At 31.3% G+C, this 121896-nt stretch overlaps 2 protein-coding genes across 10 annotated transcripts; both read right to left on the minus strand.

Annotated features, from left to right (window-relative positions):
- Positions 1-43144: 43144 nt before the first annotated feature.
- LOC113523379 (uncharacterized) lies at positions 43145-60222 on the minus strand. Its single transcript, XM_026909334.3, has 3 exons — positions 59764-60222; positions 56854-57049; positions 43145-53673 (listed from the first exon to the last, which is right to left on the minus strand). Exons 1-3 carry the CDS (start codon positions 60065-60067, stop codon positions 53316-53318), a joined length of 858 nt encoding a protein of 285 aa, XP_026765135.1. The 5' UTR covers positions 60068-60222; the 3' UTR covers positions 43145-53315.
- Positions 60223-61810: 1588 nt separating this feature from the next.
- LOC113523307 (proton channel OtopLc) lies at positions 61811-116945 on the minus strand. 9 transcript variants are annotated; one of them, XM_031907425.2, is made up of 16 exons: positions 116628-116945; positions 83302-83481; positions 81700-81863; positions 70823-71007; positions 70504-70745; positions 70098-70181; positions 69000-69114; positions 68744-68904; positions 68494-68659; positions 67650-67814; positions 67141-67518; positions 66650-66866; positions 66045-66275; positions 65497-65734; positions 64915-65082; positions 61811-64498 (listed from the first exon to the last, which is right to left on the minus strand). In XM_031907425.2, the coding sequence occupies exons 2-16, from the start codon at positions 83452-83454 to the stop codon at positions 64358-64360; spliced, it is 2808 nt and encodes a 935-aa protein (XP_031763285.1). In that variant the 5' UTR covers positions 83455-83481; positions 116628-116945; the 3' UTR covers positions 61811-64357. The 9 variants fall into 9 exon arrangements, with proteins under 9 accessions (XP_031763285.1, XP_031763284.1, XP_031763286.1 ...); XM_031907424.2 differs by having other exon boundaries at positions 66045-66329; positions 83320-83481; positions 116628-116944; XM_031907426.2 differs by having other exon boundaries at positions 65497-65677; positions 66045-66329; positions 116628-116944.
- Positions 116946-121896: the final 4951 nt, after the last annotated feature.

Consider the following 121896-nt stretch of genomic DNA (forward strand, 5'->3'; position numbering starts at 1 on the left):
TATTTAAAAAACGCACATAAAAAAAGAAAACGAAACGAAAAAACTGTGCAAAGTAGGAGTTGGTCGTTAGTTTTTATAATAAGACAAAATTTCTATTGTTTAAACATAAACAAATATTGAACACTTGTTTATCGCAAGTTTAACTTTCTGTGGTAAGATGAATCGAGTCAAATTTAATATCGAATTACAAAAGGCTATTGAAATGTTTGAAAATATATTAATTATTGTGGAATATTTAATTGTGAACAACGTTTAGCGTTGACGAAATTAAACTCATTATGTCGTCGACAGCGCCGCGACACCACGCGCCAGCAGCGGCGGCCGCAAGCTTTTTGTAATTTCAGTGACAAATGAACAGCGGACTGAGAGCGCGCGCCGCCGTGCCCGGATTCCGGAGGGAGTTGATTTTCAAACAAAGATTAAATCATTTGCAGACATACCTATATTTTTGTACACGGCTTTCACAATCTGTCTGACAGAGATAACTACCGCTCATAAATTGTCACTCCAGAGAACTAAGATGTTGCGCCTCTCTCCGGCACATCCCATCTTTTAAATCATAAGACAGCTACGCAAACTTATTTGCTTGACGGGACGAGTATTTTGTTACATATTTATTTTATAAATTCCTTATCACGCATCACAATAAATGTTTGGCACAAAAAGCGGATATATTCGACGGCATAAGTTATAACTCAATGTCTTTTATTCTCAGAACATGAAATTAATAAAAATGTACAAGTACTTAATAGAAAAAAAAGGAAAACAAAATTATTGTTAAAAAAATATTGATTGACTTTTTGAAATACACCGTCGTAATTTAACTTGTCCATATTTATTTATTTAAACTTTAATGCACATTAAAATTCTAGGTACATTTAGCGGACTTAACACTGGACGGTGTTCTCTACCAGTCAACCATTGAGCAAACCTAGAAATACGTAAACTATATCGTTATATTTTTTAATACGAAGGACAAGAATTATTCCAAATATTTAGGCAATTTGGAACTAATATGTCATTTCACCATTTATTTCATAGATGTAAGTAAAATAGATTTTAAGCTAGAAACATATCACGTCTAATCTATCTATCTTAGATTTTATGATAGATATTATCTATGCTTTCTAGAATCTAGTGAAGGTCTAGAAAAATGCACCTATGCAAGACTCAACTTTTTTTTTACATTTTTTAAATATAAATAATCTTTAATGCTCAATTTTATTAATGTAATAAACAATTTGCAGTCACGTGATTATTATTGTTAAAATATGATATTACTTTTAAACATTATTATTATATAGAAACCGTAATATGTTTTCGAAATTAGAAGAAAATATGATAAATTTGCAATGGGAATAACGTTAATAATTAAAAGTGGAGTTGTAATTTTATAAACTATGAAAAAATCATCTGTATCTGTATTGATTTTCTTAAAAAATACGTTACATTACTTAATGCATTTTAATAGATTATGATAACCTGAATGCAATTTGAGACAAACTTAATACTGACGTAAGTACAAAACATATAAGAATAGGTGCTTGCATGCCTATCGACACGTACGTAGCGCTTACTAAGTAGAAACCTCATGCCTCTACGTTAACTGCGTTTTATAATCTTTGATAATAATTGCGAAGCGTCGGAGCGCGTTTCCGTACTTTACGCGGAGTTGAGTTAATGCTCTCTTACAGGGGCCTATTCATTTGGAATTTAACATCGTGTTTCAACTGAAAGTTATAACTCCCTTGCACGTAATAAATAACTGCATGATTTCACGCGTTCACTCTAATTTGATTCGATGAATATGTTCAGTGAATATACGGGAACGATTGTGGGATTAATTCGTGTAACTAAATACAGGCAACAGTAAGACAGTGAAATGTAAACAATAATGTAAATAAAAATATATTTGACAATCATTTTATATATTACTACTAGAGACAGATTTAAAAATAACATAAATAATAGTTTAAAACTACATAAAACGTGATTATACTTTTTTTTTTAAATTTCCCGTTGACTTTTTCTTTTAGTTAAAACCGAATTTAAAAATTTATTTTACTTTTTGTGATCAAAGTGATTTTGTTACAAAGATTAATTATTTTAATATTATTTTATAAAAAATATCAACTTAATTAGAATCAAAAAGAGACCAACGGGAAAAGAAATCCTTTCATTTAAAAACTGTCATCAATATCAGTATTTTTATATACAAAAATATATTTATATTATAGCATTAAATCTGTCTGTTGTAAAATGCGGTCAATAAATAATAAATAAACCTCCTCCATCTACAAAGTTATCTTTGAGTACCTATAAATTACCTGCAAAAGTTGCGAGGGTCTTAAATCTCTAATTGGACTTTCGAACAAAATGTAACAAGCCTCATACCTGCCCGGCCATTAAGCGGGGGTAAACATGGAGTCTACATAAAGCTTACCCTATTCCAACACTAAACCCATATCCTGCTAACACAATGCAAGCGCTTACCATAAAAATGGAATGTAACTACTTCCAAAGTACCTCTGTATTCAGATCACACTTTCACATCTCGACACTTTTCCAAAATCAAAGTACGAGTAAAGCTCAAAGCAAACACTCCTCAAAAATGCGATGTAAATAATAAAAAGGTACACCACCTGAGAGGTTTCCCCGCCTGTCATATTCGCCATTGTAACCAAGAGTTTTCCCCTCCTTGTGGTTTATTTCAGATTCAATATGCACTAGAGACGGGCGGGCAACCTGTGAAATATGGTGGGCTATTGACATTCAACAGCGCGCCTATTCCAAAAATAGATTTGAATAAATTCTATTGTTTTATGATCGACATTACATAATGGTGAGTAATGTTCTTTTCGACTAGTTCGGCAATGATTTCTCTTGTCGATAATAGAAAAGTTTTCACTTTTAACTCGACCCCAACTTTAATAATCCAGACTAAATTAACTCCGATTTGATAAAATTTCATTTAATAAATTTTACCTCAAAGTTTCAACCATGTTTAAACTATAATAGTAATTTTTAATATTGCTTATCTATTCAATACTTTCCATGGTAAAATTTCTCTTTTAAGCTATTTGAAATTGGTTAAAAGCATCTAAAGGAGATTCTCAATTCGCTTCTATTTTTTTTATATATATATAATTACCTGTAACTGTTACAGGTAAAGAAATATATTAAAACAAGCGCATTAGTATGTTTAATCGATTTAATCCACTTAATTGAGGAATTACAAAAATATAAAACGGAACATACGAGTAGGTATTATACAGTAATTGTTTCAAGCATATTTTACCGAAATTAAAACGCAGTCGCCAGCAGTCGTGAATGCTAGAAGTAGGGCAAGACCATTTTAAAATGCAACATCCAGGATTCTTCTCGAGCGTTCGTATTTCAAATATGAAAACACTATTGCTAAAATGCAACATTTTCAAAGTACTCTTGAAATATTGTAGATCCGTTTAATAACAGAGACTTCATTGTTTCTTTGATTCGTAAATAGAAAGTTTAATTTCAAATATTTTCTACAATGAATTCATGTAATTATTTACTTGGACTCTAGGTATTACTGCTTTAGTATACATATAAAGGCTATAATTATAAAATAAATTTCCCATAGTTAATAAAACATCATATTAATTACTACCTGCTGAAAAACTCCATTTGATGATTGTGGTCACTTTTTCAACTACAGTAAAAGATGATACAGGAACCATTAATAAAAATACATCAGTGCACAAGAAAGCAAACTTGAAATCAAACACTATATCGAGCCACCTGACTAGCGAGCCAGTCATGACCAAACTATGATCAGAATTGTGCTCAGTAGTCAGATGTTTTATCAAAATTTACAAATAAGAATATATAATTAATAATAAACTAGACCTATAGAGGTATATATAATAGATACAATCTAATAAACATTTAAAACATATTCATCACTGGGTCATGTTCATCTACGCCATAGAAAAACGGTATAATACTAAATTGGTAACTAACACATTACAATTTTTTTTTTTTGGATCTCATATGGATATATTTGCATTTTTTTGGATCATGGAAATCATAGAATAGCAAATAAGCTATTAGATAAACTTCGTGACATCAGCAACTTAGTGGACGTCATTTTTATTATTAATAATTAAATTATTAAAATGTGTTATGTGTTTCACAAGAAAAAACCGACTTCAATTAAGATAAAACCAAAAATTTTAAGTTAAAAGCTAAACTACTGAAACAACTTTATTAAAAATTCTATGGGACTAATCTGTAAGTATAGTCTTTCAGATAAAAAATGAATTTTCCAAATCAGTTCCTAATTGACGGAGTTATGAGATAATAGACAGAAAAAAAAACAACTGAATTGAGAACCTCCTATTTTATGAAGTCGGTTGACAATTACTTTTTAAATATACGTGTTAGGTACGTACAGGTAGGTACGTAGTAAGGAACGAAAGTATTAAGAAACAATAAGACGAGTTCGATATCTAGAGCTATAATAATCTGGGGAGCAGAGAGCAAGTCGATGTAATCGGCTTTTCTATTCCTACGTACACTATCTAATTGCTACTATTCCCTATAGAAATGGTATAACTCATGTTTTGACTGGAAGCTTATATTTTCAATAGATAGAAAATGATAGGTACTGTCTATAATAAAATTAGATACACTATTCTGGTTGTATATATTTTTGTTAATTTATATCTACTACACTATAATGTTTATGTAAAAATCTAGTACAAGTGATATATAAATTATATACTTATAAACTACTATTACTAACAAACTTATTGGTTTACTGATATTTTTTATGTAATATATTACAAAAAACATATACCTATTTTTAACCTACTATAAGTTTTACTTTTTGAAAAGATAATCATATTTTTTTAATGAAATAATTTGTAATAAATATATAACATTTTCCATTATATATCCACATTTTTTATCTTTTTCATTATCTGAAATATAAAAAGATAACGAGAATAAATAATTATTTATATATTTTATAGTTAAATAATAATTCCGATAACGAAAAAAATAAATATTAACAACCTAAAGAATAAATTTTCTAAATAATGCGTATATCTCTTCTATTCGATGAATAATAGTTCATGTAAATACCTACATATATTATAAATATATGTGTATTACAAGATAAACAATGGTTTAAGCAAGTAAATAAGAAACAAAGCAATTATCCATAAGCAACAAATAAACCGTGCCAAAAACCAAGTAATAAACCGCAGACAAAGCCACAAGGCAGGAAGTTATCTTATAAAAAGTTAACAGTTCTCAGACAGTGTAGACTTGAGTCTAGAGGAAGTGAGCGCCGCAAACATTGTAATGGCGAAGTTGCTTTAATAAATTTGTAATAAACTAAAACGGTTGCCTGTGTTCTAAGAATTTCTTATATTAGATACTTACCTACAACTAGCTACAAAGACATAGATGTAGATGCATGATGTAAGTAGGTACAACAACGTATAAAAAACCCAGTATGTCATATGCCGAGCTATAATGTTGCTATTTCTCAAAGCCTAAATTAAATGAAAACAATTTTTTCAGGTCGAGAAAGACAGAGATATTAGAAATACAGAATAAATGTAATAACTAAAAAAGTAAACAGAAATTATTTTTCTTAACATCGCTGACAAAATAATTTGTTAATGACTGAACATATGATACGCAAATAGAAACCCAACCATTTTGTTTTGATATTTATTATATTTCCATATTATTGTTTCATAACGGAAATAAATAAAAAATAACATTAATGTACTTTTCTATTTTTGTCCTAAAGCCACGTTTACTGGCTGATCTCTCTCAGAACATTAATGTGACTTCTTTCTTGTGCTCTCAATCTTAAAAAGTCGTCTCTTCATATATTTAGACAAAAAATGAAAATAATATCAGAAGAGTCTGTAAATAGAGGATCTTAATCTATGTTTGAAGGAATTGTATTTTTAAGTTACTATAAAAATAAGGTTCTCAATTCTTTTTTTTTTTTTTTTCTTTTATATAGTTTCTTTTAATTAGCGAAGATATCGTATTGCATATACGATATCTTCGCTAATTCGAAATTAGTTTAAAAATTTTTTTTTTGCAGCCGGTAGGATCATTACAAGGTATAACACCAAGATGTGATTACTTATTATGTTACTTTCATGTTAATTTGATCACAATCAAAGTAACAATTCATTGCAAAGCAATATAATTTAACAAAGAAAACCTGTAGTAATAATTGGTGTTATAATCAAATTCTAACAACTACATACTTACCTCCAAAAATGTAAAAATATATTGACACGAGTATGGTATAAGAAATGAGATATAACAAACTGAAATCTGAAAATGGCAAACATGAAATAGAATATCTTTATTCAAGGCATGTGGATTGTATTATATCGATTATATTAGCGCACTATAAAGATTGAATATGAAATATTATTTTATGTAGGTTTTAGATGTGTACTGTGTACTAGTCTACATAATATGAAAGATTCTTTTTAAGTACGTTATACGTATTTTCACTTCTTTAGAGATAATTATTCAGTTTCATAAATTACTATCACTGAAATCTAGATTATCTATTCGATCACTACCGTTAGTTTATGCTCTTATTCCAGTACCAAATATGTCCTTAATTTAAGGAAGAAATTGTTTAGTGCTAAAACAATCTTTTTTATCACTTCACGTTAATCTCCTTACTATATTTCCCATTTTTATAACTAGTATAATTAAATATATTTTTTTTATATATTATTGTAGTATATTTGCGGATTTTTATACTTAAGTATTAATTTCTTTTTATACCACAAAGGTAACAAATAAGCATACAACCCGTTTGATGGAAATGGTCACTGTAGCCTATGGACACCTGCAACACTAGAGGTGTCACGTGTGCGTTGCCGGCTCTATAATTATTATTAAGTTATTAAATAAAAGATAAAGATATATTTATTTAACAAAGTATAAATATTGAAATATAGAAAGAAAACGGATTTAATTTGCATAAAATTTACAAGTACCTAGAGAAAGGCAAACTTTTATATTAACATTTATCTACATATGTGTTATAAACTAGAGCAGTAAGTATATCCCACAATAGCAGAACAATCGTAATTTGCATAGTAATAAGCTAGCGATTATCACCTCCATTGATGTAAACCATAGCAGCTTTAGATATGCACCACATGGGAGCTGTTCCACTGTGGACTCGATAGCGCCCTATAAATTGGGTTACTCTCTTACGGTTTTGCAATTCTAATGAGAATGTCTATAATAATCAAATATAATTTAAATTTTATCGTTATTAATATATTTCTAATATTTTTGTATAAATGTACAACAAAAAAATATCCATCCTACAATTTAAGAGGAAACTTAACCGCTTTAAATGAAATTTGATAGACTAATTATTTGTGTACCTAACTTGATTTAAAGATTTTCTGTAATTTTAATAAATAAATCTATATAGAAAACAGCAGTCGTCTATAGACATGAATATTACCATTTACATCACAAAATATACTGTGATATCCGTGGTTGTTATTTATGAACCATCAAATTCATAGTTACTTACTATTATTGTTACTATACAGTCATCAAAAACTGTTTTGACTCAGCATTTCTATAAATAATATATTTAATGGATGGACGCTGAAATTAACTTATCAAAGTTTCCGTGTTCGATACTTTACGTCAATCATCATTATCGCTACACTTTCAGTAGTATATAATAGTTTATGTAAATATAACCAGCAGTACTATAAAAAATATTTATAGCAGATATGAATTTATTGTAGCACTTGATTTTACTAACAGCTTTATCCACATAACCAGGATATATTTACTGACCGGAATAAAAATTAACCTATATCCTTCTTCATCCCATACAATACGTGTATACCAAATTTCATAGTGAGTGATTATATTAAGATATTAAAGGTAACAAACAAACTAAAAAACATTGTGATCTGTGACTAAATAAGAATGCTACGAGAAAAGTGGTTAAACTTTTTCACACAATTTTGCGTGATAAATTATGAGTGTTTCTTTTATAATTGCTATATTGATTTTGTTTTACAATTTTTGCATCATTTTATTGCGTAAACACTTATTTTATTTATTAAATAATTAAATATATGGTAAATACGTCAAGATACATTATGTGCGTAAGTATATAGAACATTGATAAAAAAACGAGTCAGCTAATTTGACAATGTTTTTGAGACTCGATGCTCTATCTATATAATCTAAGGTGTCTACTTATTAATGAACCAATTTTAATGGTTGTCATCATATCATCCTTTAACTGTACACTGCTGAACATAAGCCCCCATCCCCTGGGGGGGGGGGTTGCCAGTAGTTTCCATGCTTGGCAGACGGATTGGCAGACTTTTGAGATGTTTTAAGGGAGTCGCTGCTGCCCATCCCTCGCCCTCCCATAGTCAGTTCTTACTATACCCACGCACGGGAAAGAAAAGGAGGGACCTACTCTATGCCGGGACCACATATCCATTTAATGGTTATAGTCATTTTTAATATAAGAAGTGTGCAATTATACTAATTAATATATATTTGGATATTCCGTTCTGATTAAAATAAAATTGCTATTTTTCAGAAACACTTTCATTTAAAACTGTGTCGAAAATATCACCAAACCTAATGCCGTTTTCGTCAATTCTCCTTTTTCGTCATAAATTTCAAATGCAAATTTCCATGAAGCTTCAAGTGGAACGCACCAGCAGTAATCACCATAATGACAGCGATGATGAGTTCAATAACCGTTACGAGTTCTGAAGTGTAACGACACCGTACATCTGCGCCCTGCCGTACACTGCCATGTTTGTACCTACACGTACAAACGGCTGCGGAGGTCCTGAACATGTTATACAACAATTGAACTTTATTATAACGCACTAAGACTCATCAGTGGATTACATTCGTTGCTGACTGTACGTACGCGATTCATTACTGCAGTGCACTTAACTTCGTGTCAAGTAGAAATTTCCTTCAAGGATTTCAAGTTAAATTTTAAGAAAAGTGAAAATGTACCAAGTACTAGAATGAAATTCTAACATTATAAAAGTTTTAATAAAAGCAATATAGAATATTGATTTTAAATATATATCTATCAAAAAATATAATATGCAAAAACTACTGTAATGCCTTATCAAATTTTAGTAGTTTAGTTCTGAATATGTTTTTCTTGTACTCATACATTTCAGTATATGTATGTATATGTAACATATAATAAAACTAATACTGCGATAGCATATATCATGTAAAATCTGTCAGACAAATTTTAATAAATTTACCTGTAACAACATAAAGGATACATTTTTGGAATCAAAATTTTTATTCCCATATAAAATTGCAAAAAAAAGCAAACGAAACTGCGAGTACTGCCTATTATTAAAATATACATACCTGCAATTATTCAAATACCAAAAAGTATCTTGTCTGAAATTCAAATAATAATTTAATCATTTGAATCCGCATACATGACATTATTCAAATATATTCAAACGGAATGAATAAAGGAGAATTTATATCGAAATGTTGTCAGTAAACTCGTACGTTATCGAAACAATCTCATTTACAATATTCTACGTCAGATCTTTCACAAATCCTAAATACAATTATTCGATAGATAATTTAATCTTTTAATACTGTCAATGATTTCTAAGATAATTTTTTATAGGAAAATTACCTTGTCAGTTGATGACTAGGCAGGTAATTTTATATATATATAACACAGGGAACAAACAAGCATTTGGCTCACTTAATAGTAAGTAACTACCTCTGTTCATAAATACCCATAACACCGGAAGAATTACAGGTGTACTGCCAGCCTTTTAAAAAGAAATATATTCTTTTCTTGACGGTTACGATGTATCTACACCATAACTACAAAAACTCAGTAATGTTTCATTACTCTTCCGTTAGGCGCCCATATGTAATTGTAAAATCAACTTTTGTTGGAAAAGACAATAGTTGAGTTTCTTACCTGTCCTTCGCAGATGAAATTGCATTCCGGATGGGCGACAGAATTATAAAAAAAGACAATACAAAAATACTTGTAGTTAAGATTATTTGAATATAAAAATGTTCTTATTATTATGATATTGGCTTACTGTTTCCTTCTCTTGCACTAGTGTGTTATATTTTGGTCGCTTAGTTCTTCTCACTTTTATAAGATGTCCTAAGCGTATAACTCCTAAATTTCAAATGTAGCCATCCAACCTTTTCGAAACCTTTTTCGCGACACAATACACAGCACCTTAGCGGTTATTACCTCCGAAGAAACCTTTGTTAGCGCCAACTCGACACAGCCCTCCCCACTGAATTTAAATGGGGAAATTATTTTCAAGTATTTTTCGGAAGAGAAGTTTTATTGTATTGTTTGATTGCGTGTCACTCTGATAGATGAAGGAATGGCTTTCAAATGGCGTCTGCTTTGTCGCTCGAAGCCTGTACGTAATGTCGCTGCTTGGATGGATGAATTTATTAAAAAGTTTACGGTGACGTCCCGCCTCGTAAAGTTTAATAGTCGTCCTCAAGTTTTTGGCTGAGTGCTAAAGTTGCAAAAGTTAGACAGTAGGCTTCATACTGAGTTCCCTCTCGGTTCATTTACTAAACACTTTAATACTTGCTGCGTTATCTAACAGTTTTTATTTGCATGTTGCAATAAAGTGCACTGTAAAAAATAAATATTTATTATACAATTAAATGGTCAAGAGTAAGTTAAAGATATAATAGTCATATTTAGTAACATTTTTCACGTGAATAAAGTTAAAACTAGTTTTTACTTTAATGTAGAGAATGATTTGTCTGTGTAACAAATTTAATTCAGTTCCGTTAAACTGTTAACGCAAAATGGTTTTTATGAACATTCATAATTAATATTAGTAAAATAATATTAAATTTTAAATTTAATAAATTATAATATATACTTTTTATATATATTTAATTATTAAATTAAATTTTAAAATCGTTAAGACTAAACTATTTGCTCATATAATTTTCAGGCCAACAACAAATAACAAGAAACATACATTAAAACTAACTTTAAATAATTAGTAAAATATAGGATTCAATGTTAGTTTATTATTATATTTATTTCAAAATTAAGAAAATATTTACACTGCAAACCCAATTTATTAGTACTATAGGTACTTATGTATTTTAAAACATAGAATTCATTATTTGTGTTCTTAATTTTCTTAATACATATACGTCATATGATATTATTTAAAGTACTTTGTTCCACTGCCTTTACTTCTAAACAATAATCAAATACGTCCTTGCCTGTATAAATGCACCTTCTTAAAAAATATTGTTGAAAGGTGAAATTCACCGAATACAGAGAGAACTTGAACCAAACTGGCGAGCCCCGGAGATGTTCTGAAACGGAGCAAGACAAACACAATTTAGGTAACGAGTATTTACAAACTGCGGCCGGATATAAAAATTACAATTTGCTTTGTAAACGAGTTTGTTTTACTCTTCGCGTTGTTTCAACGCATTTTATTTTTTTAAGGAAGTCCTATTATATTTGCATTTTGTTCGGATACAAAATAGAATATTCATGATACTGTTTATTAATTAACAATAAAAATATAAGTCTGCAGTAACTTATAGTAGAAAACTATTCATTATCATTGTCACACAATTTATTATACAAACAAGCTTATGGCCCGCCTGATGGAAAGTGATAACTTAGTAAATATCGCCTATAGACATGATCACCACCATGAACAACACATAATAGACTGTGACGTCCCTGATACCCTTAACATTTATCAATCCTGAAGACTAATAGTATTTTACTTACGTAATTTAATTTATATAAAAGTGTATATTACGAATAGGTACCTACTAATTCTGTTTTGTAAATTAATCTGCTCGTTTATCTTTTATTATCTTAATTAAGTGTTTAAGTTGAATTTAAATACATTTTGAAATTAGCATTTTAAGTCCCTTCATCGATAGAAAGATAATATCACCCACAGGTGTTCCACTGTTTATAATTCGCATGGTTCCTATGAGTCCGACAGGAAAGGACGAGTATATTCAACTTGTTAGATTGAAACGTCTCTTTGAAAAAGCTCTTATAATGAATTAGCTGGACTTAGCTTCGTTGATGATCAATTTTGTGGATTCTAGGCATCTCTATTGGATAATTGAGATAAATAAACTTAATGAATACATAGTACACTCCCTCAGTTCATTAAATATACTTCTATTGATTTTCCCTGTTAGGTATATTTTCAGTTTTCAAAGTAAAATATCCTAATTAACATAAGAAATGTGGAAGTCAGTATGCTTGTTTGTTTATTTGTTACCTCTTGGCTTCACCAATTGTCATTTTGACATACACGTATAATTTCATTTGGGATGGAAAAGGATATAGACTACTTTTTAATCCAGTCACACGTACAAAATCGCGGGCAAAATCTGAACTATTATACTATGAAAAAAATAACAAAATATAAATACTTAAAAAATAAAATAATAATAAATAAAGAGATGAATTCTAATTAAAATGATGTTGAAATATATATAATAAATAAAAATATAAGTCAAGTTATATTACTGAATATCAACCTGTGTCTGGTTATAAAGGTTAATACTTAATTACTAATTGTTACTAATAAATAATGATTATATAAAACATTTTTTGTCGTAGTGAAGATCTTGTATATTTTTGTGAATGTATTAATTACAATATACTCATTGTTTTATAATTAATATAATATAATAAATAATGTGACAGCACTATATAAATCCAAAAATTTTAAGGACATCACACTTGAGAAACATAATTTTATATATTAATATCACATTCTAAAAGTATGTTCATAAAAATTATTACATAAAATATTACGCTATTAAATTTATGAATTTACTTTGAAGTTAGGTTTAAAGGAAACTATTAAGTTTATGGACTAACCGATGCAGAACGACGAATCACAAATTAGATGTACATACATTGTAAATAAAATTTTGTTAACGTATGACTTATACAGATTTGACAAATGATAAGTGTGTTAGGGTAAAGTTACGTACCTAATTATATATAACACATTTCTAATTCATTAGATACATTACACCCATACTGATAAATATTATAAGCAGTTCAAATGAAATAACATTAATAATAAAACATTTTTAGTAAAAGTTTACCATTCTCCCCTAATTAAAACTGGTATCAAACTAAACCATTTTAATTAGTTTAATACTTATGAAGAGAAAATTATAATTTCCTGTTTTTATGCCTTTTATACTAAATTGGTCACGTGATTAACTAGGTAATGTATAAAGTTCAGAAATTATTTTAAGATTTTGACTTATGTAGTTTCCAATCATCTTTTGTGTTCGCCTTGGTATAACCATTACAATAAAATATATATACTACTCATATTTACCAACCAACAATATTATTTTTAAAGTTATCAAAATGCCAATTGTTACCGACACAACGATATACCAAAGCGTGCATACCTCTGTATGCGTTGGTTGGCCTAATTTCGCCGGCAATTTGTTAGAATACCGAGTTAACCTGAAGCTGCGATCGCCACGGGACCAATTGTAACGTTCGTTACCCTACCCCGGGTCCTATCTGAATGGGGACGAATAAACGAATTTAAGCGAACAATTTTAACCCGTGCTTAACTTTCACGAGTGTATAAGGGAAGGTGAATTCTCGCCTGTCCCGTGAAACTCTAATGCAATATGTGAATTCATTTGTTTCCTTTAACAATATAATGCTATTAATGTACCTATACTAAAAATTATAAGAGTAACCCTTTTTTTAATTAACAGTATCCACATGAATGCATAAAGTAATAGCTAACACAGAATTTAATGCAATTAAATGTTTGTTTAATTAATTTTAGCTTTTTTTTATTAATTATGTCTTATAATAAATTTGTCTTATGAATACTCTTATTGAGTTTAAAACTACTTGGACTACCCCAAAGTTAAAACGCGAGTAAAGGTGACATAAATTATAATGTAGTATGACTCACGATAGTTATTATTTAACATCATCTTTTTATTGTTAAAAATTTCGTAAGTACACATTATATTTTTATATAGTAACTATTGATTTAACTTACATGTATTTTAGTCGAGAAAACTTGACTACTTTCGGGACTGTTTGGGACTCTTAGTCATGTGCAGCTATGTGCTCAAGTAACAAAATTATTACATTAAAATATTATTATTATATAAAACATATTTGTTTATCAAAAAATAAAAATCATATCAAGCAGGTTCGAAATTCTTCACTCAATAATTATTGGAATTATGATTATAATATTTTGATACTGGTAATATTTATTTTAATCATCTTTATTCTTTATATAAGAGAAACTTGTATTCAGCAGTTTTAAAATGATTATGACAGTTATTATTATTAATTATTTAATTTTCAGCCATTCATTAAATACAACTGAACAAAATGCAACAATAATTAATTACAACTTACTTGAAAGTAAGTACAGTTATTTATGTGTAACCTATAAAAAGACCTCAGGTGTACGGAAGGAAGTTTTCAATCAAATCAGCAAGCAAAGTAAGGAGAAAAGCGGAAAAGGAAATGCGTAGACTGGGTGTGACTGATTGACAACATTGTAACACGAAAAATGTGCCTACATTTCCGCTCCAACTTGAAAACTGGCAAACTTGGCTCATTTATTAATATCGTTTTTTTTCTCAAACATCCATTCATTTGCCTAATTTTTTAATTTTTTTTTCTGTATAATAAAGATTTTTATATCAACTTTATATATTTATGTACTTAGTAACAGATAGTTACATCTAGGCTTCTTGTAGGCAAGGAATAGTACTAGGAAGAAAGGATCATTAGCAATGGTGACAATTGGCATAGCTAGCAATATATTGTATCAGGTCGACCTTCACGCGGTCCCACCTGAAAATCATTTTAGTTAATTCTTGAGGAATCCATTACGATTATTTTATACGGTCTCATTAGCGGCCCACCGGCGTATAGCGAAAATATACAATCAATATACTATAGTTAATTAATTTACCAATTAATTTATCAAAAACTGTCACTACATATGCATATATATATATATATATATATATATATATATATATATATATATATATATATATATATATATATATATACATTTTAATTAGACATAGTGTCCTTAAGCACAAGATACATTATGTACGTGCTCCAATACAACCTAGTATCATGAAACTTAAGGGCGCCACTTGTCTCTGGCAAAGTTATCGAGTTTGGACGTGGCGACCGGCAACACCACAAGTTACGTCGCCAAGTTCCACCAAGTTACACCATGAAGTTTTGCCTTATATTACTAAAACTTTAAATTTATTTATTGATTCATATCGCGGATGTAATTTGAAGGTTTATCCTTACTTCTTTACTAATGTTACAAATGCGAATGTGAATTTAATTGTTTATTTGTTACTTCTTGTCGCCTTTATGGCCTAACCGATCACTATGTAAATTCTATATAAATATCAAAGAATATGAAATACCCTATCTTATAAACAAGGTTTGTAGCTGGCAGATATAAAAAAAACTCGGTGTCAGTTAAAATAAATGTTAAGCAAACTTTTTTGTGATGGGAAACAATAGTATCCTAAATTATTCTATTTACTATTACTATTACTATTACATACTATTCTCCGTAACGTTAATAATTGGCAAATGGTATCCTATAAAACATTAGAGATGTTTAAATATTTATTTATTTGTTTATCAATGATAAATTCTATTTTGTTTAACAAGTTCCGTATTATTAACACTAAACCACAGTATCAGAGAACCTTATATTATTTATTTTTTACACAATGGTAACAAACACACTATCTCTGTAAATTAAAATAACCTTACCTTATCTGGAATATATTTTTAATTTAAAGCTATAACTTCATAAGCTTGAATGACAATCACTGAAAGGTCTAAACTTTCTCATTTACTGTAAATATAATAATAAGGTATTAATATTAATCTTTAATCTTTACCGCCCACATTCCTATTGAAACATGTGCGGGCGTATTTGTGAATGTGAATGTGAAAGGGACTCCATTTTCCGCACTTAGCCTCTCATTTGGGCCATTGTGCGTATGAGTCGTGGCTAGTGCAGCCAACCTAGCTCCGTCCAGAAGCGCAGAAGCTTCCTGGGTTCTTCACAGGCCTCACGGAGCGACCTCACCGTTCCGAGGATTTCTAAACGTTGATGGGCCACAGCCTCACATTCCAGGATTACGTGAGCTGCCGTTTCTTCGGCGTTGAAACAGCCTCGACATAGAGGGCTGTCTGTGGCTCCTATTGTGTATAGATGTTTGTTTAATGGACAATGACCCGTTATTGTCCCTATCATTGTTTTGAGGTTTTTTCTGTCTAGATGTAATAAACGTTTTGATAGTCGTTGATTCAACATAGGTACGGCCAATTTTGATTGTCTGCAATCAGTAGCCTGTATCCATCTTTGGTTTTGTATGTCAGAGGATCTTTGACGAATCCACATTCGAAATTGTGAGAATGGAAGAGGAAGGAGTGGATACGGGCCTACCACCCTCGTTCCTGAGCCTTTCCTAGCTAGTTCGTCTGCGGCATCGTTACCATAAGATCCACTGTGCCCTCTTATCCATTGGAGGATAATACGGTTATTGGAAGATATCCTATCCAGTGAATGGTGGCATTCAATTATTAGTTTGTTGTTTGTCTTGTTGTTTCTTAATGTTTTTAGTACTGCTGCGCTGTCGGATAAGAATCTAATACTATAACCATTTATTCCTAGCTTATGTACAACTGCAGCAGCCTCGGTTATTGCAACACATTCGCATTGGAAAATTGAGCTGTGGTCGCCAAGCGGTATGTGCATGTTTATATTAAGGTCTAAGGAAAAGACTCCAGCTCCTGAACCGTTCTCAGTTTTGGAGCCATCGGTGTATATGCGTAATTCATGTACGAGTACACCGGATTGGTCCTTTTCCTCTTCTTTTATTTGTACTTGGTATTTTTTGTTAAATATATAATGATTATGAGTTCTGTCACACGGAGCCGCAATCAAAGGTTGATATTCGATTGCCTGGTTCAGAATAGCAGTGTGGGGACTGTAGTGATTTTTACCCCATAGATCCAGATGCATTAGTCGGATAGCGGCTAAGGCCGCTTCCTGCTGTATGTGCAGGTCTAGGGGTGTTATGTTAAGGGCCAACTCTATTGCTGTTGTAGGAGCTGTTTTCATGCAGCCGCTGACAGAGGAGCAAACCAGTCTCTGAAAGCTTTTTAGTTTGGCGGCAGTGGTCGATAGTTTTGTCCTCGGCCACCAAACTAGTGCACCATAGACCAACATTGGCCTGATTACAGCCCTGTACAGCCATAGAGTTATTTTTGGCGAAAGGCCCCATTTATTTCCTAGCATCTTTTTGCACTGGTAGAATGCAATTGTGCTTTTGTTAAGTTTATAGTCAAGATGTTTATTCCAAAGCAATTTACTGTCTAGTATTATGCCAAGATACTTGACTTCTTCCTTAAGTTTCAGTTCTGTATTGAAGAGTTTTGGTAGCCTGTAAGGACATGTAACTCTTCTATTTGTGAACATGATTAATTCTGTTTTTGTAGGATTAACAGAGAGTTCATGCTGTACGCACCATCTCTCAATTATGTCAAAAGCTACTCTCATGCGATCACACAGAGTACTTTCGAAGCTTCCTGTTAAAAGTACAGCTATGTCATCCGCATAACCCACCGTGTAGAGGCTGTTATCGTTGAGCTCTATTATGAGTTCATTTACGACTATATTCCACAATAGTGGTGACAGTACGCCGCCTTGTGGACAGCCCCTACCGACGATTCCTCGTGTGGTAGTATTTACAGTAAATTGTATAGCTCGTTGTTTAAGCATGTTATGTATCCATTCTCTAAGTGTTATTTCTACTCCATGTGTAGCTAGTGCCCGACTTATACTGGCAAAGTTTGTCTTGTCGAATGCCCCTTCGATGTCTATAAATGCACCTAAGGTTGGCTGCTTCGATTGCAATGCGTTGCCTATTCGAGATACTACGTTATGAAGTGCCGTTTCTGTTGACTTGCCTTCACTGTAAGCATGTTGGTTAGGGTGTAAAGGTTTACACAAGGAGACTTGGCATCTAATCTCTTTGTCACATAGTCTCTCCAAAGTTTTCAAAAAGAACGAGGTGAGACTGATCGGTCGAAAGGATTTGGCCACAGTGTAATCTCCTCTACCTGGTTTAGGAATAAATATAATTTTTACCTCACGCCATTTCAAAGGTATGTAGCGGTGAGCTATACACGCTCGGAACAGCTGTACTAACTGTACTAACTAAGCTGTGCGGGCGTATTTGCTTCTAATAATAAATAATCCTCCCCTTATAATATCAATGTCTAAAAGCCAACTATTTACTTTCATATGGTTCCATAAGTTTTTCCTACAATCCGCAAACTCTATAAATAATTAAAATCGAGCGCAAAGAAGCCTCGCTCAGTCACACTCGACTGTCGTCAGTTCGTGACTACGAATAATTTATTTATAGGGATTCCCTCGTCCATCATACACTTTGACTCGATGATTATGGTCCAACTTGAGGACGAAGCATATGAAAAGTTATAATAATGAGGGGAATGCAAATCTGTTGCGTATTTTCGCAGAGGATTCATTATTCCGTGCGTATTTCTACTAAGCGTGGAATTTATATTTGAGATGAAAAAAATATTAAAGATTCCATTTTTAATTCGTCTCTGTCTCATTTTGTATAAAATAAAAAAGCAAATATTTCTCGTGTAAAACAAATTATAAACTAATAATATTATCTAGAAAATTTAGTACAAGAAAAATTATATGTGTATAGTATCTTCCAGTCATTTTGAGTCAATGTTTTCAAATTATTCTGCTGTTTTAATGACAGTGTATTATTATAATATATTCGATATTTTTATGAATTAAATTTTATTTTGTCAAAAACCATATCAATGGTTAGTTGATTAGAATTATTTTGTGTACTTCTGCTACCATTAGTACATGTGCTACTGCCAATATTTGAGGTTTGACTACCTACTATTATTAGTAGTTCTACGACCTTCCTTATTAGTCATCAATCTCCGACCGTTATTCAGTCTACGCACATATTGCGACACATGTTTCATCTCTAAAGGAGACAATATTGTATTTTAATTTAATAACTACCGGTTTAACTTACGTGTAATATGATCGAAAAGCTCGACTAGTTTCAGAATCAATTCGAGATCCTTAGTCATGAGTGACTGTGACGCGAGCACGAGCATGACTAGACAATATTAGCCTGATTATGCTGAAGATAGCATTGTAACGGTAGCAAAATTAAACAAAATAATTCCAATCACCGAACAATATTTTTAAAATAACACAATTTACATGATAAGGTTTTGCTGGAAGAAATCTCTTATTAGAGATAAGCTCGCCTTTGTACATTATGTTTATAATGAATTATGATCAACATTTTGTTTTGTGTACAATAAAGAATAAAGAATATTAATAAAAAAATACTTACTATAGGTATTATAATTATCTCTTTAATTAAATCAAACGAGTAATCAGATAATTCCATTCAACCGCTTATTGCTTACAATTGCATAATTTGTTACCCAAAGAAAACGGAGAACAATGGTTATATTAAAACGCAAATGATGGAGTAAGTATTTACAAAATAAATTGCTACACCCTATCGCTGTAAGATATGCCCTGTAAGGGGTCTTTGTGTAGACACAATAGACTCTTCGAGAGATTCTGTGGAAGGCTTTACTAGTTAACATTTTCCCAAAATAATATCAGAAGGTATTTCAGTTCGACTATATATTCGTCTATATTGTATCACACTCGTATCTTCCTATTTTAAAATGATTTTTATTTCCCTTTTTTTATCATAGGACTCTACTCTGTTGTATACCCATATAAGGATTGCCTGTAAGAGATCACTCTTAGTGATAAGGCTGTTCATTGTTTTCTCAATGTAATCTTTTCTTGTAATTGTTTGTATTTATAATAACTTTAGAAAGGTAATCTTTTGAAGGATTATAAAGTAATAAATAACTTATTATAAAGTAGGTATATGCCACTGCTTCGCATTGCTTTTTAACAAATGACAAGAAAGACTATAGACTATAAATACTAAAGTCACGGATATAATTTGATTTGAAAACTAAATAATTCAATTTTTCTATAGAAATTACTTTTAAGATAGTTGTGATTCACTAATTTTTTCTTCATTTGTCTATAGTATTTAATTAGTATTAAAATTATATTAAAAACGGATTAAAGTAATTGTAATAAAATTATGCATATTGTATAAATAAATAATATTAATTCTCCACCTACGTCTTTATCGACATCAGCTATTTTAAGTCTCTAGAAACGATATGCACACGTAAGTTATAAAAATGGAAGAAACAGAAATTCTTATTTTTAAAACTTATGTTCATTTTTTAACGATGTCTATATATTTGTATAACGGAAATTTTATGAACTTACTATATTTGTTGTTAATGACAATTTTTTTAACTGCATCCGAACGTCTTCTTTAGAGAGTATGTGGCACTTTGCATCATAGTGCGAGACTCGATACTGTGACGGAAAGCATCGTTTTTGTTTCGTTATCCGGATGGATTCTAAACAATTATCGAAAACAGCAAACGTAGTAAATTCATAAAATTAGCGTTATACATATATAATATACAAACAACAGAAAATCTGTATTGTTATAATAAAATCTTTGGCACCCGATTCTCTTTGCCTCGTATGAAATTTTATGTTAATAGGTTTTATAACAGTAATAACAGCTCAATTCCTAAGAGGTCCGAAATTCGACTCCTAAAGTTCTAGATTTTTCAAATTTTTTTTTTGTTCATTTATTCTTTAATAACCACATTACAAAAAAATGTCTGGTACAAAAGGCGGACTTAATACTATATAGCATTCTCTCCTAGTCAACCTTTGGAAAAACAAATTTTATTATGCGGTAAAAAAAATTTAAAATTGTTTGCAAATAAATATTTACACGTACGTATACTTACTTACAAATTACAACACACACAATAGAGAACTACTTCACATTATGATTATATAAATATACATACATGAATACATTAAACAAATATTACATAAATATACAAATATGTGTTATAAAAATATACATACAAATATAAATATATATACATACTTATAGATTATATACAATAACACAAATAACGATAGAGATCAAAAGTGATGATGATGAAGATAATGAACTGCTTTCATAGCTTTTTCAAAAGATATTCAAATTTAGATCATGTAAAAGTGATTATCCCTTACTTCTAGCATCGGAGGGCACGTAAAAACCGTCATCAACCACGTTTCATCATTCGCGTTTCAAGCTTACGTGTATCACGAAGACAACCTACAACCCTAGACATTAGAAGGTAATAACCTTCACACCTTATATATATATATATATATAAAAGATGATGAAACCGATATGAAAACTGACTGTCAAAACCTTTAGAATCTTCAAATCTTGCAGATAGATTATTTATATCATATAAGCGAAAAATAAGAAAGGAATTTTGAAAATTTAACACTTGAAAGTTTGTATGTAATTTCGTCAGATTATAAGTTAGACATGTAATTTTTTATAGAACAAGAAATCGAATACTATATGCTAAATAAAGCCGCGAGCAAAAGCTAGTCATAATATATTAGTAATAAGGTACCTTAAAAACGAATTGTGAAACCCAACAATGAACTCAGTCATAACATAAAAAAAAGTTGACACGCTAAATTTACGAAAAAATATACGAAATTGCCAGAAAGGGTCCACTAATATGAATGATCATCAGGGTCGAACCCATCCAATACGTCTGACCTAATAATGAAATATGGCGTCCCGAGCTGACGGCTGTCGAACGGACGATCCAGATCCGACCAAATGCTTGAATCACTACATTACGTTGCTGACTGGCTCCTAATCCATTCTAATCAAGAATATGATTTTGAATAGATAGCGCAACTTCATACAATTTTCGTATCAATTTTTGACATAATATAGGTTTGCCCTAAAATAGGTCCTATTTGACTCCATCTGAATATCGATTAGACATCAATTAAAAAATTAACATTTAAATTTGATAAAAAAAAAACTTTAAAGAACAGCGGTATTTTCTAATGTGCAAATTTAATGAGGGATTTACAACCAATATAATAAAATACATATATATACACACATCCCAGCATAGAATGTATCACCCCTTCCTTTCCAGTGAAGCCCGTAAGAGGGGCCTAAGAAACTTAATGGTCGAAGGATGGGTGGCAGCATCTCTCTTAAAACATTATCAAAGCCTAACTGCGGTAGCCAATCCGCCTGCCACTCGTGGCAAAACCCCCCTTATGAGGGAGGCCTATTCAGCAGTGGACAGTTAACGACTGATTTAATAATAATAAATTAATTAATTAAATACAATAGCTTTGTAATATCAGGGTAAATATTAATTTAATTTTAATTAATTTCATATAACGAGGTATGTACATTATTTGTGTGTGCACAACATTTTTTACGATAAATGTTCTAATCGTGTTAAACGACTGAACAAATTTGAAAAAATCGATATTAATATTTGGTAAATGGACCATATCTCAGATTAATACATCGAATACTTCATATTCAAGAAAAGCCATAAGACATAACTAGTAAATACTTATTTGTATAATAAAGAACAAACAGGTTCAACTTTATAACTTTTTAGAACGAATGGACCAATTTGACATTTCTTTAAGTCAAATAAAATTATTAGGAGAGTAAAAACATGATGTTTATTAGGTTAACTACTTTGATATAGCTGAGAATATAGAAATAGATAAAAGCAATAAAGCAAGTAGCAACTGTAAATACAAAATAATAGCAACAAAACGTTAACCGTATACGATTTAGCCGGTAATAAATTTAGAAGGCTTGTTTTATAGACAGATCAAATTACCTCCTTCAGTGTTGGCGTACCCTCATAAACGTCAGACGCGACTGGACATGGGTCCGCATCGGATTTCACACTACCGTCATTCTATATTAGAACTACGTGAACGTGGCTACCTCTTAGGTATTTTAATCCTCTGTGTAAAATTCTAGCAAGTGGATCCGAAGTTATTATATTTCAACACGGGCTACTGAAGATTAACATGAGGTTAAAGTGAACTATAATATATAAAGGAGCAACGATGCGAAAATAACAAATTTGTAAAACTGGTGGACTGATTCAAAAAATTGTTTTACTAATACAAATTACGCAATCTCTAAATAATATACATAAACTTTATATCCAGCGAGACGAAATGACATTCACGCTCTCGCGCAGACGAAGCTATGAGAACAAACTATTATATTTATCTGACGTAATCACATATATTATACAAATAAAATATATGTACTCATTACCTGGTAATTAAAAAGCAACAGCGATGAAAGTAGAGCATACTTAACCAAATTATACCGAAGTGTTTACAACTTCTGAAACTTGTAACGTCCATATGCATCTACTAAATAATAATCTATCATGTGTCTGGGGGAAGTAAATGTGTAACTGTAGTAGAAGTACATAAACGCTAGTCCCCATTACTGGCAATGTGGTGTACATTACCAGTAATGGGAACTAGCGCTCAACCTCTACGCGGTCTCCCTGGAAACTATCGTAGTTAATTCCTAATTCGTCACGATAGACACTGATATGCCCTGCCAGCGTAAACTAATGACGCTAGCGGTTTTATCATTCCATTAATAAAAATAGAATCTATCTCTTCCTCCCCGGGGGATCAATACGAAATCATTATATCCGGTGACAGGTTCCATTCCCCTGTGGGTCCGTCGAATAAAAATGATGATGATGTGGTGTCAGTGCGTACCTGATGCATACGCGACATATATTTAGCAGAAACGCATTGCTTATAACTAAAGCTAGAAGCGTTCCGTATTTACAAACTTTTACATGAAATACCTACACATGCAAGATACAAGCAAATTGTATTTTCCCAAGCATAAAATAAATCTAATGGGAAGGAAACAGTTTTCGCTGAAATGGAACGAGTCGAACTGGCCGCAGAACGTCCATGCAAAACGGTACATATATTCCTCTAGGAAAATTCTCTGCAAGTCTCAGACCTCGCGGGCCTGCTTGATATTTTTAAGGAAACACTCTATTTGTGCGCTTGGCATATGGCTGATGCTCGGCAGCTCACAACATTTGCAATTCCACCTTGTCTAAGCGAAAACGTCGCACCCGCGTTACAACGAAATCAAGTCAACTGACAATGTAACTTGAAATAGGAGTAGACTTTGGATGGATTATAGACCAGCGTAGTTTCAACTTGATTACATTTCGTAGTTACTGGCTATAAAGTTTTATTGAAATATAAAATATTCTGTACAGGTGAGCTTGTTGGTTGTGATCGAGATATGTAACTGGAACGAATATATGTATGTACCACATAAATAACATATATAATTCTGATCCTTTGAATACATCCAAAGTATTAGTATTGAATATAAGTAATTAATTAGATGAGCACAGAATTACCATACCTTAAAGTATCATTTTTTAAAACTACTCGACCTAGAAATATATTCTATGAGTTTATCACCATAAAGATTGTCATAAGATTCTAATTCCCTATTTACTTCATAAAGAATCTAATTTAAAAATATAATGTATTTAATTTAAAATTTTATTCTACGAAGAAGCTTCTTCAATCATGATGAACCCAACTCAATACAAAAAGAATTATCAATAATATCGGTTCAAAATTGACGAAGATACAAAATGAATTCAGTAACTCCCTTTTGAAATTGATTTGAAATGAAAATAATAATATAATTTAATAAAGTTGTATTGTATATGTGTTGTATATGTTCTATAAAACTGTGTAGAACGTGTAAGTACATTTTTCCTTTTTATATAAACCACGAGGCATCGAGCCAAGGAACCTTCCACATTTAATTTGTTTATATTTTCTATGTAGACACAATTTCACGTTATCGTTTCAGATAGGCGGTATGAAAGTAAAAAATATAGTATGATTTATGCGAATCCTATGTTTAACGTCAAATTTATAAGCGGACACTACGAGACCAAATATTAAGGCAACATAATAAATAAAGTAATTACCCGCATTTATCGCTATTTAAATCTATCTAATACGGAGTTAAGTTAGACATTCATTTATTGTGTAAAAATCTGAAAGCACGGCATCTTAAAACTCTACATAGGTACCGAACTTTATTAATTAACGCATAGTTACATCCCAGAAAAATTTCTATAAAAAAAGTTATTTTTTATTAATTATCAATAGCAACAATCTTTAGGTTTTTTAATTACTAATAACAGTAAGAATATAGGAAATGAAAAAAAAGATTGTACAAAAATACTTCAATGTAAGTTTACTTGAATAAAAACAGTTCTTTTTTGTTTCTTTTAATGTTTTTTTTTTTTTATATAAAATATTAAGATTACTGAATAGAAATAATATTTTTGTACGTAATAACTGTGAACGTGTTACTATTAATTTCTCAATTTTAATTATGTATAATATATTTGTTACAACCAGTTATATTCAATTATGTACCAACATCAGTTGTGGCCATACTTGTATATCCATGAACATTCACCTAAATGAAATGTAAATACCTAAGTAGAATGTAGGAAGCAACATTCGACGAGGAGAGTGCCTCGTTGTTTATATTCGTGCCGCCAGAGGGCGTTCCGGTTTAATTATCAAATGCTTTTGTATCATTTACGTTACGTACCTGTGTGTTATATTTTGTCAAAATTAATAAAATTCCTTTTTAACACAATACTTATTTACGTCAACACTCTTTAGAACTTTTAGTCAAAAAAAATTTAACTAACTAAACAAAACGTAAGTAAAACATACTCACATTTTGTTTATTTGTAATTATTTTTGTATTCGTATGAAAACAACAACGATCATATAAGTCATTAAGATTTCTAGTAATATTAAAAAAAAAAATGACAAAATGATACTCTTCTTTTTACAACCAACTACAAAAAGAAGAAGGTTCTTGATTCAGGTGTATTGTTTTATGTTTGTTACCTTATAATTTCGTCAATTATAAACCGATTTGGAAAATTCTTTTATTATCTAAAAGGTTATTCTTACAGATAATAGGAATTTTATCAAAATCTGTTCAGCACTTTAATATTTAATTAAAAAGTAGTCTTGCCACAACTTTATAATTATAAATATCCAATTACAATAATTCTAAAAAATAAAAACGTAAATAAACGTTAATTTATAGATATGTACTATTAAAACTACATATATGCAAATTTATAAAAATATGACAGATATACATACTTTAATACAGTAGACATATAATAATTAACCCTCCGCCAACCGTGTGTTTTTTTTTTGCATACCGTCAACCGTCACGGACTTTATCGTCCCAGACGATAATTTGACTTACTTAAAGATAGGGAAAAATTCCAAAAAAATTCGAGGAATACGTTCTAGATTTGAAGTTTATGTTTCCATAGTTTTTGACTTGAATACTTTACCCCCTGGTGATATAAAATTTTGTAATTAAAATTCTACAAAAACCGTTATTTCTAAGATGTCACTAAAAAATCGATATCTTGGATATAAATTAGTTTTAAGAAGAAATGTTTTGGAGATTTATTCTTCATATAAGCGCCTTTCAAAATCTTGCCTATGAGGTATGCGTGTGTGTAATTTTTTTTAACAGAGGGCTTCGAGACCCTGTCCTTTTTTTCTTACAAAGATATGCATCAGGTCCAAACTTGACGCGGACGATATTGTTCTATACAGTTGGCGGAGGGTTAAAATATATTTCGAATTTATGTTTTGAATTAATATAAATTTTGTATATATATATATAGTGTAGGTAATTGACTTTAACTTATAATTAATTTCTGCCGTATGGTCCCATCATAGAAAAGGCTATCCCTTCCTTTCCTGTGGGTGTTGTAAGAGCCGACTAAGGAAAGTGAGGAATGGGCAACAGCGTCCCTCTTAAAATATCTCTAAAGTCTGACTGCGGTCGCATATCCACCTGGCAAGCGTGGCGACTACTGCACTGCTAACCCCCCCCCCCCCCCAGGAGAGGCTTATGTTCAGCAGTGGATGATTAAAGATTGATATGATGATGATGATGATAACTAATTTCTAAATAAGTATTTGATTTTGAAAATAAACAAAAATATTTGATAACTTGTAAATAATATTTTTAAAATTGTACAAATAATCGTTCCAATAATTAAATAAAAATAAATATATAAATAATCAAATAATTGTATAAAAGGGGTTCGTTTACATTATTTTACGATCCTGACAACGATTATGTCTGCGGATAAAGAGAAAAACAGAGGTTTTACTGGAATAATATTAAAATTCCGTTTGTTTGTTACAAATTGAGGAAACGGGAAGGGCTCCTCTAATGAGATAATAACATTTGCGACACAGGTGGCCTGGGCCTCGGTCGAGAGCGACCCCAAACATAGACCTTGCTATTCTGAAAAACACTATTACATTATATAAAAAATATGAATTTTCTTTTGTATTTCTGCAGATACAATAAAAAGTTTACCGCATTTATTTCGAAATAATCAGTTTATATTATTAGAATATAGTTTAAATTAAGAAAATTTAAACTATTTTGTGCATTTTTATAACATGAATATTTGTGTTCGAAAAAATAAAATTGAAAATATCAAACTTTTTATGTATAGGATATTTACTCCTGTCCTGTGCTTATCCTATATTAATTTCAACCGATTTAAAAACTTTTAGCACTTTTAAAATATTCTCACAGAAATTTTATCAAAATCGGTTCAGCTACTGGTTTTGCTACAATTGAAGTCGTTGCTTTCTATATAGAACAAGATATATTATTATAAAAAATAAATCATTAAAATCGATTTACAACTGGCGAAGTGTAGGCATAATGTAGGAAACCTGTTTCATATCAGAAAAAAAAAACTGTTGTTTACCTACGATTTCAATAAATACAAACGTAATACGTAAATATATTTTAAATATTCCGATCGTTTTGTACATTATGCTTACAAATTGAGGCAATATATTCAGAGGCAGTCTGATTTGTTTTAACATTCATAACACCTGAACGATTCAACGCAGACAACTTTTGGAATATTCCTCTCAACAACAACGTAGCTCCATTCCGCACGAATAATGTCACCTCGAATCGGCAGGTTTAACGGTTGCAAGTGCCCGGCACGTAGACACCGTAATTCAGTCCGCAGGTGCGACGACAATCCGAAGACAAGTCTACACATAGAAATTTAATAAAACTTCCCTTGCAAGGTTTACGGCGGAGCCCGCGCCTCCCGCACCCACGCAATCCGCGATTTGTCAAAGAAACGAACTTATGCAACTGATGTGTCTAACTTATGCGTGTACTACTCGCGTTTTAGAAGGTTAACCAAAATTTAGATAACAAATAAATGCCACAGCGCCATCTACCTAGTCTCGAACTAAGTATAGTTTGTATATATGGCCTATTTGGGTCACTGTGATGCACTTGGTGAAAACATATTTTCATACTTTGTCTTTTGTTTTATATATTTAAAAAAGTGTAAATAATCTGATTGTATAAACTCATTTGTTAATTTACATGTGTCATAAATGCCTCGGATAAAGTGTTTATCTATCTATATAGACAACTGATAAAAATACGTAAATATTTTTTAGTAAAATAAAAATAATGTCTGTCCTACTATTCTTTCATGCAAGTACTACTACTTTTGTGAAGCATTTTCTAATATTAAGAGCTCATCTCAAAGGTCTATTTATAGTTCATATCTAAGGTCTTATTATTAATAATATTATAGTACACATAACTCGCAGTTTATACTCCATATCGCACGACAATCCAGAATATTATTTACCACAGTAATAAATTTCAATTAAATTAATTAATTTAATTAATAGAACCTGGCGACGATTACCACTTTACAAGTAGACTGTCAGCTTATTTATCATTCTAATTTGCATAAAAAAAATTTCAACTTCATACATAAACAAAGATTTTGTATACATAGTTATAAGTATTCATATATCCAAATATCTATACAAATATTTATTTAATATTCTTATATAAATTATATGTATTGTATCAAAAGTGTTAATATATAAACTTATTCTAAAGAGCGCAATGAATACCCTAAAAAACTGAAGTCTGTTCATTGTAAGTTATTTTACGTATCTCTCTTTACAAACTTCAAGTATACGAATAAGAATCAAGTATAAGAATATTCTATACTTCAGGAAGATACTTAATAAGTTCATCACGAGTATTGCTTTACATAATGATCTCAGATGAGATCGGAACGAAATTCATTACCGCGTTGGTGCGTACAATCTTTTTTGTATGAAACCTCAGGGAGCTGGTAATGGGGAAAGTTTCTCCTTCCGTAATTGTGTGGGCCGATGCAAGGTAATAAATAACCACAGGCTGTGGCCCTCTGATTGAACTTGTTAATGAATGAAGGATAAGAAATTCGGAAATCGAAACGTATAGAAGATTATGGAGGGTGAACCTTTTTCGGCTGAAAAATGAGATAACTTTCCTTTTCAACCCGATTTACAGCGATATCGGGATACTAACTTTATCAAGTTTTCCAAGTATAAAATCTAATTTATGCAAAACCGTTTATACCCAGATATGCATATAGATATATGCCGGGACTGCATGTACTTTACTAGTCAATTTTGATCCTAAATTAAGGTCTAGTATGTAGTTTAATCTTTAGCTCAAATTTAATTGATTGAATTTCCTATATCAAAATAAATTTTTATTAGTGAGAAAAATAGTAATACGTACGTATGATATATCCGAAAGGACTCAGTGTAGGACAGGTGTGTTACAAACATTAAGGTGAATAGTTTATTTTGTTTATTTTATTTTATAAACTCTTTTTCTTCTTCTTGTTACACTTAATATATACATATAAATAAGACAAAACTGCAAAGTTTACACAAAAAAATAGAACTTATTTATTGAATAGTCAGAAATAAATTACCTTCTCTTAGTTATCTACCCTTATTAGTAACTTACTTAGTTTTCATATAAATTGAAACTTGTATCGTCTCTATCTATTTTTGTAATATATACATACTTTTACAGCTATATATTTTCCTAGTAGTTTACAATTTTTACTCGACTTTTGCCATTATGTATCGGAGTACTCAACTTGTATTGTACATTTTAATAAATCCAACATGTTTAAAAGCGAACTTCAAACCATCATCACTTAGATTAATTTGATATGTTTACGGTGTTTGCCATATTGTAAAATTAATTAAAAATATATATCAACATAGAGATTATTCTTCTCAGCCACCTTCGAGATCACGGCTATTGGGTCTTCAATATGAATTAGTATTTGTATTAAGTTAACTATTAAACTCTGATACTGTATTGTAATTTCATTGACTCAATGACTTATACAAATTGTTAACATTGTCTTTATTACCGGAATCTAGTCTTACTCACAATATGACCTACTTATTTCACATAAAGTTTTTTGAAACTACAACAATGTAGAAAATACCTTTCCCTCGACGGACGCTTCCATTACTCACGAAATACATTTGTTATACGTAACAAAATTGTTATCATCTCTTTATAGGATAAATAAACCAAGATCTAAAAATACAAGCTTTGTAAGAGAAAAAAGGGTAAATCTATTGCTCAGTCCGGATGTTGCTATCAATAATTCCGTTCAAGATATGCATTAAAAAATGACTTTCCCCATGTCAAAGGGCGGCGGTGTTTTCTTAACAAAGTGAGATCGTGCCCAGGGCTCCAATGAGACGATCTGAACCCTTGTTTTTCTTTGAAACAACTCACTCTCAAAACACTGACCGAACGTCTGAGACATAGGGGAATCTCAACTTTGTGACTTACGTTGCTTTGTGCTCAGACGATCAAGCATATCCACGTCATGAATATTCAATATTCATTGTTTGACTAATTTTAAATTTGATATAACTCCGCTGATGTGTAATGTAAAGATTCAGTTATAATCAATCAGAGAAAAAAACTAAACAGCTAAAGAGATGATGACATAAGGGTTGCTTATTTTCTTTGTTCCAAAATTAATATCCATTTACGTCTTATTGAATATACACATAAAGGACCAAAGGTACACGTTAACATTCATTGTTTCGCAATTTCAATACTGCAACGGTTAAATGTGTGGCTTTGCATACATTAGGTTCCCAGTTCGATCCTTAGTGAAACCAATTTATAAAATAAGCTTCTCTGATTAAATTAAAATCTAGAAGTGTTGCGGGTTTTACTATAAAATTTAAAGGGAATTAGAACAAACTCTATTTTTCAAAACAATTGGTGCAAAGTATATAACCATTTCAGATAAGATAGTTTTCAATTCTAAAAAAACAAGATCAAATTAAAAATGTGTTGATGCTGCTGATCATCGCTGCTCACTTAAGAGTATATGATTAGTATTTAAAATCCGACTCTTTTATAACTGAGAACTTATACTACTTTCTCCAATTTGTAAAAATCTTTCAAATTAATTTACAATTGCCAATACTGCATACGATGAATATTAGTATCTATAGTTTAAAACCATATATTTATAAATACAGTACTTTATATAATTGTGTAACTTAGATAATAATGTAAAAAAATCATACCTCTGTTGGATTTCAATTAGAACGCTATCAAACCCTTTGCGGGGTCACATCATATTACAAAAGGACAACGCGAGTGCCCGTTTATTCCATACCCGGCCAATTAAATATGCCCTGACAACTCCACAATGGTGTCATTTTCCAACATGCATGTAAAAGCAAAAGATTGTATTTATTATTTATAATAAATATAATATATTATGCAGGATAATAGGTTTCTATAGTAATTTAACTACGTAATCCTAACTTTACATGTATATGATATATCCTTTAGCAATACAAAGGTTGTAAGCCTCTTAGTAATAAAGAGAAATGAAGCACAAGTACACCATAGTTACTCCATTGATACTTATTTAACAATAAATGTGATATATTCTATATAATGACCACGTGGTTTACCATATTTGGTCACTCTTGATACGTCAGGAAGCTCCGCTCTGTTCAACGGTTGGACAAGCAAATAGCAATCTTTTTATATCTACACGGCCGAATTCGAGTAAACTAGTCAGCGAACCCATGTGTTTTTTCTTTTACTTTTTATTCAAGTATCATTATAATAAATAATAATAAAAACAATTAAAATATTTATAAATTAATGTTTATATACACTATAAGAATAATTTATTGCAAAATTTGGTATAATAACAATTTTAATATTTTTAAAGTAGCTAATCTGATTTTTATTAATAAATGTAGGTACACATTTTAACACAAGATATTTAAGTATACTAATATAATTTAAAAAAATATCTATCACATGTATTATGTTTTCAATTAGTAGTATAATAATTAGTATTATAATTATTTGTAACTTTTTCTCTGAGAACATTGAATAACAAACAAGCAGTCTGCCTTGTTGAAAAACGACAAATATTGTCTATTGATATGAACAGCATTAGAAACATCACGGAGTACTCTTTGATGTTCATATTTCTCCTTAAGCGCTACTATTCCTGCGAACTATGATAAGCTTATAGATAATAGAATTTATTGTATCTCGTACACACACACTGCTTTATTTAATAGATAATTTAGACTATTTTTATATTCCTTGTTTTGAACCCCTCAAAATCATATTTTTAGGTAATAAAACATCCTGCTAGCCCCATGAATAACTTGGTTTTCCCATTGGACTAGTTTAGAAAACTCAGTTGAAACTTCACCTCCATTCTATCGCAAAGTGTAAACACAAAATATCACATTTATTTACATAATCAATACGTTTATTTGTTATAAACTACGATTGTGTGAAACTTGGAATATTGATAGGACTAGTAAATCAAATGAAACGCGCTCAGTGCGTTTAGAAAACACTCGGCAAAGCTTGACATAGCTTAATTATTATTAATCATAATAATATATATTAAAAACTAATTAGTAAATAATGTTACAGATATATATATATATATATATATATATATATATATATATATATATATATATATATATATATATACGTACGTACTTTAATATTGTAGCCTATGAACACCTGTAATACCAGAGGTATTATGCGTGCGTTGCCGACCCTGAAGAAACCTCTTTACCCCCCTTTTGAAGAACCCCATGTTGTTATATTTATCGAGAGTAGCTCTACAATTATATCCACATATAATTCGGTTACAGTTTCATTTCTTCAGTTATATTACCAGGCCTTTTCCTCACTAGTGACTTATTATTTAAAAAAAGAAAAGCTTCACATCTTTGAATAGTTCTGAATCTATTCATTGAATACTATTATTTACATCAAATTATGACTCCACTGTAGCAGTACCAGAATTCAGCGACTAGATAAAATTGCACCGGATTAATTTACCTGTTCGAGCGATCCGATCCCCTGCTGCTGACAGCCTTTGTACTGGGTTATGCGTGGACTTCATTACTCAATCACATATCTATGACAAAGATTAGGTAAGGAAAGAAATCAGCGAGAATTAATTTAAAATAATTCATTTTTCTTTACAGTTTCAATATAGAATAACATTATAGAGTTTTATATAATGAAATTAATTTTATAAGAAATTTCTTTGGATTGGAATATATATGTATCTATAATATAATGTATACATTTATCGGTATTTATTTGTATAGAAATATAAAAAAAAACAGGGATAGAAAATTATTTGTATTCACAATAAAGCATGTTCATAAAACTAATATCTAAATGTATATCTACTTATTCAGTGTTACTTAGAAATAATACCAAAACATTTATGAATAAACGAAATAGTAACAGGACAAAAGCGTTCTCATAATATAACTAATCTGTCGACAATACAATAGTTTGTTATAACAAGAAACCAGCCATCTTTGTCCACAAGGAAAATATTACCCAACTAAGGCAATAACGAGGGCCGTTAGTTGTGAAGTTTGCTCAACTTTCGTCAACTATTTTTGTTCATCATAATAGCGAAAGTTTACAGAAACGATGTTGGACAATCTGCTTGCTATTTTCTATAGTGGGACTGTCTTTATTCCGTGATTAGTTGATAACTTTATTTTACATATTCGTTACAGTTGTAAATTTTCAAAGTACCACAATCTGCCTCCATACTCAGTGTCATTATTCTATGTGACTACATAAAGTAAACGGGTCAAACTACCTCATTATTAAAATTTCGTACACGCGTATTATTTGGAAAGAAGAAGGATATATACTACTTTATATCATGGACCAAATTGTAAGTATAGACAAGAAACTTGCACAATTTAATAATACTCTTAGATGTTTAGATATTATCAGTATCAAAACAAAATCAATTTCAAGTTATCTAATTCTATTTTATCCGTAAGAACAGAGACTTTCCAATACAATACTCCAACCTCTTCCTTCCACACAATTGAACTGCGAAGCTACACCCACGACTACCACAAAAACTGGACTAGATATCAATATTTTTTGTAACTCCAACGAGATTGTTCCATTACTTGTTATTGTTTGTAACTTTTCTTAATAAAACGTACGTTCAGCTAGAAAAATGTTCGCTATGTAGAGAACTGCTTCATAAAAATAATACCGTATTCTTTATGACATTGCTTTTTGATAGTATTGTTAGGAAAGTTTCAAGACTTATATAAAATACCATAAGAGTAGATAATTCAAAAGAACTATCAAACTTTTATAGATATAATATTATTAAGATAACAAATGAAAAATCTAACTATAAAATAAGTGTCAAGCGGTTTATAACCAGCCGTCTTAACTCAAAACTTTGGTCTAGCTAAGGCCCTGATATAGTCTTATTAATATAATAAAACTGTAATAGACGATATCAGTATATAGAAGGCATTTAAAATAGGAACCAAAATATTTTTTAGTAATATTGTCTGTCTGTCTGTATGTTTGTTCCGGCATCACACAAAAACTATTACACCAAATTAAATGCGATTTTGACTGTTGTATTCCTAAAGGTCTAACTTAAAAACTAGTGTTAGTGTATATTATATTTTGACACGCCATCTAAGTCTATTTCATTAGTTTTCCTACTTCTAAAATCCGCATGTACGAAATAGCTGGCAAAAGTTAGTAAATCATAAAAAATCAACAATCTCTTCCTTTCGCTTGTCCTTCTTTGATTTTCTTTTTTCGTAGTTTAAATATGTAGTTAATATTTTTTTTTAATTTACTCTTTGGTCCGTTTTTTTCTACTGCTTGTAGTGTAACATATGATATAAAAAACTAACGCTTTTACAAGTATATACCTAGATACTGTATATTCTTTGTATCTCTCTCTTCAGTCGTACACTCTTGGCAGAGTGGTCGTGGTTTTCACAATGACGGTGGATCGTCGGTGAGGCTCTCCTTCGCGATTGAGGTCCTCGCAATATGTCTCCATCTACTTCTGTTCGCCGCCGAGCGAGAGCACTCCACAATAGATTTCTGTGTGGCCGTTTTGATGAGGTCAGTCCATCGCGTTGGCGATCTACCCCGAGAACGTTTGCCTTGTACCGCTCCTTGGACAATTAAACGTTCCATACAATCTTCATTCCGGATGATATGGCCGAAGTATTTGAGAATTCGTATACGAACAGTTGACGACAATCTCTCTCTGATTTTCAGTTCGTTCAGAATGGAAACGTTAGTTCGAAAGGCAGTCCAAGGTATTTGCAGCAGTCGTCGCCAGCACCACATCTCTAGAGCATCAATTTTTCGGCGTTCTTGTTGCCTGATCGTCCAAGTTTCTGCACTTCTTTGTATACATGTATTTAATTTGAACACCCAGGCGTCCCATGTGTAGCACTTCATAACCAACGGCGCCAGTAAGCCCAAAAGCCTGATTTATAATCTTGTATCCTTTCGCGACCCACGTCACTCAATTTGTACAATAAATAATCGTTCCTCCGTGACAACTGCCGCGGAACGGATATTTGTTACTGTGCCCTGAATACCGAGTGGTCGGAGACTTATTTTTTGAAATATTTCGCGTCTTCGATAAAAAACCAATCAAATAACTATAAATATTTCTTAATAGAGGAAATTCCAGTGTTTTTTTTTTTGATACAATTTAGAATGGCAAACAAGCTGACTGCCCACCTGATGGAAAGTGGTAACCGTCGCCTATAGACATGAGCAGTACCATGGACATATCAGAGTATACTGTTTCGCCCATGATACCCCCATGAGTTGCCATTCCCGAGGACTCGGGTGTTATTCCTCTGTACCCTGTAAATTCACGCCATATCCTACCCATCAAACCGATACAAATACAACTGTTTTACGGTTGAAACACGAATGAGACAGAGGTACCCAAGCGAACGGCTTTTGTACAAAGTCTCCCTCTGGTGTGGTGATGAAGTGAAAATACAACCATCACAACCAATACACATTATTCACCATGGCTTTTATTTGTTCTTAAACAGAAGAAGCGATTAGTGAATTATAACAGATCTAGCTTTTACCCGCGACTTCGTCCGTCTGACCGGGGTATGGTCACTGACCGGAATAAAAAGTAACCTATATTCTGCTCCATTCTTTATAGTATCTGTATAACAAATTTTATAGTAATTGGTTGATCTATAAAAGATGTAAGAAGAAACAAACTATCTCTTTCACATTTATAATATACTCGTAAGGATATCAGCACAGGTGACTTCAGATCCGGAAATGCCCCCTGAAACACCCATACCCAGCGGTAATCGTTTACCCTAAACATTTACTGCACATCTGGTATATGCTACACCTTACCTTTAAGCCACTTTTTCCTTATTTACCACCTCAGTGATATAAAGAAAACCAACAAAAATACCTGAAACATTGTAGGCTGTAACGAAAAATATATACATCCTTATTTTTGATCCTCGAGATCAAGAAAGAACATAATACATCGTTCTGTAATATAAGATATTAATTAGAAGTTACGCGCGTTAATATATACGAGAATATCTCAGAAGAGAAGGTCTGAGAATATTTTTTTCCATTTATACATACTCGTAAGTCGCGGGGCAGTATAATGAGTAATCATTTCCCCATTCCAGCGACCAGTGGAGATAGTTGTAAATAAATTGCTGTACCTACTGTAAGAACGGGGTCATTATTTTCTTTTTACTGCCTGCTATTGTTAACAATATATATATATAAATATACATTTAAAGTTTGTTCCTGTTGTTACTTTTTCCGTATAGGAATAAATACATTTATAAAGTTCTTCCAATATGTATTTATATTTTTAAATAGCAGGTCTTAAGTAACTAGTTCTGAATATTTTGCACCTACTTACATGTTACAAGTTTTAACTAATTTTAACAAATTTTTTTTTTACTATTATATACAATATTCATCTTCTAATTCTAATGAAGAAATATCCATCATTTCGATCATTTTATTTGTTCACTACTAAAAATTTGCTAAATAAGCAATCATTCCTAAACTATAATGTTCTAGTACCGGACAAGAGCTTAACAAAATTGAACTAAAGAAGATTAAGCAACATACAAATATAGTAACATGATGTTCATTCAACATACAAGAATTCGCTTAAGTTTGCGAGACCGGTGTAATGGAAAAGTTAATTTTAATGCGAAAGGCCACTATCCTCTCGTTATCCGGCTTACTTTGAAACTCTGCGCGCATTTTCTAAAGGGATTGACTCTCTTTCGCTACACGTTTATTAATATCTACCTATATTAGAAGAAAGTTTGCTATTTTTACAAGTTTCCATTACAAAAGTTCTGTAAGTTTCTGGAAATAGAAGGTTTAATAAACACCCCTGTTATTTTATTCCTAAATTAATTACTGTTATAAATCAGTGTTGGCTAATTCTTTTGTTATAAACTTTCTTTTGTTATAAATAAAAATATAAGCTTAATTATCATGTACATCTAAACTTAATACCTACATTATAGTTAATATGAAACTATACTACTAGTACAAGTACTTAAAAGAACAAATAATAAGAAATAACAATTCCGTCGACCTAAGGGCCTTATATTTTTTACGGTAGGTTAAAAATAAACGGCACACGTTTTGTAATAAATAGAATGGTATTAAAAGTTGAGCGAAAGCAATTGCTGAAGTTTTACCAATTTGGTAGAATAAAGAGGGTTTCAATCAGTTACTGGCAACACAAACTAAAGCTGCGACACAACACACCTTCAACAAATATTTCCCGAAATTTTCCAATGCGTTAAAGGGGTGAAACTTTCATATGATATTGAGGTAATAACAAAGTATTACTTTTTATTCGACTCTTCAATAACATTCTATATTGTAATCCAAAATTAAAACATAACCTTACGTAAGATTCGAGCAACTTATATTGTAATTTAATTATTAATTAGAATATTTTGTTATACAGGTACTTAATTATGTAATGCAGGGTGTATTGTCGGTAATTTTAAATTTTAATTTCGCAAAAAATATCTTTATTGTCACTATTAATACATACTTATACAAATAGGCTTCTATATTATTAATATAAGTATAAAAGTGTTTCTTCTAAAGACACCACTAAATTTACTAGTAGATGTCAGATTACAATTTTGGTAATTACCAATTTGCAGCATTATTATAGATAATGTCTCCAATTATAAATTGGTAAATAAAAACATTTGCTTTTTTACTAAATATATCTATCTACCAATTATCTATATAACTTTCAAGTAACTATATAAATATTTTACATTAAATCCTACCTAATGAATTCATATGATTTATTTATAGCAGATATAATATTCATACAATGATAGTGTTGAACATTAATCTATAATTATATTCAATAATAACACCTGTACAGATAATAATAGGGTAGGCATCAATTGATTGATATAGTAAGTAGTAATTAATTCAATATCACTAACAAGCCGCGCAACTAATCAATCGACTAATCGTAGTAATTAATTGGACTCGACGTAGTACACGCCCGTGCGACTTCGATAAACTTCGATTGATTGAAGTTAATAGACATTAGGTAAGTTGTTACATTATTTGAACAGATATTATTTTGATAAAACTTACTAACTTGGTTATATATAGAAAATTCTGTTTTCTTATTCATGTACGTACTCAATTAGGGTCCAAATTTAGGTTATTGTTCATTTATTTATCCTAATTCAAGCGGGAGAAACTCTTGTAAATTTGGTTGCTATTTTTTGTGGAATGAAAATGGAATTGTTGAAACTCTGCACTACTGGTTTACACTAATGGGGTACTAGTGAGCCATGATAGGTGAATATACAGTCAGGTCAATTTCTACACAAGTCAATGAATGTACTAGGAATTAACTACGAATATGTTCGGAAAGACCTCGTGCAGGTTGACCTGATAGGATATATTGTTAACAATGAGTTGTAACCTCCTCATTAGTAAGAATCCTTTCCCTTAAATTGGGTTTTTTAAGACAGCTGTAAGCTACAATAATATTTGGACCATTATGAATATATATATATATATATATATATATATATATATATATATATATATATATATATATATATAATTGTCATCAATGTAGTACCATATATATACATACTTGTCACTGTCAAAAGCGGCAAATATTATGTTTGCCCGTAGCGGCAAAAAGGGCCCTATTATGCATAGAATTGATGAAAACCCATAAACGTATGTTGCCAGCTAGACGTGATATAAAGTCCGATGAACGAGGACTCACATCAAATGACATAGTACAAAGGTTCCGTAACTCGACGTGACCGTGAGTACCGACGTATCCCTTCATTTTGCGCGGGCGGCGCCGACGTCCGGACGTGTTTATTTTTCATTTCCGCTGGGCCCGGTCAGCCTGGGGCTCGCTGGTCTGTGGGACACTACGTCAAGTGATAAGAGGATAGCGATTTGACAATTGCAATCGCTACACCTGAATTGATAATACAAAAATCTGCCAATAACGCATCGGATACATAAATAGGATTAAGAATTATTATATATTAAATTTATTACTTTTTTTGCTACTTGTAAGAACAATAAATTAACATTTTTATTGTCTTCTAGTTTTTGTTAAATTAACCTATATTATTAATAGATATGTTTATTTCAAATCAAATTAAAAAAGTCGGTCAAGTGCGAGTCGGCTTCCGCAACGAAGGTTCCGTACAAAGTCATCAAGTTTTTTTTGTGAAATAACTACATAAATACGGTTTTCAGATTATTTCCTTTACTTGTGCTACATGACAGTGCTACTTACTAAATTTCATGATTCATTCAATACATGGTCAATAGGAAGTAACCCTATAAGTTTTGATTCCTTTATGAATGTCAAAATATGAGATATTATGATTATATTATGATAATAATATATATTAATTAGAATATGGAACATAAGCGGCCGTATCTTTTGATTGCGGCCATTTAAAAACTTCATTTTTTCACTTTAAGAGATTGTACACCTGAATATATGGTATTAATTTCAATTTGATACCTCTACGCGTTCCTAAGAAAAAGGGTCTTGACAGACGCACGGACGGACGAACAACGAAGTGATCTTATAAGGTTTTTTTCCTTTGGAGGTACGGAAAATTAATAAATTTTCCGTACCTCCAAAAAAAAATATTATTAAAAAATATTTATTTAAATATAAACTTTTAAACATTCCGTTATTTTATCTTCTTTTTTTAATTCATTGCAATCAACATTACATTAAAATATACCTCTTCACTTATTTGTGTTAATCGATTAATTTCTGAACTTTGATAAATCGTAGAGAGACCCTTTAAAAACAAAATTAACCGCTCTTCCTTCTTCACTTGTAATATTATATATGAACATGAGTGCAACGAGACCGTTAAAGAGCTAGGTATTTTTAGGATTATATCCATCTATTTTAATGAAGGTTAAACCAGTATCCCAGTAGAATAAATATTATATATATATATATATATATATATATATATATATATATATATATATATATACACAATTCCGTGACACGAGATTTATATATGCCACGATCACATCGCATAAAGTTCCAAAAATATTAAAAGACGCACTAACGCTTTTAATGATATTATTTTTTAAATGTGATACAATAAAGTATCTATATATCTATTAGTAATAGTAGGTATCTAATATTAATATATTTATGCTTTAAATCTATTTACATACAACTTTTTGTTACACAAAATCACTCCATTACCTATTCGGAAACATCCCTGGAAAAAAAAAGAATGTTAAAACATGAAAACTAGCGTCGTAGGTACCTAGTGGATGGCAATGTGCCGGTTCGTTTATCTCAATATCGTAGACGGACAAGCTCGTACGTGCTCCAACGAAGTACGAGACTGAAATAAAATAGGCGATATCGCGACGCCCCTACGACAAGAACAATTTAACTTAACAATTGTACTTCTAGAGTACATGATACAGATAAAATAGTTATTTTATTTGTACCACATACACGCTCTACTACTACGTAGAAGTACCATTGTTTTTTTTAATGGATGATAATGGAATGGTAACCCCGCTTGCGCTAACGGTATACGCTGGCGGGGTACCAGTGAGGGATGACCGGTGAGGTAATGAATTCACTTGATATGATAGTTTCTAGAGGAAACCTCAAAAAGATCGACCTGATAGAGTGTATTCCTAGCAATGGGGCTAAAAATGTATTACGATGCCATATGTATGGGGAACTAGGAATCGACATTATTTCGTTGAATACTGAATATATATATTTTTATATAACACAAGAGGGAAACGAAGATACGGTTCACCTGATGGTAAGTGACCATCGACGCCCATAGGCATCCGTAGCACCAGAGATATCGCAGGTGTACTGTCAGCCTTTTAAAAAGGAATATGCTCTTTTCTTGAAGGTTACGATATCGTGTCGGTTCAGTAATACTGCTGCTGCAAGTTAATTTCAAAGCGTAGTTGTGCTTGGAAAAAATTGTCTTGAAGAACGCACGGTAAAAGACTGCCGTTCATCCAGATAGTTGGTATGGAACTTTAGTTTGTGGCGGTATTTGGTGAAATTTAATAGCAAGTATCAATCCGAACAATTCCTCAAGACATCCCCTCCCCCTGATATATTCGATAAAATATGCATAGAGATGCAATGTCTTCACGCAGTTTCAGTAGGTCGAGTCTACGTAAGACGTTGATCGTCAATAATTCAAGCTGTCCGACTTTGAATGCGATCCAATGGAAGAAGCTGGTTCGGTAGCGCTCCAATCCATAAGTAAAAACTTGACCTTTATACAACTGCATGCAGTGCTCCGGCGTGAAATACTGAATATATTACGTATATCCATAGATATTCTCAATATATTACAGGTGTTATAAAACTGATCGAAGTCTGCTTATAAATTGTCATCCACTAAATCTAGTCTAAATACCACATCCACTAACTCCTGCAGCAATTTTGAAGACATCACGCAATCCATATTTGCTTGAATTGCAAATCTTTCTTCTCTATGGCTCTAATCTTTATTCCCTATGTTGCTTGCTAAAGCTATGTGGCCGACCTATATCAGTTTAGCTTTAATTCCGCGGGTTCTGAATTCCATCACGAAACGATACTCCAAGCATAGCCTTCTCCCTAGTCAGCTGAACAAATTTGAAGAATTCTCATTCGACAAGCAATGTATTCATTTATTTATTTATAAATTGCTCACTATACTTACAAAAGCTTTCCCCTTAGGGGGTTTTGCTAGTAGTTGCCACGCTTGGCAGGTGGATTAGCAACCACAGTTAGGCTTTGAAGATATTTTAAGAGAGACGCTGCTGCACATCTCTCGCCCTCCTTAGTCACCTGTTAAAACGCCCACGGAAAAGGAAGGAGTGGTATTTATATTTCGGTATATTTCCATCAGTCAGTTCTTTTGTTTGTCTTTAAACTGAAGTGTTTTAAATATGAAGATATGGTGTAAACTACTTTATTATCAACTGACCTACAGGAATTCTATCACTCAAGAAACTACAAAAAGATAGTAAAAAATACAAGATATAAATTTTGTAATCTTTATTAGAAACAACCTCACTTTACAATACAGTTTGTTACAAGTTGGTTGACCAGTTTTGTTTTGGTTGTGAAAGCTGTTGTGTCAACTTGCGTTATCAATACACATACCTATCGAATCTAGACATAATTATTATCACTTTAACAAATAACAGATTACACACTGCACGTTATAGTATGGTGCAGATGACAGCTGACAATTTGGCAGTTTTTACTGTACTAAAAAAATTGTTTACATTTCCCTAATAGGTATCATAACTGATATGAGTACTTTTTACGGTCAAATATTTTATTAAATCCGTAAATTACGTTTCATTATTATTATTTTTTTACATTTAATGACTTGTCAATCACTCCATACTACAACTCGCAGAGCATAGTACTTTTAGATTTATTAATGACAGAGAGTGACTACCTTTAATCACAATTCGCAAAAAATATGAAAGTTACAAAAAATATAATTTATACAATAATTTACTTACTCTCTCGTCTATTATCACAGTCCAAAGCTTAAGTTGTGATAATTATAACAATACATAGAAATAGTGCTAAGTGAATAAAAATAGACCTTTTAATATTGATATAAAAAAAAAACCCAAGATTCACAATCCACACTGAACAGTTCTTATACGGCGAAGCGTTAGTAGAATCTAATATATGCATTAAATAAAAAAATACACATCTAGCCATTCTATTTTTAGAAAATTAAGAATGTTTCAGCATTATCATATGAGCCGTTAACTGTCCACTACTAAACATAGGCCTCCCCCAGGCTGCCATAACTGGCAAGCCCATTGCCCCTTCAGTTTGCTTATTGTTCGTACTTAGGTTCTTTTGCATATTTCTCACTAGAAATATCAGTGGATGGTTAGAAACGAGTATAATGTTCATTAAATGCGCTCTATTTTCCATACCGCTTTCTTTATTTGTAATTGTGTATCTAGGATTTCTAGTAAATCAATACTATTTAACCTGCATTGTCCGTCGCTTAACATTTTTAAGATCTCACCAAAGGTTTGTGGTTTATTTTAATTATTAAATTAAAACATTATATTTAGGTCGTTCCATTAGCGGTTTTAAACAAATTTATGAATAAAATACGCAGTCTTACAATAATGTTATATACAGTACACTAAAAAATGTATAGGATCATATCTAGTACCTACGTATATATAAGTACTAAATGATTTACAGTGAAAGTGCTGTCACTAGAGATATTGTGAAATATTTAATTAGTTTATAAACTGATTTAAGTAATGATCCTATATAATTTAACAGTATTTTCGAATGCTGAAACAAAAATCAATTATTCAAACAAAATTTTCTATCCCATTTTATAGGGTGGCAAAAGATAAAATTAGTAAATCGCGAATGGTCTATGAAAAATTCGCTGTGAAAAGATGCAGCAAATTTTTCATATCACTTATCAACAAGAGGTCGGAATAACCACTTTACACTATTCATATACCTAACGATTTAGACCCAGCCCTGTTTAAGAAGCCTTCTAGCTAATTTTAAGGTACAAACTATCTTAGGAAAGCATTATTAAAGAGAATAAAGAGAATTAGCAAAGAATAATATATTTTATGTTACAATCAACAACCATATATGAACATCTAGTTACCATAGCGACCTAAACACAGATATATAATTACACTGATTTAAGATCACTAGACGTGCCACATACTGGAAGTGCTTCCATAACATTCCCTCTCCTTTTTCAAGCCAAACTCATTATATAGCTTTATTAGCATTGGCTTGTAAACAGGCTTCGTAAGAATATTAGCAAGCTGTTCTTCAGTTGATACTTCTTCTATAGTGACTTCTCTTTCACATACACAGTGTCTTACACAGAAGTGTATCGGCTTTATGTGTTTTGCTTTATGGTGTAGTTCATATGATGGATTATGTACTAATTTGATTGTAGAGTCAATGCGTAGAGTAGGCATATTAAGATTCATTTTTAATTTTAAATACTCATTTGCATTGTAATCCTTTTCTGTTCTTTAGCAAATCTGTCATTTTCAATGTCTCATTCTCATATAATGAATTTATTTCTTTATTCATTGCCTCAATCCACTTATCCTTTTCAGGACTGTTTAAGACTTTTTGGTATAAAGATGACTCAGAAACAGATATAGCCTCATTAATAACTTCCTCAAAATTGAATCTCTCAGGAGGTTTAATTCGGCTTCGATCACGAAGTTGTCGCCCCATCGTTGCCTCTATTTCATTTTCATCCCTTTCATTATCTTCTCTAAACGATTCAATATTTTCATCCCTACCATTTGCCTCTATATGTGAATTTAAATGAGAATTATCATCAGTTCCACAATTTGCAGAAGGTATTGGTAGTACATATGTTTTATTTCCTACTGGCTCTACATTAGGTTTTTCTGGAGGTTTGTCAATCTTGCGTTTTTCTAGTAAAGATTTCTCATCAAATACTACATCACGTGATCTCATCAATTTCAGATTTTTCACATCGTAAACTCGATATCCTTCATCTCCATCATACCCAATAAGTATTCCTTTCTCGGCTTTATTCTCTAACTTTCTCAATCTTTTCTGTTTTGGGATATGTACATAGCAATTGCATCCTATAATTCTGAGATGATTTATTTTTGGCTTTTTATTATACCATAGCTGATGCGGTGACTTTCCATCTACTGGAGTTGGTCCCGTTCTATTGAGTATATAGACTGCAGCTTTAGATATTTCAGCCCATAAACCGTTTGGTATCTCATTATGAGCATGCATAAGTGCTCTTGACATCTCCACAATTGTACGATTTTCTCTTTCAGCAGAACCATTTTGTTCAGGAGTATATGGCATTGTCAACATTTGCTTTATTCCAAATTCTTTCAAAGTATTACGTACCTGTTCGTTATCAAATTCTCCTCCATTATCGCTTAACAACCCTTGAATGACGTGTCCAAAAGTATTAACTTCAGCTAGAAATTCCTTCAAGCGAGCATGTACCTCTGACTTGTGTCTCAAAAAAGTAGATCCAACGATATTTCGAGTATTGATCTTTAAACAGAACATAATATTTAAATTTTGAAATTGAATAAGAAAATGGTCCACAAACGTCTGTGACAATTAGCTCTCCAGGTTTGGTAGCTTTAGGTCTTTCTCCGAACTTCTTTCTGTGGCTCTTGCCGAAGATACAGCCTTCACAAATGTCAGCAGAACTGGAATCTAGCCTTATTCCAAGCTCTTTTTGTATTAATTTAGCTACATGACGACAATTTTGGTGCCCTAAGCGTTCATGATACAGCTTAAGATTCTGTAGCGTCGATAACAGATTTGCTTCATTTTTAGGCATTAATAGTTTTACATTTAATTTATATAAACTACCATGTTCCTTACGATTTCCAACCAAAATCACTTTACCATTATTCTTCATACAACATGATCGAGCAGTTGATTGAAAAAAAACTATTTTTAAGCACATCTTGCGCAGCTAGTACAGAGAACAAGTTTCGTTGTATACTTGGTACATACCATACATTAGTCAATGTTATCAACTGTTTTTGTCCATTTACATCAGCTTCAAGTTGGATAGAGCCTTTGCCAATGGCTTCAATTCCGTCCCCGTTAGCAGTCGTAATTGTATGAGGATCATGAAAGTACTCGAAAGACTGGAATACATCTCTTCTATTAGTTACGTGATTTGTCGCGCCGTTATCTACGTACCATGATTCTTTATGAAGATTTTTATCATTGCAAGCTAGAGCTAGACCTGTCGACATTACTGCATTCGTAGATTGCTTTTGAGATTTTGGAGGTCTACCATCCGCAATCCACTTTTTACATGACCTGACTTTGTGAAACCCTTCTCCACAATAGTTGCATTTGAACTTTTTCTTTTTACTTTGCTTCTCATTACGTTTCTCACCTCGTACCATAAGAAGTTCATTGCTACTTTCACCTTCATCTATATTTTTCTTTAAAGACCTTTCATATGCGCACAGCTGAGTAGTCAAGTTCTCTATCGTATGATCATTCACTGACATCAAGGCCCAACTAGATTTGAAATTGAAGTACTCCTCAGGAAGTGAATCCATAATTTTACATATCAACAACATCTCTGGTAGTTCGGTCTTGCCTTGTTTCATTAAGATCAGATTTACTTCATGCCATAAATTCTTTGCTGTAGTCAAGTGTGTCCCCATATCGTGAGTAGGATCAAGCTTGTATCCAAAAAATTGCATGCAGACATCATAAAAGCGATCTTGTGATACTCTTTCATAAAGCCGGTTCAGTTCATCCCAAGCTTCTTTAGCTGTAGTAAAACGCATAACTTTGGCGAGCATTTTCTCTGTCATATTGGTGGTGAGTAGTAAAAATGCAGTGCTATTGATTCGCTAATAAGCATCGTACTCTGCTTTATAAGTCGATATAGCTCCCGGTGTGGCAGTGGTACTTGGATGTGTTGGCTTTGTGAGTGTCCCTTGAACCGCTTCCAAGGCTCCGGCGTGTGTTCTCAACAGCATCAACACTTGAAATTTCCAAGTGGTCCAGTTAGTTCCGTCGAACGGTCGAATGTCGAGTTTTACATTTGTAGACATGTTTACACTCTCTCCGAACCTTTGTTCTTTACAAACTATCTATTTACCGAGGTCGTGAACGCTCTGCTACCATATTAAAGAGAATAAAGAGAATTAGCAAAGAATAATATATTTTATGTTACAATCAACAACCATATATGAAGATCTAGTTACCATAGCGACCTAAACACAGATATATAATTACACTGATTTAAGATCACTAGACGTGCCACATACTGGAAGTGCTTCCATAACAAGCATAAATTACTTATACTTTGGAAAAGATAAAAGTCTACGAATCACAGTTCCCGCGATTAATACTTTAAGCGTTAAGATAAATTGCTCGCATAAGTTGCCTAGTTTTTACACAACGATGCCTAGCGATACAACTAGGGCATATCTATGTTAGGTGTAATTCTATCTACCCAAATTGGAGGCATGCTTCATATCCGAGTAGACTGTCTACCTATCCTATATAATAGAAAGCCAAATATTTCATCATAATAAAATAATTGCGTATTTTTATTTTACAAAATCATTGAAATTGCCAATCTATTATTAGTTAGGTTAGTTCAGTTTTGATGTTTGAATCGTGTTGTAACTTTATTAAATTTATTGTTTAAAGTTTTATAAAACTATGAGCGACTGTAACGCGAGCGCGAGTTTGGCTGCGAATGATTAAGGGTCCCGGATAGTCCTGAAACTAGTCAAGCTTCTCGACTAAAATATACGTAAATTAAATAGGTAGTTATTATACTGAAAAACTTACATGAGCATTACTGTGCTTAAAAAACTATTTTGATAATAGTTGCAGCACAGTTTGACATGAACCTGAGTTTATGAGACAGCTTAGTAACTCTAAAACATCTTCAATTATTCGATCTATTTTTAAATCAACAAAACAATCTCCTCCATAAAATTCTGTCATTTTGTTTTCATCGCGCCTACTTATTTAATATCCAACAATAAAAACAGTGTAAAATTTTGATATGTTTTTTTTTGTAAGTATAATCTACAGCCAAAATATTAATTTTCATACAAAACACGAGTTCAAAACAAGCGTTCCTACAGAATTACTGGTATTTAGCAGCGTGAAATAAGTGCAGTTATGCATTCTTTTAATGATTATACTATGTCAATCGTATATTTATAGTTTGATAACGAATGAAACCTTGACAATTTAACGCAGGACGGTATGATATATGCTCGCCTCATAGGCGTATTTAAAAGAAGAGCGGGTGTACCGTGCCCACCCTAGAATTATCTGGTGTCCACCCCAGAAGACAAAGAAGCTTTGCAAAGACATTGTACATAAGAGTACGTATGCGTACTTTTATAAGGGGCCAGACCTTCTCCCCTCCCTGCCCCCTGTAAAGTAATCTTAAATACACCAATGGCTCTCTTATTATAATTTACTCTAAATTATAAATATGACAAAATAAATATAATTGGGCATACTTCACAGCGCCATCTAGCCGACATACTAAGTTAAATTATGGGTACTGGACAATTTTTTTTATAAGACAGGAGGCAAATGGGCTTGCGGCTTACCTGATGGTAAGTGACTACCGCCGCCCATGACCACCTGTAAAACCAGAAGCATTGCAGGTGTACAGCCGGCCTTTACTAATACATCTAATATAAATATTTTTTTACATACATACATATTACACATAAAAACCATCGAGGGCAATACAAATAATGTATTGTGCAGGTATCGAACCTGCAACCGTCGAAAGATGAAACGGTGTGTTGAACCGTTACATTACCGCCTGGCGATTGAAGGCATCCAATGTGTTCTCTGTACATTTGTACAAGATTACAATTATCTGTAACCGAATCTATATTATGACAATCGTTTTGTACATACAAATTATTCATATTTCACGCTGTTATTTATACTGTGATCTATCTATATTGTATACTATAGTAAATTACACAAATTATTTCACAAATTTAGTATTACAAATTATTCTATATATCTTTGCCATTTTAACATTTAGTGTATAAACTAAAAATTATTTGCCGGTTAATTATTCGCATGTAAGTACAAAATTATCTATATAACTAGTGATTAAGTATTAGATTCATAATCGAAAAATATAACATATTATTTCTATAATAAGCAATGTTATTGTTACAAAAAAAATATGAGGTAAGTACATTAGAAATGTTAATCACCTTATATATAAGAGTCAAAGGTCTAACAGCTACTGAAGTTATCCGTCTCTTTCTAATTAAATTTTAATTTGAAGGAAAGGACCATAATATTTTTAACTTTTCATAAATAGACAGGTATCAGTAAATATGAATTGCTTCGTGGAAGTACTTATTTGTTTACTTCTAGCCTATTATTAGATTGTTTTTTATTTTGATATTTTAGATTTTATATTTAAATTTTTTACTCTGTAAACTATGTTATTGTTGAATCAGATAAATTAGCACTTTATTCTGATAACATGGCACTATTTTAATTACTATTTGTATTATTATTTTTGAAATTATAATTCTGAAATATTTGAACATAATTAATATTCCACTTACTGTTTTAAAATACCAAAGAACTGGTTCTGTTGTAGAATTTCTTTATCTAAACATAATAATAAATGTTTTCTAGAGAATTCGTGCCTTGAAAGTGCAAAGATTTGATTACAATAGTCATTACGGTCATCAAATAAATCAAATCAAAACAAAGGTCCTTAATATAGGTAAATATATACTCTATAAATATAATAATTATGGTAATCAAATAAATAGTGCGTAATTTAGTTGCTATACTAAAACACTAAAAATAAAAATAATTTCTCACAAAAGTAATTTGCTCAGAAACATTATCCCATTATACATAAAAACGTTAAAAGGTCAAACCGCTTCTATCTATTGGTATATGATTTACATCTTTATAATGCAATAAATTCAATTAAGTGACAAACCACATTACTAAAATAGGTTTACTGAAAGACTTACATTACAAACCGAACGGTAGTCAACAAAATGACGTTTTAAAAACTAGTAAACAAATCTATTCAAATAAAGATTATTTCTATTCTTATTTATTTATGTATTCTTACGTATGTAAGACGGTTAATGTCACTCAACAATTTCGGCAAACTAATGATCTCTCAAGATCGATTTTTTTTTTCCATGACCGAACAAGATTTCTGTGGTAATGTTAATAATTAAATTATATCTTACAAAAAAACGACTTCAGTTGTGGCATAACCAGTTATTATAGTTTTAAAACTACTGATCCGATTTTGGTATAATTTCTAATCTATATCCTTTCAGATAAAAAAATAATTTTCCAAATCGGTTTACACCTAACAAAATTATAATGCAACAAACATTAAAAAAAAAAACATAAAACCGAATTGCGAACAAACGTTTTTTGAAGTAAGTTGAAAACGAGAAAGTCACTTACTGTGTGATACATCAATTTATTTGAAATAATCAATATGTATATAAAAAATAAATGCTCAAAATATTTTTATTAAAAATATTAACTTGTAGATTTGTTTTTTCAGGAAATTTTATATTAAATAATGTTATATTATTTAAATATAATCACCGTCTGGGTAAATAAAGAAATCAACAAATAGACTGTATAGATATTATGCTAAACAATTGCAATACATAATATAAAAATAATTATATTTAAGCCTAGTTCTATTTTTACCTTGCACACAAATTTCTTGCACTAGATTACCCTCTAATTATTTTCTCTCTCATTGCATTAGATTGGCTGGAAGAGATCTCTTTCAGAGATGACTCCACCCTTGCTAACAAATTTTTAAACCAATTGCTGTTTATCTTTATGTTCAAGTGTAATAAACATGGTAGAGTAAAAATTTAAGTCTTGTATTTTAATTCTCTGTTCTTTATTCCGAACTAAAATTAATTTAAGACGATTAAATCTATGGCAAAAAAAAAATAATACAAAAAAAACGAACACTAGCATTTCTTAACAACAATAAAAAAATATTTAAAAAAAAAATGCTCACCATTCATTAATCAAAATACGATAAGGAACATGTTACTTTAATTATATCTAATGGTTTAATATAATAATGTAATAATTGAAAAGTCAAATGTCCTGTGTCTAATAACAGAGATTCAGCAGAAAATAATTCGTGACATGAATGCAAAAATTTAATGAATAGAACAACACTGAATTTACATTAGAATATGTAACTGGAACAACGAAATAACGTAAACTAAATATACCTAACAGATGAAGTTTTCCTTATTAAAAGAGAATACGATAACGTTAATCTTATTACATGCAATGGAATATAAATTTGTTGAATTAAAATTGTAATATAACAGATAGCACTTCGTAAGAATCAGGGACGCAGCATACTTGAGAGTCGACACTGAAGGAACAACAGAGAAAAGATTGTTTCGTGGAGGTTATTTGGATTGTCATGAATCTGCCATACACTGGGTTAATAATGAACAATCTCATGGCTGATGACTATTAACGATAGAAGACATACTATATAAATATTATTTTTAATGAAGATATGAAACAAATATAATGGAACATGTTGTTAGTACTTTCAATAAAACGAGGAAAACAGAAAAATAGTTTATCAACAATTTGAATTTTATATCGCGTTTAAGGAGTTACAAATCATTACTCATAAAAATAAAAAAATAGAAATGTAAATGCTCTACGTTAGTCAACATGTTGTTAGTTAGTTTTGTAGACTATTAATTGTGAATCTTTTAGCAGAAGTCACTAATTGTAATTATTCTGATATAACCTTCGAAGAGTTATTATGCAAGTATAAACAAGTGTGTGATAATTAATTCGTGGCTAGGCCGTATAGCACAACGATGAACTTGCACATCTCGTGAATGCTAGATACACTAAGCAATACAGAAAATATTTTTTTCATTTTTAAATTTTTTTAATAATTCCATTCTATTTAAAATAGAATTGAGAATAATAAATCTTTGTAAATTTATTAAATTTAATATATTAATTTAATGTATTAATCGAAATCTTAAGCATCCTTTTAAAGTTTTTGCACTACGAGTGAAACTACTAACATGGCGAGTCCATCTCTTAATTTACCTCTAAATTTATTACCGTTTTCAACCCATATTTCTTTGGGAAAAAATATTTATTTTCACTGGAAAATTACTTGAGAAGAAATACTTGAAAGAATGCTAAATATAGGTTGTCTGCGTTAACATGGCATGCTCACTTTTTACTACAATGTATGTGACCATATACATACATTGGTTCTCTGTTTGTGTTTGTGAGGAAACATCTTTAGTAGCAGTCAGGCCAGAAGTATACCTATTGTATTATATTCCTTGGTCGATACTTTGTAAATATTTTTACTCACACATTTTTATTTTTTGAATTTTGAAAGAGCGTGCCATGTTATCGAAGACCATCTATACTTCTATTTCATTCTGACTTCTAAACTATAACAACTTTGTTATACGTATAGAGAAGATAGTCATAATAGTTATCCAAATGTAATACTTCGAATCAGAAGCAAAGATAAATATATAATAACGTAAATGCAAACCATATTTCAACAATCACAATCTGGTATAAATACGTGACGTAACATCTAAACAAATGAAAATTATAATATTGACTTACTACCATTATTGGACCAATTGATTAATGTGTCTGTAGAGGCATCTTCAATGTCCAATAGAAGATTGTCTTTATTATTTGCACTGGAAGATTCTGTGGGACTGTTCAATACAATATCTTCATCGTTAGTTTGTAAATTCACGTAAGACAATGACTTTTTCTTCTGTCCTAAATCAAATATTTCTAAATCTTCGTCCTCGTCTTCATCGGATTCCATTGTCAAAGGCACTCGCGATAGTTCCAAATTGTGCCTTTTATCCTCCGATTGTAGAACACCATATCGGAACTGGTTAGTGTCGTTCAAACTGTGTGAATTAGCAGCATCGTTTTTGTTGCTCTTCATCCTGGAATATAATATTATATAATTATTATTTTTAGTATTATGAATATCAGGTATCGAAATCCAATATTAAAACAACGATCCTGCGCCAACCGTTGACGGGATACATCATCATCGTATCGATCCGTAACCGTCCACTGCTGAACATATGTTTACCAGTAGTTGCCACGCTTGGCAAGCGGATTGGCAACCGCAGTTAGGGTTTATAAATGTTTTAAGAGGGACGCTGCTGCTACCCATCCCTCGCCCTCCCTTAGTTGCCTCTTACGACACCCACGGAAAGGCAGCGGACTGTTCTGTTACGGGATACACATAATGCATAATTCTGTCTCATTCTATCTCATAACGCTGAGCGCATGTTACCTATGTGTGCACTTCTTTTAAATTAAAACAGCCTTAGATATTTTGATGTACAACATTGTTTCAGATACAATATTTTTTTATTTATAACAGTTTTAAAATAAAAAATTAATTCCTTAAAATCTAGCCATCAATTACCTGTACATTACTCGTATAAGGTAACACAGACTACGGGAAAGTTTACAGGGAAATATTAGTATCGACAAGCGGTCCTGTTAATAACATTACAAATCATATTATCGAGTTACTTCCTGGTAAACTTATCATGATGCGTCAACTAACTTAACTTTATCCTCACCTGTCGTCTCTTTATCTCTCAATGATTCTCCGCTAGCATAAACCAATAGCGCAAGTAGAGTTACCAAAGTGAAATTGTTTCGTCGATTGTTACCTCTTAGTTCCTTAATGTCAAATCAATATAAAATTTGGTGTTATGCATATTTAAAGGACAGAGTCTACTTTAATAAATAGACATATAAATCGTTATCCATTAAAAAGCTATGGGAATATTGAGGGCGCAATATTTTCTCTTTCCCAATGCACTATCCACTCCTATTCTCCATAGATTTTTTTTTTTCTGTTTTATTATAATATTAAGATACGAAAACTCGAGAAATTATGATCGTAATAAAAAAAAATAAGTAACACGTCAGTTACTACAGACGGAACATGTTTCTTACACAGGAATGTTTACATTAACAATTTAATCATTCGATAAAAGCGTTAAATATTTATTCAGTGCTTGGTATGTAGAGATAATTTAACCAAAATATCAACTACGATTGCGTGACTTCTGAACTGAATTATTACTTTGCAGAAATTTAAACCTTATTATAAAAGTATACAAACATAGTATACCATTTAAAAGTACTCTGACAATCTTGTTTAACTGTAAATCGATAAAAACAGCAAAAATACTAAAAATCAATATTTTGCGATGATAAAAAATTACTTTAATATTTATTATTATTATCCGAGAAGCAGTTGTGTTTGCATGACTGTGTTTCGGTTTGAAGGGTGAGATATGGTAGTGAATTTACAGGGTACAGAGGAATAACACCTGAGTCCTCAGGAAAGGCAATGCATGGGGCTTATCATAGGCGAAACAGTATACTGTTATGACCATAGCACTGCTCATATCTATAGGCGACGGTTACCACTTTCCATCAAGTGGTCTATCAACTTGTTTGCCATTCTAGGTGCATAAAAAATGTTGATTAACGATAAATGGATAAGAACAGCAAAAATACTAAAAATAAATATTTTGCGGTGATAAAAAAATATTTTAATATTTATTATTATTAAATAAGTGCATGCATGCATTTTACACGCACACTTATACTTAATAATAGTTCATTTCTTGGTCGAGTCAATTCATAAAAAAGAGCAATTGAATAATAATTAAACTTTTAACCGTTTTAATGCCGTTCTTACTTATATCTACTTAAAAATGCCAAAGAAATCTTTGTCGTGTTGATGTCATTTACTCTTGTCTCTAAAAAAAAACTGTATATCCTCCAAAAATTATACAATTTTAATATTTTTTTTTTTACAGCAAGCTAAACAGCGACTGATTTCACAAGCGCTATGACGCTCGTGGCACTTTTAGTTGCAATGCGCATGAGCGCGATGACGCTCGTCGGCACTCAAAGGGTTAATAATGAATTAACATCAACATTATGCTTGGTATAGTCCTATTCTCATATAAGGAGGATCTAACCAAAATTTTATATCGTCATCATGACAAATCAACCTAGATAGATTCTAAATAAATAAAATGGAGGTCGACTTAGCCTGATATATTTAAAAATTGTGTCCCACAAAAAAATACCGACTTCAATTGTGACAAAATCAATTATTTGAATTTAAAAACTAGACCACTTTTGATAGAATTTCTATGGGGCAATCTTTTAGTATGTCTTTTTATATAAAAAAAAAAGAATTTCCAAATCAGTTTAGAATTGACGGAGTTATGAGATAACAAATATAAAAAAAGACAAAATACAACTGAATTGAGAACCTCCTTCTCTTTAAAGTTGGTTGATAATCATCATACCAGCCTTTAAATGTCCACTGCTGAACATAAGCCTCTCCCTTGGGAGGTTTTGCCAGTAGTTGCCACGCTTAGCAGGCGGGTTGGCAACCGAAGTTAGGCTTTAGAAATGTTTTAAGAAGGATGCAGCTGCCCATCCCTCGCCCTTCCTTAATCGATTCTTATGACACCCACGAGAAAAAAGGTGTGGCCTATTCTATGCCGGGCACACGGGATAGCATGGTTGATAATATTAATAATCTTCTCTTCCGACCAATATATATTCAGTTCGACTTTAACATTATCCTCCTTGAAGACCAACTGATCTGACTTCTTTTCCCCACTAGCTGTATCTCGCAGCTCTGCCCGTGTGAAACAGTACATAAAGTATCCCGTGTGCTAAGTTAGGATATAACCTACCCATCTTCCAAATTGAATTCGAATCCATTGGATAGTTTTTGCGTTAAAGTGTAACAAACATCTATCTATCATTAAAAACTTTCGCATTTTATTATATGAATAGTGTAAACTAAAAGACAAGGTGATTAACATACATTTTCATTAAAAATAATAATAATAAAAATTCACTTGTATAAAATTCATGTAATTTTTCAATCGACTTCAGAAAGGAGGTCCTCAATTCGTTTATATATTTTTTTATCTTTACCTCATAACTCCATCAGTTAAATCATTTGATTTAGATTCTTTTTTTTTTTTTTATCAGTTTGTCACAAGTGAAGTTTTTTTTTTTGTGGGATACAATCTATATTATATAAAAAATAAATAACCCACCTGTAAAATATAAAATAGGCTACAGCCAAAAGAGCAAAACCACCAAAGACAATGAGGCCTCTCTTGACAACTCCAGGATTGTTCAGATCCAATGGGGTGGTTTTCATAGTTGCTGTCTCATTTTTTACTTCATGTTTTTCATCTGCCACTGTAGTTGTCACTACTGTTTCATTTGCACTAGTCACATTTCCTGGAACTAAATATGATGAAAGATTTAATATTAACTTGAGATTTTGTAACATCTGGCAAATGATCTCAGAACACTACAGACTTTAAATAAACAGGATGGCTCAGTGTTTAAAAGATATTTTAAATGTTTTCAGTCATTCTTAAAAGCAGTTAATTTTACCTTTCACTTTAGATATTGAGTTATATAACTCATTATATTAAATGCAATAATTTGTAATTATGGATTTGCAAGAAATTTGGTACATGGGTAGGTTACATCCTAATTTACCACATAAGATAATATTAACACTTGATTCACATGGGTGAAATCATGAGATAAAGCTAGTTATATATTAGCCAACAGGCCAACACTGTTTAATACTTACATATTTTTTTTATTTAAGTCTACAGCAATTATTGATATCTAAAGTCATAACGGCAAAAAAAATATTTTATATTTTTAATGGATAAACTTAACAAACTCTTAACATCTTTTGAAAATTCTTTCACCTATAGAAAACCACATTATCAATAAGTAACATGAGCTGTTTTATTTTTAAAAAATATTGATATTAATGTTAAGCCGGGATAGATCCCTAGTAATATGAATTACAATTAAATGAAAAATATGTATTTATATGGTTATGTGATGCTTATCCCTACTCATATTATAAATATGAAATGAGTTTGTTTAATACCTGAGAGTGTTAAGAGAACTTAACCAATTACTATGAAATTTGGTATAGACATATTATACAGGATGGAGAAGGTTGCTAGGAAAAGCTAGTCTTAAAATATTTATGATTATTGTTTTACATAATAATTTTTATAATCATTATTATCTAAATGATGCAAAAAAATTTTTTAATAAAATAGAACATAGAAATATGTTTCACACAAGATTATACTTGCATATATGCAGGTATTTTTTTTTATACAACTTAGAATGGCAAACAAGCTGACGGCCCACCTGATGGAAAGTGGTAACCATTGCCTATAGACATGAGCAGTACCATGGACATAACAGAGTATACTGTTTCGACCATGATACCCCCCATGCATTGCCATTCCTGAGGACTCAGATGTTATTCCTCTGTACTCTGTAAATTCACGCCATATCCCACCCTTTACACCGAAACACAGCCATGCAAACACAACTGTTTCATGGTAGAAACTTGAATGAGACAGGTATCTCTATCCCAAGCAATCGACTTTTGTACAAAATCTCCCTCTGGTATATAAAAAGACAACCAATATTTGCATAATCTAAATAAAAAATCATATGTATGTTCAACCTAAATATTACTTATGTTCTTAATTTCATGATTAGTTGTACATATACTAGAATGGTAGTAATTTATAAGAAGATAAATAAGCCATTTTTTTAATAAAGAACATTTAAATGACAATATACTTAATGATTATTTACTGCCTATTTATCAACCCTGCTGCACTACTACATTTATTGGAGGTTGACCTCCACATTGGTCCTCTGAAAAGCATTATGATTAATGTTGAAATATCACTATAAGCCAACTAACTTACTTCATCCCTCACCTATCATACCTGGTGCCCCGCTAGTGTATACCAATAGCATAGGCTGAGTAACTATTTCATTTTCACCCATTAAAAAAAAACTATGTGTACCTATATATTAACACAAATGCACAATTAGTTCCCACATGTTTCTAATTGGCTGATGACTAATGACTGCAAATCTTCCTTCAGTATGAAATTGTACTCTATGATACTCAATTCAAATAATAAAATGTACTTATAGTGTACATTTTTATCTATTTTCCTGTTCAAATGTGTCATGGATTTTTTTTTTAATATAATCAACTTATAAAACCTACATGGGGTTTGTTTGTAACATAACCTCCTCAAAACTTTGATAAAATGGGCAGAACTTGCCAAACAAGTTAGCTTGTTTCCTATTAAACTTATCTAAAAATGTTAGCCACAGTTCTACATACATAATGGTTCAAAGTAACAGAAAAGGGAGTCCAATTCACACACTAAATTTGATTCAAGTTTGTTTGAGTGTATAATGTAAAATGATGAATTTGTAGACAAATATATAACCTATTCATTATTCTAATTTAATAATATTAATATATATCAATAATAATTAATATAATTTCTCATTATACATTTATACAGATAATATAAATCTCCATAATACACTGACAGAATGGAAATGTACTATTAGTTAAACCTATAGTATAACAAATATAGATCAGATTTCTATTAACAGACAGAAATTAATTCAATTACATGATTCAAAACGAATGTATGAGGAAAATAAAATTATAAAATAAATGAAGAACAAAATATATCAACAGATGGTTTTTCCATTAAAAATTAATATAATTAAAAACAACATGAAGAAAGAAGTACATTTATAAACATAAGAAGTGGTCTTTCGAGATATACCCCAATTGATAATAATCTTATAAGTAAACTTGAATAAAAACCATAAGGTTTCTCAGAGCTATCAATAAGCTTATTAACTTGACATCTTAGATGATTAATTTTATATAAACACTATTGTTTATGTTTATTTCTTATGGAAGTCTAATAATTTAGGTATGAAACTGCCCCTAAGGGTATCCACTGACCTATTATTTGCTATATTAATTATTTTCACATAGATTATTTATTGAACAATAAGGTATGGCACTAGTTAACCAGATAATTGTATACTATTGCACAATAAAATTGTAATATTAAATTTATTACCTTTTTGTATCTCAGGTTGTTTTTCAATGGTAGTCTGATTCTTCTTTTCAACAGGTTCCGGTGATGAGTGCGCTGGTGGATTATTAACTTGATTGACCACCTCACCGCCTTCGGTTTGAACCTGATCCTTTACATCCCGCCTTTGCAGCTTAATCATCTTCGCTGCATTATGAATGGATGGCCAGAAAGAATACGAGAATCTCCTATCAAAATCACTATGAGATACCACTCCATTTCTATGAATATTCTGAGTCGTTGTTGCACAGTTCAAAAACAATATCAGAAGGGTGCATCGGATAATCATAATTATTATTATAGATGCTTATTTCAAGAACAATAATTATTAACTTTGATTTTTATATATAGCTGCGAAAATTTAAAGAAAAATATTTTTGTTTATAAAACTCCAGAATAAAAATGAAGATTACTAGTTTCAAAGAATCACAGAGTACTTAACTATAATACTACAATCTACAATTTATACGTCGCTGGCCGATGTGATGTATAAAATGGATCTGTGGCACTTTGAATAAAAATTATTTGTATGATTTCTATGTAACAATTAAATTAAAATATTTTATATTACAACTAACTATATCTTTTATATGAATACCATTATTTTTGATAGACAAAACTACATTTTTAATAAATTCATGTATATATATATTCATATATATATATATATATATATATATATATATATATATATATATATATATATATATATATATATATATATATATATATATATTATATTGGTGTGGATAAATAAGTATTTTACTGAACTAAATATTATCTTGTGAAAGTTTATATCACATTTAATTAGAATTATTTTGTTTAATCTTACTACCATTAGTATGTGTGTGACTGCCAGCGCTTGGAAATTGATGACTATTATTACTACCCTTACCGCTGCTGAACGGCTCCGAGCAACAATCTTATAATTTTAAAACATGCATGGACAAAATGATAGTCGGATATTGATGGCTAATAAGGGAGGTTGTATAACTTCTGGTGATAAGTGGTAATCAATCTTTGAGTGTTGGCAGTCACACACATGCTAATAGTAGAGGAATTGAACAAAATTTTTATCTAATTACTAGTGAGAACTCTAGAATCACAGATACATTTTAAGTTTTGTTAATGTAATCATAGTGCCTACTCTTAAATAACATAGTAATAATCTGTTTCCCATAGATGTGACTAAATATACTTTGTGATTTTGACGTTTAAATGAAAGATGACAGTGGGTACTTAGGTTTCAAAAAAAAGGAACTGCGTACCTGGATACTAATATTAGAAGTTTTATCCTCTTTTCGCCAAATAAATTAACTTACGAAGCAACCATATAAGTTACTATTTTTATTTTACCATTCTTTTTATGTTACTCCTTATTCTTAGGGTACGATCGTAGAAATAGAATTATATGGAAATGCTAAGAACGTATAAAAAATATATTGAAATAGTAATAGAGCCACGTTATTGAGCCAACAAACAAATAAAAACGTACCTTCTTAGTCGTAATGATTAATAGGGGCTTAGCTATTTAATTTAAACGGTAATGTAAACATAACGCTAAGTACAAATTTCATCAATTGGTTAGTTCAGTTTATTTATCTGCAGGTCACTCAGCCCATGAAAACGATCAATTCGTCACCATGGACCAATTGACCTGCTTTAATTCTCAATTATTATCTCTTACTGGTATAGATGGCTAATATTATATATCTAAATATCGATTTTTTCTCAACATTAATGACCACCTATTGCGATATCACCAATACCGGTTTGATATTTATATTCTTTACGAGCGGGTTCTTCTTTTCGATGTCATATATTGGATAACCGATAATTAACATATCTATTATTGGACCAATATATTATACGTATATATATTGTAAGTATAATATTACTAGATATGGCACACCCTTACTAGTGCCCTAGTAAAGTACGAGTATGTCTATATATAAGAAATATGTCTTATATTATATTTAATATATAAAAAGGTGAAAGGTATGTCGCGACATAAAATTAATAAAACTAACAATCACATATAATGTATTATTTGATTTATTTCAAATAGACATTTACATATATTATTAATATACTTTAAAGTAGAATTTCCAAATTTTAATTTTTGGTATCTCTATATAACACTGATTGAGTATCCACAGTATGATAATAATGTTATACCTAACGTTACAAACTTCGGTACATTTTGTTCCAAACATTTAAGGTACACAGTAAATATCACCTACAAAATTGAACAAGTTAGAAATAGTATAGTTTTATCAAAGGACTTACTAATAATAATTTATGTTGTTAAAAACTTCGGCAGTGATAAAACAAGCCAAACACGCGGATTGTTTCTATTTCACAGTAAACATTCATGTACATTTTAGCAATAGAGTTCCCAAAAATCAACACGATTGGACTCTTGAATCTTACTTACTCACTCGGCATTAGTAATAATTTACCGTTTATAATTTAGTGGCAACGCACAGTATAGTCAAGATTTTTGTTTGAACTAACTGATGCCTGGTAGTGGGTACTGTTCAATGAAAACAGCATAGGTACAACTTGTGAGACGTCATCTTATCTATTTGAAGGTTCAAATTCAAAATCACTAGCTAGGTGATTCTTTTCCTTCTCACTAATCCAAATAATTACTAAACTAAAATATTATCAATACAGACAATATTTTAAGGTAAGACAATGATCTTGTCATAATTATCTGTAAAAAAATATGTAATAAATAATAGTAGACAAATTAAAAACATTAGAGACGACGTTAGAGTCACTGTCTGCTCATATCACTAAATCTAGAGAAAATAATGTAAAAATGGCAATTCATAATTGATTTCAAAAGTCTTGACTATAGCATACGCAGTCTTACAACATTAAAATATAAACCAGTCAAAACGAACTACACTCACTCGAAATCTTACAATGTACCTAAGCACACATTTCTCTCAGACTCCTAGATCAATAAGTTACAAAGTTACCTTAAAAGTTAATTTACAAAATTAATAAATATATTATAAATAATTGAGTATGAACTATTTTATACAAAATCCATAACATCAAAATGATATCACGTGTCATAACACGGTGTTTTGTAATGACACTTCAAATATGTGTGTAAAATTAGTCAGCTTATAAAAATAGATTGCACATAAAGACGATTAAGAAAATACTTGCAGAGAAGATCTTAACGCAATGGTGTTCCTTAACTTACAAAAGGTATAATCCAAATTTATAGCGCCAACACCGCAGTTTGTACATTACTTGCAGCGAATAATAACTATCGAGTATAGAAGAACCAATAACCAAACGTTACAAATGTAAAAAAACCTACTGTTGTTGTCTATTAATTAAGTAAATAAGTATGTATATTATCTGAATTCGCTATAATTAGCGATAAAAAAGACTGCATTAAGATTGATATATTTTTTAATAATTCGTGGCCCCTTGCAATAAACTCAAATACCCAAATGATCCAACTGTATCAAGCATTTTACTGCAGCTTAAGCAGTACGTTATCTACTTTTGTATTTCTCTAAAGTTAAGTAAGTACATATAATTATATGTAATTTATTTCTCGACGCTTTAACTACAATCTTACTTTTATCGTATTTTAACTTCCAATAATAATATCTCTACTTGCTTATATCGAATTTACGTTGGCTAATAAATCATCTGAAACTTTAAATATAGTAATTAAATTTATTTTACCTTCAAAAATATGCAGCGATATCTAAACAGGATCGTAAAACCTATCTCCTGAAAATAGACATTCAAGACGTTTTGCACCTTTATCTCAAATACAAAGCCAGATAATCCTAGTGCATTAGCATCAATTTGATACATTAAATCCCCTTTGAACCAACAAATATAAAATATTGTCGAATTTTAATCAAGCCTTAACCCTAAAACCATGGCACACAAATTATTTCTAACAAAGGAGGGAACTTTTCACAACTGGGGATTATTTCTATTATCATGTTTCGTTTATATGGTTTCCATTTATAATTCTCTCATCGAAATATTAAAAAATTCACAAGATCTTAAAAAGCCGAATACTGAGCAATTCTGTTTACGTATCTATTAAAAGAAACAAACAGGAAAATATACATGTTTGGTCACATTAAAGTCTCCACAGTCAGTCTTCCAAGAAACAGAGTTTATTATACGATACTGTAAAAATATGGAATGTGAACATAAAATAAATAGTGAATGTATGTATATAGTACGAAACAATGTGATGTTTATCAGAGTAGGTATATCCGGGTGCGTCACGGGTCAACTACATATAAGTCATTCCGGGATAGCAATTGTCACCTTTGAATTTATTAGGCAATCAAATCAGAAAGTTAGGTACTGTACTAAATTCATGATACGATTCTATACTATAGTATAACGCTTTATCATTAGTTGATGATGCCAAAACTAGCAACAAATTTTATATTTCTAACTACAAAATTGCTGTCCCGGATAAGGACGAAATCAGTAGTGTTCTCCTTATTCCTGGCTAGGAGATAGTCGACATTGACGATTGGAAAAGATTCCAATATTCCCTGTTTTTCTAGGGCGCTCACTCCAAACGCGCTTTGTAGCTGGTCTTCCAAATCTCAGCAAGAGTTACTGCTGAGTGGAAGCGATGGAAAATGCAAAGTGGTAGAGTGAACCGCTGCACGAGTGACCAAGCAACGAAACCATAGAAATCCAGTTGTACCTGCAAGTTTAATTTATTGAAAGTTTAAGCATTACTTACTGAAAATCGTAGTGAGTGGCAAGTGCGCCACCGATAAGAGCGCAGCTCTTAAATAGGATAGACAGAAGTGTTACTAATACAAAATTGCATTTAATTTCACGATGAATGTTATTAAGAAATTATTATAAAATGTTAATGGCCATTCAAACCTGGTGTTGAAATTTTTGTAATGTACTAAGTTAAATAAAAATAATGTAAAAAAGGTAATTCGGTAATTTCTAAAACGTCGCCCATATAGAATTATAATAAATTTATTATGACTTGTCCATGGTGCTATTTACGAGTATGCCTATAAAAAACAATTATTACTTTCCATCTGATGAACTGCTTGTTTTCTATTTCTTATTGTATAAAAAATTGCAGAAATATATACTCACTGGACTAGCAAGAACTTTCTGCGCTTCAAAAGTATAGATGAGCCACATGGTGACATTGCAAATGAGAAGGAAGGTGACGGCCTGGCGGGCCGGCTTGCTGCGCTCTTGTTCAGGTAAGTGGACGCGACGGCGCGATACATCGGCGATAAACAAAAGTTGAAGTACCACCTGAAATTAATGAGACTTATTGAAATAATCTGATAAAAATATACTTTTAAATGTGAAAATTTATTTATTAGATATTGTATTTTTAATTATATTAAAATCAATAAAGAATAATTAATAACAGTAACAGTATTCATTAGAACCTACTGCTTATCTACTTAAAATATTAACTATTCTTCGCCTAAACAGGGTAAAAATCGGTATTGTTGTTTATGTTAATAAAATAACTGTCGATATACAATGTATAAGTACTTTTATGGTTATGCTTAACTTATTGTTATAAAATTTGATAAATATAAAAATTGTATTTGGAAATGAAAATAGACAGAAGTCACTTTTTATTCAAGCCAATAAACATATACCGATCGCGCGGACAAAGTTGAGGGTAAAAGCTAGTAAATCAATAATTATACACACCTGAAGCACACTCAAGCATCCAGTGATCATGACAAGCAAATTCGATTCCTTGACAAAGGCACCCATTCCGCCGGCAATCACGCTGAACACAGCGTAGACGAAGAGTCCAAATGCAGAGACGCGGAGCAGAATGTCATTCAGGTCGGACTGTTCTTCAGAGCGGAACTTCAGAGATTGCACCCTGCGGAGAGGCTCGGTATAGGAAGGGGGGTTTGAGCTCCATTTCATTACTCGACCACTGGTCATATTAGATTTAGAAATAAACCAAAAACGGTAACAAATAAGAAAAATAAAATAATAGGTTGTGAATCAACAGCACGAGTTGTGCGACAAAATAGGAATCGTGAATAAAGTCAAACAGTTATAGGAATAGGAATGTGGAAGGTAAAGGAAGAAAAACAAAAATAAATAAAGATTAAATAAAAACAAAATACGAAATGAAAAAAAAAATAACAATAAAAATAAAAATTTTCTTTATTGACTAAAAATTTAAAAGTAATTCTTTTTAAAATTCATTTCTAATATAAAAAATATATATAAATTCTTACCGTATGAATCCGATTAAGATGGCCAATATAGAGAGAACCATCAATGCGCAATGAGACACGTCAGCCAAATAGATCGACAGGCGCTTCAATTCATGGTGTCTTATCAGTACGAAGAAGAGGATCAAGCAGATGAGAGACGCGACGAGGAGGAGCAGTCCACAGAAGAGTCCTTTGGAGGCGCCTGCGCAGTCGACACGGTTGCCACGCTGTGCTGCCGCGAGTGCTGCTGCCCTGCGGGAGAGAACAGCCTCCAGACGTCTTTCCAGATCTTCATCGTTGGCCACGCTGCAACCAAATGCGCGTTGGCATCAGTCACGTAAGTACGCGACAATGTCCTTAGTTTCTCTTTGCTACTCGTGCACAAAATTTTAAGCTACTATTATTGTTATCGTTATGTTTAACAAAATATTTAAATTAGTGTCAATAATTAAATTCTAATGTTAGTAATAAGAATATAGTACAATAGTGATAAGACCATTGGAATTATTTTATCATATTTTAATATAATTAAAATTGAGAAAATGAAGGTTTTATTTTTAAAAATGATTTTATTAAGGAGTGTTAAAACTAATTATATATAAAATTAGCAAAGAATATATATTTACCTAGGATAGCGGCCAATATGTTTCCACATGACATAGATGACAGCAGCGCCGATAAGAGAGTACTCGATAATAAAAGGGTACAGGTAAGGCGCCGAATCAGAAACGATAGTGCCCATAATTGGATTCCTTCCACATACAGTTGTATTATCGATATTTCCAATCAAAGCTGCCGGGTTCAAATTATCAAACGACTCGAAGATTTCCGTTGAGTTGTTTACTGAAAAGAAATATTTAAAATAAAGTTTTCTTAAAACAGACTGTTAATATTAAGTATTAAAAAAAAACTATACTTCTTTTAAAGTATGGGTCTATTGCCTAAACACAAACATGCATGGAAAGTATATAAAGTAAAACAGATATAGATGACACTTATGTGCATTTCTCAACTAAACTTTTAAGACAACACAAAAATGTACTGATGACAATCTGCAAAATAAAAGTGCAACGGCGAAAAATTAAACGTGAAGGTTCAAAACGACACTCCGACAAACCTGGCGAATGTGGTGGTTCGTCTACACGATATGTTTCGACACTATTCCCCCACTCATCTCTATCGGTAATGTACGATCCAGAAGTCGAAGTTGGCACCATAGTTGACATAGTGCTTACGATTGGTTTGAAAGTCGAAGAGAGCCACTGGAATACTTCCAACATGGCTGTCTGAGTTTGAGTCACTTTTTCTGCCTCCGTTGTTAATGGTGCTATAGTGGAGGTAGTAGTGAAAGGATTATCGTTAGGCCACGCGTCTTTGGAGTCGCGACCGAATTGAATCCCATTATCGTACCCTACAGTACTCTTTATAGTATCGATCAGTTTTGATTTAGGAAGGAACCCACCACCCATATTAAAGTATGGTGAAGGAGTGGTCGCTGAAAAATTAGTCGAAAATATTTAAATGTTAACACGTACATGCATATTGGTAAGAATGTATGCCTTCCACAGGGACACCGTGTTAGTAATAGCAAATATATCAATGAAATGATTAAAAAATAAAACGTACTAGTGGTTGAAGTGGTTGTAGGGGCAGTGGTTGTGACCACGTTCAATATCTGCTCGACACCTGTCTTTGCTGTAGTACTAACAGTCGAAGCAATAGTAGTTGCTGCAGTGGTCGCAGCACCGAACACTTTACCAGAATGCCTCAATGTGTGCTTTCGTATGACTTCTGAAAAAATATAGCTTTATTATAGTTTTCAAAAGAGTCACACTTGTTCTCTGTGTTTATCAATATAAATGGCTTGTATAAATTTAAAAGATTAAAACTACCATTTTTTAATTAACGCCTATTGATTGTTGATATTCACATCATCTTAACTAAAAGTAATTAAATTTATTTATATAATTATTTTTTACAACATAAAATTGCGAACAAGATAATGGATAGTTATAACCGTCACCTATAGACATAATTAGCACCAAGGACATCACAGTGTGACATCCGTGGCTATGTTATACTTTATGTGATGTCATTCTTGAAGATTATAGTATTATGCCTAGGTAATTTTATTGTCATTATCCCCCTTAAAACACAGCCATAGAAACACAGTAGTTTCGCCGTAGGAACACAAGTTGAGTCGAAAAAGACCTCTGTTCTTTGCATTAAAAAATTTTCCACTTTGAAGTACTGTATAAATTCTATGAAAATTTGGTATGGTATGTACTATATTAGATATTATTTCCAGGTTTGTACGAACGAAGCATAAAGTTATATTTCAATATAAATGTCTAAAAAATATATAAAAATATAAAAATTTCATTTAAAATTAATAGGTTAACAACAAACACTTCCCGTTCAAAATCTCTCGAATAATAAAACAAAAAAGTAATAGATATATTTTCCTCACTTCCAAGTACGCCTTCTCCGGGAACACCAAGTGGATTTTTCACGTGATAATCTGTTATTTCCTTCAGAGACTCAAGTACCAATGTCCGAATCCAAACACAGATATTTGTGGCAACGACATGCATTAAACCAAAACGAGCGATCACTTTGAAACGGTGAATATTAAGCTGAAAGAAATATTGGACATATGCAATTTAAAGTGTTATAAATAATAAAATATAACCAAAATAACAATAATAAAAGTAACTTACTCGTGAATTCATGAAAATAAAGTACATTTGCATAAATGTAAAGACCATCTGAAGGACAGGATTAACACCCTTTAAGATAAGGTAGCAAGGCGAATCTAGTGGCAATTCAAAGAACGTTCCAAACTCTAAGCCATTGTATATCATTGTACCGAGGCCAAATGCTGAAAACAATTAATAAATGCACTTTATTACTGTATAATGTCAAACAAATTTTAGGTCCATAAATTAATAACATTAAACATTCTATATTACTTACCAATAGCACCGATTCTAAGGAAGAAACTACCATGGCTATGATCATTTTGGGAAGTTTTACGTCGACGCACCGGTCTTGCAACAGGGCCAGCCTCCATCTCGACAATATCTTGTTGCTATAGAATAAAGAAAAAAATTAATAATTTATTACTAAATTATGCTAATTAGGATTACCTTCATAATTTTGCTTATAATTCATGCCACTGCATGAATTATTTTTGTTCAAGTCTAGTTAATAATAAATAATTCAAGAAACCAAACGGAATTTTCCATTAAATTTTAACAGTTATGTATATTCTTCACGCCTGTCTCCCATTAGAGTAGGCAGAAACAATAGAACGCCAAATGTCTCCATTAAACATTAATTATAAATTAAACTTAAATACCAATTTATGTGGGCATTTGAATTTACATTAACGATTTTTTACAATTATATATCCTTACGTTTGGTGATTATATAACAAATTTAATAATTTTAAAACCTATTAGCGGTAACATTTTCTATCTAGATAGGAATCAGCATTACGTTAATAAAAAATATTGGATATACATCCTACTGCCTAAGATTACTCTAGACTCGTAGCAAGAGCTTGGAAATATTAAATAATCTTATTAGTTTACCTGAACATTCTATCATGAATGCAAAATTAGTATAAAATATGCAAATAACGAGTAAATGGGTATCGTATTTATTGTTAATCTTATAAACATATTTGTAGCGTCACTGCTGACTAGATCAAGCTGTAAATGATTTTTTATTATGATTACCGTCTTGCTTAAAATCTAGGTCTCCAGCATAGTAATAGATATTATTTTAGACAAGACCGTTTTGAGGTACATTGACATTCATATAATTAATAGATGGAGAATGAGTATAAACATGAGAGTAGATATATACAGAGAGATCATTACATAAGATAGTTTTGCTATGTGCAAACCGTCACACACAAGCTTTTTTTGTTTGAGGAAGCATGTAGTACATATAGCAGACAACAACAAAAGCACTATTGCGAACAAATGGCCTACATCAGCACATCCAAAGCTCTTCGAAATTATATGATACACAAGTGTTCAAGCGTGATGCCTCAATGTACCTCACCTGTTCGGACGCATACAATTGCGCCATTTGAATTTGCAATTGTTGTTGACGAACTTTATCGCGCATCTTACGTGGATACACCTCCTGTCCAAATGATATGGAAAAAACAAAAAGTAGGCAGCGTAAACAAAAAGGGGTTCATGCGGCTTGTTACGTCCTGACGAAGCTTTGAAGAACCAATAGTTCTTTTCATGGATGGCTAATTAATAAAACTTGCGACAATGTGCGTAAAATCAGTAACATAATAATAGAAAAAATCATAATACTGAAAATATATTGAAATTAATAATAAAACAATTATGTGGTTATCTAACACAGGACGACACGCTTAAGCGACAAGAGTGTGTAATAATGTTAAATACATTATGATGGATGTGCAGCATAATTATTTAATGACGTCACTTACCTGAAACTGACTTTGTTTCTTAGACTCTTTGGTTGGTTTTTCTTTACCAGCATCTTTTTCCTTATCTTTGTCTTTGGACTTGCCATCCTTTTTCCCGTCTTTCTTTCCATCTTTATTCTCTTTTCCATCTTTCCCTTCTTTTACATCTTTATCTTTGGTTTTCTTCTCTTTTTCTTTTTTAGGTTTCTTCTCTTTCGGTGGAGGCTTCGGTTTTGGAGGACTTCCACTGCAGCATGCACTCTCTAAACAAATTTTTACATGAAGTTTTTATGACAATGTTGTATAATATGTTATCAAAATTCGTATATTTCATACTAACCTTGAAGTAGGAAGCAAAAGACGTATAATAAAAACAATATGCTCATGCCGTATAGGTAGGTGAAGAAACCCTCGTAGTAGTACAGGGGTAAATTGTGGGTGATGACGTCGCTTATGACGTAAGCAATGCATACCACTACTAAAAGCTTCGCGTAGATGAAACTTGATATGATGAACAGCGAAGTTCTGAAAATACAAAACAATAAAAATTATACAATATTTAAAAAGGGAATAGAAGTCCGTTATTGTATTAATGAACTTATAAATGTACAAAAGGTATTTTTAACATTAATTCATAAATTTTACAAAAAAAAAAAAACAACTCAAAGTAATATAACCTTTGAAACCCTAATTAATCTGAATTCAACGTCACTAGATCCTGCCAAGTTGTATTCGAATCTACTCGAAATACTACGAAAAACGAAAAATGTAAGTAAGGACTAACCGGACTGCCATTTTGGTTTGGTAATTACTACTTTACAACTATAATAGTCAATAACTGCCTCTTTAACTCATTTACGTTTATTTATTTCCTTAATACATAATGCAGATCAATCAGATCGGGTATAAAAACAGCGCATTTTAAATTTATTTGTCAGAGAATAATATTTTGCTGTTTATTAAAGCGAGCTGTAACTTGTGCTTTATAAGAGAAAAAAATAATTCAAGTGAAATAATTAAATATAAATTACTTCCACATTGTATTTTAAATTATAATATTATCTCCATAGGGTAACGAACAGTCAATAAGCATATTCATGAGTATGGTCATAATAATTAATATGCACCGAAATGTAGTAAATGTTAGGTGAATAATGTAAAGTATAGGTTTACGTTCACCACGAAAACAAAGTAATTCATTCAAAATGTAACTACGGCCTGCTAAGATTATTACTCCTAAATATGTGTTTTCAGAAATGGTAATGCATGATGGGTGCTATGGGTATCACAGTGTAGTAATATTCATGGTAGGGGGAAGGGATTGGTAACACATCAGGTCAAGCTCCAAGCAGTTCCCCCTAGAAACCATCGTAGTTAATTTTTTTGGAAGTCGTCACGATGGGACAACTGATCTGTTTTCATCCTCACCTATCTTGCCTTACCTACTGGTGCCCCGCGATAGCGCAGGCGGAGTTGCCATTCCATTGTCAACGATTAAAAAAAATATTCATTATGTAGATCCTATCTATAGGCGGCAATTACTTTTTTTATCAGTAGACTGTCAGCTTGTTTGCCATAAAAAAAAAATATTAAAGGACAATGTTTAATTTACATTGGTAAAGTGAGTGAATATAATATATAATCAATAAGGAGGTGTGAACTAATCAGATAGTTGGTAACTACAGCAATACTACATTGCTTCCCACTGTGTCTACTTTTACTCCATATTACTTTTATGAATACACGTCCAATATAAATTGAATTAATAATACCTAGTAACTTCCTAAAAAGCAATTCTGCAAATTCGTATTTCGGTTTAAAAGTAATAAAGTTACTAGATAAGAATGTATAACACCCTAGTTCTTAGGGGAGCCACCACATCATGGGCGTTACATTGCACTCTGTTATATCCATTGTATTCAACTTTTCATGTTTAAATAAGCAATGGTTATCACTTTCTATGGAATTCGGAATATATGTTACGATAGAATCAAATAACAATTGTTTCTATCATAACAAGATTAATAAGAATTTAATACGAAATTATTTCGGTTGTACAAAAAATTATTTAAATCTGTACAAAATAAAATAAGTAAGATATTGCTTAAAATATACACAAAATAATGCAGGCCACGCCTACTCTTATAAAAAGTCACTTAAAAATATTTTCATACATCCGACATTAGTTTTGATAGTTAAAAATTAATTGTCGTTAAATACTTAAATTCTTGAATTAAAACATTAAAGCAAATTTCGAAGTTGTTAAATTTCATTCCGTAATAGTAACAAAACGCAGTAAGTGCCCATCTCTTTGTGCGCGCACATACGCAACGCATTGTACTACATATGTATATACGTAGATACTTGGTTTTACACTAACACTTTAGTAAATGATATTAAGTGCCTATTAGGTATTCTGTAGCGCTACCTATTAATAACTAATACCGCTATAAAAACTACTAACATCTATAACATTTCACTGCTTCACATTGGACGACACGGAATTCAATTCATAAAAGGGAGTTTATCAACTATTCAATATTTTCATTCCTTCGTCCACTTACAACATACCGTGCTTTTTCGCTATATTTTCATAAAGTAAAAAAGCGCAGTAAGTTACATCCAACATAATATAAGTATTAATACGGCTTTGAGCGCGTTAATCAATACATAAAGTATCCTATATGCTATGTTAGGCAACTCTATCCATATTCCAAGTCCCCTCAAATCCATTTATTATTTTTCGTATGAAAGAGTATACATCAATCCATCCATAGAAACTTTTGCATTACTGTTAGACAGTAGCAAAATTATTCTAATTAGTCTTCACACCAGGTCTTATACAGAATAGGAAAATAAAACGAATGCCTGTAATCCGTTGATCGGTCTTCTTTCATTATAATTATTCGATTTATCTACGCCGGTTCTGAGGATTTCAGAGCTTTTTACACAATATTATCCTATATTCTAATCACAACATCGTTTATCTAGATTTTCGCCGGTACAATCCTGTATGTAAATATTTATCATAGAATTCTAAAAATAAGCAATTCTTAAAAATATTATTGGGACACAAATATATGTACCTATTCAAAAATGATAGAGGCGCAAAAAATAACACTATTGGCGTATTCTATGCAAATCGAATAAATCATACTTTTTCGATGGCTTGGGTTGCACGCATTTCAACTCCATTTCTTTGTTCGCGGTATTATGCTTCTCGGCGATTGCGATGTCGCTGCCTTGTTGCCTGTGTTGACCCACCGGCAGTGTCGCCATATTGTCCACCGCTTCCAGGTCCACGGTGGCCACCTTCACTTCAGCCTCGGTGGGCTGATGCTTGTCCTTCCCCATCACTATCACTTCACTATACACGCGAGGAACAACAAAATCTACAGACCCATAGTAAGTGTTGAAGGGTTAAGGACGAAGGTGAGGGTAGGGCACCGGATCACAAGGAGCTCTTTCAAGTCAAAAGCTCCGGAAGTATGGAGGTGCGGCACAAGACCGTGCCTCCGGCTCGAGTGCGGCGAGAGTTGCGCAGTAATGGATGCTGCGCGACTGAGTACTCCCGAAACAGGGGCGGCACCGACCCTCCCGAGTGCACCCTATTTTGTCGAAATTGCACTCTTAATGGCGAGAGGGTCGTATTTTCTATATAGACCCGATTATTGCAAGAGCGAAGGGTGGAATGCGCTTTGACCGTTACATTCATAGTATTTATTCATCCTTTCGTATTTTAAAAATACATTATTAAATATTTTTGATAAAGATAACAAAATAAATGATAATAAAAACAACATTGTGATGATCTTTTAATGACCAAGATGGGGTTTTGGTAAAAACAAAATGAGTCTACTAATAAATGCCGATAAAAAAAAAGTTAAAAATTACTTAACATTTTGGCAACCCTATAACAATTGGCGACAAGCGGTCGATAGAGGCGCGTCTTTCCCGGAGAGCTTTTGGGAGGCTGCGCGAGCGACCCACTGACCCGGCCCCAACACCCCGGCCTCACCCACTCAAATATACGACAATCACAGATGTAATACGCACGTAAACCGGTGGCAACCCTAAAAATGCACATGCATACGGAATATACATAAAAGTAAGACAAAGAAAACAACGTATGGTTTAATATTATAATAAATATCTTAAAGGATGTGATAGATGTGTTGCGCATGCCCGGCTTCCTTAAAGATGGCAGACCTTCTTAGCGTTATAGGGGCGATGAACTCTTAGATAAACTCTATATATCACTACCTATTCAAATATGGTACTATATATTTAGACAGAGTTGTAGATTCATTTTATAAAAGTTGACGATCTGTTTGTTAAGTACATAATCATACCTATACTAATTATTAATAGTAACTCCATGGTGTTTAAAATTTTATTGTACTGCAAATAATTGTCCAGATAATATGAAAATCATAACCAACTAATATGTGCATCATTTAGATGCCAGTGTTAATTACAATTAAAAAACTAACGCAATTGATGTATTTTACGTCTTAGATGCATTATATACGAGTCTATCTACGTTTTGCCGAAAAATATTGCGTATTTGTAATTAAAGGTCATCGACTTTAGTTCAGTACAATGTCTATCTTCACGCCACATCGCTCAGGTATCGGGTATAATAAATATGTAACATTAGTGTAATATTCATTTATATTTTTTTTAAAGGGATTATATCGATATTGGATACACGCCAATACAATTGTGCCCTTATAAAATGCTTTTTATTACAGGGTAATTGTATTTTAACAAATCATAAATACTGGGTTTAAACCTGTTTTAAAATAATTGCCTTTCATTTATTCATCATGAATATAACATATGGACAGTCCTTCAATCTTATAGTACATTCGTATATATATAGTAGACAGTCATATACGCATACGAAATAAAATGTGATAAATCTGACTCGATCTATAATATTAGTCATTTTATTACCCGTCCTCGTTTAACTGTTTATTATATTCGCTATTCAAACATATATACACAGTTGTAAATGTTCTAATTTCGAATCATAAAAATTCTTATACACTAGCTACACACCGTAGTTTTTCTGCGTAAATTAGATCAAAAGGTATCAGAGAAGTTTCATTGAAATCAGTTCAGTTGTTAAAGCATAATTGAGTAACATCTTCGCAAATTTTTACAATAACGTTAGTAGGATAGTGAGATTAGTCTCAATTTGATTCAACACATTATATATCGACAAATGTTCAGTGTATTGTCAACTAAGACACTTATCAAACATTGCTGGTTCCAAGGATCAAGATATTATTCATAATTCGTCAGAGAATTTTTCCTGTTTTCACACGATGCAAATATAAACAAAAGAGTACAAGATATACCAGAGGAACCTTAACTTTGAGTAATGTGATTGTTTTAAATAATATTGTAATAATAAATTTAATTTTTTTTTTCTGTTTTTCTCTGAAAATCACCATACCGTCAAATGATGTCACAGAATAAAAACAGCAGCTCAATTTAGTATACCTATAGACAAAAACTGCCTCATAAGCTGTTTTTTGCATCATTGCATGTTTGATGAGGTGTTATGCCTTCGTACCCTCGTCGTTCACGTCGTCTACATCAGTACATGGTGGAAGAAGCACGAGTGAAACAGAGGTATTCATGCAGGTGACTTTTCTAAAAAGTCTCTTTCGTAAAAATATATATATATATATATATATATATATTTAATATGTCAGTTAACTGCGCACAGATAAATTGTTGTGACACAATAATTAGTAGTCTCATGCTACATGGGCGTCGTTAAAATCATCACGCGCATTCTAAGGAGCGAGGTATTGCGTAATATTATCCATATTTATCACACTACTAAACACCTTTGCAACCGTCCACCTCGAGTGACCGAGTTATTGCACTTTGTTAACACATACATACATATCTGTCACGCCTGTCTCCCATTAGGGTAGGCAGAAACAATGGGACGCCAAATGCTTCGATTCAAACAAACCTCTTTCGCTTCTTCCACATTCATCAATCTTTTCATACATGTTCGCTTGTTAATACCTTCTAATAATTTTGCTTAAAATCCTCGACAATACTGATATAGTGTAACTTATATTTATACATAGTGAAAGTATTGGCATGCATCCTCGAGCATTAGATAAGTTTGTTTTTCACAACACCTAATTGCTACAGGACCATACCGTGTACTTTAAAATGTGGATTTTAGAATTACGATCTATATAATAGTATTTTTAAAACTATTGTAATTTTTTTATTATTATTATTAATTATAAGTATTAATTAGAGTATATATGTACAATTGTATGTGTGTATATATACAATTAAATATGATATAGTTAGTTATGTATAAACTTAAGTTTGTCTAGTTCTTGTTTGAAAATTGTCACAATATTGTACATCGCTGGCACTGATGCGTTATTATTATTTTTACAATTAGTGTTATTATTATAATAATTAGTGTGTACAATAAAGTATTAAATAAATGTATAAAAAAATAAACAAAGGAGATTTTAATGATTTCTCGCTCTGAAAAAGACATCCGTATGAAATTGTCGGAACAATTGTCGGAAACGACAAACATAGCTAGTTCATTAAATTCCTATTGTCCAGTTAGATACAGAAATATAATAATATTTACAAAATTAATTTATAAATAAATCACGTAGGTGTCATAAAATTATGGTACCATGACTTAAATCCACTCACCTATTTGGGAAGGTCTAAGCCTAAAACAGCAACCAACCGCAAAAGTATGTCACCAATATTAAGTGAGGAACTTAATAAAATTGAAGGACAACTTTGAGTGGGAGTTGCCAACGCTGACCCACTTAATTATTTTTACGGCGGACTGCCAAAGAAAGGTGAGTTTTATTGACTGTATATACATACAGTCTGATACACACAACAATGAAAAATGTCTTGGATGTGTATTATCGGATTTTTCTACATCGCATGGAAATACGATGCTGGACTTTAATAAATAGAATGCAGACACATCTGTGTTAATTGTGGCCGTTCTATAAATTATACAACTAGTATTTTTTATGTACTTATGTGCCAATTCTTATAGCATTTTATTATATTATAGCATACGATAGATAGTAAGTATTAAACGTAATCCAAACGTTATTACGTGGAAAATAAAAATAGTATGTACATACTATTTTTATTTTCAACTACTAAAATTATTTCAATTTATATACAACCAGTTGTTGTGGTTTTTGTTTTTTTCTCCTGTTTATTTAATATTTTTGGGAATGCAGTGCTTGTTAGATATTGAATATTTTTGTGTATAGATAATTATTTATCATACGATACAGAAGTAAAACAATTTGGAACATAAATGTAAGAAGGTATGTTAGTAAAAGTTAGTAAACAATGCCTATTTTGCTATGTATGTAATATTATGTATATAATACAAATAGCTAATAAATATCTGCTTTATTTCTATTCCAATCGATTTATCATTCTAATTGTAAATATTAGCAGGTCAGACCTATATTTATACAATGACAAAATTAATAAAACTGCTATGAAAGAGCCATTTAAATGAGGTGTAGTTAATTAGCTGTTAATTACTATGCCTGGGAGATACAATTGCATTGACAACAACAAAGCCAGTAGAGAATTAAAATTATCAATGACATAATGTTTGTAGACCTCGATGTAGTCTTGCATACAATGAACAAATAGATAATATTATGGACCTACTTGACTTTATGAAGGTTTAGCTTGCCGTAAATGGATTTGCGAATTGAGTTTCTGTTCAATGAATACCTTTTTATTGCCGCTTCAATGTAATGGGTCTAGATATAGGGATATTTAAAATCCCTCTTTCGTAGTAAGAACTTCATCGTTAAAGTCAAATTATTACAAATATATCTGGTAAATCAGTATAATAAAATGCAATAAACGGTTTACTTAGATTGTAACCCTGACCTCAATGTCAAGGTTGAACCGGTATGCAAGCAAGTAGACCAATGAGATTTTAACGACACAGCACATGACTCCGTGATATTAAACATAATACACAATACTAAAAGTCTTTTAATGATTGCTACATTGTTATCTAACTTACTATTAATGTTGCTCCTTTTAAAATCTTAAAACTAAGCCTACTTTAAGGATTGGAGAGTTTGTGTGATGCCATGTATTTATAAGGTACCGAACAATGAACATAATAAAATATATCCAGTAATTATAAATTATTTTAATTAAAACAGATTTTAGATTACATAGATCATCATTCCTACACAATGCTTGTATAAAACAAACTTTGCAGTGCTAAACAAGAAGGTGCATTATAAGTTCTTGTAAAGATTATCAATATTATAACGCTGCATATAATCATCATTATCTTTTCAGCCATTATTCGTCCACTGCTGGATATAGGCCTCCCCCATAGACTGCCATAAGGAACGGTCCTGAGTCACCTGCATCCACTAACTCCCTGCAAAGTATATGAAATCATTACTCCATCTAGTGGGAGTTCGTTCTACACTGCACTTGCCCGTACGGGGAAAACGCAGTGTAGGACTATAATACCGACTTAAAATATTCATATCCTTACTAATATTATAAATAGGAAACTGAATTTGCTTTTGTTTATTCGATAGCTCTTGACATCTTAACGTTTCAATCAATCATTGTTTTATTTAATAGATAGACGTACTATTTAGAATGGAGACAGACATAGGTTACTTTTTATTCCATTAACTAAATATGTTCTGTGTACACGGACAGATTTGCGGACAAAGACTAGTATCTCATAAATATTTTAAACGTTCTACAGTAGGTATACCTATACAATAGCTTTCATGTGGATATATTAACGGTATCCTTCCATCATCAAGGGAGCGACCACAGTAGATCCCACAGCGGGCGAACAGCTACTGACCGCACTAATATACGTGGCATAATTCAATACGTTTGGCTTTGAACCTTAAAATACAGACCACAAAGTTTATTTCAGGATCCCCATGTAACATCACACGTGTCTTTATTTAGATATACCATATAGGTATGACCATTTAATCGATTGTCCATCCATGCGACGTGGATGTGCTTTGATTACAGCTTCCTCCCCTTTATTTATTTTTAAATTGTTCATTGAAGCTTTTTGTGTGGCTCAGATGAGATGGTGACATTGTACGCTTCGTTGGTCCGGAGACCGTCAATGGTTTGTATAAATATTTTTACTTAAGTTAGTGACTATGGTCCTATAGTTATTACATTATCAGCACATAAAAGTATAGTGAAATTTGCTAAAATTTAAAGCTATATAAATATTTTTAGTCATTATATATTTTTTTAATTATTAATAAAATAATTGTGTATATCTAAATTAAACGTATTTCTGTTATTAAACGACTGGCTTAAAAAGAATAACATGTTTGTAAAAAATATACTTAACCATATCTGATGTAATCACATGTAAGGTTGATGCCTTACATGGTAAAATACATAAAAAAAGTAATATTATCATAGACTAATATTCTAATTTTAAATACCAAGTACCTACATATCTTCTATGATTTTTTAGGAGGTGGTGAGATGAAAAAAAGAGAAAGCACTTACATATCTACAATATTATAATAATAATATATATATAAAGCAACAGCTGAGTTACTTGGACGTTCTTCTCAGCTCAATTTGCATTCCAAACTGGGCGGTAGATTAATAAAAAAATTACTATTAAAAAATATTTATTATTAAGTTTACTAGGATATAAATAATATATGTATTATTAATTTATTGTTAGAATATTAAATTAAAATAAATCCTTAACCTCTGAATGGATGGATAACCAGTTGTTTTCTTAGCAATAATTTATTGCGGAGCCAAACTATAAATTATTCATTGACGGACTCTTGAGACGTACATTTATTCATGTCCGCCAGGTAACTTAAATCCGCTACCTTATTTTCTCTCTCTCTTAGATTTGTAAATAATCACTATTGTTGGAATTTCACTATATATCTTATAATCGAATTTAGTTTTTCCTCAATAAGTACAAATGTAATTAGAGATTCTACTTATTTTAAAGTAACAATACGTATTTTCTCAAATGCTTAAATTATTAATATTTAAAAGTTACATTTGGAATAAAAAAGTTAAAGTTATAAATCGGAATTATTACATTTTTAGATCCTTTTATATATTTTTTTTCATGGTATTTGATATGAATATTACCATATTTAAGTTCTGTTTTCGTTCATGTGACTTTATCTAATTGGTGTTGTGATTTGAAGAGCGTCCTCATATGTATCTTTGTTATACCTATTATTAATATAAATTAAAGTACGGACATAGAAGAATATATCTACTCCTTGCCGTCCATTACATCATTATTGTATTATTATAATGTTCTATTTTTTTTTTTTTGTTTTTGGTGAGTGCATTGGTAAATCCGTAAAGCTTACCAAAAATATGTATATATATTATAAATAAATCAGTCATACGTCGTATACCTAGACCCTTTCTCGTACAACTGCTATAAATGTTTACTAATTCCATTCGTTATTTCATGTACACCCTTATTCTCCTAATTAATATAACAAAATTATCTTATGCTAAAGATGTAATTGAAACTGCAAGTTAATATTATAATATCCAACGTAAACTTCATCGTCGTCATCATATCAGCCGTTATATGTCCACTGCTGAACATATGCATCTTTAATAGACTGCCAACAGGAACAGTCCTGAGCCACCTAAGCATGGCCCTCTCCATAGCTCACTAAGTAACTTGAAGCTTTTCCATACGAGCAACTACGTAGAGCAATGTTTCGGTCCCATACGTCATCACTAGTAACTTGCAGCCTTAAAAAGGATGTTTTTCTAATCAAGTAATACAGGTTTTTCCATTAACTCTTTAGGCTGATTCGCGCATTATCCAATTGCTTATAGAGAATATATAGTTTTCTTTGTTATTGATCTACTATAATATTAAAATTTCAAGTTTTAATTAAAATCTTATTGTTATTTTTTATATCTGATTTCTATGGCTACTATGTGTATTCATATGTACTAGTGTAGCGATTTAGAACACCGCCTTATCCTTCAAGAGTCGCAGGCTTGATTCCTACATGTTACAAACATTGTATTTGTATTAATCTGGGTGTTTTCTATATATCTAATACCCATACTACAATCTTAACTTATTTTAGGACTAGGTATTTTTTATTATTAATATAAATTACTTACTTGGCATTCTTAGGAGTAGTTTCTGGTTGGCAGCAAGCGCGATACCGCAGCACTGCCTCTGTGGGAGTGAGGGCGTCTGTCTCATCGGCCGGCGCTTCGCACTCGTCTGTCACGAGCGGCGCACGCGCCGGCGATGTGTGGGAACCATATCCGTCGGAGTTCAGCTGGAAAATGATATCGTTTAACGACTTTTAGTTTTTAGTACACAGCTTCTAAGTATTAATATTGTGAAAAAGTGAAATAATGCATTTGGCCTATGTAGGTATCTAGGCCAAACGCATAAACCAATCTGTGTACATGTATCATGAATTAACAAGGAGCATTTCATTGCTCCTTCATAACAACAACAAAACAGATTGGCTTTTTGTGTTCCCGTCTGAAACAAGTATAATATCTGGCGCAAAGTATAACACACTTGGTCTTCAGGAGCAGTAATCCATATTCTCTGAAATGCCCATTGTATTACCATTTTCCATATAAAAAAATGGAAACTTAAAAATTTACCAGTATATTCCATTCACAGAAGACAGTGTAATAAGTGTTCTAAAATTAAAAATAAAATGAAACCATATGAGCACTCAGCATAAGAGGTAATCGGCAAGTTGTATTGGTATACTGACGATGGTTATTACATCCAGATTAAATAATTCAATAATGCACACTATATCACAATAGGTTCACAGTTTCACACACCTCACAGATACAGGAAAACAACAGACAGGATAAGAGAAGAATCTATAAGTTGAAATTGTGCAAGGAAATTGTAATGTGCTTAAGGAGACACTTTCTACCAATTAATGTAAAATGAATACTGTAGTTAACTTCAATGCCGGATCACTCACCCTTTTGACGCGTTCGTTCATAGATGTTTTCTTTATCAGAGGTTCCCAAAGTTAATTGGTATACTCAATACCGTGACAAACTGCTCGTAATTGCTATTCAATGTACAGTTGGTTTATAAAAACAGTGAATTTAAATATAATGGTAAGGTATGTACCAGCATTGTAACACAATAATGTTCACTTTCAACTCGTGTATTTAATTTATATTTTTATATATTTTTGTTCTGTTCATTTATTCATTTACAAATTTCTTTTGATATAATATAGTATTAAAATTGTAACAGGGAATAGAAATTTGTGCCATTAAAATAAAAAAGACTAAAAAAGAGGTCTTTGTAATTATTAATTAATAAACACTATCATTTCATTGCTGTAAAAGTGTAGATATCTGAATAATTTTTTTTTAGATATATTATGCCGATATGTATATGCAATGTTTATCATTTAAAAATAGATAAAATTATATTTTAGCGCTTTATATTTCCACCGAGTCATTATCGCAAGCTTAAATGGCACTCCCACATATTCTGTTCTATCACTAATAGAATGTTTGGTTTGGAACAGGTCTATAAAATTTTAAACCACAAAATAAAACTTAACATCACTAATCTTTTCATTCTTTAATATAATATGAATATCCTCTAACAAAGAATAAATGAACAGCTGTTTTAGTTAAAGTACTCCTATACCAACTGTACATCAAGGCATCACGGCTCGAGAAGTTAATTTCAGAAGATGATAAGATGATGATGAGGCTCACTTTGACGATGGTGCCGACCTGGGTGTCCTGTGCGTGGGCGTCGAGCGCGCGCTCCCGCGGCGTCTCGCGCGCCTCGCGCTCTGCGCCGGCGCCGTCCACCGGCGCCCCCAGCAGCCGCTCCTTCATCTCGTGGATGTAGGGGCAACGCTGCATCGCGATGTAGAACTCGCGGACGCGAACCTGATGTGGATAATATTTTGTTTTTATTATACTATTACTAATGTTTACCCGCGACTTCGCCCGCGTGATTGGGTGCATTTATTGATCGGGATAAAAATTAATCTATCCCAAATACTACGTATATACCAAATTTCATGACGATTGGTTGAGTTGTTAAAGCGCCAAGTTTTAAATCAACAAAAAAGTTTCTTATCTAATGAAATAAAAATTAAATGATACCTCTGTCTGCGCTATAATGCACGCATATACGCAGACGATATTTTACGAGTGTCTTACTAATATTAAAAATATAAAAGTTGGTAATGATGTTTGAATGATAATTATAATTATTATTCGTTTTAACTTTTATAATTGTTCTATCATAGTTTATGAGAGTGAAACCCGGAGGTTAGTTTTTCTTCCGTTTCCAAAAACGGAAAAAAAATGTTAAAATATTTCACTGAACAGAGCTTACAATAGTAAGCGTTACTATTATACTAAGGTTTAATTTATTCTTTATTTAAATCACGCTAATTATTGCCCTAAACATTAATTATGTGAATACGGTTGTAACTGCATAAAATGTAATTAACCAACATCGGGGAACATTTTGCGTGTGGAGCGCTCCTTGTTGACCCCAATACGAAGCTATTCTGTTCCAAATTATAAAAGTTTTCTCATTATAGATTCGTTTCGGTGGTTTTGAGTTTTAAGCGACTCGTTTGGTTAAAAAAAAAGGAATATCTTCTCTAAACCTGGCTTGTAACGTGAAGTGAAAGCATATGTGAATGCATATATTATTTCCATTTTCATCTGTACTAGAGGATACAATAAGGTAATACAGTTATAACTCATTATTGTTCATGAATGACAATGTTTATTTATGACAAAATTCCAGCTTAATACTTAATTAAATGATTGCGCATCAATACACATTACGATATTTATCTACATATTATTATAACTTATATATCAGATTTATACTTAACTTTCACATTTTATAGTTCTTTTGTCACAAAAACAATCACACTCAAATCTACTGTCATAAAGTAATAGAAAATAATTATTAATATCATATAATTGTTATCATCGTTCTTTATCGTCTCTATGGATAATTCTAAAAACAATTATAAATTTTAAACTCTAAAATAAATATAAATAATAAGTGGTAATTAATTTTACTGTGCAAAGATAGGTAACACGACACAGAATGAGATCCAAACAAACAGGTACATGGGCTCATCAATAGATTACACAGGTACTACGTGGTACCTACCACTAGTCACATGTTGATAATTCTCAAAGGATGAATTGTATGAATGATATTTGACCTTTTGCGTAAACACCAGCGCCAGTAACTTCACATTCATCAAACAAACAAATCTAATTACTAATGGATTCTACATTGATCACCTTGTCTGATCAACGTGAAATCTATGGAATAACATAACAACAAATTTTCAATATAGAAATCTATTAATAGCCATTTTAACCGCTTTCACCCGATTGAAAATTAACTTTGTAATCAGTTACGCAATGAAAAATAAGTGTTTTAGTTTCAATATTCAATAAATAAACACTAAATGCTATTCATTTGTAAACGTATCATTTGAGAACTGGTGGGTCGATTTGGCATTATTAACCGACTTCAAAAAGAGATACTCAATTCAGTTTTTTATATTTGTATCCTAACTCCGCCAGTTGCAAACCAATATGATTTTTTTTTTCTGAAAAAATATACTTACAGTTTAGTTTTTAAATCAAAGTGAGCGTTTTATTAAAGTATGTTTTTGAGGAATTAAATTATTTTCTATATTCGTAATAAACCAATATCGATTTTTTGAAAAAGGAAATAAAACAATCTCGAAACTTGTTATCTCCTTTCTAGTAGAATTCATAATACTCCTTTCTAATATTTAAAAAACAAAACTAGTAGTTTAGGCTATTAGGTTAACTTATCAATCAGTTAGTAAGCCAGTAAGAGCAACTTTTCAAGTGTCTGTATATATGTAGATAAGTATAGATTTATATCCACTGGTAAGGAAAATATTGGTGCAAAAATGTCGTCTAGTCTACGCATTCCTAGTTACTTTCCTAGACACTGTAGTTCGCAGAAAGCAGAATGTATAAACGTTTTTTTTACAGGTGAAAACGTTTCTATTATGAGCCGGGGGAAATACTGGTACACATCCGTCTCGTTTGTTTCAACTCGGTTATCTTGACCATAATTGGATAAGTTGCGAACACATTATAAGCAAGAAAGAAAAGCGTAAAGTAAACGATAGGACTTTCAACGAATATCAGTAGTAGCACGAAATACACTAGTCAAAATCTTTTAATAGCTATAGAAACGAATATGTTACTTAGTGATTACAAATCAGAAGCAAAACGAACGGCACAATCGCTAAAAACGATCTCTACTGAGCAACCTTTGGATAGACAGGAGCACATTGATAAGTTTTGTAAATGATTCCCGTGCTATCATGTAACTGTATTATTAAATATTATCCAAGAAAATATTCATACCTATGTTCCATGCCTTAATTTACGTGAAAAGATAGAATTTGAAAATAAGTATTAGATAGAATGTGTATCTAATTTTATCGACACCGAGACAAAAAGATATTTCTCAAAAACAATGCTTTGCAACATTTATCTCGTATAATTTTGATATACTTTTGCGTAATTTAAAAGATAATTTGCCCATAGGCAGATATATTAAGTACTGGCCTAGTATACTTATAAGCTCTACTTCTGAGCTTTTAGATATACTAGAGCGTACTACTATGTTAGAGTTACTATCAAAAACTGATAATGAAATATAAGTAAAATCATTCTATCTAAACTTTTGTATAAATAGTACAAATAGTATACCTTTTGCAAGATAATTCAGTTTGATTCTATTTGGTTTTCACCCGATAACGTACAAGTGAGTACTTTCGCTAATTCAAAAAAACTGTTTGTTCCGTGAACCGCGCCTAATGCATTCGCATAACGTTGACCAAGGAACAACGTACAATCGATTCAACAGAATGAGGGCATCAGGTCAACGAATCAGCCAGTAACATGAAATCGAATACTTGACTATTTGCAGTGGCATTTTATGATTTAAATCTAACTGGCAGTCGTCAAGGCTACATGAAACTTGATCTTGAGGCGGTAAGACATAAATAGATAAAATCAATTCAGACGAACTGTAATCATCAATCAGGCTGACAATCAGATAAACTGTCTTCAATGTAGCCTGACAACATTATTAAATATCGAATTATAGACGATTGTGAGGGATCAAAAGACTACAAATAAAATAGTCACTGATGATATGTACGTAATACCTACAATCAGGGGGGGAGTAAAGGGATTGTTAGTAATGCGGACTACCAATACCATTGCTAGCAATATACCCTGTCACGTCGATCTCCACGTGATCTCCCCTGGGGACCATCACGCTAAATTTCTGGTATATCCATCACGATGGGCTAACTGACCTGCCTTTTCATTCTCACCTATCATCCATCACTGGTACCCGACCATTGTATACCATTGGCGCAGGCAAGGTTACCATTCCATTATTAGAGGAAAGGGATTCTTAGTAATAGGGGTTTAAAATCTCCATTGCTAGCAATATACCCTATCAGGTCGACCTTCACGGTGTTCCCCCTAAAAACCATCATGGTAAATTCATGTTTTATTCATCATGATGGCCCAACTGAAATATTTTCATCCACACCTATATCATCTCTCACTAGTTTCCAGCTTGTTGAGGACGGGGTTACCATTTATTTTCACGTATTAAAAGAATCCGATGTCTAGGGCCCTTATATCAGTCACATTTTCAATTTAGCTAATTAAAGTTTTTTTAAAGATATTTTAGATCCATTGATAAAAAAATAACTGATACCTTTATAAATAAATAGTACCAAAATATATATATATATATATATATATAAACGTGCCTGTTCTGTCATCGAATTTCTCTATCTGTTGTTTGTAACAAATAAATAACTAAAACATACTCGACAACACTAAAGTGGACTTGAACACGGCGTTCGAACTACTTCAAGTACTCTTACTTTGCGGTATCGAGTGATGCTTTTTTCTATAGTTTACACTATTAGTGTTTATCTGTTGATGCCTTCCTCAGACACTAATAATAATCTTTTCTCAATAACTGACAGTGACGAGAATTTGTAAAATTCATATTCGGATATTGATTATTATGGAACTAATTATAGTGTTTGTAATATAAAATAATATAAATTCAGAAATACATTTATTATAGCATATATATAATATACTCGTAGTATAATACAAAGTATATACAAAGCATATACAAGTGTAAAATTAATATAAATGCATTTCAAATATCTCTTAGTTTGAAAGTACTTCCTATTCTATTGAAGCTATTGAATAGCACGATATGAAAAGCGGCATCTTTTGCCGAGTTTTTTGAGACAGGTTGTACGATGTCTATCAATAATACATCTCTAGTCAACATAGCCTGAATGACAAACTCATTTATCATGAGTATTCAGCATTATCATACTTACTTATATCTTTCAGGTAAATTAAACAAATTTAAGAGAGTTTTCTACAAGTAAATATGAACATTTTTTCCAAAAAATCATCGGTCTATACTATCTTGATCTGGACGCACGTTTCTTTATGCAAATGTTCCATTCTATTGATAGATCACTTCTTTAAAAGAATACAAATGTTTTTAGTTTTGCTCTGTACATAAATATTAATAGTAAAAATTTGTCGATTTATTTGACACATATTTCGTTATATTCTGCCTACTCCAATCGGGGACAGGCGTGGCATATATATATGTATGTGTTTCACTGTTTAAGATCATAGTAGTTATAAAATAAATTTATTATTCATTGTAATAATTGTATACCTCCCCTCCCTCGTCTTAATAAAGCTAGATTTTGTTGAATCTGTCCTAATTTACAATTCTTTAAACTTCCCTGTATAGTTAATTATATTTCCCTATATACTCCTTTGTCTTAAAACATCGCCTTTCTTTGTCAAGCATACCCTTGACCTACTTATCATCTGTCACTTCTCCCTTGTAAATGTGCTTTTATGAGTACGATAGACTGTCATTCATCTTTTTCTTCTTAAGTAGTCACTACATTTTCATTCATATCGCTAACGACAATATTCCTACACAATTTTGTTTCATTTATAAATTTTGATATTTATTCTAATTCCATTAATAATTCAATCTCGAAAAACACTTGAATTTAACTATAAAAATAAAATCTCATAATCGATTCACAATTAATGGTGATATCGCATAATAGACAACGAAACAAGGCGAATTAAGGAACTTCTCCGTTTTGCTGTTATTTAAATATGGCTTTGGACTTATTCAATAATAAAGAAGAAATATAAAATCCTTATACAAATAATTCTATAAAATCACCCATATATTTTCCTTGTTTTCATCTCTTATAAATAGATAAGTATTGTACATACATATGTCTAATAATAAAAGCTATCTACGTATTTACTTATTTATATGCTTTTGCACATTTATTTATAATATAGACATTGAATTATGACAAAAATGTACATAGGCAGACTTATTCCTTAAAGAGATTTCTTATATATTATTGCTTGATATTTCATCAAAAACTATATCATATTATTGGATGTATTCCATGTAGTTAGGTATAGTTAACAAGTATTTTTAATACTCGTATAACCAATAGCGCACTGCAACAGCACAAAGACATACCAAACGGAAATGAAACTAGGTTTCCTTCTATTTATGATGCAAAAGACAAAACATCCTCATACGAGCTTACTGGCAAAGAAATTTATTTACTTTAAAACGGGAAACCTTACTAATGTAATCTTATTACGATTGGGTATGTACTCTCTTAGCGAAGCAGTTTACGAAACATTATTTCTGCTTTCCAACAAATAACGAATGGATTGGATGTTAACATTCGATAATATAATTCATGTTGTACCGATGGATCAAAGCCTGAAGCATTTGCATAATAATAAGTTTGAATGTGCTATAATTTGTGTGCACGATCACGGGGTATCGTAGACCGTAGCATTTATGGATTGTGCCTCGAAACGCATAGGAATGTTGAATTGTTAAACGGAACTATTTATGAACCGTTTCAAAGGGATCTACTCTAAAGGGTTTATTTCATTTAGACGTTTCTTTTTAAATTTATTATTTTAGTTATTCAGTATTCTTTTAGTTTTTTGTTTTGTCTTTTTTTTTACTACGGTACATGCGTTGTCATTAAAATAATGATTTATATCTACTACGGCAAAATACATACTAAGTATTTCAATTGATGTTATAATATTTTAAAATAAGTAGTAAATACCTATTTGGATGACAAAAATTCTCTCGCAATTTTTATTTCTCCAAACACGTGACATCGATAGGTTCAAATGGCTATAACTATTTCAATTTAATGCAGTTATCAACATAAGATATTATGAAACTTATAAAGCAATTAACAGTGCAATATGCCATAAAAATAACGATTAAAAAAGTAGGATCGTGAGAGGAAAAGTTACAGCATGCAACGCAATGTGCGCCCTATATCGCATCGTGCCGACCATAAATTGGTGCCCTGCCCTGTGTTCCGCGTCCATCAGATTGGGTTTGTTTATGATCCAACCAATTGCTAACTCTCTATTAATAATCACGCCTTGCGGCTTGCACCCGTTATGGCCCAATATTTTTATAATAATTCGGAAATGGTTACCTAATTTAACCTATTTAGATAATTTTATCTTTTTATTGCATTCTTTTTATTATTTGTCATAAACATCTTACTAATATAATAAAACTGTAATTAGATAATGTCTGTACGTAAGGGATGTTTAAGAAAAATTGCTGTGAGGTCTTATTTGTTTTAATAATAGCAATACAAGCCTAATATTTATAATGTAAATAAATATTTATTTACATTATAAATTATTAAATTCTGTTATAGTTCCGTTACTTCGAATTGTGACATAATGACTGAAGAGACGTAATATTATTTGTATGGCCGAAAAGTCTATAAACTATAGTATTAATTTGACAAAAACAATAGAATACAAATCAAGCATTTTCAAAATTGATATCTGTTTCAATATCGCGTAAAATGGCGAAATGAATTTCAAAGAATCTATTATGATCGAGTAGGTGGCTATCTTTTAAAGTAGTGTGCATTTTATTAGAATTGCAAGCAAATCACAGCCTAACCTTTCCATTCTACGAATAATTAAATTAATAAAATAGGAAAAGAGACGAATTAATTTGTATTATCTTCTAGATAGGTATTATTTTTCGTTTTATGTAAAATTAATAATTTGCACTAAGAAAGTTATACTTATGGGTAAGATGATGTATGACTTTCTAAATGCCTTTTTAGTTCCTTGGAAAAAAAACAATTACAACCACCGATTAGTTCTTTATCTTTTAATTGAGATTTCATAATGCTTTTTTATTTGTTTTACTCGTATTTTATTTTTGTCATGAAAGGAATAAAATTTCAGCTAAACGGTCGTCTTTTATCGTGTGCTGTTGAAATAAACTGTAAGCTGATATCATGAGAGGCGTAGCTGTAAATTGAACGTTTAAGACTACTTCAAAGGGTAAATTCACTACTGAACTTTTGTACTTAATATATAGAAGTACAATATAATAAATATTATATTTATTGCGTATTACTTAATAGTGGATGTCATTACGCATTTTCATGTAATATTCAAATATATACCTATACTATATTTACAAGAGGGAGACTTTGTACAAAAGTCGGTTGCATAGGTATCTCTATCCATGGATATAACAGTATACTCTGTTATGTCCATGGTACTGCTCATGTCTATAGACGACGGTTACCACTTTCCATCAGGTGGGCCGTCAGCTTGTTTGCCATTCTAAGTTGCATAAAAAAAATACCAGCGACCCGCCCCGGCTTCGCACAGGTGCACATTACATCACATTACATTAGAAACCTTTGAAATTATCAGTGTTTCTCTACTATATTATGCATGTATTATACATATAAACCTTCCTCTGGATCTCTGTCTATCTATAAAAAAAACTGCTTCAAAATCCGTGACGTAGTTTGAAGATTTAAGCATACATAGGTACGGACAGACAACGACAGTGACTTTGTTTTATACTATGTAGTGATAAGCGAACTATATACCGCATTTTTTTAAAGTCTTTTTGTTTTAACTCAGCGCACAAGTACTTCTAATTTTAATAATATCAAAAATAAATACTACTATATCTACAAGCAAGTTTACTCAAGAATTCGTATACATAACAAAATAGAGCTTTCAGTATTTACAGTCTTTTATTGATAAAATTACAGAATTTGTTATATTAGACTCTCTCAAAAGCGAAATATCAAATTACACGTGCCTGTTGAGTGTGTTTGCACAAATACGTAATGGAATAAAGGAATTTCAATTTTGTAACATAACAAAGTCAGGTTCAAAATTTCAATAACTCCAAGGTTACGACAGAACCTTCGTAATGAAATATAAATAAGCTTTGCCTACGCAAATCTTGTGTTCTAATATCTTTTATTCTTTATAGTTACACATGTTTATGTAAAAATACGTGCCTTCATATGACGGATTATCTTTTTATTAGAAAAAAATAATTTTGTGGATTATACTTTTTTTTATACCACTTAGAATGGCAAACAAACTGACGGCCTACCTGATGTAAAGTGGTAACCGTCACCTATAGACATGAGCAGTACCATGGACATGACAGAGTATACTGTTTCGCCCATGATACCCATGCGTTACCATTCCTGAGGACTCAAATATTATTCCTCTGTACCCTGTAAATTTACGCCATATCCCCACCCTTCAAACCGAAACACAGCCATGCAAACACAACTGCTTCACGGTAGAAACACGAATGGGGCAGAGGTACCCAAGCAATCGACTTTTGTACAAAGTCTCCCTCTGGTATATATGATTATACATCATGATATCATTGTCACCTTGCTAATAATTTTGATTTTAATACTATATATTTATGGTCATAAATTATAACCTATAACTTAATAATTATATCTGCGTAATATATTATCAAATTAGTTTTATATTAGAAATTATTACTACTAATAAACTACTACTAGTTATTTTCTTGCAGATTTGATCACTTACAAATTAGCTGTGTGTATTAATCTAGGATAATACTCCTTCTGCGTACGAAATTTTAGTAATTTTTAAGAGACTACCGACTAAACCATCTTTCAAAAAAGCGTTCACGCTCACTTTTCATCTTTATCCGAGCAGTAAGTGCTTTATATTATTCCCAAATTCGTGTATAATATAGTATATATCATATATGTGTAAGTATATTTGTTTTTCATATATATTTATTCGTTTATATATATATGTAATTTTAGTATGTATGTATATCAATAATTAGTAGTAGTACCGCATTCGAGTATTTTGACACTTCCCTATGGTTGACTGGGAGAGAATGCTTTTAGCATTAAGTCCACCATGTACACATTTTTGTACCAATGAATAAATAAATAAATAAATATTTATAAATATCAATAAAATTATCATGATGATGAATGAGGACAGAAATATAATAGCAGATCAAGGCCATAGATGTCTTAATAATTATTTAAAATACATTAGCGAAATCTGAAACAAACTCCGCTACGTTCGGATTCCAAAATTACCTAACTCTCAAATGGCATTGATTCTCACTACTAGACAATGGAGTGTACAATAAATTAATTAGTTTAAATTCGTCACGTAAATGGTATAAAGTACTTAAACGCATTGCGTGTATTTCGTTTCATAATCCTAATTGAAGTTTTAGTGGAATGTTGTTGTAATTATACGAATACTTAGGTATGAACGGCTAAAAAAGTTCTCTACCATCTTATCGTTGCATGCAATAAAATTAGAACTTTTATTGAACTTAACTTTACGTTTAATTGAAGATATTTAATAAAAGAATGTCTTTAAATCAATAACTCATTCGATAAATACATTACAAAATTTTTTTTCATTGGTTACTTCGAAATGATCCTGTAAATTTTACATAAATATTTGAAAGGTTACATTTGCATAAAAAATATAAGATAATATGATTATGATATAATAAAGACTATCGATTATGGAATCGACAGCTGAAATGATAATGAGAAACCACAATATTAAAGCAGATATTTTTTTAAATAAAATTTTATTGAAATGTTGATTCTACTCGTATATCTCTATATTCTCCCGACTATAAATCTGGAAAAACTAAACAGTGACAATTAATTAATCTAGTTACAAAGTGAATACAGGTCTGTGATAACATCGACTTTATGACATTTCGTAGAGCTTGTTTGAATTCAACATAGCAAGAGCGGAGTATTCTCTAATAATTTTGTATCGTTTTGTGTGCATTTTTTTATCACTGTAACATATCCATGTGGTTGAAAATTTAGATTTATAATAATGAGCTAGATTCGAAGTCATAATCATTGAAATTTTTTCTGTACAGATAATAAAACCATAATACACATACGAGTAGGTATCATTAATTAATAATATTGCAATCCATCCTACTTCAAAATTATATTGCTATTATTACTACCTTATAAATATGTAAGTTTGTAAATATGTTTAAATTTAAATGAACACATTTAAATGAAATTTGATTACAAATGAATTATATTAATACATACAAGATGATATTTATTTTAATATATATGAACAAAGTGGCGGCTCACAGCTAACTTCTAAAGTACGAAATTTGTATACAAAATTGCAGAGATGAAGCGCCTATCATTTTTCACATTAAGTGTACAGCTTGGGAACGTGGAGCAGGATGTGGCTTCATTAAAACGAATTGGCCAGCATCACAAACACGTTTTTACATCGATCATAATTAAATATGATTATCTTGCTTTGAGGAATTCAAACCGCCCTAAACTTCGAACAGGAAGAAAATCATAACACGGAGTGAAAATAATAATAATATAACCTAATAAAACAAAAATTGGTAGTTAAAATGTACCATTTTAATTTAATGTTTTAAAAAAATAAAGAAACATTAACAATTTTATTTAAAAAATATTTTAAGTTTAAATTTATAATTAATATTAGGTGTAAGTAAAAAAATCTAATGACCTGTAACTTGACCATATTATTTAATATTTAACATAATAGATATACCTAATCTTAATCCTAAATCTTGTTATTGCAAATACGTCGTGCTAGTCTTTGTAATTTAGTTTATAATAATTAAATTAGAATTATCACTATTTAATATTTATTTTATATAATATATATATTGACTACTATTATATATAACATATATTCGTTACATTGATTACTTCATTGATTTTTATTACGACATTGAATATCTAGGTTTATGTCATTACGTCGATGATCTCACCAGTTCGCAACACGTTGAAAGTACTATTATTTCTGGGGCATGACATATCCCTTAGTAAAATTTGGGCTATGGCTACGGCGGCATCGTTTAGACAGTGTTTGTGAACGCAATACTACAATCTAATTTCAGATTAGATGCGTAATCTAGGTCACAATTTCTCAGTCATGTCAACGGTAAATTGTTGTCCGCTGTTTTGATTGCTAGTTTTCTACAGCGATACCAACCACGTAGTTTAGTAGTAGTCTAAGAATACAAAGCACGGATGATTTGTCACGCATGTAACTATGTCAGATTCTCGTGAAAGGAAGATTGTTCAAAAGTACGTGTCGAAGAAGGGGAGCGCCGAGTTATAACCATTAATTATGAAATTTAGAAGAATTTTAATGGGAAATTTCACAGATATAAGCTTTGCGCGTGTTAACTACATAAAGCTTTCATAGATTTTCATAATTCTAACTGTAACTTTAGGTATAATATACACTATGTAATACATACATAGCTAATTTACGGAATTAATTATACTTAACAAAAAATAATCTCAGCGGTTGTAATACATTAAAAACGGTTATTCCACAACATTTGACATTTGCGGCGCACGAGGGGATCACTCTGCATATACGTTAGATGTTATCCGCTCGGGGGAAGGAAAAGCGGGTTCTAGTACTGTCGATTTTGGGTGCAATTTTAGCTGCACTTTATGGGGTCACCAACCTTTTGACACTGAAATTCAGTCACGGTGGCAGTGTTGCCGTCTGCGGTCGATTCGGAAAACGTAACGCCGCGACGAGCGCGGCGCGTGGCGGCGTGCGCCAGGGCGCAAGCGTCGCGGGGCGTGCTTCGGCGCGCGGCCGGTCGCGCTCGCAGGCCGAGACTGGCGGCGGTTCGCGCGTTTTCCCTCCCGCGCTTTCCCGGCGGCGTGCGCACATCAAGCCTGCATTGTTCTGCAAATAGCGAGCAGCGGAGGCGAGGGCTGGGCCGCTATTCAACTGAGATGAGCGCGCGCCTTTCAGCCACCACGATACTATGCTGCTTACACTACACTGAGCAATGAGCGCGAACAACTTCGCAACATTCATATTAAAGCAGTTGGGCATCGCTTGTTGCACAATCACAGGTTTTCATCGGGATGGTGCTACTGAGATAGTACTTATGTGAAACGCGTTAAACGTAGCGATTGTTTCCTCGAGATTTGTTTTTAATGGCTTTTGTAGTGATTTTTTAACATAATTGCAGCCAGACACTCATAAAGGCTGTCGTAAGAAATGACTAACGGAATTTAAAGATTGAAGGATGGAGAATAATGTCCCTTTTAAAACATTACCGTAGCCTCACTGCGGTTGCCGATCTGCCTGCTAAGCGTAGCAATTACTGGCAAAACCGTCTAATAGGAAAGCCCATGTTGTGGACAGTGGACAGTTAACGACTGAAATGATGATGATGACTTATTAGAACCAGAATTTTTGAGTACTTTTTTTTGCGTTCCACGTTACTTGTAACAATATAAATGTAAAGTTTTCACATAAAATTCTTCATCAGTTCCAGCCACCTAGCCAGGCTATGCTCTTCTTAGAGTCTCATTCCCAGCTATAAGACATTAATTTACTAATTGACATTAGTTGATAATACACAAAAAAAACTTCCTTATTATATTTTCTAGCCAATAGTATACAGGTAAATAAGATAAAGGTTTGATGATTATCTAGGTAACCTTCAAAGTCATGAGCTTGTGATCCCAAACTCATGATTTTATCCCTTTCGTATTTCTGCTACCAAGAACTGTGTGCTGATATGGTAATGAAAATATAAAGTAAGCGGGTATAATACTTTAATAATTTGGTAATCACCGTGTGTGCCCCAACATAGAATGGGTCATCCCTTCCTTTCGCGTGAGTGTCATAAGAGACAACTAAGGGAGGGCGAGAGATGGGCAGTAGCATCCCTCTTAAAACATCTCTAAAAGCCTAACTGCGGTTGCCAACCCGCCTGCCAAGCGTGATAACTACTGGCAAAACTGCCTTTATGAGGAAGCCTTACGTCCAGCAGTGGACAGTTAGCGGCTGAAATAATAATATTAAATATCAGTAAAGATAACACATGTAATATACCACTTTCTATTACGTAGTCCATCACCTTATGTGTCATTCAAAGTTGTATAAAAAAATGTAAAACCTCATGACATGTTGTATCTAGAATCAGTATTATGTACAAACATCAAACGGTCAACATGGCTGTCACTACAAATGTCGATCAACGGGTAAACAATCGGGTTTCCGAGTAGTCGCTCGCTTTGTGCCCCCATTGCACGCTAATGCGTTCACTTACACAGGGAACGTCATACCACCGAGCTAAAAATATAGAAGGGTCATATTAAATGAGGGGATCTTTTACGGGATGAAAATGGAAAGGTAACCCTGTCTGCGCTATTAGTTTGCGCTGACGGGACACGAGTGACGGACGATTGATGAGCATGAAGACAAGTCAATTAGCATATCATGGCAAATTCATATAGAACTAACCATAATGGTTGTCAGGAGGAACTACATAGAGATCGATCTGACTTAATATATTACTAGTAATGGCAAAATATATTAATAATAGCTTAATAGTAGGTGTCTACCATTGCTAATATCCGCTCTATCCCTTTCTAAACACTTCAAACAAAACCTTAAATAATTAAAGTGTGATTTAAATTATAACTGTTTAATAAATAAATGTATTAAATATTGTAATTTACTACTGTAATCTTTTGGAAGACACAATAGTATCTTTTTTTTTTATACAACTTAGAATGGCAAACAAGCTGACGGTCCACCTGATGGAAAGTGGTAACCGTCGCCTATAGACATGAGCAGTACCATGGACATAACAGAGTATACTGTTTCGCCCATGATACCCCCCATGCGTTGCCATTCCTGAGGACTCAAGTGTTATTCCTCTGTACTGCTTCGCGGTTCTCTATCATCTATCTATCTAAATATGGACTAATAAATACTACTTTATCACAATGGCTTACTTTTGAAATAAAACTGCAAATCGACTCATCATACTAATATAATGAAACTGTAACTAGACAAAGAGAGATAATTTAAAAAAATAATATGAAGATAAAAACAATAAGATGAGGTCTTAATAAGACTAATAAATGCCCAAAACTACACTTTTTATAAATTTTGTCTGTCTATCTGTCTATAGATAGATCTATCTCTATTTGCTCCGGCATCAGGCAAGAATTACTGCTGGTGCAGTAATTCTTGCATGTATTATATATTATGTATTATTAGTATAGTATCCGAATTGGTATTCGGATATAATTTTTACAGTTGTATTTCTGAAGATCTAATTAAAATCCTGGTGTATGTATTATTAATTTATACTTCAATGCACAATTATATATATATATATATATATATATATATATATATATATATATATATATATATATATATATACATATAACGTATATAACACCTAACGGTGTTTTTTACCAGTCAACCTTGAGGCAAAGATAATAAATAAGTAGGCAGTGTATTTTTTTTTACAACACAGGGGGCAAACGAGCATGCGGCGCACCTGATGGTAAGTGACTACCGCCGCCCATGGTCACCCACAATACCTACGGCATTACAGGTGTGCTGCCGGCCTTTTAAAAAGGAATATGCTCTTTTCTTGAAGGTTATATTGTCATATCGGTTCGGAAATACTGCTACTGGAAGTTGATCCCAAAGAGTGGTTGTGCTTAGGAGAAAGTGTCTTGAAAAACGCACGAAACTATTATAATAAGTACAAATTGAATTACAATATAGAAAATAAATATAACTACTACTTAAATAATATAATAATATTGTTATAATAATTTTATTTTAATATATCATCTAGAAATAGTCCATTAAATTGGTTTTCCTACCTTTAAAATTTACGCTTCTAAAACAGCGGACTAAAAGATAGTAGGCTATAAAATCATCTAAACTAAGCAAGATTCTATAAATGTTTTCAAATAATAACAATGATATTATAACATTTAATATAATACTTTTTAATCAAAAGATAAGTCAAATAATAATAGGCTTATATAACAGCCGAAGTCGAAAATAAACCAATTGATTTATGGTTGAATATTACATTGAAATGATGAGGCGAAGCCGAGTGCTAACCGAAGAATTAAATGCAAACGGAGTCCTTTTGAATGAAACAGTGCTCTTTATTGCTTACATTTAACATCATAAAATTATATAATGAAAACACTCAATACAGTAGCTAACTGCTAAATATTGGTAGTATAAGTAAATAGTACATATACTATCAAACCAATCTATTCTTCATTCGCGCCAATTCAGGGCAAGTAGTTTTGTTCTTTTATTTTGTTTTTTTTTTACTTATTCATCCTTTTTGCAAATAGTTGAACGTGTAAATTTTTTAATTTAATTAAAAAAATGCACACTCAACTGCATCTGCGGCCTAACCATAATAAATAACATTTGCATTTTTTCATTTTTTTGCCATTTTTCGTTCCACATTTCTTTGAAAAAAATATTAATTATATTAATGGAACACACATTTAAAAAGTGCTAATGATTTCTATTTCCTTGTATAATATTAAAATTCATAATATTAGTAAGTACTAGTATAGTATATGGTACTGCTAATGTCTATAGGCAACGGTTACCATTTTCCATCAGGTCGGGTCGTCAGCTTGTTTGCCATTCTAAGTTGCTTAAAAAAAAATCATTCTCATCAGCTGTTATCTGTCCACAACTGAACATAGGCCTCCCCCATAAGGAAGGTTTTGCCAGTAATTGCCACGCTTGGCAGGCAAGTTAGCAACCGCAGTAGATTTAGGTGATGTTTTAAAAGGGACGCTGCTGCCCATCCCTTGGCTATTAAGTTCCTTTAGTCGCCTCTTACAACACCCACGAGAAAGAAAGGAAAGAAACATTCAATACCGAGCCACACGGCAGTTATATGAATATGAACTAATATGTACTTGTTACCTCTTAGTACCGTAATAAACCTATCGTTATAAAATTTGGTATACATCTACTATTTAGGATGAAAAAATACTACTCACACGAGTAAAAGCTAGTTGGTAATGAAATAGCTTTAGACAGCTATAAAAGTAAGACCTCTTGTTGTCGGAACATTGTCAATAATCAACTGCTACTTATATAGAAAGTCTATTATAGAATATAGAGCTGATATAAAACTGGAGTTTGCAATTACACTATCTAGTGCAGGGCCAAACTGCATCGTAGTGAGAAATTGGCTTTGTACCAAATTACACCAACCGACGGTTTGTTGAAGTGTGTCTAGCAGCAATATGCGATTGTTGATAGTAACTCCATTTTATTGTTAACTAACTGAAAAGTAAACTACTTGTTTTCCCTTAGTATTTATGTTATGTACCCATTTTTACTGCTATAATAAGTAATTAAACGGCTTTCAAGAGCCTCCTCTTCTCTCGATTCATCTATATTTTTTGTGATTGGTATGTGATATCGCTACCAAGTCTGAACCAATTTTGTTAATTATTTTTACTGGCCGTAAAGTACGTTATGTTTAAGTATGACAAGTATGGTTGGAGTATCTATTGCTTGGACATCACGTCGTCTATCAATGCATGTTATTTATTTAGATAATAATGAGACGATTGAACTTATCACTTTTTACCAAACTACAAATACTTTGTATCTAATGGTGTTTAATTATAATTATGATTTATTATACCATCGTCTCACTTTTTAATTTAATATTTATACTACACATTTCTTTTATTAAATAAATATTACTCGTTTTAAAATTAACTTCCACAATAATCTTAAAGTAAATAGATGTCAAAAATAAAATAAATTTACCAACCCAAAAACAAGTAAATTTTTTTATCCATTTATACGTAAATTGAGTTACCAGTATGTATAGTCACTACTAAGTATATGAGAGAAAATTATAAGTTTAAATTGGAAAAAAAATATACAAAATTCTTACGAATATATTTGAAAGAACAAGGTAAACTGTGCATACTGGTTCGTAATGATGCTTATTTTCGCTGAATACTTTAATTTATATCTGAGTTTAAACATATGTTTTCGTTTCTAATAATTGAAAATGACCACCATTATAGTTAATGAATGAATAAATAATTATAACAAAAAAACAGATTCCTAATTCAAGTTTATTAATCAACCTGATTTACAACAACACTGCAACACATACAAAAAGCCGTGATTTATTTAGATTTAAAAAAAATATTAGTCAGCCAAACTTCAAATTAGCTAACAAAATTTTGACACGTTAATACTCGACGTTTTATCTATATAAACTAAAAATATACCTAAATATCTACACGTTTAATGTGTAACCCTATATTTGTAGGCACGTATATACAAATCAATTAATAGTGCAGCTTGTAATGAAACCAAAGGTCGGAATGATCAATTGGAATATTTAATAGCATTCCTTTCTATTTTTATTCCTTAACCCTTCATTCATTCGCATTTTGGTCACAAATTTTATATAAAACGGTATTTAATAGTATTTCTTATAAGGAAATCAACACATTCATTTAAATTTATATTTATATATATGTACATTAAAGTAAACTAAATTGTGTAATTAGATGTAAATGATGAGTGTATTACTCACTATTAATAAATCTTTAATTTTAAATTAAACTCACAATCATAACTTTATTTATTATAATAAAAACGTCTATTTTATAACTTAAAATAATAAAAAAATATTTCATTTTAGTATAAAATAATTAAATATAAATATTATATTTATTATACATTTAACAAAAAGAACATCAAAATTTCAAAAATAATTATGATTTTTTTAACCACTTATTCTCTGATAAGTGGCTAGAATATACTACAATCACAATAACTACATATTAATTTTACATTTATCTGTTTAACAAAATTCAAAATTAAGAAAATTATATTTGATAAATAATATATATATATAAATATTATTTATTTCAAGGAAGTATAATCTGACTTACATTTTAGTTGTATTCCGAACTTCGAGATCGGGAAACGAATGTTTATTTTCTACACAACAAACGAGAATGTTATTAGGAAAGCTGCAACGAAACGTTCCTATTTGTAACAACACCTAGTTTTAGTATATAAATAAATTGCAACAATGTCGATTAATATTAATAACACAACATGAGCTCTCTGTGAGCACGATTTTACAGTATCAACGTTCCAACATAGATGCACAACGTAAAGCTATGAGCTTACAAACATGGTGTTTTTGTTTCGATGAAAGAGCGAGACAGAGCCAAAAAACAACATAGACTTTCGGTCGACTTCGGTAAGTTCCGTTGAACGTCTCGCCGCCTATTGAGTTCAAACGATGATAATAAGGTGGAATAGGTTTCTTGTATTTGATGAAGATATTTTTTTAACAAAAAATATTAATATATATTTTGTGACAGAATGGAATAATTATGAATAAACTCACACGGTTAACTTTCATGCGCTCTTTTTCCCATTTTTGTAATTTCTTTTATACTAATTAAAATAATTGCATTGTAAAAATTCTTTGTTAACATAACCTAATAATTATAAAGAACAAATTAAGTTACAAATTGATCTGTATCATTTCAAGGTAATTAAAGACTCGTCACAGTCAATAAATAACCCCCAAAAAAGCAGTCTGATAGCAGATGCCGTGACCATGACATTGCTAATCTTAATAAATCAGACATGTACTGGACGGAACCTAAGTCTTATTAAAATTAAATAACGCAATGTAAGCGATTTAGTATTAACAATTCTTGTGTGTAGGTTGCAACACCTACTCGACATTAAGCAAGTCACACACTTTTAAATTATATACATATATATATATATATATATATATATATATATATATATATAACACTCATTTTAACAATTATTTTTTTATAAATCTTAAAATAACAAACAACGGCTGACGGCCCACCTGATAGAAAGTGGTAACCATCGCCTATCTCTATAGGCGTTAGTTATTTCTTTCACACTACTGTTCATAGACGTGAACTATTCACATGATAGAATATACTGTATCACCCATAATACACTTTATGTGTTATTATTCCTGAAGACTAAGATGTTATGCGTCTATACCCTGTAATTTCATTGCCAAAACCCACCCTTCAATTCGGAACACAGCAAGCGAAGACATTTTTATTTACAATAACTTTATTGATCAAAGGTAAATCTAAAACTAAATAGTATTAAGCCGAATACAAATGGTCTCTTTTATATTAAGTAACAAGAAGTTATATCATCCATAAACTCGACGCATTAAGGCAAAGTCAAAACCTGTAAATGCCACTTTACCAGGAACCACATTAAACCACGTCACGTACGTCCCATACACCCCCGCTAATACCTCCATTGTCGTCCTTGATTGTACATCGTGATACCCTATAAAATAAGACTAGCATGCTATTAAAATAGAACTCTATATCCAGTACCAAAAGTCTATGGTCACTTGTTTGTTTAATATCATTTTTCTCTTAAGATTATATTTTACCATAGTCCTTAATACTTTTAGATGGAACATCGAATGACTAAATATATCAATACCAAAAATGGTATAATAGCTATTTACTGATACCAAATTTTTTATCTAAGAATTTTTAGACTAATATGCAGATACTGTATATAGTTGTTAACCTATGTATTTTACTTTCTTTATATAATACAATATTATTTATTTCAACTTTGCTTTTATTGTCTTTAATTTACTACGTTTTTACATGAAACAGTAACACCATAATCAGTAAACCATCAATTGATTTTATTATTGACATAACTAGTTCTCTTAATGGGACCATTGATCAATCCACACTATTCTCACGATTGGAGACGATTGAATGGACGGAAACAGATGGGGGCGGCTTTGTGTGTGGTGTGGGGTTCGAATTGTTCCGTATAGTAGTATTTCACACTATGCGTCTATAAAAAAATATCTATGTTGACTCATAACTTCTTGTTAGTCTCAGTTTTTATATAGGATTATAAAATCTGTTACCAAAATATGTATCCTATTTCTTTTGTCATATGCAGTGAAATTTAGTACATTTTTAATACTTCAGTTATTAGATATATATAAGGCAAATATTTAATGATATATAGCAAAAAAATACTTAGACATCGACAAAATAAAAAAAAAGTATCACAAAAAAGACAATTAATTATTATACAATATACTTAGTTAAATATATCAAACTCTGCATAGTACTGCATAGAATGGGTATTGTATAAGTAACACTAATGATTTCTGGAGACACAGCTAATAAATCCTTAATCCTTAATAATTTATATAGCAATACCTTTATATTATAAATTTCAATCCCAGGATAGTTATACTACGACACCTTATTATCTGAATGACCATAAAATTTTAAAGACTACTCATAAACGCTACAAAAAAAAAAACAAATCAAGTACATAGGAATTTACTTTTAATTTAATGTATAAAAGTCTCATTACTTTCGAAATTAATAAATTCTGCTCAATGTTTTTTTTCGTTACGGCCATAGTTATAACATCATAAAAGAAAAGCATTGAACAAACTTTAAACAAAGGTTACCCAGTTATGCAATGAAAGCTTCGCCGGCGCATGCGCAGTATACTGTTCACACCATGCTGTTTACGTGACTGACGGCTATCATAATATTCTTAACAGTAGCTACGAGATCTCATAAATCCTATCTACTTACATTCCGTTCTTTTAAGCGTCTTTGTTGATCAAATACTTTTTTTTCTTCAAAATGAAAATATGTAACATAGTAAACTTTTTTAGGTAGAATTTTGTACAGAAGTAGCTCTATTAATATTCTAATAGTAATTAGCATTATGAATATTAATGTATAATGCAATAATGTGTATTTTATAGTATATTAGATTTTACCAGCGTAACCGGGATATATATATATATATATATATATATATATATATATATATATATATATATATATATATATATATATATATATATATATATATATATATCGATTACTGATTGGGATAAAAAAAGAAGCCTATATTCCTCTCCAGCTGATATATAGTACATGTATATTCGAATGTTCAATTCAAATGTAATCCAAATTTCATAGTGATTGATTAAGTTGTTAAGGTGCTATAACATAACAAACAAACAAGCAAACTCCCATTCACATTTATTAGTAAGAATAGATTACTATGGCACGTGCATTGAACTACATTTACCTACAAGTACATACATGTATGTATGTATGTAAGTACATGTACTATATATTCAAATTCAAATTTAAATCATCTTTATTCAAATAAATTTGTTTACAAGCACTTTTAAATCATCATTTTTTAAATCTATTTACATATACATACATATACTACAATGGGTATGTGATAATTGGAGTTAAAAAATAAACTTAACGAGTTAAAAGTCAAACTCAAGCTTAACGGTTTTTAACTGAAACTGTCAAATGACACAGCCATAATCACAAATAGATCATAAACATTTTAATAACAAAATAATTTAAAATTTCAATATAATCCCTGTTAAGGACAGAAACGTTTTTCAACAATTGTCGTTGTGGTGAACATAATACTCGGCATGCCCACATTTTTTAAACATATTTTATAAATATTCTTTAATTATAATTTTTAGTTGGTTAAAGTCTGACCTACATTAATTCTATAATTAATTAAAGAAGTTTAAACGATTTTATTAATTATACTAGCGGCCCGTCCCGGCGTCGCACGGGTGGACATTTTTACATTTTAAAAAGTGGCCATTAAGGCTGCACACGTGACGGAAGCTTAAAAATGGAGTAACTTCTCCCGTTTTCCCAACATTTCCCTTCACTGCTCTGCTCCTATTGATGGTAGCGTGATGAAAAGTATACTATAACCTGCCCAGTAGTATGAGGAATAATTGTACCAAGTTCAAACGAATTAAATCCGTCAAGTAGTTTTTGTTTCTATAATAAACATATAGACAGACAGACAGACAAAAATTTTACTGATTGCATTTTTAGCATCAGTATCGATCACTAATTACCCCCTGATAGTTATTTTGGAAATATATTTCACGTACAGAATTGACCTCTCTACAGATTTATTATAAATATAGATTTATACCTTTAAACTATTTATCACGATATATACACATATGTATATTTAAATCTTTTATTTATTATTATCTAGTGATAATAATTTGTAATGATTTGACTTAATTTGTACTGAGTTTAATAGTAAATGCACCGCCTAGTTAATTCTCTTTTTGCCTCATGGTTGACTAGTAAAGAACGCCGTTAGGTGTTAAGTCCGCCATATATACTTACTTACTTACATAATATGCACTGAAGTAAGTTAATTAAATAAATAAAGATAAAGAATAAACAGTGTAGTAAAGTTCATGGCACGTTTATCATCGAATACTTTGAATTTTTAGCTGAACCGATGCCGCCGCCCGGAAATAAGTTCAGCGAACGTTTAATTTAATCGTAACTCGAGCCGGATGTCTTGCCTTGCGATGATAATAGTGGTACAATATATGAGTTTTCACAAATATTTTTCATTATTATTCAATTTGTAAAGAGGTCATAGATATTTTAATGTATTATTTAGATCATGTCTGAAAGAACAATTTGTCATACAAGCTGTACGTTAGTACCTATATATTCAATCTTAATTAATGATTTTTTTATTTAGGCTAACACCATTAATTTAAAATTTTATCTCTATTCTTTGTTTTTTATGGACTATAAACTACATAAATAAAAATCAATTCCCGAATATTCTAATATGACATCACTATAGAACAGCTACACCTAATTGGCTAATTATTTTATTGTAGTTTTTTTTTAATATATATATATATATATATATATATATATAATTACAAAAACAAGATTTGTATATAAAAAATGTTTACAAAATCGTAAAAAAGATGAAAAATTTTGAAATTGAAGATTTAGTATCATTTTCTTTACTATTTATTTATTCTACACACGTGCGAAGGCGAATCGGGCAGCTAATAATCAAAAACTTACTTGATGTCAGAACACAATTCTTTTATGTTTATTCCACGTCATACAGACAACTGTCTTCGTAAAACAAAAGCGATCCACTCCTATTATTATGGTGTTATGTTAGCGTCACTTCCCATTGATAAAAATAGAACTTATAGTGACTATATAAAGGAAGCATTCATAAACTCAAGACAAAGGTAAGAGTGCCATTAACGATTCCATATAAGATTTCCCATAATTCTAAGCTTGGTCACGTAACAGGCTCACGATGTTGTAAGTGTTCGAAACCATTATTTTTAACCCTTGACCTTAAAAGGCATGATAGTAGAAAAAGCAAATTTCTGAAAAAAAATACAGAACTAGTAGTAATTGTAAAATCATTAATGACATTTCTTTATGTTTTGTATTTGAAGTTTTTTTTTGGATACAAATGAACCAAATTTAATTTAAGTATTTTTTTTTGTTTCATAGTTGATGTGTTGATTTTAAAGACATCACAGCAAGAATTTTTTTATGTATATATTTATTTATAATTATTTATACCTTCAAGTAATAAATCTTACAAAGTAGATTGGTTTATAAAGCACAAGTAAATATTTTTATTATTGCAGCCGTTAACTGTCCACTGCTGGACATAAGTCTTCGTCATAAGGGGAATTTTGCCAGTAGTTGCCACGCTTGGCAGGCGAGTTGGCAACCGCAATAGGCTTTTAGAGAGCCTTAGTCGGATCTTACGACATCCACGGGAAAGGAAGGGGTGGCCCATTCTGTGCCGTAGCACACACGGCAATGCCGGGATACACACGTACGTAAATAGGTACTACTCGAATTACAACCGCCTTGGAAACTATAAAGACTTCGCTCTATTCCTGTCCAATGGTCAAATAGGTACTTTTAGTTTTTCATAGCTTCAGTAAAGCGCTGTAACCTTTCATCTTTAGTATTAAATTATAATGTAAAATGTTTTTAGAAACAATCTTCATCAAAGGACATATTCGTTACGTGTCGTATTTGAAAACGGTCCGCCCACGCCGGATATTACGACGTCGAGCGAACCGCCTCAGCAATGTATGAACATATCGGATCACGTAAGCAGATAAGTTTTTAAAGTATAGGAACTGTTAATGAGATACACTGAGAAGAGGTAGGTAGTGTAATAGGGACACTAGACTGCATTGCTAGATTTGCTAGTAGTTTTCACTATCAGGTCGGCTTCCATCACGAGAGTAACACCTGGAATTAATCTGAATCATTTTATAGCAAATTCGCCATAATGGGCTATCTAATCTGACTCAATCCTTCCTTCCTCATCGTTTCATTCTCTACTGGTGCCTCACCATTGTATAACCTTAGCATTACCATAGCTTCGGACGTATCTATATTGACTCACAAATTATATAATATATACAATGTAATATATTTAAGTAATTAAGTAGCAAAATTTTTCTAAAATAGCATTTAGTAAGCCGAATTTGTATGACGGTGATATGTGGAACAATAATACTTTTTAGTTAATAATACTAATTATTAAGGTTTGTTTTTAGTAACGTAAACTTCAAAGAAAATTAAAGGAAATTAGTTCAATATAAATAGATTTTACTTCATAAAAGAAATAGCAACTAGTGTTACTAAATTGATATTGACTAGTACAACGTAGTAATTCTTATTTTAAAACGACTAAAATGCACCATGACCACACCAGTGGACGCAATGAATCACATACAAGTAAGATTTAAAACATTTTATATGTTTGAAATTAGAACGCGGAATCGTAAATAAAAATTGTAGATGCGACAAGCATAATCGATCTGTACTATTATCGTAGAAAAAGAATTTCAGTAGGTACTGTCCTTAATCTATGTCTATAATAATGAATAGAAATTTAACCAAATCTCTTCTATATAGGCACAACCACCTTACAGATGTATCTTGTATACGCAATATAACAGCAAGACGTCTGTTTTTTTGTTTTTTTTTTTTTTACTGATGAAATATTTTATAAAAGAAAAACGCTATATTTGTCAATAGTTGCAATAAATAAGAGGTCCCATATGGAACGCAGTGTTGTCCATGGTCTTATTCATGTTTATAAGAGACAGCAACCACTTTCCATTAGGTGGGCCGTTAGCTTGTTTGTTATATCCAATATAATAAAAAGACATTGGACTACTAAAAGTGCGCCCACATGCCCTGACGGTACCGGAAATAACAACACTAGTACAATATCTTGAATATAAAATCGACTGTCACTATGTACGACTACTGTTCTAAAATACACTGGTACTATGGGCGTCACAGTATATTCTACGATGACGTTGCAGATTATGTTTATAGACGACAGTTAGATACCACTTTCCATCATATTTGCATAAGTGCAATAAAACTGATTTTATGAATTAGTAAAGAAGTTTTGAAGAGAACATGTTCAATACCTTAATTCCACTGTATTTTTATATTTATGTTATATACTTGACATCTTTAATAACACTAAGTAATTATGAATGGTTAAAATTAGTTGCTTTAACTATTAGATGGATATAGATTATTAATATAAAATTAATTAAATAATTTTATATTAATGATGTGAATAAAAATTTCATTAATATGATATTTAACTAATGAAAACGACCTACACAATGTAATTTAGACATCTACCCTATTAAAATTGTTCAATTAAAATAAGTAATATGTAATCTTAGCGCATGCCCGTGCGAACTTGACGAGGGTGCGTCAGACAGCCTGCCGCCCTTCCTGAGGGCGGCTGGGGTCAACGATCGCACCAAAACAATACCCCAAACACCACCTGTAGCACCCACTATGTGCTACCACGATCAATAAGTGGCATTTTTAACCGATTTCAAACGAGAGGACTTTCTCAATTTGACAAAATATTTTTTGTCAAATTGAGAAAGTCCTCTCGTTTGAAATTCTGCTGTATTCAGCAGAATTGAAAACTTCCTTCTTTTTAACATCTTAAAAATTATACAATATATTTCTGCTCGTTGAAAGCTGTATAAATCTTAACATGCAAATCTATTAAATGCCTATTATAGAAAAAACTTAATAATCAATCTTATGAAATTGTAGGTACGTATCTACATTTCATCGTTTTCGAAAAATAAAGATATTTTTTTTATCTTATTTTTAATTCTAGCTGCAAGTAAATATAGCATTATTAGTTATGCCATAGATTTAATCCATAAACATTGCAACTATCTACAAGCAAGAATACTTGATTATTTAAAATGTTTACCTACTTTTGTTTTATTTATTTATATACACATTTATACTTATAGAGAAACGATAATCAAAAATAAAAATTCCCAACATTAATTTATCACATTACAGTACGTTGGCCCCGCGTTACTTTCAGTTCCCGAAACACAAAAGAAATTATTAACATGTGTTATACATTCAAATAAATTCGTCGACGTACAGAAAATCAAAACAAAAGCAAGATTGGTGTGTGGTTCTCAGCGAGTCTCCCCGGTGCAGCTAGATTAATTTGATGGCGCCGTGAGATAGGCCCGAACCGAGGCGGGGTGGATGCACTGTAGCGCATACGAGGGGAATAAAATTTAATAATGTATTGCAACGGACCTAATTAGGAAGTAAATCCTTAATTAAAAACATAGAGAACATTAAATTTATTCAAGGATTTATTGAGAATGGATGCAACTTGTTGGGACTAGGGACTGATTTGCTCTAGTCATTATTGTTGATTTATTGTGTTACTTAAATTGTACATTTAGCATTCTTAATCTTCATTATTAATTTAAATTATCTTACATATATTTTAGTTTCAAAATTCATAAGTCGTATAATTCAGATTTTATTTTATAAAATTCTTACTAATTCTTAACATGTAAAATTACTAAAAACTATTAAAAATACTATATTTTACTTTTTGCTTATAACTCAAATAAAAATATAACCGAAGATTCTGTATTATATTTTAATATAAATAGTAATATCTAACTAGATTTTGAAATAATATCTTTAAGTAATAATAATCAAAACAAAACGATAATCATTTTTTAATGAAGATTGCCACAAAACAAGCGAGATTAAATCTCGCTAATGTCTGTAGTAAATATGAAAATCTATAAAGATGTTTAAATATTTGGATATTTGGGTATTTGTTACTAAATCAAGCTTAAACTGCTAAACGGATTTCAATGGAATTTGATATACAGATGAACAATAATACCTCGGATTAACATATAGGGTATCCTAATTTACGCGGCCAAAGGTGCCGGTAAGAAGTTGTATAAATACATATACATATATTTTTAGTTGTTCCTAAAGTATTACTTTGGCGGTAAAAATTTCTAATAATTAGAATTTTGTATAAAACTCTACATAATATTTAAATAAAAAACATGTGAATTGGATGAAAAGCACATTCTATCATCATTTGGATACAAATTTTTATCTCCGTCGTCTTAAATACGAGTTTAATAAATCCCTTACCATATTTATAATTCAGAGTAATACCCACCGTAAGTGACACATCATGGTCATTATATCAGCCGTTAACTACTCATTACTGAACATAAGCCATGGTGGGTGACCAATCTTATAATAATATTATTTTACACCCTTGTTTACTGCTTTGATATTAATCTTAAACATTTTGTTTTTATTACAATCGTTAGAAATTAACATTAATTTATTATTCGCCTCTGGTGATTTGAAACGTAAATATTAACATTTTAATTTGTATGTGGCAATACGACACACTTAATACAATTTGAATTATGTGCAATAAAGACTTTACAATACAATACAATACTGTGTCTGTAATTGTTTGCTTGCTCGAAATTAAAATTTAAAACTATTCAATCCAAAATGTTCTTTAATTCAACAATCATCACTGACTCTTCACTAGTTAAGCGTACAGGATCCGTACAACAATGTTGTATATAGTGCAACATAACCCAATGATATAAAACAAAAACAAGGTCATTAGTTTGATCTTGTCCGATATAAGTGCATTAATTTTATGTTTATCAACATAATAATATGATAATCATACACTCGGTCTTTGTATACGTTCAACGAAATGTGAGCAAGACTTATTTGTATTCAAGGCATTGTTCACAATGTCCCCGTCATCTGGGATAATAGTCGCGACTATATTGTCAACACAGTCGTGTGTAAAATGTTCATAATTATATAAAAAAACATATTATATAAGATGCCAGTCTTGAATAAAACAAGTAGGTACAATTTTATAAAAATAGAGGAAGTCATCGATAGTTTTATGTTCTTAACATTGTAAGGTTATCAAGAGTTGTAAATATTTAAAATTATCTCATACAATGAGCGTTGAACTAAGTCTACAATTCTGTGGATTGCGATTATGCAACATCTGTTATTGCATCTCAATTAAAAAAAAATTACTCGTCGTTTTTAATACATTTAGCCTATCACAAAAAGACCAATGTGTAAGATTTAATTGTATTTTTTCCGCTCGCTCTCTCTCTCTCTCTCTCCCTCTCTCTCTCTCTCTCCCTCTCTCTCTCTCTCCCTCTCTCTCTCTCTCTCTCTCTCTCTCTCTCTCTCCCTCTCTCTCTCTCTCTCCCTCTCTCTTTCTTTCTTTTATATGGTTTTTTAAGTTTAAGTTTTTTTCTTTTTATAATTATTAACTTTTTATATTTAAAAAATATTTTTTGTCTTCCACCATAATATCACAAATATTTAGTAAAGATCTTTTGCAAATCCTTCAATACGAGTATATTACGTATTCACTACTCGCATGCGAAAAATAAAAGACATATTCTCGTAACTTGAAAATAGCAATAAAAAGGAATCAACAAGAACAATGCAACTTATATCCCACAGAATAAATCTTGTTGTACAAGAAACCGACATAATTAGCGAGATAATGTGCCATTGTGGGAACATACAAGTAGTAATAATATTATAATTAACACTGCTTGTCAGAGCTTTATTTTTATGGATGATAATGGAATAACCCCGCTTGGGTTCCAGTATAGGGTGGCGAACCACCAGTGAGGAATGATAGATGAGGATGAATGCAGATCAGTTAGCTCATCGTGACGAATTCTCCAAGTATTAACAATTATGATTTCTAAGAGGAACCTTGTGAAGATCAACATGATATGTACACGGTATACTGCTAGCAATGTAGCTATTAGATCCGCATTACTAACAATTCCTCACCCCCGCTAATCACAATTCCTTACAGATTTTGATATGTTATATACGATTTTAAATTTTAAAGAAATTATTTAAGTATTATTGTCGTTAGGGAACGTAAAGATGCAAGGAAAATGTTTAAAATACAATAATATTTGTAACTGGCCTTCGATGACTATACAAAAACATGATTACGTCATAATGAAATATAAATAGTTCAATAATTGCTGTCATATATCGAACTATATTATAAAAAGTCTTATTATTTTATCTATGGTCATGGACTGTTTCCTGGAGAAAGATAGGTAGGTACTATATCGGTCAATCGCTTGGCTATAGGTTTATATATTATATATTTACTTATATAGGTTTATAATATATACCCAATACTTACTACATGACAATAGCTTAACGAAACTCTACAACAGTTTCATACATAATATATTCCATTTAATAGATCGATTCAATTCGCTCACTAAAATCAGTCTATCAAAAATATTGATCGATGTGAACATTCTAAAATTTATGCGGTAAAATATCTACTGAACTACACTGTACTGAGTGTAAGAAATATTTATTTAATTAAACTTTATTGACCAATATAACAACAGGCGAGTTTAACACTAATAGCATTCTCTACCAGCCAACATTTAGGAAGTACAGAGATATTCGAAATATCGATGTGTTGGAAACACACACATTGGCCATGAATTGTGTGCAAACCTTGAACGGTTTCGCTCGGTCGACTCCAAACCAAATGATTGACGGCTGCATTCAAAATCACAATACGCCATTTTTGAAGCTCACATAAAAACGTATATTAAAATGAAATTCAAGTTAAGATGGTTTACAAACAACACTTTATTAGACTGCAAAATTATTTCTTAATCCTTGAATTAAATCAAATCGTAAGTAAAAACAAAAATACAAAGTCTTTTGTGCCAATTTATGAATTTTTAAAGAGGCATTGCATTGAACAACGTATGGTTTTTTTTCGAAAAGTAAAGCCACAGATACTACATTTATAATAATGTAATATTTTTCATTTTTTGTTTTTAATGTTTATTATTATCTTTTTTTTTTATTTAAATAAATAAATAATAAAGAATTACAATTCACGTTCTTAATATGTCTGCTAAGTTTATACTAATTTTGAATATTAATTTTTTTTTAAATAAGTATGTCAGTAATTCGGGTTATACTGTATGTTCTACTATTATGAATATGAATTATTCATTATTATTACTATACTAATACCAATAATAATTAATAATAAAAACCTTTGCATCACGTCAAAAATTTTAATAATAATACCATATATTCTCTCTTTGATCGCGCAATACTCGCAGTAAATTATCGCTCGTACGAGTATGAACGAAAACAAATGGTGATGGTAACATGATTATGATAAATTGACATTTAAACACCCAAATAATTGGAAGCAACATGCTCTCTCTAGCAATAATAACAATGTTATTGTTATACAAAACATTCATTCGATTTAGTTCTTACACACGTTAAAACTTATTTACATTATCGTAAAAAAGTATCCATATTCTTATTAAGGGACATATTATGTCCAATCAATCATTGGTTTGATTGATTGATTGATAGATATGTACCTTTAATGTCACCTTTAATACTTCAACAAGTTTGATTAACATCTAATTACATTATTTAAAAAAAAAGTAAGTAGAAAAAAGAAAATATCAGTTATAAATTACCGGTAACTTGATAAATTTGAAATCAATCACTTTTTTATATTCTCTAGTTATTCTATTTTTTTTAAATTGTTACGATCATCATATCAGCCATTATCAGTCCACTGCTGAACATAGTCCTCCTCATGTTGGGGAGTTCTAGTTGCCACGCATGGCAAGCGTGTTGGCAATCGCAGTTAGGCTTTTGGTGATGTTTTAAGAGGTACGCTGCAGCCCATCCCTCGACTATTTAGGTCTCTTAGTCGCCTCTTACGACACCCACGGAAAAGAAAGGAAATGAAGGAGGCCCATTCTATGCCGATACCACACAGTAAATATTTTTGCAATCAATTAAGTATCTATTACATTAATCTAAGTAATATTAAATCCCAAAAACAAATATACATAGACCAAATACAATATAAGACTACCAGTTTGCGGTAAGGTGAACCGAGTTCGCGTGATACCTAGATATAGCTAGAGGCCGCGTGCTGCAATCTGAGCCCTGGTAACCACTTGAGTATCTAGATCAAACTATTTGTGTATATCGGATATTTTTTATTCTTATATTTTACGCTCGTGATATATTTCAATTCCTATTTTTAAAAAGCTACTGTACCTAATCATAAACCAGTAAGTATAAATATATGTATAAATTTACGTAAATGCATTAAATCGCTCTACCATTCCACGAACAAAAAAACATATTATTATATATTGTCTATTATTTTCTATGTTTCACCTTTCAACGTCATCAAAAATACATTAACTTTTTTTACTAGATAGTAAAGTACTGTTTATATAACGAAATATAAACAGCAGATAATCGTCATGACCTTTATAGTTTATCAAATCTGATAAGTATTTAATGATAAACGTATGAAGTTGACATATCTACCCCTATAACTGTACTGTCTGATTAAAATTGTAACTTGAGACAGAGGTCTCAAACAATGTAACTATTTGTGGTAGATTACTTCTATTTTTACTTTTAAAAAAGGTGTCTTTATTGAATATTCAAATTAGGTAATGTGAATTTTCTTGGAATCCTTTAAATCTGGCAGTTTTGTAAATTATTGGCATGATCTGCCACAAACAAAATTTAAGAGCAAAATTTGAAAAAATGGCAACAATTTGCCACAAATGGTCACAAATGGTCTCAAATTCTGAGTTATCTACGCCCAGCGCATTTCAAAGATATTTGTAAAAAAAAAGATTAGTTAACGTCCCATAGAAAACATAACAACTTACTCATCAGAAGTAATAACGCATTAGGGACGCTATGAGTGTACTCGCACAATAAATTGCATCGTACATATTAAACATTCCTAAGCATACTTCATTCGCTTATACTTCATAAATAGACGGACAAAAATATAAAAAAGAAATCATGAGATTCAATTGTACAATTAAATTGGAATTAATATCTGCATGCAGGAGAAAAAGTCTAGAAAACTTTGTAGTGTAAGTACCTACGTAATGTTTCGTTTAGACTAGTGCAATATTACATCAATAATATTACTCTACCCAGCTAATATTAAGTTGTAAATGCTAATATCAACTTCATAAAGTATCAGCCCCATAGAGTACAGTTCCCTTAACATACAGAACTAGGTCAAATAAAGCACAAAGCAAACTTTGAATCAAGTCGAAAACTATGCCTACACCGCTATATTCATTTTGTTTAGATAGATATTTCTTTAGGTATACATTCTACCAAATTTATTTTATCCAATATTTCATACAATTTGTTTCATAGTTTTGCAGGTTTTATTTTGTACATATTGTTGTTGGATTATCGTTTTTGTTAAAATACTACATTAATAAATATTACCGAAATTATTTAAATTACTTAAAGACAAACAATGCTTACGCTTTCATTTTCTCGTTACAAAAATTACGAGAGTAGCCCCATTGTGTCCGGCGACGTCCTATTGTAAAGGCGCGCACTCACTACTTTCTCACACAAAAAAAATGTTTTAAGCTCTCTTTGTAAACGTTTATCACTTTTAAAAGCAGAAACTGGCATATAATTATTAAAAAAAAAGAGCTATAAATTTTATATTAGAAAGTTCGTATATTTCTCTTGTGTTTATATAAAAGAAAAATGCAATGTTATGTTCGAAAATCAAATTGGCGCAAACGCGCGATCAAGTCCGAAGCTCGACGCCAACTCGCGGATCGAGCGTCGGTCGTTCAGCATACAGCCATAAGTACAGGGGTCTATTATACCATGGTTGCCAGACACGCTAACTCTCCTATCCTATAACCAAAGCCATAGGATGTCTTTTCAATCTCGTTTCAGTGGAAAAGAGACCGTATCACCTCAAATTATTTTGTTATTACTTATTTATTAAGTAATGTGTAGTCTAGACTGCGAATATTATCTCCACTGATATAATTTGTAAACAACATCTTATAATAAACAAGTTCGTCTTAAATCGATCGATACTATAATATTCTTACAAACACGTAGGTAGACGATCGGTGTGGGTTGATGGGTTTTCTTTGAAAGTATAGATTCTAGTGTAGGAGTAAACAAATTCCTATGAAGAAGATTGATTATGGTATATTGCAAAATATAAAAGATATATTGTACAAGTTTAAACATATAAAATAGATATATCCGCACATTTGTTCATTATCAACATTTTGTATTGTATATGGTTGATACAATAAGAGTGCCGTTACACGTCCGCAATTAACGTACGAATATATTAGTGCCACTTTCAATATATTTCGAGCTAAAATACTCTACTGATTAGAATGTGACCTAGATGTCAGCCAGTGAAAGTTCTGTCATTGGTTTGTCGATATTAGAGGATAATGTATTCTTAATTATGTTTTACAATTCAATTAATTTGTCTATTCAATTTACATGAAAATAATAATACGCATGTATGTAGGTTAACAGCAACTGTTTTTGTTTATATTAAGACTGACTAGCACTCTATGTAAAATTTCATCTTTATGACAGTAGTATCAATTATATATTAGTCACGTCTTTTAAGTGAGATAGATGTAATGATTTCAACATTTTTCATCCTCAGTGAAATCATTGTAGAAAACTTCCTACAAAAGTTTGGATGATGATGAATGATATCGATGATACTTCATTAATGTCATAATTGACTATTTATTGTACATAGAACACGTCTCATCACACGACATCGATGCTATAAAAAAGAGTATTAACTCTCTGTTTTTTTTTTACAACACAGGGGGCAAACGAGCCTGCAGCTCACCTGATTGTAAATGACTACCGCCGCCCATGATCACTCACAACACCAGCGGCATTGCAGGTATGCTGCCGGCCTTTTAAAAAGGAATATGCTCTTTTCTTGAAGATTATGATGTCGTATCGGTTCAGAAATACTGTACCTTACATGCAATGAATTATCAGTAAATTGGATAGCTAATGAAGATGAAATATTTCAGTCATGGGTAAATGGAATGTAGCTGTACTGGTGACCTCCCACTAGTTGCAGCAATAACTTCAAATGTAATATTCCATAAATATATACCGTACTATTGAAATTGCTAGAACATGTTAGGATAAACATCTCTCATACTATAACTAAACTGTTAAACGCAACCTGTTAATATGGAAAACTCATTTTTTTTTTTTTGTTTTCTTTCAATCAGTGGTCTTCTTTATTGAAAATGTTTAATTAAACTAGCAGGACATTCCCTTCAAAGTATGCTAACAATTTCTATTATTAGTTTGCCAAATAGACTCAGGTATAAATTCTAGGTTATGCCTCCTTAGTATTAATTACTGATAGCATATTTTGATGACCAAACAATTTGAGGTGTTGGGTGTCAATTTATTTTTATAGTCAACAATTCCCATCAATGTCATTATTACTATCAACAACTTTAATTACAAGCATACATAATATTTGTTACCTACTTCAAAAACGGATTCTCAATTCTAATGTATTCTTCTTTTATGTCCATGTTATACATTGCCTTCGCTAATTCTGAATCTACTACGAGCAATCCTGAATCGATTTCGATGTTTTGTTTTTATCCAAAATAGTTTAGTCGCGTCTTGGATAATGTTGATATTTTATATGCCAAAATATCTACAATTATATACATATATTTAATGCAAAAGAATATTTTCTAATAGGTAATAGATAATTCATAACTTCACACCAAGTTTCATATAGGCTGGGCAAAGGAAACCAAATGCCAAAGTATGTTCTTAATTAAATATCTTTCTTCATTCGTTTTCATACTCCGTCTCATAAATATAAACTAAACACAAAGACTTGATAACTTCTTCTGATAGTAGACAGTATAAATAGCTAAATTTGAAATCAAGAATATTAAATACCTATCTACATTGAAGAAAAGTTATGCTATTCCGTAGTCGAGGGGTAACTATATCCTGTTAATACTATGACCAGTGATTCTCAAAGTAAATGCAAACTCCATGTATTATATGTATCTGTATGTTTGTCGATAGCATAGCAACTCCGTAATGGACGACTTTTTGCAATACATTGAGATAATCATATTTAATTACTGCACAGAATAAAATTAACACGGATAAGTTATAAAGGTTTTAAGTTTTTTATAAATATATATAAATATCTAATCTAATGCGTATATATAAACATATATATTTTAATTTAACAACGTAACTTACTTCAGTTTTATGAAAACTAGAATTATAAATTAAAATAATACCCTTTAACAAATCAAAATAAAAATGCATTAAATTATTGTACTACCAATGCTCAATGGGTAAACATGCCATTAGCTGCACTAAGAGCACGTGCCTTCAATAGGGGTGTCCTCAGATCAAAATACAATGGGGTGCTATGGAGATGTAGCCCTAACACAGAACTAGAAAATAAAATAATACAAAGAAGGCGTTATAAATGTTTAGATACATATATAAATATAATTTTATATACAGCATTTATTATATATACAGCATTATTAGGATTATTTAATTAATAAACCTTTTCGCGCATAATTTATGTACAAAGAAGTACTAAATAATCTGAAAACTTTATAGTAACTCGATTATGTTATTAGTGAAGACCTTGTCATAAATTTTATAACGCAAATACCAAAGTAAGTCTTGTATGGACGGCTCATTAATAAACATCGTATGTAACAGTTGAGTAAAAACTTAAGTACCTATTGCTATCATTTTATTAAATCGCATAAATAATAATATATTTCCAATAATGATTATTCTAAATAAACACAAACCCAACAATTACTACCTCCAAATAATAGCAGAATAAAGTTTCGTAACTCCTTGGACTTTCGACGGAACACACACACACACGCTCCCTATGCGAACCATGCACTTCCTTCGCAAACTATACCCACATACTACGGATCAATACAAGTATTAAGCGGGGGTAGACTTTCAAAGACATCACAGCTATATTAAAGTGAACTTTTAAAATGTCGCGCATATTTGTAATTCTCTATTACCATAAATTTATCATCCATCCATAGATAGTAAGCTTTAATTTAATGCAATGTTTGAGACTCAATTTGTAAAATAACTTAACAATTTATATCGAGTTCTTAATATCAGAATTAATTGTTTTTTATTTAGTTTTATTTTTTATGCAACTTAGAATGGCAAACAAGCTGACGGCATACCATGGAAAGTGATAACGGTCGCCTATAGACATGAGCAGTACCATGGATATAATAGAGTATACTGTTTCGCCTATGATACCCCCGTGCGTTGCCATTTCTGAGGACTCAGGTGTTTTCGTTTGAACCCTGTAAATTCTCTGCCATATCCCACCATTCAAACGGAAGCATAGCCATGCAAACACATCTGCTTCACGGTAGAAATACGAATGGGACAGAGATGCCCAAGCAAACGATTTTTGTAGAACGTCTCCATTCCCTCTCGTAGAATTTATTACCTACTAACTTTTGCTCCTAACTTCGTACGCGTGGATTTTATGTAGTAGTCGCAAAATGAATGAAATAGACTACTTCGAGATGGCATATCAAAATAAAATATACATTAAATATTACGTTCAATATTTAGAAATACAACTATGAAAATTGCATCAAAATTAATACAGTAGTTTTGCATAATTCTCTAACCAATGTACAGATAAATAGTGAGACAACATTTCTAAAAATTACTGTAAGATCTCTCGTAATTTTCATTTTATTAATTTTCCATCATTAAAATCTTGTTACAGGGTAATTTTTATAACTTCGCTATTAATACAAGCACGGGTATCTGTACTGTTATTACATTCACTATTAGCATACGTATAGGACAACGATAAGACAACCAAGCGCAACGGTGAGAGTTACCCTTGTCTAATATGGTCAAGGTTCCTTATCTGGATGAAACGACAAATTAGTATACGTTTTCTCTTCACCTTATTTATATAATTACACATAATGTGATAGTACCAATTCTGAGGCACGAGTTTCCTAAACCTATCTCTTAACGTAATATCTTAATTTGAAAGTTTCGCAAAATTACCACAAAACTGACTTATCATCATCATCATCATCATATCAGCCTTTAGCTGTTCACTTTACCTTTCTTTTGGGGGGTTTTGCTAATAATTTCTACGCTTAGCAGGCGGATTAACAACCGCAGTTCAGCTTTGGAGAGGGACACTGCTGCCCGTCCCTTGCCCTCCCTTAGTCGCCTCTTACGACGCCTACGAGAAATAAAGGGGTGGCCCATTCTATGCCGGGAGCACATGCCACTAAAATACCTATCATAAACTAACTAAAAATAATAAAAACATTTATTTAGGAATCTTAGCTTAATTCACAATTTTCTTTTTAGGATCAATAGTAATTACATTAATCGTAAATAGACTATCATAGCCACTAACGCCTGCTTATAACATGGCGGTACAAAATATAAATAACAAGAATTTTTACTTAAACCTATTAGAAATTTAGATCATATTGGTCCTTAAAGTAAAAAATTTCGCTCTGATATCATATTGATTTTAATATTAAAAATAAGTTTAGTAAAATGACACCTCAGAATTCGAGAACCGATGTCATAGAAGTATCCAGCTAACTTTATAGCAACTTTAAAAACTTGTTTTCAAGTATTATTGTAAAGTCGAGACCATGAATACAATATTTTTTCTTTTGCATAAAAAAGTCGT

This window comes from Galleria mellonella, unplaced genomic scaffold (assembly GCF_026898425.1).
Source record: "Galleria mellonella isolate WM207_F2 unplaced genomic scaffold, CSIRO_AGI_GalMel_v1 utg300, whole genome shotgun sequence".
NCBI classification, from domain to species: domain Eukaryota; kingdom Metazoa; phylum Arthropoda; class Insecta; order Lepidoptera; family Pyralidae; genus Galleria; species Galleria mellonella.

Coding starts and splice junctions, on each gene's coding strand:
- LOC113523307 (XM_031907422.2), bottom strand. CDS start 83,454: ATGCAGCGTTGCCCCTACATCCACGAGATGAAGGAGCGGCTGCTGGGG. Junction 71,008..81,699: donor ACTACTCCTAAGAATGCCAA/GTAAGTAATTTA, acceptor TTGTATTTTCAG/AACTTCGCTGTTCATCATAT. Junction 64,499..64,914: donor AGAAAGTTCTTGCTAGTCCA/GTGAGTATATAT, acceptor TTAAACTTGCAG/GTACAACTGGATTTCTATGG.
- LOC113523379 (XM_026909334.3), bottom strand. CDS start 60,067: ATGATTATCCGATGCACCCTTCTGATATTGTTTTTGAACTGTGCAACA. Junction 57,050..59,763: donor ACAACCTGAGATACAAAAAG/GTAATAAATTTA, acceptor CATCATATTTAG/TTCCAGGAAATGTGACTAGT. Junction 53,674..56,853: donor GCCTATTTTATATTTTACAG/GTGGGTTATTTA, acceptor ATTATATTCCAG/GATGAAGAGCAACAAAAACG.